At 40.7% G+C, this 144,179-nt stretch overlaps 2 protein-coding genes across 2 annotated transcripts; both read left to right on the top strand.

Annotated features, from left to right (window-relative positions):
• Positions 1–34,291: 34,291 nt before the first annotated feature.
• col7a1 (collagen, type VII, alpha 1) lies at positions 34,292–103,826 on the top strand. Its single transcript, XM_080462636.1, has 118 exons — positions 34,292–34,721; positions 40,328–40,400; positions 40,532–40,712; positions 40,795–40,951; positions 41,058–41,151; positions 41,273–41,431; positions 41,516–41,673; positions 43,040–43,169; positions 43,266–43,385; positions 44,442–44,597; positions 45,518–45,637; positions 45,728–45,877; positions 48,393–48,509; positions 48,727–48,873; positions 48,961–49,086; positions 49,168–49,314; positions 49,466–49,588; positions 50,327–50,593; positions 51,444–51,587; positions 51,736–51,867; positions 52,691–52,837; positions 53,588–53,716; positions 54,665–54,814; positions 54,906–55,042; positions 55,171–55,297; positions 55,406–55,549; positions 55,932–56,101; positions 56,321–56,359; positions 56,559–56,585; positions 56,672–56,716; positions 56,834–56,953; positions 57,033–57,104; positions 57,206–57,241; positions 57,325–57,378; positions 57,481–57,555; positions 58,410–58,523; positions 59,377–59,403; positions 59,503–59,556; positions 59,669–59,740; positions 59,825–59,884; positions 60,924–60,959; positions 61,042–61,086; positions 62,614–62,649; positions 62,763–62,807; positions 62,914–62,949; positions 63,091–63,126; positions 64,268–64,300; positions 64,390–64,461; positions 64,567–64,626; positions 64,803–64,838; positions 64,923–65,003; positions 67,290–67,325; positions 67,511–67,555; positions 67,669–67,740; positions 67,863–67,907; positions 67,994–68,029; positions 68,180–68,221; positions 68,394–68,474; positions 68,638–68,673; positions 68,802–68,837; positions 69,790–69,870; positions 69,980–70,015; positions 71,720–71,791; positions 71,927–71,971; positions 72,117–72,152; positions 72,729–72,764; positions 73,293–73,397; positions 73,478–73,543; positions 73,713–73,748; positions 74,059–74,094; positions 74,181–74,228; positions 74,309–74,344; positions 75,106–75,231; positions 75,340–75,549; positions 75,630–75,665; positions 75,745–75,789; positions 75,867–75,983; positions 76,080–76,151; positions 77,404–77,448; positions 78,395–78,430; positions 79,973–80,008; positions 80,098–80,142; positions 80,249–80,281; positions 80,406–80,468; positions 80,605–80,640; positions 81,103–81,183; positions 81,288–81,356; positions 86,630–86,665; positions 86,784–86,843; positions 86,957–87,001; positions 87,090–87,125; positions 88,084–88,119; positions 88,207–88,266; positions 88,379–88,504; positions 88,596–88,667; positions 88,817–88,852; positions 88,946–89,005; positions 89,139–89,183; positions 89,589–89,624; positions 89,769–89,804; positions 90,117–90,173; positions 90,275–90,346; positions 90,483–90,554; positions 90,674–90,709; positions 90,819–90,899; positions 92,243–92,296; positions 92,519–92,572; positions 92,672–92,734; positions 92,817–92,879; positions 93,041–93,157; positions 95,201–95,278; positions 95,765–95,818; positions 95,942–95,994; positions 98,681–98,764; positions 99,158–99,283; positions 101,222–101,395; positions 101,818–102,000; positions 102,096–103,826. Exons 2-114 carry the CDS (start codon positions 40,337–40,339, stop codon positions 98,757–98,759), a joined length of 8,736 nt encoding a protein of 2,911 aa, XP_080318762.1. The 5' UTR covers positions 34,292–34,721; positions 40,328–40,336; the 3' UTR covers positions 98,760–98,764; positions 99,158–99,283; positions 101,222–101,395; positions 101,818–102,000; positions 102,096–103,826.
• An 11,910-nt stretch (positions 103,827–115,736) lies between these two features.
• On the top strand, positions 115,737–131,538 carry LOC308108058 (G-protein coupled receptor 22-like). Its single transcript, XM_080460728.1, has 2 exons — positions 115,737–115,847; positions 127,562–131,538. The coding sequence occupies exon 2, from the start codon at positions 127,688–127,690 to the stop codon at positions 129,374–129,376; it is 1,689 nt and encodes a 562-aa protein (XP_080316854.1). The 5' UTR covers positions 115,737–115,847; positions 127,562–127,687; the 3' UTR covers positions 129,377–131,538.
• Positions 131,539–144,179: the final 12,641 nt, after the last annotated feature.

The raw sequence follows: 144,179 nt of genomic DNA, 5'->3' as shown, positions 1-144,179 counted from the left end.
TTTATTTGAACTTGTGTTTGTAACAACCAATGATAGTATGGTGGCCGATAACAGAATACATGTCAATAACAATTTTGGCAATTTAAAATGTACTAACATGCTAAAGGTACAAATTTGAACCATTAACTTAAAAACATTTAGCCAATAATCTAATAAGTTATTAAATGAAGTAGTAGAATTAAAAAATAAATATTTTCCAAATATAGTAAGAGCAGTCAGTAATGCAATAATACCTAAATAGTTCTACATTTCTTTTTTTGCAGGTTTTGGGCAGTTTGCGTATCAAAAATAAATGCAGCTCATTCAATGAGGATGCATACTATGCAGCACTCTCTTTTTCAATCATGGTTGTGACAATATTATTGATTATTACAGTCAAATAATCAAAATTATTACATTACTGGCATTATTATGGGAAATCTCCACACAAAGTATAACACCGGTATTGTGATTGATATTTTGTCTGTGTGAGTGAACGAAATCTTAACGTTTTCTACCGAGTTTCTTTGGCCAGCAAACAGAGGCAGAAGCTTCTGGATGGCGGAGCGACTCGTCCTCGCGGCCCCTGTGTCAACACGGCCCAGTGGAGGCCAGCTACTGCGGCTAACAGATGGCCGCCCGCCACACCTGGACCAGTGTTGATTTTAACCAAAGCTGTCAGTCCTAATGCAGACTGCATGACTGAGTGAACACTTCAGTTCCACTGATGGAGTCAAATATTAAACCTCGACTTCTTAACCACCCCTTCAACATCCCCCGCCTCTCACTCCCACTCAGCTGACACACACTGCTCGCATTGTCCTGTCCCAATTGGTTTAAATCCAATTCAATAGATTCAACACTGCTTGCTATTAAATTGCACCGGTGCGCAAGCGCAAAAGTGTTCCCTTTGAAAATGTTCTTATACCTGATTGGATATCTTTATCAGTTAATCTAAAGGAGCACAGATCAAGTTAAAGACTGTGGCTCATGCCAAAGTATAATTACTGGCATTTTGGGAAGATTTCCACCATCGCTGACTTTTCTTCCATGTTGACTAAAGCAACAGGTTGATTTGCTGAAATGTAAACTAATCATCTCTTTAAGATTTACCCTGAAATCTTTCTTTCTTTGTCATTTATCTATAATTCTTTGTTAAAAAAAAAAAAGGGTGTAGCTGTTCTTGTGATATTTATAGACATTGCTCTGCAGATTGTGATATTTCTATGATTTGTATTTGACGGAGGTGAGAAAAGGATTGTTTCCTTTTAATACATTATGAATCCCCGCTCTGTGCTGTGTCTCGACTTCAACACTTGACTTACTGCAACATCATGTGGAGCAGCAGACATTGCTGCAGCTGCTGAATTAAGCATGGATTTACAAGCTTGACAATGTGACTTGACACCAACTAGAATTGAAACGAAAATATCAAGGCTAAGTGCATGTGCAAGCGCACCGTTTGAGACACAGCATTGGTTTAGTCCATACTTGGTTGGTATTGCTGCTGCACTTTACTGGATTCATCCTCAGCCACTCAGGATTGTTAGAGATCAGCGGTGCAATCTGTGATGGCATAAGTTACTTTCGATTTTTATTCATCATAATTTGTTGAGCAAACATAACAATTGAAATGAGGCAAAATCTTTGTTTCGCAAGAACTGTAAACAAAACAAAACTAAAACAAAAAGCCTGCTTTTCAGATCTGACAGCGTAACTTGTTTTTTAACCTGATTTTCAAGTGACTTGAATTAATAAAGGTCACAGTGACGTTTTCATCATACAAGTTAGTCATTGTGTTTTTGTCAGTTACCTAACTCTTGCTTTCACTTTGGTATTGCAACTGTAGTTCTGGCAGCACTCAAGTTTGATTGAGACCAGATACCTTAATGAGAGTCAGGCTTTTGTGGAAGAGGGCAGACGCATGCTCAGTCGCAAGCCAGTCATGGGGTAGCTATTGTTGTAGGACCATCTGATCGACATCATCTGACAATTTGCAAACTGATCAATGACTTCTCAGCCCAAGTTAATCACAAGACTGCAGTGCTTTTGATTATGAACTCTCAGATTTACGCCCATACTAGCATGATCCGGCAGTAGTTGATAAGTTTTGTGTACTTTATCAGTTGTTTGTAGATTGATAGAGAGGTATCTACACAGAAATAAAAACATGACAACAATACAACAGATTCTTTCTGCATTCAGGTCGAGCTTCAAGATTCTTGTAAACTTTGTAGTATTTCATTCATCCATTTCCCTGCAGGCCTTGAAATACCTTCCAGATCCCTCCTCTACCTGCTGTCACGCCTTCTGTCCCTCAGCAAAGAGTAGAAGGCAGGAAAACAAAAGTTTGATTTGGATGATGAGTCAGGAAACAGGATGGATTACTATGAAGTAAATGGCGCAGTAATATAGAAACTCTTCGGATGTCTTTAGACCGGCTGAACCAGAACTGTAGGAAGGGGAAGCAGCCAGCGGGATGCAGCGTGGGAAATATCCAGCAACGGTCCTGCTCTCACGTGATCCTTGAGAGTGAAAGTTATTCAGGGTGTCACTTTGTCTGATATGACAAATTTGAGATGGACTGCCAAGAAATGTTGATATTCATGTTTACCTTAGTGTTACTTCCAGTGAAACCAGGTGTTTAATAGTCACGTTTTTATTTTATTTTGAGAGAGAAATTGTCCCGGCTGCTTCTTTGTTCCTGCTGATTTGATCCCGACCGGGTTGAAGACACGCACGCACGCTGCAAGTGACTTTATGACCACACAGTTGTAGTGACCAAAGGCACCACAGCGTCTGAATAGCTGCAAGGCACATCATTACAGCAGCTCTCACATTTGATCACATAGACGGACCACTGTGCTGCTAATTACCGTGCTGCTCAACTCTGTCACCTCTGTGGCCCCTAGTGACTTGTCACAAACCATTCAGCACACAACCCTGACCCCTACCCCCGAAACACAGCATGCAGCAAGAGACCGTCTGACGGAGGAGGTGATAAAATATGATATGACCTCGGCACAAATATATACATCAACCAATTTCTCATTTGACAATGCTGTTGTTCAAAGAGAAGCCAAACTAAAATAACCCCTTTAACCTTTATATATATTTCGTACAGATTAAAGTTATTGAATCTTCAGGGTTACATTCTAGGGTAGTGGCTGACGTGTTCCTGACTCGAAACCCTTTGGGCGTGACATTTGCTTTTCCTCCCTGTGCTGGAAGGAAGTTTGCAAAATATGCATATTGCATGTAACCTCTGTTTTAGAGGTCAGATGAGGGTCAAAAGTGTAACTCTCCTTCTCATCACAATTGCAATTATTTAAAAGAGAAAAGTCAATGGTTAAGAAATGTTTGTTCCTTTATGAATTCCTGTTGTGCAGTAATTCCTCCAGTGTATTGCACATTATCCAAACCAGAAACGCAAAAACGCACAAACTCTGTTTTTCGTGGTTCCTCATCCGACCGATCTGTCACAGAAAGTCTTTATAAAGTTTCAAATAGTTTTTTTTTAAACCAAAACGACCCAGGCATGATGCTGCATGTTTTCTGCTGCGCCTCTCTATATTCACAAATTAGAAAGCACACAGTCATCACAAGTACGAAGGTTCCAGGGGGTGCAGCCGTCAATTTGACTAATGTCATTCTCAGATTGGCATGTGGAACACACTCCTCCATTAGGGAAAGAGCTGAATACTGCACTTGTTTGTGTTTGGCTGCTTTTCTCTATGTGCCCTTACCTAATAGAGTTGATGTGGTTTTTACTGCAGCCACTCATTCTGCCCAAAAGGCAGCAGTGGGATGATGATCCTCCAGCTCTGAGTGACAGAGAGTTTTTCATGTCACATCATCAGGCTTTGCTTTCTCTTCCCCACGTTCTTAATGCATCTCTCTTTTTCACTTCCACCATCTTTCCTGTTTGGTTTTCTCTAATCTCAGAGGACTCTTGCTTCTCTCTCTGTGCCGACACAAAAGTACCCCATGGGACATCGCAAAACTACCAAAAAGACTCAAAACGAGCTGTTGAGACAGTTTTCTGACAGCTAAAGTATCTGACAAAAAGATATCCAATGTTATCTTTATTCTTAGACAGTTGTGGTCAGGGTGGTGATGGGGTGAAACCCTTACAAAGTAGATGATGACTTTTAAAATGTCTTGAAAATCATTAGTGCAGTAACTTTTTGGGAGTTCTAAATAATTTATTTAAAATTTATTTCACTTTAATCATGATTGAAATAAAGGCACGTGAAGACATGATGCCATGAATTTGTTGTTTAATTTACAGCATTGTGTATAAACTCTGAAGGGGATACGTATAAGTAAAGTCAATTTGAATGGAAAAAAAAGCCAAACATACATAGTGGGCAGCAGTGGACAAGTTTATAATTGAAAACAGAACGGGTCTTATACCTGAACAATCATTCTCATTTGTAGAGCTGTTTCATGTTTGCTGGCAACTTCAGAGCATCATTCACAAAGTCCATCTTTCATGTGCTCTGCAGGTTTTGGTGACAGACTGCACTGAGGACTTTGTTTGGTGGAACATCTGTTTTGGGGTGATGCTCTTTGGTCTTTGATGGCCTCCGCGAGAGGCCACATCAGTGGCAGGGAAGATAAATCTGAACAATGAGAGAGCCAGTAAAGGAGTCAGCGGGAGTCCGATGGTGCAGGCACAGGAAGTGTGGCTCCTCTTGGCCCCTGAACCCTGAGGTGATGTTTTTCCCCTCCAGTCTGCCCTTTACGGATCTCTGACACCCAGATACTACAATATACAGTGGGCTGGATACACAGCCCGTCATAGTTATTTGAGAAATGATAATTAAGTGTGTGTAGCACTGGAGTGTGGCGCCAGAGGAATAGAAGAAGTGGGTATCAAGACAGAGGGATTATGCCTTGAGAGAGTTATCACTCTCGGAAGAAAAATGGTTCCTTGCATACCTGCAAAATGAGCGAACTTCCTGCATGGTCCAGTTTCATGTGAAATTGACAAATAGTAGTAACAGTCTTTTTTCTAATATAATTCTCAACCTGAAAGCTCAAAAAGTCATATGTTCTCTTAATATCGCAGTGCAATTGAAACAACTTGAAAATTGTAAACGAAGGAGATATGTTCAATTAGTGCACGCGTTTTTATAGCTTTAAAGTCACACTTTGAAAAGAACAAAAGAAAACACTTACCTGGATTATCAGCTTTGACTTCTTTAGTGCTTGACCGGTGCCTGCCTGCAAACAACAGTGACTTGTTAACACCAGTGAGAGAATGAGATTTTACAACAGTCTGGCACTAAATGATGGTGGCTGACAGTCGTACGCATGAAACTTCTCTCAATTAGTGCCGAGCAGATGTCATGGTGGCTGAAAAAGATCAATAGGGTCAGTCATGGCAGGTTTGTCCAGAGTGTGGCTCGCTATTTTACAACGCAAGCTGGTGCAGACCACTGGGACTTTAGCTGGCAATAACATGAGTGAGAAGTGTGGTGGAAGAAAAGAGGGACTCAAAGACAGAAGGGTCCACTAGAAAAAAAACAGGCATCTGCACAGGAGTGACCTCGCCGACCTCAAGAGCTGCCCCTTCATTGCAGTTCATACGGCTTTGCTGTCTGATACTCTGGAAGACGTGAAATGCTGCAGCCAAACAAAGTGATTCCCAGGTCTATATAAGGAAAGGGCTGAAGACACTGCCTAGTTTAAGCAGGGTGGTTGACTTCTGCTTGTCCTCCCTATGGGCAGACGTTTACAGCAACTTGTCCAAACAAAAGCAAGTGAGGCGGATATGGAGAGGAAAGGTTTCACTTTATGTATCCAACACCATATTTGGATGGAAGTGACATCTGTGTCTTTTCACACTGTTTCTGGGAGTTTTTAATCTGATACTTTCTGTATAATTTCATACATATCTTCTTGGAGACGACACAGAAACCAAATGAATCTGTATTTATTTTAACACTCATCTGTTTTCTTTTTTTTCTTAGTGGATTAATCTGCAGCAGCTGGAAACACTTACTTAGTGCCAATTATCTAAAGTTAATACCTTCGAATACGTATCAACTTCCATGTATCTTTCCAATTTTTGCGGAATGGAAGTTCGTAAGGTCAAGAAATGTTGAAAGTAATTATTAAAAATATGTGAACAGACAATACATTTAATGATATTTCACCCTTCCATTAGCAAAGGAAATTTGATTTATTTTAAAATCTTTAATATTCATACCAAGGTTTGATTTATGTGCACTATGATAATGAAAAATGCAACATGTCTGGAAAGTGATATTAGGCAGTGTCTTAGCAAATAACACATTAGAATTTGGAACTGTAGCACTTAATACTTTACAAAATCAGCAAGAAATGCATCACAGTGAAGGATTTTTATTGGGCCAAGATAGCAGTTTTACAAAATTTTAAACTAACTGAATTAAAAAACAACTTTTCCTTAAACTTTTTGACCCCCAAGGTGTTTTCTCAGTTCATTTTAATCATGCTTCCTCCTGTTCTTCAAAATGTATTGTCCACCCCCCAGTCGTTGACTTGATCCTATATAAGGATTTGCTTTTACTGGAAACCTCTTTGTAAAACTTTGTCACACGCATCAGGAAAATGAGAGTAAAGCTTGTTTGTCAGTTTTAAAAGGGGTGCACCCTTTTGTGAAGGAATCCCATTTCAATTAGTCTGGCTGTAAAAACCTCTAAGCTCTAATTTTGCTGAGTGGATCACAGCTGGGCTCCACCAAAAGTGAACTAACTTTGCCCCCAACACTACCCATCTCCTATTTCAGGCTGTACATGTGGGTCCCACACCTGATGGTGTGTGCTCTTTGTACTGCAATGTAATCACGTCCACCGAGTACTTTGTCCAATCTGGATAAGTAGCGCCAGACTGTAAACTACAAAAGAAGGGTTAATTGGCTCTTGTTTGAGTTTATTAGAAAATGAATTTTAGGTGGGTACACATTTTCTGCTGGCATACAGTAAAATAAGGTCCCCGTTTTTTTCCAAAAACTGATATTTCCTATTCTACTTTTACAAAAATCTTTATTTTTCACCTGATCGTTTACAAAAATAAATTTCATTTGTACAGACCCACATGTACCCCTGGTTCAGAGCTACTATGAGTATGCCAAAACTGTAGGGGGCAGTGTAACGAGAAGCATGAAGCCGTGATAGCCATTCAGAATCCTGGAAAAAACACTGCGTCATGAATTACACAAGTTATTTTCTGTTCAGTGATATTGGTGCATGGTTCGTTTATTTGGACCGATAAAGAAGAGGAGCTCCTCCTAAATGTGGCGGTATGTAAAAAACAAGCACTGCTTTCACTGTATCCATTTCATCACAGCGTTCAAACTGTAAACACGGGTCACAGGCAGACAACGCCGATGACGCTCCCGTTGCATATTCTGACGTGAATCACTATCCACCGATCTTTTTTGATGCAAATGTAGACAAGGAGTTTTTCTCAATCTCCACTGTGACCGGAATCGTTTGTGGTGACTCGTAGCTGTGTTTATGTGTAAAATGCAAGGCCCAAACGCAGTGAAATATCAGTTTGTAAATATGGGTGCGTGTAATCATGGCCTCATGCCTACATTTACATGTCTACAGAAAGATAATTTATTGCACTGAACCACCAATGTTGCTGTCGGGTTCACTTTTCACTACTAAGCACCAGCACCTTTCCCAGTGCATTACTTGCAATAACTCTCTCAGATCCTATTTACACAACGTTTTCAAGAGAAAACACTAAACTTTCAATGCGTTTTGGGGGTCCGTTTACACAACAATGCTGCTCTGAGCCACTGAAAGAGCAAATTGTTTTTTTATTTTTCATAGGTGGAATTTTTTTTACAACGCTCCAACTCTGTCGCAGTGTAACCAGGCGGAAACACAACTTTATAAAAACGCTTGGGCTCCGTCTCTATGTAGAGGGTGGAAATGCTGCTACTGCGCGTGCACACTGCGACCATAATAAGTGGTTCTTCTGCACATGTGCAAGTAGATGAACAATAACAACAATGGCAGCCTCCATATTATCGTGACTCCCATCCTCTCCTGTCACCTGCAATAGCTGTCCAACTTGGTCGTCCTTCCGTACGAATGTATGTGTACTTCCATTATTATTGTTTATAGCGTATTGTTCTTTGCAAGCATGGGTGAGTCTGTTTCTATTACAAAATCAAACAGCAGCATCCACTAGTGGCCCAATGTGAAAAAAGGACATTGTTTTCAGCGTTTCTAACATTTTTGTGTAACATCATTTTGAAAGCTTTGCTGTGTAAACGCAAAATATTTAGAAAAATCAAAAACTATGTTTTTTCGCTTGAAACGTGTAAATAGAAGGATTCAAGAGGATAAGAAGCTACAGATTCTGACAAGAAGAGGAAAATCAACAAAACTGAAGATTCTAGCAACAAACTGCTGAAAGTCTGATAACAGGGACTGTCACCCAGTGTAACATTTCCAAACTCTTCCCTACTGTAAATTGAATGTCTAATAATCAACGTTTGCCATTAAAGACGTTTTAATCCTTTATGGCGTCAACTGAATTCGAAAGCTTTGCACATTCTTGTCCCAAAATTATGATACCTTGCCGCACGTTCAGCTCTGTTCCTCATGCTTCATTGGGAAGGTAATTGACAGCGAGCTTTCGCTTATAATACAACATATACAAATTAGTGTGATACTAATCTTCTTATTTCACTTTGCACAAGAAAGTGAATCACATGCTCCCTAAAATACAGAGCTATTATTAGGTATTTATCACTGACCAAAGTTGTTGGCTGTTTTTCATATAAACCCAGCTGGTGGACGGTTCATTATAGCAGGGTTGTGCTGAGCTGTGCTCCAGTTGCCCCTCCCCTGACATCTAGGTGTGAATTGCTTTCGAAAGCCATGTGGGACAGGAGTAATCGCTGAAACGAGAATGACAAAACCACAACCATATGCACTGTGTGGTTCACACACAAGCATTGATATGATATGAGTGATAGCGAGATCTCAAAGCAAGATATAAAATATTGAGGCTTGAAATTAGGAAATGCAGCAAAAAAACAAAAACATTACAGGTGTTTACAGATTTGCCTCAGTAGCACTTTTCTTTTAGCTTAAAGCTAAATTGTTTTCTTACATTTGCATAGCTTTTTTTAAGCAGGTGTGTGATACACCTGTGCTTGACAGACTATATCAGATAAGTAATGAATTTGATTCCCCTTGTTTATCATGGCAAAACATACCTAATAGGAAAAGAATTACAAAAAAAAAAAAAAAAATTCAGCATACAGACATCAGTGAAATAGTAGCTGTCATCTCACTGTGACTTTTTTTGCAGCATGAGGATTGTGGCTTGTGGTGAGAGAACCAAATTGCTCAGAAGCTCTCTTCTGTCCCAGCATTTAATCACAAGGCCACGCCAGGGAACAACTCCCAATCTGAACCCAAAGCAAAGCATCTGGTTGACCACAGTGGAGATTCTCATGTTCAAATATAGACAGGAGCAGAAGCACCAAATGACAAAAAATGGAGCACATTCTTTCCCAGCGTCAGGTTGCAGCACACACCCAGGAGCAGAGTTGGAAAAAACAAAAAACCTAAACAGATCAAAACTGCTTGATTGAGTGTTTGGCTCTCCAGTCAATAACTAATGATGGAAATCGACCTTTCTATAAAATCTATATGGAGCTCTCAGTTTGTGGCTTTATCTCCACTCTGATTCCGTCACTGAATAAACTCGAAAGAGCCTCTTTCTGTACCCGAGCCTGCAGCATACGCTCTGCCTCCTGTGGTTTATTTCTGCCCGCTATATATCATGGTGCATTTGTGAGCGCAATGACACATCTGGTTGCTGTCAGCATTGAGCTATACATAAAGCATGAAGGCCAGCGACAGTGGAGTTGTGGCATCACAGAAAAGGGAAAAATGCGGCCTCCAGTCAGACAGTTGTTATGAATTATTTCAATGTTGGTGTGAGTGAAAGCACAATGCACCCACATCTGCCGTGTCTCTCTGAGACGTAGCTCACCATCTGATGGCGAGAACACTTACGGCTCATTGAGAGCACCTGGAAGGTAAGAGGAAACCTGGCCCACGGGACAAAAGATTTGCAGTCAGCGAGACAAGCACACAGCAGGATGTGAGAGGGAATAACTGAGCTGAACTATAATGGGGTGGGAACACCTTGAACACAAAGGTGGGAAATCCATGTACCTTTTGGAATGAGGGAGGACAGACAGGAAGAACAAGTGTGCAATGATGGAGACCAGAAAGGTGACTGTCAAAGTAAAACAGGTAAAGACATTACAGGTAAGACTTTACACAGATACAGAAGGAAAAGAACTCAAAGATTTCTGAGCTTCTCCCAGCTGAGAAAGGATCTGCCATAAATAGGTCAATCATTTCACAGCAGGGAAAAAGCTGAAAGGCAGACAGCCACCTGCTGATGGGTCACTAGTTATCATCACCAAATACCTTATAGTTTAGACTGTGGGAGGAAGCACCATGTAGAAAACAGGCTCAAAGAATAAACTAAACTTCCTACAGACAGACCAACCAGCAAGCGTGAACCCAGAGCATCATTGTTGTTTTACAACAACACCAACCACCACTCTACCATGCCACTTTCCTTCTCAGAAAGGTTGATTTCGTAGCAAACATTTCAGAATTATTCTTGTTTAGGTTTGTCGTTTCTTAGGGTCTGCACATAATGTAAACAGCAGCTTTCAGAGATGTAACAGTTGGGCCCCCAGAGACCCCACTTGCAGTGTGGGGGGTCCAACCTCTGGCACACTTCCCTTGACCTCAGGGTTATCACCATGGTAATCCTGCATACAGCACTCATGAGGAATGGTAGTGGCTACTGGGTGATGCCTGGACAGACTTCAGAAACTGGTGCCGTGGTCCCTGAGGAGCTATCTTCTGCATTAATAGAGGCATGCGCACATATGCTGCTCTCGGATTAGACTTCTGCATTCGTGTAAAACCAAAAAATAATCATTACAAAAACATTCTTAAAGTGTAGCCAACATTTGATTTGATGACCAAACTTACCTGGACCTATGTGAAAAAGTAATTCCTGGCAATGACTCTTTCACATTGCTGTTGAGGTTAATTGGTGACCCTAAATTGCCCCTAGGTGTGAATGTGAGTGTGTGTGGTTGTCCGTCTCTCTGTGTTTGCTCTGTGATGGACTGGCGACCTGTCCAAGGTTCATCCGGCCCTCGCCCATACTTAGTGCGGATTGGCTCCAGTGCCCTGTGACCCTGCACAGACTAAAGCGGCGTTGAAGATGGATGGAGAAGAAGAAGATGGATGCTTTAATACAACCACATTGGAGGGTTTTTGAGCATGAATGGTCTGTTTAAAGGTCATGCTTACAGAACCTCAATCGGATTTGAGTCAGGTTAGGGTGTGCCAAATCTTTTACTTTGTTTTTTTTTAAGCCATTCAGAGGTCGACTTGCTGGCGTGTTGTGGATCATTGTCCTGCTACATAACCCCAGCGTGTTTCAGCTTAAAGCCACAAAAATATGGACAGACGTTCTTCTTCAGGATTTTTTGGGAGAGAACAGAATTCCTGGTTCCATAGATTTTAGCAAGGCAGTCAGATCCTGAAGCAGCAAAATAGTCCCAGACACTACCCCCTCCATGTCTGACTGTTGGTCAGACATGGTGTTCTTTTTACCAAATGCTCTGTTACTTTTAGAACAGCTGTAACAGGATACAAAACTCTCAGAAAAGTCCTCTTGTGTCCCATCAGGCCACAGAATATTCTCCCAAAACTCTTGGGGATCATCAAGATGTTTTCTTTTGGCAAATGCAAAACAAGCCTTTGTGTTCTTTTTAGTCAGCAGTGGTTTTCATCTTGGGACTCTCCCATGGATGCTATTTTAGCCCATTCTCTATGTTATTGCTGTATCATGACAATTGCCTTTAACAGAGGCAAGTGAGGCCTGCATTTCTTTAAAGGTTGTTCTGGGTTCGTTTGGGACGTCCTGGGTGAGTCCCCGGGGTACTTATGGAGTAATTCTGGCTGGCAACTCCTGGGAAGGATCACCACTGTTTCTTGTTTTCTCCATTTATAGATAATGGCTCTCATCATGTTTCACTGGAGTCCCAAAGCCTTCGTATAACTCTTTCCAGAGTGATAGATGTCAATAATTCTGTTCATCTGTTCCTGAATGTGTTGCGCTTTGAGATCTTTGAACCCACATCAGTTTTTCAGACGGGTTCTATTTGAGTGATTTCTTGATTCAACAGGTCTGGCTGCAATCAGGCATGGGTGTGGCGAGTGAAATCAAACTCCCAAAAATGTGGTTAATCACACTTAAATCATGATTCAACAAGGGGAGAGCAATTCATTTTTCACATTGAGCCAGATCTGTATAGAGAGTCTTTTTGCCCTATCAAATGCAATAATCATATAAAAAAAAAAACAGTTTGTATTTACTTGATTTATCTTTGGCTAACATATTAGAGTTTGTTTGATGATCTGATGCATTTAAGTGTGGACTGAATTTTTGGGGGACGAAAAGTGAAGCATTAAGTAAAGCTCCTATCTCCTACAATCAAGAGGACTGGCTAAGAAGGACAACCTATTTTTTTTATTTCAGAACCACACTGTCGGACCAGGTTATAAATTCCATCTTGAGTATGACTGTATCCATGCTCCTCACACTGAGAAGTGAGTCCACATGCGGCAGACAAACTGTGTTTGGGTTGAGTCCAGGGTCAGCTGGCTCTTTCTTGACAGTTTTATATACTCAATAGATGACCGGCTGCTTGCACTGTGACGCTCAGATATTAACTTCCTCTGTTTTGAGGGTTTAAAAGCGTGCTGTGATGGTATGTCACATGTTGTATTTATGTTTGGATCCCAGCAGCTCTATCTGACCATGCAGAGCTCGGTGTGGACCCTCAGTGCAGAGCCGAGGCCGGGGTAACTCCTCCACCCGGGCAGGCTCCCGTGTGTTGACATTTGAAAAACCAAACACCACTCAGCAGTGAAACATGAGCTCCACATGTGGCAGGCAGTTTAGTGAGAAGAGTGAAAGAAAGAAAAAATATGTGGTCATAAAAGGGAAAAAAAAAAATAATGAAGGCAATACCCCACACCCTGCGAGATGAGGGAGATGAGTTTCAAAGCTGCTCCCTCCCTCAATTCCTTCTTCATTTTCTGTGTGCAGGCTGGAGCAGCTGAGAGTGGTTTCAGCTGGGCTTTAGCTCAAATCAACTGTCAGGCAAAATCTGTTTCCAATATGAGAGTTTCCTGTGAGTACAGGAAACAGCCCTCCGCACAAAGCGACCCTGTGTGCACTAACCCATGCAGTTAACTGCATTTCTGCACAGAGCCTGCTGGACCATTGAAATCGAAGTGGACAGGACTGAACTATTTTAATAACACCAACCTGTGCTTTTAAGAGTAATGGAAAGTTATACTTCCCAGTTTGTGAAAATGTGAACATTCAAGAAAAACAGAGACCGTTTATTTTGTGAGCATGACTGTGATGATGGACATTTTCCTTCCATCTGAACGAGAACATAACAGAACATTTTCAGGTCATTTGTGAGTAACTCAAATATATTTATTTGAAGATAATTTTTTTTTCTGTGTACAGGTATGTGTTTCCCAATTTCAGATCTCACAATTCACTAATAGGATTACAAACAACCCATAAAGAAGGCAAACATATGCATGACTACAACATCAGCCTTTCCTTTTTCATTACACGTTGACAAGAATTATCATCCATTTATGACATCAACTCTTCACTTAAAAGCAGCGCTTGATCCACTTATTCAAAAATCCCTTCACCAGAGCTTCCTTAAACCCTATTTCTGATCTAAAAACCACGCATGTAACACAATATTTCCCAGGGTACACACTGTCATCACACTCACCACATACCACACCAGGTTTCAAGGCCCCTGGCTCAGCCCACAGGATGTGACAAGAATCAAAGAGGCTTTCCTGCTATTTAAATCAGGACAACTAATACTTACTTTTGCAGAGCCTCAAATCTGCAGTGCTGGCCAGGATTTCTACTTCCAGAAGTCAAGGTCAAATAACCTGAATGTTTTCACAGATAATACAGGACTCTCTCATAAGCTACTGGAGAAAATACAGAGGGAAATTGACTATCGTTTAGAAAGGGCGGTGCACAGCTTTGCAGTTCATTGTAGAGATATATGTCCATCTGGGTTTCTAATGGTAAAATGCAGGAGGACACAATTTATATCACACTATGTGAGTACTAATTATCTCTGTGAAATTTGGCACCACCAGTGAATACACACCAAAGCAATGCCAAGCGTCTGCCTTCAGTTTGCGTGTGCAACACATGCAATATTGTCTGAAATGTTCCCTAAAATTAAAGAATAAGAAATGTTTACATGAAAGTAGCATAAACACATTTGAAAAGTCATTTTTGGTAGATTATTTCTTTGCTGTGACAAAGTTTCTTGACAAAATAATCATTGGGATGGATCCCATTCCACAACCACAATTGGTCCATAGTCCTCTGTTGTGGTTGTGTTGGTCACTCTCACATAAACAGCAGGTCAAAGCGTAGCCACCAAATGTTTACCAGCTCAGGACTGTTGGCAGACGATAGGCACCAGAAGGCCAAAATAAAAGTCAAACCGTAATAAGTCCTTAGGATTTTAGTCCTTAAGACTAAATAAGACTTTTTCATGAACACAAACCTCCTTTTCTGTGATTCCCATCCCTTGAATGCAAGTTCCTGACAAATATGGCACCATTTAAAAGTAGAACCAAGCTTTCTAATAGCATAATATATTGAGGCTGAGCATTGCTACAACAAATATATTTTCTACCAAACACACATTTCCTCTCGTGCTATGTTCATATCTGACGTCAGTCCTGCAGTTAGACTTGTATTCCATCAATCCTCACACCATCACCATTTACGTCTGCTCTGGTCTGTTACCCTGAGCATTTACAATGCCTGGGCATAAATTGAGAGCGTGGCTCGGTTTAATGGACCTTGTAACGTTGTTCCTTTTTCTTCTGGATCATTAAGCTCCCAACCATCAGGGAGGCGAGACCTTTACTGAGGGAGCAAACACTTTATGTTGAGATGCTGTGCAGAATAACTTTACATACAACAGTGTGAGAGTTTGCCAATGGACATGCTTCCTCTGTCAGTGTAGCCCCCATTTACATTTGGCTGATATCACCTGGAGTCTTATTTCCATTAAAACAAAATGCGCACGTGGTGGGAATTTGGAATGAGTTTCCAAGATGGAAAAATCACACCCGAAGAGCGACTTTTCTTTTCCCCAAAGAACTGAGATGCTTGGTGTAGATATGCAAAGATGTGCACACGTGTATGGAAGTGTGTGTGTGTGTGTGTGTGTGTGCAGTGTGTGCATGTAACAGAAAACCTCATGACCATTCCTATTCATGTGTGGCATGCCTCCATCTGGATCCTGCTCTCTAAACACATGTCAGGTAAGTCAACGCCGAGTAACAAAATACAGGCACAGATGATGAGCTTTTACATAAGTGCTAACCTGTCTTTTATCTGATTCTCTGGACGAGAAAAAGAGAATCACACATGCTTGCAGAGTTTCTGAGGTACACTGGGTAAAAGAAACATACATGAAGTAAGTTACATACACCATAGAGAGTCCTGACTTGTCTTGTTCTTTATGTCAGAAATCAAAACAAACACGACCCAACTCGTGACCACGCTTTACAGAAGATACTGAACGATGGCTCCACATGCGAATGATGTTGTACAGATCAGTAATGAAAAGCAGGTGAGTATCAGTCAGTCACTCAGGTCTTGGCACTCGGTCACCAGAGGTTGAAGAGGGAGAGGTCACTTCACCTCAGGGGGCAGAGGAGCCTGAAACTCCTGGAGTCAGTTTTCAATTAAGCCACTGCTCAAAGTGTCACAAGGATATATGGACGGGCCAGTGGTTTGCCTGAAGATGAAACTCCTAATCAATCTTTCCATTTAAAGTTCAAAGGAATCACAGGAAGTTCATGTTATTACCAAACATGACCATGACTCTCAAGCTCTTTCCCTCATCTATTACACCTTACTGCCATGACATCTGTGTGTTCTCTCTCTGTCCCTTCGCCCGTCTGATCTGTGGATGCATCGATGTGGCCATTTCACTCACCCACAGACATTTGCAAATCAAGTCACATTGTTGTATGAAGAACAATAGAGTTTGTCTCTCATAAAAGTTGTGAAAATGTTACAGATACTGACCAGGTCTGGGGAAGAGTAAACTCATGCCTCATCTTAAAGAGCTCATGTTGTTGTACATTTCACCTCCCTTTAAAGTACCTCATTGTATTGCACAAAATAATGTATCTGACTTGTTTTCCATCAGTAAACTAGGGCGGTACCAATAGGTACTCTGGCCATGGGTGAACGGGAGCTTGTGGCCTTCAGTGGCTGGATTGCTTAGACTATCTGTTAAATGCAAGGGTGTCAAACACCATTATTTTGGTCCATCAAATAATAGCACCCTAACTTGTAAATACTGACAACGTCTAGTTTCACGTTTGTTTTCATGCAAATTAGTGCAAATACATAATGGAAATGTTTCCATTTTGTGCATAATTTACGCAACAAAAAATTTATTAGGAAAAAAGATACAACTTTATTGTATTTCTTCAGACTCCTGAGCAAACGTTCCTCAGAACGCAAGATTTCTTCAGCCTCGACAGTGCATATTTTCACAAACTCACCCTCTTGATATGCCTTTTACATTAAAGCGATTTCACAATAAATAAGTCATCTAAATGTCATTGCTGCATCACTGATTGTTTGGCTTCAAACATTGTTGCCATCTGTTGTTCAGTTCTCGTCCCCATGTTGTGTTATGATGTTGCTTTTATTAAAAACAATTGCAGTCTTTGCGAGGAGGGTCATCTAACAGGCTGGATTAAGCCGTCTTGTCTGCCAGTATTGGTTTGTGGGCTGCATGTTTCACACTCTTGTTTTACTGTCATATATGCGTGTGTGATTTAATGACAAAAACAGAATAGTGGAAGAAAACTGCAAGGCTGAAAGAGAAGGGTTTATCAGATCCTAACACACAGGCGCAAGAATATTCAGAGGTCTCTATCCAACTGATGAATGGTTCTGTCTTGGAAACTCAGACATGGAAACCAGATGGCGGAGAAAATGTACAACAGGAGGACCCTGATGATAGATAGCACAACTGTACAGTTCACATCTACATTCGAGCTTCTCCCTCTCAGTCAGCCAGTTGATTTGTTACTTATGAAGGCCTGAATAAATAAGGATTTAACCTTGTAGTTTTTTTAATTAAGATACACCTCTGGCAATTTTACGATACGGAAAACACTCACTCAAGGTTTCAATCTGTAGATGTTGACATGATTACTTTCCTGTGGAAATGGCAGCGACAAAGCTGGATACTTTAATGATCCTAGTTGGATATTCTAATTCGCCCAGTTAGCTAAAACATTGTGTGACCAATGGTTTGGTCAAACTTTCTTGAGTTGAAGACAGTTATGAGGAGCATACTGTGACTTCGTTTCATCTCAGAGGTCACTCACTGGTCACAAGACACAGCAATGTCAGCATATTGTCGTTTCACCAACACCCTTAATGTAATACTCAAACCATATTAAAAGTAGTATCATCATTAGTCATGATGTAGCATATATTTCAGAAATAAAACAACATGTGTATCTATACAGACAATAACTTTAGAGTTTAAATTAGATTTTGAATACTTCTAATATAATGAGATAGATATACATACAGATTTGCTTTGATGTGTTGTTTGTTCCATATACAACAAAGCATTTGAATAAGGACAAAACTAATTTTCCAATTTCTGTGTTAATTTTAAATTGAAATAACGTACAGTTTATCCCAGAAGGTTGACTGATATCTCCCAAGAAGATGCAGCTCAAAGGACAAAGAAACGTGATGAGGTAGCTGCGGGTTGCAGGAAAAGGGAAGTCAAGACGAAATTCAAGCAGCTGAGCAAGAAATTTACACTTGTAAAAAAGTGAGATGAAATTACTTTAGGTATGTATCAGAGTGTGAGCTCATTCAAGCAAATAATGAACAATTATGAGCAGCATAAATTTGATGCAGTAATAGAGTCCATTAAGAGCCTGCCATTGCCTCCTTTCAAAAAGCAGATGTTTCTTCATGGCTCACGGTGGATCTGACTTCACTGCGGGGGAGGGAGAGGATGTGGGCTGGATGTGCTGGCGAGGACTGTACACGCTGCAGAGAAATTAGGCTGGTTGTCAGCTGAGTGCGCGGCCGAGCTTTGGCAGGTCAACAACTTCCCTGCGATCTGGAGGAGAGGAGTGCAGGGCAGAGGGGTGTGCAGACCATGCACAAGGGGTTGAGACCTGGTTTCCTGTGTGTATTTCCTGTGTGTTTAATGTGGAGCTCAGGGCCAGGACCTGTTTCCTGTGTCTGATGGGTGCCAGGCCCAGAATCCCTGCACAAAGACAACACACGCTTAGACCTCGCCTGTGTCAATGACAGGCCAAGCAGCCGGTACATGCATCAGGACAGTTTCACAGGCTCTTACATATATACACAGACTCACAGAGAGGAAAGTTTACAAATGTATATGTGAAGAGACTAAAACCTCACTCTAATCTCTTTATATGCTCAAATCTTTCTTGTAACAAGTCTGAAAAATGATTTCCCCTTCTATTTACACTTTCAGTACAGACCAAATAATGACAGTACTGGCTTGACAAATGAGAGCCCATAACTGTTTTTGCATTGTTTTACTAAATGATCCGTGTTGACCAGCCTGTCATGCGTTAACTTTACCTGAACCCTGATACATATTCATTATGAGCATGTTCAATTAATTGAGTTAAATGTGCTTTTGTGCGTGAGACCTTTTTATGAGGGCTCTGGTTTATAATCAGACAAATTGTAAATAAATGGTAAATAGATTTCACTTTACAATGTTAATCACATTCACCCATTGCTAATTCTAGGCTGTTCAAGCGGATTTGCTCTTTCAAAATTACTTTTTTCTATTTGCCAATTTCATACACATGTAACATAGCATTGTAGACAATGGAAGAAAATGAGTTCCGTTGAATGAAACTACTTCACCTTAACTCCGTCTTTATCTGGATTCATCCTTGGTTAGACTACTAAGAGGTGGGATTGGAAACTTAACAGTTTGTCATCCAACCTGCAATGAAAAGCACTGGTCAGGGAAAGTGGTGGGATGTGACACACATCACAGGAGGCATTTTAAACATGTGTATTTATATATAAACCTTTTGGAAAGTTATTTCATAAAACATCACTTTGAAATAAGGCCCCCTCTTTGATATTCCAAAAAACAACATTGAATCCAGTCATACTGTCATTTGGTAGGGTGTTGAATGCTGCAGGAAATGACAAAACAGCATCAGCATCAGTTCAGCAGGAAACTAAACTGTGGCCTGAAAGGGGTTAAAAAGGTGATGCTACTTCATCTGTTCACCTTTTTAGGAATGAAGTAGTTTGTTGACCATTGGAAAATAGATATATTAATTACAGCAGTTTTAAAGCTGTCTGTGGAAATTGTGCTTTTGTGCTGTTTGAGTTGTGTGTTTGGACATGTGCTGGAGTGTGTGTGAGCGTGGGGTCAGAAGCACTGACAAAGTGACAAAGCCTCACTTGAGAAAACAGAGCATGTTTGCCCAGTAAGAATAGCCTCAAACACACAACTAACACTAATAAGGAGCCTGAGCAGATGGGAGGACAGGCAGGACGTAAAAGAGGAGGTAAAGAAATCAGAAAGTGAGAGAGAGAGCGGGAGAGAGGGGTGGGTCGGGCGTAAGGAAGACGAGAGCTGTTACTTCAAGTTGGACAAGCACAGACACACACTCAGTGAAACTGTGACGCACTAAATGACACCCAACCTGGAATTCACCACTTTGTATGTGTGGGGTTAATCTGAGCGTGTGCATCCACAGGTGTGATGTGTTATTATGGGATTTTCTCAACAAGAGCAAAATCAGTGAGATAAATACAAGCTCATATGAATTCAGACCAGATTGGGAGACACTGAAAAAATAACCTCATGCACACAGTGATTTATGGATCTCCGTGGTGGTCAGCCAAGAGCCAGGGTTACATGAGTCCATCAGACACTCAGATAGGTGAGCCAGACTGTCTCCTGGGGGGAGGCAGCCAGATGAGAAAAGGCTGCTGGTTGTTTGCCACCACGTGTCAGAAATAAGAGCAGAGAAAAAAAATGAAGTACTGTAGTTTTACTGTGAATACAAAGCCAGGAGAAACCTTGACTAATGTTGTAAATAAGACCCCTCCTTATAGCAGTTTTATTTTTTTTTGTAAGTGAGCAATATATTATGCCACCAGTGTGTGACTGCGTGCTGGTTAAATGTGATATACTCATTCACAGTGACGTCAGCAGTGCGATTACTCAGAGATGTCAAACTCTCTTTTGTTATGAGGTCAGTAAGACTCCAGTTGGGCCATTCCAGTACATTACAAAGATAAAGCTTAGAGTTGTGTTGTTTAACTTGACTACTTTCTTAGGTGCATGATGTCTGCAGTCCTTAGTCTATGAAGGTCTATATGTTTTCACAAATTCACCCTCACAGTATGGCTTTGTTGCTGAAGCTATTCTGCCAGCAATAAGGCGGCGATCTCCGTCATTGATATCTCAGCTATGAACACTGTTGCCCCTCAGTTCTTGGTCTAAAGTGTTGCATTACGACCCCTAGTCCTCTTGATATACTGCACAACCCCAGGAGACAAATTTGGAACAGTAGTTAATCTTATCAAAAACCTGCAGGCAATGACTTCTTTGTTATTTTTCCATTTTCTAATTCCATGCCGTGGACCAGAGTAAATGCAGTTTGAACTTGTGTGTGAGGAGGCCTTGAGATGTCTTCTTTTGAATGATGGACGCCACAGCTGAGATCAATTGAATCTATCTGTACAGTTGGATTACTAATCTGGTAAGTCACATATATTTATTCATGTTCCCTCAACATGTTCTGTTCAACACTTTCCTGGAATCCCTGTGCTCATGCACCAATAGATGATAATACAGATTATTTTTAGAAGACACAGTTGCTTACATAATCTTGCCTCCAGCTTGTCCTTTTTACATGAACATATGACCAGCATGATCAATGTCAAATAAAAAAAAAGGTTGACTGCCAAGTAAGTCATAAAAATATCAAACCATATTAAAAACCATGTCACATCTCAGACACATCTCCTTTGCTAAGATGGTGATCCTAAACTAAGTTCTGCAAATATATTTCTGAATGTGTTTTCTACCGTTACAGCCACACAACAATAGAGCCACTGTTTTGATATTTCCAACCCCAACAAAATTAAATCTTTGGCAATTACAAATTCATCTATTTAATTTAAGGTATTGAGAATCTCTGGAACAGCATGGTGATTCAATTATTTTACTGTAATTCATGTTTGCATGGGGCCAACTCTGCTATCAGCGGGTCTAGCAATATACTGACCATGAATAATGTACTTGACCAAATATTAAAACACTAATGTTCTACATATCTTTATTGTTTTATCGCCAATCAGTCCACCTATCAGTAGAGGATAGAAAAGCAAAGCCTTACAAAAACAGTTATATGCCTACAAAATGCGTCTCTATGCATACGTGTGTCTGTGCATGTGTGTGTTTGTGAGACATTAAACCAGCTGAAAGGCCTGCAGGGGAAATCTATATTATTATGAACTAAAAGGACGAGGCTGGAGTCTATTCAAGAGGCTCTCGCTAATAGAAAAGGCCTCTCATCCATTAGGAGGAATCCTTAAAGCCTTTTTTTCAATTTTTTTGAGCATCATTGTGTTCGTGTGTGTGTGTGTGTGTGTGTGTGTGTGTGTGTGTGTGTGTGTGTGTGTGTGTGTGTGTGTGTGTGTGTGTGAGCTCTATCAGAGGAGTGAAAGAAACAGCGTACGTCTTTAATCCCTCTAAGAAACAAAATATCTGTTCCCCTGCTCTTCTTACATGTGAGTGATAACAACAAAGCGTTGGCTTTGCTACCAGCTGTGTATGTCTGAATACGGAAAAACACCCAACATAATGAGGCATCGATAACTCATTAAAAGCCAGCCTGAATTGCACAAAAAAACATTAGGGTGGGAGGAGCGGTGACTGTAATCCACGCCTTGCCCCATTATTGCTCCACGTTTTGCAGTGTCACAAACATACAAGTCCTGACATGAAGATTAAAAAGTCAGAAGGGCAGAAGACGAATATCTCCTGGTGGCTGGCTTTAAAGAGGGAATCTCTTCAAAAGGTCCTTATTCAAAATGGAATTACTTCACTTTATTTAGCCTCAATCCTGTGAAAAATATTCCCCAAATTTCAGATTTGGTTAAAAAAATAAAAAAAATAAAAACAACAACACAATCACACTGAGCTGATCAGACATAGGGACCCGCCTCGAATGTTTGTTTAAATCAAGTTCAGGAGGTTGTTGTTTCCGTAATGCTGTATTGTGAAACAGGTTTTTAACATTATTAATAGTCTCTCAAGTCACCATGCAAAAACTGAATCTTTAGTATTTTTCCTTTTGACATACAATCTCTGCAGGAACTTATTGTTTTGCTTGTTTGTTTTAACAATGAGTCTAAATGTATTTTTGTAGAAAAGATGTAACCTCAGATTTGTTCTCTACAATACGGCAATTTGAGTCTCTGCCGCTCTCTAGTGGCGGTCAAATGAAATTAGCTTTTATTTAGAACTTTTCTTTTAATCGTATACATTAAAGGGCTCATTGTGATGTTTAATTTCATTTTTGAGTAGCATATGTTTGTTATCTTTGTCTCTGAGAGTTGTGCCAGGGCAGTGATGGTTTACAGGTTAGAGAGGCAAACGTGGGAAAGTAACATCTGTGTCAGTAATCATTTTTTATATATTAAATTACTGTTTCCCCCCTCATTTGCATATTTCGGCATCATTGACAATGTGTGCATCAAGGCGGGGAGAGCTGACAGGACAGGAGGGAGAATCTTTAAGAAACGAATCATCGGAATCAAAAAGGGAACATGACAAGGAGATGCAAACGGTATGACCACTCTCAGAAAACAGGCAGCAGGACAAGGTAAAATCAGAGGTGTTAATTCATGCTGGACAAGCACAGACAAATACACTGAAACTGTGAGGCAGTAAACAAGTCTTGCATGAAGTTTCTTCTTTCAGGGTGATGAGGATCCAAAGATGTTAGATAGAGATTTCTCAGGATGACGACAACATCCTGCGATAAAGTCATTGAGCTACCAGACACACACACACACACACACACACACACACACACACACACACACACACACACACACACACACACACACACACACACACACACACACACACACACACACACAGCTGGGGGAGCAAAAATAGACTGAAATATACCATCAGCTACCTTGTGATTTATGGATGTATGTAAAAGAATGCCAAGAACAGGGTTATACGAGTCCACCAGACAAATATGAACCACACTGTGTCCAGAGTCAAGGCCTTTAGATTGAAAGACAGTGTTCTTTCCTCACACAGTATGTCAGCACATTAGAAAAGGAAGTATACAGTCGACCCAGGGATCATATGCAACAGAAGAAATTTGTTTCACTACATGTTCAACTCATGTTCTGTTCTAAACTATGGACTCGGAGAACAGCTGCATTTACACATAAATGTCTCAGTAGCTCAGTTTTAGTCTACATTATTTAACATTACTGTTATGCACACCATTGTGTGACAGTATAGGTCCTAGCTAATGCAATAAACATGCTATCATAATGATGTGAGTCACTCATGAAAACCCAAACTGAAATCTCATATACACTTTGGAAGGCACGAAAGCAACTTTCATCGTATCAGGGGTCCCTCTACTGGCAGTTCTGTGAACTACACTACAGTTGACGACTTCCATACAATTCAGGGTCTCCAATCGCTGGAGTCAATCCCAGGTAACAGGATACACCTTGGGCAGGTTGCCAGTCCATCACAGAGAAAGCACAGAGGCAGACAACCACACACACACAAGCCACTTCACACAGTCAAAACACATGTTTTCGGACTGAAGGGCCACAGACTACCTGGAGTAAACAGGTAGATCATGGAAACTTCACACAGAGTCCTACAACAGGACTTAATTTAGGAATTTTCTCACTTCACCACTGATGAAGAAGCTCAGCTTCCACAAATTACCCAGCATTTATAAATATGAGTACTATAGGAACATGTTCTCAAAGTAAAATGTGTAGTATCTGCATTCTAATTCTGTCAGTAAATAACAAAATGCATATTCGCTCTAATATTTATCTGTTAGGGAATTCTGCATACCTGTCTATAGATGGACAGTGTTTTGATGGTGAAATATCAATCATTCAGTTTATGTGTGGTAAAACAAACATTATAACTAACATGCAGTATTAGAAGCTCACCACTGAATTATTTGATAGCCACAATATGGAACCTAATTCTTAATTTTTTGTGACTGTGCTTCTTTCCTCAATTCAAATTCTTTATTTATTCATTTGGAAAAAAAAAAGTCTATTTTTTTGATTCAGATGCACAATTAGTAAAATCAAATAATTGTAACCAATGACTCACTGACCTGCTATGTGGAAAACAAATATGTTCTTCCACAAAAAAAAAAAACCCAAGTGTTTGGCGCAGTAAACACTAGAGGACCTCAGAGAGTTGTTGCGTTTATTGGCTCAAACCCAGAGGGATGGGGTCATTAGAAAACCTCAAAATATCTGCGTGAGACAATGAAGACTGAGGACTTAGTCATCTGTCTGAAAATCAAGGGAAAGATGAGACAGGGATTACAAACACACACCTTTTCCACCCTAAGAATAGCAACTGCTTTCTTCATGTTTTTTGGTCTGTCTGGTTTTTCAAATAGATTTACAGATTTCTTGTCTTTTTCTCAACCACACTTATTTTGGCATTTCCTTTGAAATCCACATGCCTGTCCCAACATCACCGTATTGCAGCTGAAATTCCATGTTCAGATTTGTTTCATTAATGTAGAAAATCTTCTGTCCCAACTCTTCTGCTTTGTTCATTTCATGTTAAACAATTTTAGTTTTTCTGTTACAATTCATCATAAATAGGCTAATAATGATGCTCACGTCTGCCTTGAGAGTTTGACTATAAGAAATAATCACATGAAAGACAGTATACCGTTTATCACAGACTGCATTTGAATAAATGATGATAATGATATTTGTTTTGAAAAATATGATTTTTTTTTATAGTCAAATAAAGTGTGACCTATTTCAGGTTCTAGTGAAAAGTTCCTGGAGCTATTCTAAATGTTTATAGAGGAAAATTATCCCAAAACTACAACTGACAATGTCATAAGCTCCCAAGAACAATAACACTAAGTTCACCAGTCTATTTGAACAGAAGTGTTTTAGCCTGATAACAGAATAAACTGAAAACACATGACACAGTTGGTGGAGTGGGTTCAATCAAACATCAATGGGATTTTTTTTGTCATGCACGTGTTGGTCATTAAGTGCAACTTGTTGCATGTTTCTTTCAACTGTATGCGTATTGTACGTATGACACAACATACTTGCTTGTATATCTCTTGGTGAACACAGACTGCAGCTATTCGGGTGTCGTCTGTCTCTCTTGCAATGAGTGGCCTTGTGTGTGTGTCACCTGCTGCAGATGCTTACATTCAGGTAGGTATTGGTGTTGAATGTGGGGTGCCTGCGTGGCTTTTCACAACTCATCCAGGAGTCGCCTCTCGCTTGCTTTCGTCATGGGTTCACTTCCATCTACAAGTGTGTTTTAAGCGGACACATCTACGTTGAAAAATAACACCATGACCTGCGTTCTGCTGTCCTCTAACAAGAATGTGTGGACCAAGCATACATACAGTATTTGTCCACTTTGGCCATACCGTCTTGTGGATGCTGGATCCCATCAGATCGCAGAAGCTAAGCGAGGTAGGGTCTGGTCAGGACCTGGATGGGAGACAAGGAGGGAAACACCAGGACGCCTGAGTGAATGTCGTGTGAGGGTGAGTGGTTGGTGGTGGTCGGAGGGGCAGATTGGCAGCCTCGCCTCCGTCAGTCTGCCACCAGGGCAGCTGTGGCTACATATGTAGCTTACCGCCATCGAGTATGGCGTGAATTAATAATGCAATGTAAGCGCTTTGAGTCTCCTAGGGTTAGGGTTATATAAGACTCATGCATTATTTTTACTTCTGGACAATTCCATGATTTTCTCCTATGCAGGTAGATGTTCTACTCGTGTTCTCATAGATTTGCTTTGCAGTCTGGTTGGCCTGTGAAGAAGTCGATGATCAACCTGCGTACACCACACGGTCAGGAAATAAGACTTCCCTGCTGTATGAAAAAAAAAAAAACCCTGCCATTATATTAGCATGACTTCCTGGCTGATTTAGCTGGTCAACCAGGAAGACAATGGAGCTGGTGCACCAGCATGTTACCACTGTTTTTCACCATAAACATACTAACATTAAAATGCAGTACGTGCTACTTGAACACTGAGACGACGATTTTCATAGGGAGTTTGCCGGTGTGCTTTACGATGGAAATTTGAAAAACAAAACAAAACACATGGATGTAAGGAACACATCCTTGTAATCATTACTCAATGGCATGAAGGTCATTAAACCCTGCAGCCATGTGTAGCTACATATTTTGTAAAAACACAGTATGTATGCACAGAAATGTTGTACTCCAAGGTTTTATACTCCACTTAAGTGAGTAAAATGCACATATGCACGCACGCACGCACGCACGCACTGCAAAACCTTTGAGAAAAAGCACCAGAGCACTGAAAGTCAATCACTGTGGTATTTGCGAGTCAAACGCCTCCCAACCCTGTTGTTATAGAGAGTTATAGGATGACTGCGAAGGTACAGTGGTATTATCTTAAAGAGCTAAATCTCCAGGTAAAGTAGAGCCACACCCAAAACGTAATCATGTCTAACTGTATCAAGCTATGGTGCTCGGCGTTTAAATGTGGTCGACGGGATCTGAGAATGCGCTGAAAAGTGTTTTCATAAAAATATTTTAAGGAGTATGTTCTTTGCCCCACCGATGCTGGAGGCTCGGGGAAACAGAGAGAAATGTAGTCAAAGAGCCACGTTTTGTCCTGCCAGCTTTTTGTTTTTGTTTTGTTTTTCTAATGTTTATCACAGACAGTAGGAAGACGTTTGTGTTTATTTAATCCTGATGTGTCTCCTCTAAATCCTTTAAAACTCGCCACATCTTCTCGACGAGAACGATGCCCACCAGGGCTGTTACAGAGGAAATGGGCGACTGGGCCAGACTGGTGAATCATCAAAGACATCGGTGAATGGTTTAAATCATTATGTTCCGACTTGTCACCACAAAGTGAACATTAATGCGGCTGGTAGCGTCCCGTCAGCCTTCTCATTGCATTTCCTTTGCAGGTTAGCGAGAACGCATTATAATTATTTAGTAAATGAACTTGGACCGTCAAAAAAAGCAGTCAAAGTCTTGATGTTTTGAATATTTAGTGGGTGAAGACGTCATGTACGAGTCATTAAATTGTTTGCTTTGAGAAAACTCTGGTACATCTGACAGCAATGAAAAGCTTGAAGTCAGAATATGTTTTGAACCACATGATTAACAGTTGGATCCTGTTCATCGGCTCAAGTGTTCTCTTTTGTAAAATTCGGATTTTCTGTTTCTTTGCACATGTTAAAGTGACTCTGACAGTATTGGAAATCAAGCGCAGTCATTGTATAGGAGGAACTGTAGAACCACCCATGGAGGAGCACATTGGTATTGCATGACATGACATATCAAAACATGATGTGACAAGAAAATTTTTCTTTTAAGGGATGCATATTCTATGCTCTTTGAAGTTATCAGTCGAACACTATTTGCTTTCAGTAATTATTTCTGCCGAAAGATGAATGAATGAGTAGACATGCCACCTTGCATTTGGCACTTTGCTTCATTGCACATTTTGATTCTGTTTCTGTCAGACATGTGTTGTGTCTATTGTGTCCATGTGTACTGCATGCGTGCAAGTGTCTGTCATCATACGCCGACCATAACTTCGACACACAACAGAACTTTCAGATGTTCAGTCTCATCTGGTTTCTTTTCACACGCATAAGTTATAATGAGATTGTGTGACTCCCACATCCTTTTTGTTGTATGATTTAGATTCGTCTTTTAAAAAGACATCATAAATATTTGAAATTGATAACACACAATATTTAATTTGAAATATGGAAAACCAAACACTTTCAGGGAAGCAGATTTCTTATTTTTTTTACTCTCTAAAATCACCTTCAGAGGTTTCCCCTTATTGACAGTAAATCCACAGTAAGTCGCATTAAAAAACTGAACCAACAAGAGAAAAAGGAAATTTTGCTCTGTTTAAAATATGTAAGATTAAAGTAATGCCAGCTTTTGGCACTGGGCTAGTTCCAGTAAAGAAAGTCCCATTTTCCAGTTTTCAGTGTTCACATGATAATATTACAATCAATAAGGTTGTGTCCTGATGTGCTGGGTGACCGATATCGATGACCTATATCAATCAAGACAGAGGTGAGATGACGCTAAAGGGGTATCATTGTTCACACTACATTTCTGCAGATTTGATGCTGCCATTGCCTTGTTTTTCTTCCTGTCATCATATCTAGCAATTATTGTAAACTTTGATATTAAGGTTTATATTTACATAAGGCAAGTCTGTTACACTGACCTGTCGAGAGAGAACGTTACTAATATAGGGCTCTGAATACGAGCAAAAATAGGATGGAAACTATTTGTTTGTGTCCACACCAATTCCATTTCTTGAGTTACACCAGAAATGCTGCCATATTGGGTAACGTCTGACCTGCTCCTGGGAGCGCTCTGAAACCTCCCACTTTTCCATTGAGAAGCTCTCTGTTCTCGCAGTGAAGACAGGAGGAGTGACTGGCTGCAATATATTGTGGTACAATGTAGTATCACAAGAGTTACTTACACTATACTGCGTTTGTTTTTACATAAACATGTTTTTATTATTATAGCATTATTTTTAATAACTAAGCATCTGTTAATTGCACCAATAATATCCTTCTACATTATGAAGATAGTGGCAGATTCAAATGGAAAAATGATGTTGTATGGGGAAATCTCCATTTTTTCAATTAACTCAATACAGACACTGGCTCTACAGACGCTGATTATCTAGTAACGGATGTTGACATGAGTGACACAAGTAGAAAGTCAAGTGACTGTCATGTGGCATGTTTTGATATTATTCCGTTATATTATTGGTTAGTGATGAGTACATTTTCCAAAATCATAGACTACGTTTAGCTTATTGAGGAGAAGTTGATTACAAAGAACCAGACTCAGAGGTGGCGACTTTTCTACTGCCCTGGATGGAGGTCAGAGGTTAGGAAGAGAGGAAAGGATAGGATACAGACCGAGAGCGACAAAGGTATTAACATGTTGACATCAAACAGCAGGATTATCAAATGTTGGAGGCTTGATGAAAAAACATCCATCTCCTAGCAATCTAAACCTACAGGAGCTTGAATAGAAAATAATCTGGTGACGTGAGCCTGCACAGACTATAACCTTCATCAGCCAGGAGAGTTTAAAGCCTGATCTTAAAAGCAGAGACTGTGCTCGCTTTGTAAACTGAACCAGTGAGCTGGCTCAAGATGAGAGGAGCCCGATAACTTCCTGTTATATTCTTAGAAACTCTAGGAGCCTTCAGTAAACCAGTAAACCTCTTTGTGAATGACGTTTTCTGCTGGGACAATGTGATACCAACAGCTTTTTAAGATATTATGGTTGTTAAAAATGGAATATGTCCAAAGAACATTTTATAATAATGTATTCTAGATTGTGCATGATTTCATAAAAAAACCAAAAAACAATATAATATAAATCTCATATTTCCTGCTTCTTGATGCCAGTACTGTCACTGCGGCACTTCCAATCATCTGGAGACTTTCTGAAGAGCTATTTGGACAACCTGATAAAAGGGAATTACAATAGTAATTCTCAAACAATTGCCAGATTACGTTTTCAGCAGAAATGAAAATGCCTGAAGCTTCAGTTTTTTGTAGAAATGAAAAGAATCATTAAATTAAAATAAAATATTTGAGTTTACTGATTTCAGCCACGCAAAGAAAATGCGGATATATAAATTGAATTAAACATCAGGTCTTCGTACACTGATATGACCTTAGCTGTGTTCGCTTGCCTCGGCACGTTTAATATTTATTTAGCTTCTTCCTCCTCTCTACTGGATCCGCTTTCCTCTGTAATAGAATTATGAGAGCAGGTCACTGTGCTATTAGTCACCTGGACAGGTGGTATTTCGTGGGAAAGCTGCAGGCAACTGTGGATCATAATGTGAGCGCATAGCTGCATGTGCACCATCTTCCTCTCCAGAAATAGGTGAGGCAGCCCACAAATTCCTGCTTTGTGATGAGGTAAGCCACTACCTCTTCATATTCCTTTGGCTTAACCAGACTCAGGTCAAAATCTTCCTTCAGCAAACACATGCACACTGAGATTTGGCTCTTCGTCAGACACCACGGACCCAAGCGGATTTGTACTCTTGTCACCAGTCTGCACTCAGACATGTAAACACTGAAAAACACCAAATCCACTCACACAATAGTTTGTTGAAAAAGGTGAAAGAGAAAATGACTCTCCACCGGAAGAAGCGTTGCATTCTGCCGTAATCGCTTCAATCCCCCGCGCTGCATGGCACACATCTTTGGCTCCAGTTAAAATAAGATTACGATGTGGAACAAACAGGGAGGGAGGAGAAAGATCAGTGTCAATCACAAGGAAGCCAGAGAAAACAAACAATGTATGTGAATGTTTGGTTTCTCTGCATACCTCTTCTCAAAATAAAATAAAATGAAAGGATAAAGAACAGTCAGACCTTTTTTATTCCCCTATAGAGATATCAGCAGTGATTATTCAATCCTGGGTGATATTCATAACTGTCTCTGAGCCGAACAGACATTGAAATGGTGATTAATCTTTTTTTAAAGTACCCAACTTCAACGCATCCCGTCATAAAACAGGTTGACGCTTGTTGATAGCAGCTTGCAAGTAGAGGTTCATATTTGAATTTACAAGCCGTCGTTCCCGCCTTCCTCGTGTCTGTTTTATAATGTGTGGTTCACTACGTCCTATAGCTCTGCTTTTTTTATTTGAACACTCCCTTCAGAAGTGAGAGGACGACAGAAATTGCTCACCAGAAATCAAAAAGCAGATGTGACGACACATCTGGATACATCCGCAGTGTGAAATACCTTGTGGACATATCAGAATCTAAAGAGTTGGTTCACAGGTTTCTTTCAAAAAGAATTTAGAATGGATCATTGGATGTGCAGGTTTTAGCACTTTCATCCTAACATATTAAACTTCTTATGTCAGCAAAATCTCCATTGTCTCCTGTCCACACCTAATGACTGTGATTAAAAACAGGAAAAAAAAAAAGTTGGAGATTGTTTTACTGTCTAGCTTTAGGTAAAAGTATCCAGAAGCTTTAAGCCAGATGCCCTCCACTTTAAACCGTAGGCTCTTTACTCTTGCTGTGTGGGTTTAGCAATGGAAGAGTGATACACACAAGATTATGCCAAATAAATTATGTTGAGGTGGGAGATCATGTGCCTCAAGTGCACACTGTGGCCATTCAGACCACAAGTCATCATGCCTCTATTGTCGCAAACCAAGAGAGTGTACAAAAACGGCCGTGTCAGGAGAACATACAGTCTGAAGCAGGAATGTCTTTTTATTAGTGCAGCATGCTGATGGGTTCAGTTTTGTTGGCCAGTTCAAAAAGAGCCAAAGCTGCACAACACATCTGCCTTGCACAGATTTGTTCAGTCTGCCTTCCAGCCTGCCTGTTTACACCAACTTCTGTCTCTCTCGCTCTCTAAAAGAATAAAAGAAACTGAGCTTTAATTCTGTGGCTCAGAAACAATGAACGCAAACAAACATACATCCATCTGAACAGCATATGTGCTGTTTGGGAAAAGCAGCGGTACACAAGCCATTGCTGTGACAAAACAGTGAGAGGTTTCATGTTATTGCACAACGTCGGTTTTCGGAGCCATTATAGGTGTTTGATAGCAAATAATGATGAATTCAATGCCAAGAATTTAGGGTGTATTCAAGTCTAATCCAGTGCTAAATCAAAACAATAACCTCTTCAGCCACAAAATGGTAAATAAACAGCATTTTTGAAGTGATGTTGACGCAGACATGATTACAAATGACAGTTTACAAAACTTCATGATAAAGTCAACATACAACACAGGCTGGGCAGACCAAAATACCACAGTCTCTCTTTGTATGTATAATTAGATTCTTAGCATTATTTACCTCAACAAAATGCTCCAAAGTGAATAGCCACTGTGATAATGTTAATAATAAATACACTACACTAAACATTAATAACAACGGGAAACATGGGAAGCTGGTCACTAAAACCTGGTAAGGAGTTTTAATTTGAGTTCAAGTGAATTATAGTGATTGAGCAGGAGAAAGAGAGGTGGGGTGTCATTTTTGGCAAGGAGATGAAAGAATCAGAGAACGTCTGTTGACTAACTCTAGCAGACTTCAATTATCAAATCCTACATCCACTCTCAAGAAAAATACAGTTTCTTTTGCAGAGAACTGAGTCTTTGTTTAAAATGGTAGGTTCATGGCTCCCATTTAAAATGGCTTTTCCATTTTTTTTTTTTTTAATTAACCTTTATCCTTAAAAATAGTGGGATATATATATATATATATATAGACACACACTCTATTGATATGATGAAAATCACAAAAATTGTAATTCCATCGTATATTTAGGACTCATCTACAGGCACTTGTAAATATATGTCTGAGTCCTGATGTCTTAAAAAGGTCCCAACAAAAATGTTCCTTCAACTTGCCTGACTCTTTTCTAAAACAGCTTCAAAAACATGGTGAAGACTTATGAGAAGACATGAGACTCATGAGGAATAAATTGTGGGCCAGAAATGTGGCATTTTAATGATTCAAGTGCCCAAAGCACGAATGAACTCTCAATGAGTGATTGGCTTCAATAATAACTTTAGATTTCTATGATCATATTCCCAGCAATTCTTTTACAAAAAATATATCACTGATAACCGTAAGACTATTGACTTAAGTGATTGTTTTCTATCTCTCTCACACGTGTGCCTGTGAACAGACCAAACGATAGTGCCGTAAATGTCAGCAATGTGGCGTAAAGATATGGATGACCTTTGGCGTTTAATCTAACTATGCGTGTCGATGCAAGCCGATGCAGGCCTACGTAAGAACGACATATAAGATGTGAGTTGTGCTTGATGTGACACATGCATTGAGGGAAACGTGAGCTATGGTTTTTCACCTCTGGTGAACTCAGGCAGCGACTCCTGATGAAGATCACTATGTTCAGCACCAGCAGAACAAGCCTGAGCTTCGCTTGAATTACAAGGATCAGAGAGGCTTTCTTGTCATTTTTTGCCTCAACTTCACACCATCCCTCTAGTCTCTTACCTTCCAGGGAAGAACAAGCATATGGTCCTCCTGAGCACCTTGGCACAAGTGGCTGAGATCAGTGAGTACCAGGACAGGAATCCTGGGCCACCCTGCGTTACAACCACAACAAAGGGAGGCAAAGTGAGCGGAAGTTACGGCTGCTGGAGGATGATTGCACATTGGCCCCTGGTCATTTTCCCTGGCTTCATCACTGGTCCTCATACAATGCTTTGTGATACAAAACAGGATCTATTGCATGATATCTAGTGTGGGGGGGGGGGGGGGGGGAGCAGCTGGGAAAGACACGTGTTTAGTCACCTCACACATTCAAGGGAGTGTTGCCACTGTCCAAGCACCTTTAATTTTGTTTTTATATAGAGGATGTGGCTCCAGGCGTTGGCATCCAATATCGACTTTGATTTCTCTTTCTGTGCATGCCTGAGCAATGGTTTAAGAATACTCATTTTGGTTATATATAAGTTTTAAGACACGTGAAGTATATATTTTTGCCGATATGGTGATTGATTAAAAAAAAATGTATTTCCTTAAATATTCAATTACTTCCATACAGAAACGTGTGCTTTTAGTTGTTATCCTCAGCTACGTTGAGCAAATGTGTGTGTTTAATCCCAGGTTTCATTGTTCAAACAAAAGGCTTTTGTTTTGTTTTTTTAAGCTGGAAAAAGTTATTTCAGCAGACCAACGTGAAGTCACGTGACCGCGCGTCCACTCTCACCTGGAAGCAAGACGTGTTGATTGGACCTGGCGCTCCCGGACCAGCTGCACATGGGGGGGACTCTCAGTCAGCAAGCAGGGAGGGACATGAGGCAGAGAGAAAGAAAAGAAAAAAAAACTCGAGCAGAAAGAGAGAGCTCACCACTACCCTTCAGGCATCCCAACAAGTCTGGACTGCTCTGCTGCTGCTGCTGCTTGTGTTCAGACTGAGCAGAGCGAGGAAAGCCTCAGGAATCAGAAAGTGCGCTCCCAGTCCTGACAGCTCCCTGCGGAGATGCGGCCACAGCACTGCGGCTTCTGAGCTCCACGGTGGATGACAGTGGCGCTTGGCTTCGACCTGTGACCGTGGACACACTGGACACTGACAAGTCTTGCCTGTGTGGACACGACTTGCACGGAGAGCTCTGGCTGGATATGCCACAGGTGGAAAGGTGTGGAGCGGCAGGCTGCAGCCCGGTGCGCGGAGCAGGAACCCCCAGGTAACATCAGGCAAAAGCGGCCACTGGGAGAGAGAACTCTCTCTTTCACTGCTGATTTGCAAAAACTACTATATGACTTAGTCTGCAGTCTTTGAGGATTTATTTACATTTAGCATATTTATATATAGTTAAAGTTATAGTTATATATATATATATATATATATATATATAGTTATAGTCAGGACACCAGTCCTCGGCTTATTGCTTTGCCCACAGGAAAAAGATTCGCCGTTGACAAGACCAGGCAGGGCATTTATCACCTCGTGTTATAATGACAACATCTGTTTGACAAATATTCTGACCCAAAAATAAAGAAATAAAACCTAAACCCTCATATATAGTGTAAATATGTCACTCTCTTGTAATTACTGAATGTACTCGTTTTCATTACACGCCAGTACAACAGGGTTGACCTGAGGTGAACTTAATGAGAAGGCATAATTTCATCCTGATGCTTCACTGCTCGCCTCTGCCAGTTGGTCTCTCTTGATTTCACTTGTCTGTTCTACTTCTGGTGTCTTTGGTGTGGTTTGGCACACATCGTGGCAAAAATCCCCTGGAAAAATAAAAAGATTGAGAAAGGCTGACTTTTCCTCTCTGCTTCACCTTCACCCTTTTCACATTCCCTGTCCTCTTTTCATTCACTACATTGTTGTGGCCTTGGTGAAGTTTTTTGGCGTACCACTCTGGACTGATCCCATGTGTGTCATCTAGGAGGTCGACTGCTGTTGCTATTCAATATACAGGTATTTGTCAGAAAAAAATTTTTTTTACTGTTCTAAATTTGGAAGACCTTCAGAGCTCTGTGAGGACAAGTTTCTCAATGGTTTAATCAATAATGCTGAGTAACTGTGTTTGCTTTGGACTGCACCAGCTGAAATGAACGCTTTTGGAATTTGACTTGACTTTGTCCATTCATGCCTTTGAGTGCGAAGGATAACCCTTTCATGACGCTTTCAGACATTTTCTTGATTTGTTCCATCTGGCTTCTGTTAATGTTAATATAAAGCTTGTGACATACTTAAATAAAAGGATAAGATGAGAGCTTCTTTTGAAACTTGTGCCAACAAAAGGTCAGAGAAGCCTTTTCTAATCCTGTTGTTTTGAGTACTTTTGTTTGGTTTGTTTGGAAATCCATCATTGTCGGAAGTGAAAATGCTGAACTTGACCTGTGAAGTCAGATGTGCATGCATCTCTTGTTTTTTTTTATTCCCACCAGCCCCTGAGAACCGGTAGTCACACACACACAATCTTGGCTCTTAGTAATTCATTGTGACATCTCACTTTTCTTTGACCTCTTGGTCCAATTGTCCAGGCATGTCATTCTCTGTCCCTTTGATAGATGGAGGGGGGGGTCTTGCACAATCCTGTACTCTGTCACACTGAAGTGGCCTGTGGCCCGCCACCCCCCAGGGAGAATGGCATTTCTGCTGGACCACAACTCTGTGATCTTGCTGAGCTTTTGGAAAGGACAGTTAAGTCTCTATACAGCATCCACCAAAATCTCAGGAGGAGTCCTCTTTTATCCCTAATAAGTCTTTTTTCTTTTTTTTTTTGTCACTGCTGTTCCAGACTTTGTTTTTTCTTCCTTATAATCCACCACTGGATCCTGTCTAGGGTTGCTTTGGGGAGCACTTTGTGTCTGTGTCTTTGACCTTTTAACCCCACCGGATTGGTTCAATTCCCAGGTGGAGAGTGGTAGGTGTGGCTTTATGCCAGATACGTCATAAATTAAAAATACCAGGTGTAAAAGCCACTCCAACACCTAATAGTATTTTATTCTCTGAACAAAAATGATTATTGGACATGAATCATTACAACAATCCGAATGAGGCCTGGTCAACATTATTCAAGAATATGAACCAGCAGCTTTGCAGACACACACGGATTAGGTTAAAGTCTGGAAATAGAAAAGGGTTTGTGGGCGTTTGGTAGGAGTGGGCGGAAGAGGAAGAAGGAAGAATGATTGAGCTATTTTTGATGCTTTCAATGTTTAGAACTGCTGTTAGTCGTCATTTGGTGTTTTTAATTACCTTGGCATCTCTGGAGGGGTTCAGTCGCTATCTGCACAGTTCTGACTGTGTCAGAATAAGCACACTATGTTGAGACTGTGGTCCCAACACCTGGCCTAACCAGAAATTAAGATTGCATTATTAGATTTCATACAGGAAAGAGAAAAATAACACGATGCAGTTTATAAGTCGTTAATGGTACATAATTTCATTTTATAGGTGTAAAAGTTCAAAAATAAACGCCTTTAATGTTGAGCGGAAAAGAGGATTACATTTGGAACTTATTAAGCTTTATGTGTTTGCTGCTTGTTTGTGACAAAAAAAAGGCTGTTGGGTTTGTGGGCTCCACGTCTTTCTTGTGAAACAAATATTCATGGGGAATTGGGACCTTGTGGCTTCAGGCAGTGTCTGAAGGTTTGAAATAGCACAAGGGGTAACCAGTCCTGGGGTCTGTCACAGGTTATGGATTCCGTTAAAGTTACTAGGTTATTTTCCAATTTTGCTGCATAGTATGGGGTCCGTTGTCTGGGTGAAAGATTTTAGAAAAACCAAGGTCCTATTTTCACTTTTTTGACTATATTCAGTTACAGTGTCTCACATTTCATGTCAAAACATTGATTTTCATACTAATTTAGCGAGCAACATAATTGATCTTGAGGTGAGCTTTGGATTTGCTTATAGGTTTGATTTTGACTTCAAAACAAACCTGATTACCACATTCATTTGTGTCTCTTTGCAGTCATGCCGTGCCAAACTATCAGCAGAAATAGCAGAAGGTAGACACTATTAAAGTTGTAAACTAACCCAAAACGGAAAACTTAATTAATCTTCTTTTTTTTTTTTTTATCTCCTGCTCTTGTTGTAAGAGGCAACAGGTTCTGTTTATGATGATGACTGATATTGGTAATTGAGTGTGTAGGCTGTAATTGCTGTTCTGGTAGCAGAATTAAAAGCAGTGACCTTGGAAGTCATGAAACCACAACAAAGTGGTAGACCTTCTTAAAGGAGTTTTTCTGTCAGCGTGTATTGGCTACAGCTGTTTTTCATGTTGGTTTGCCCTGACAAGGATCTCCAACTGTCAGTCTGGTTTCAGTCAGTGTGTCAGGAAAACACCATCAATGAACCCAGCCAGGTTCCAGACGACGTTAAGTGTCCTTACATACTTATACAGGCGGTCTGGCGATGCCCCGTTGATCCCTCATATACATATGGTTTCTTTGACTTAAATGGTTTGTCATGGTTTTGTTCATTACATTGTGTGTGAAGTCAGGTCCCATAGCTCTTCAGAGACTATAAGAGGATTTTTTTCCCTTTGGCTTAACATCTGTCAGCTATTTTCAGAAGCTTCTGTGCCGTGCAATGCCGTAGTAAAAAGGTGAATGTCAGTGAAGATTTTACTGAAAACCAATACTGCATGTCCATGAAGGGTTTTTCCTTAAATAATGAAAGCCGACTTTGGTGGTTATTGTCATGACCTGAAACAAAAAAGAGCGTGACAGTGTGACGCAGTGGACACAAATAGCTTCAGACAGCGTGGTCAGATTTTCTGTTTTCAACGAACCGGTTCAATTCTTTTCAGATAAGAACACATTGTTCATGAGGATCAGACATCTGCCTTCCAGACATCCAATATACCAAGGACAGATACAGAGAAAACATACGTAAAAAAAAATACCTCATGTTCCAACTGTTTGACCTTGGATGACGTCTGAGAAAGAATTATATAACTAAGAGGGAGCACTGACCACACAGGAGGGTAGTGGTTAACACATTGAGAACATTTACAGTTTAATTTCTGGCTTGAAGGTCTTTCTCGGGCATTAAAGGGTTTCCTCCCACAGTCCAAAGACTTGCATATTAGATTAATTGCTGTTTCAGAATTAAATATAGGCGTGAATAAGAAAGTGTGATTATCAGTATCTCTGTGTTTGCCCTGTAATAGACACACAACCCGTCCATTATACACTCTGGCTTTTGTACATTTTAGGTTGGTATTGGCTCAAGCCACGAGCAAACCCTAACATACAGTTTATCTTCATCATCATTTCAGCTTTTTCAAATCACCGTGCCTATACAACATATTTTTCTCTCGCGTGATTAATAATGGCTTTTTGGGGTTATGCCAACTTAGAGGAAAGGCAACTTGTAAGAAAAAAACTTTTACTGTAAAGGTGGCAGATTGATATGTTGACTTTATTTCCAATTAAAGTTTAGTTGTTTCTTGCGTCTGGCATCTCGGCCCTGCTGTAGTTAGCACTCCCGCAACAATACCCACCTTCGTTTGCAGGATTCAGGCTTTTCTGTGTAAGAATTGTGTTTTCCCTTTGTATACTTTGGCTTCCTTCTACAATCCAAAAGACATCCTTGTTAGATTAATAGAAATGTTTCCACTATGACTGTTTATCCTGTGACGGACTGACGACTTGTCCAAGTTTCCCTGCCTTTTATCCAGAGTCAAGTAGGATAGGCTTCATTCCCCTGTGACGCAAGTTTGAAGAAACAAAAATGTGAATAAAAATGATTCGATAGTAGAGGTTTTGATGTATATTTGTGATTCTTTTAATTGCAATGGTAATTGCCATATCTGTAACAATATTTCAGTTTTTAGGTAATCTGAAATGCTACTATCAGGGCTTTATCAAGAACAGCAAAGCTATATGTTATTGATACAGATTTTGTTTCTGATTGAAATAGAAACCACATCATGTTCACAATGACAGAAATGTCACTAGATAAAAGATTAAAAGTGAGGCAACTTTGTGCTTCAAGGGTTAAAATGACTGAATAGTAAATACTGAATAGCAATTTTAACCCCTGACAGAGAGCAATAAACAAGCTGCAAGCCAATCCACTTGCTGAAGATTTGATGGCATTGGAAGCAAGCATTTAATAATTCTAATCATCCATCCGTCCACTTATTCAGAGTCGAGGGGTGCTGTAGCTGATCCCAGCTCACTATGTATAAACAAAGAGTTAAATGTCTCACTTATTACCTCTCATTAGCCACTCAAAGGTTTTTTGTTGTTGTTGTGTATGCTTATGACATAAATAGTACATCATAAATGAAGTGACAATATACCACTACATATTCAATATATATACTCTCTAGTTTAGTTTTCAGAGTACTTCTACAGAGCTGATGCGTGAAGCGTCCGAGAGTGCACCGTCCAAACAGAATTTGGACGGTTAATAATCAAAGACACCGTCAGAGGGATTCTTAGAAGAGGAAAACATGCTGAGAGTAATGAGGCTGGCTGACTGAATATCAAAGATGCTAGGTGGGTCGGAACAGGTACAGACAGGAACAATGAGAAGAAATGTAAGGAAACAGTCTGACAAATAACAAGGCTGAACTCCTCTCAAATTAGGCTGAGGAACACGTACATGTTTGTATGCAGCTGAATCAGAGGTGCCACGATCATGTGACCTGTAATTCTTTATATAATATTTAGCCTATAAATAATATATTCACACAAGGATGAGCAGACATTTGAACAAAAACCACATAACTTCCAAAGTTTATCATGTATTCTGTTTGTTTCGTGCCCTGGTCATTTTCTTTCCTCAATCATTTCATCTACCCTCTGTGTCCAGGTTGTGAAGATGTGGCGCTGGATTTTCACTCTGACGGTCCTGCTGTCATCCATAAAACCAGCTAAAGCTCAGGGTAAGTTTCTTCCCTTCATGCAGCTTTCGTTCACTTCCAGACGATTCTCAGAAACGTAATGTGTTTCTGCTAATGTGAAATGAAAGGTTTTTGCATTCACATGCTCAATTGCGATATCCATCCCTTTTCAGGCCGGTGTAATAATGTGCAAGCAGCAGATATTGTGTTTCTGGTGGACGGGTCTTCCAGTATTGGGCGAGCCAACTTCCTGCAGGTGAAGAGCTTCATGGCTGGGATTGTGAAGCCTTTTGCCAACTCTGTCAGTGATTCAGGGATTCGGTTTGGGACAATACAGTACAGTGACACCTCAAGGTGACTGGCAAGCACGATATGGACCTCACCACTTTACCGCAGATGTAGAAATACATAATCATGTTCGTTTCTGTTCTTCCAGAGTTGAGTTTACCTTCACCACTTACCTGAATGGCACTGAGCTCATCGACGCTGTACAGAATCTAAACTACAAAAGTGGCAACACACGCACCGGCGCTGGTCTCAAGTTTGTGGCCGATAACTTCTTCAACCCTTCGTCCAGTCGAGATGTGCCAAAGGTCCGAGTAGCAGCTCGACTATGGTTGTCATGGATATATAAAAACATTTATTATGGAACTCTTGTGTTTTTCTAAATCTGTCTTTGCATCCACCCCAAACATCCAGATCACCATCCTGATCACAGATGGCAGGTCACAGGACAGCGTGCAGGAGCCAGCACAGAAGCTACGCAGTCAGGGAGTGCATGTTTTTGCAGTCGGTATGTGTCTTATCTGCAGTTTTTCTTTCCCTGCTTGGAACTGTTTTTGAGTTCCGTTTTAAATTGATGAAATCGGCTAATATTTTTGCCAACTTCTTTTTTTTAATTTGTTTTCTTTCAGGCATAAAAAGTGCAGACAGGAATGAATTGGCTCAGATTTCTTCTCAACCCAGTAGTGATTTCACATCCTTTGTTGGGGACTTCAAACTGCTGATCACACTCCTTCCACTTGTCAGCCCTCGTGTTTGTTCCAAAGCAGGAGGAGTCTATGCTAGCGATGGTATGTGGGGTTATTGTGATTAAATGTCAAAACAAAAAAAGAACAGCCAAATGTATTCTCTCCTCTCCTCTCTTCTCCTCTCAGAGGCATTTTCTGGCCCGTCTAACATCCAGTTCACAGGCCAGACAGCCGATTCTCTCAGGTTTCGTTGGAACGCTGCAGGGGGGCCTGTCAGTGGTTACGTGGTCCAGTATGTACCACTTTCTGGCCTCGGTCAGCCACTCACATCAGAAATGCGTCAGGTGAGTCCATGGCTTAAAGGACGGCGTTGATAAGCATCTGCGCATCAATACATTCAAATCATCTCAGGCAGAGGGCCTTTAATGGGCGGTGCATAAAGAGCTTCCCTGGTTGCAGCTGCACTACATCAGCTTTCAATCTCTGGGAAGAAATTTTGATAACAAGAAATAAGGAGTGGTTAAAAGTATAATTTATTAAAACATCCATTCATACAAATTTGAGTGATTTATGTTAAAGGAAACTATAGAAAAGAATTGAAATGCTTTAAGTTCAAGTGCACACTTTTCGTGTAAAGATGGATACAAACTGCAAAAAAAAATTTAATTAGATTTTTGGAGAATATATTTTTATTTGGTTGGGACAAAATACTTAATCAGAAACTCAAATGCTGAACTTCTCAGTAGTCCTCATCGGGTTTTCTCAGCAGTCACGTTGCTTTCTGTTTGCGAATCAAGATGTAAACTACTAGGATCGATTCCCTTCCATCTTTGTCACAATTCTTCTTATTCTTCTTATTACATGCTGTGTGAACTTTGTGAATTTGTTGGAAAGGTGTTGGTATCTTTATCTTTAACCTTGTCTATTGGCACAAGGTTCAGTCTACTTCTCTCTACAAATTATTAGTCTATGTTTGATTGAGACAAGTTATACAAATAATTGTACTTCCACACTGCCTCTGCCAGCTGCTTCTCAAAATTACCCGTTGTAATACAACCTTGTGCTCCAGCGAAAAAATGGAAATGAGAACCTTTGTGCTTTTTCCCATTAATCAAGCCCATTTTCTGACCAATCACAGAGTAGTTGTCAGACACCACTCAAGAAAAAAAAAAAAGTTTCACAGTTGTGTCAAGAGCAAGCTGCCATATCAGGGAGTAAGAAAAAACAATAAAAGACATTCACAATAACATCTCTTCCTGTGAAAAACATCAGGAAGGCTGGCGTTGAAACAAAAATAGCTATTTGATCTGAGACTAAGATTGTGTCGTGTGAGAGTTGGGTATGTTGGAGGGCTACAATGTGGTTCAAACTCTGGGGGGGGGGGGGGCTCATCCTTCCAACACTTTGAAAACGCAGTTAAGTAGACTGAAGAAGTGTAATTGCAGTTTTAGAGTCCAAAGTGAGTCCTGCTTTGCGAGAGAGACATGTGCACTCAGGCTGGGTATAAACATGTCTAATGGGTGGATCGTCTTTATGTAGACACGGGAGAGATTAAACTGTGGCAAAGCAAAGGCTGAAACTTTTTCTTGAGAACCCTGGCAGGTACACTGATAATGAAAGAATGCCATCGGCTATTTTTTTCCCCCTCACACTCTTTGCTTAAACTTGTTTTAAGGTATTAAGATTTACAAAGTTTACTTGTCCCTGCAGGAGACTCAAGCTGCCAATCAAAGGACTTTCACTGCCCGAGAGCTGAGGTCAGGAACAGACTATCTTGTGACTATCATTGCCCAGTATCCCAATAGTGTTGGAGAGTCTACCTCTGCCAAGCAGCGGACGAGTGAGTAAAAAGTGAAGGACTCAAATGTCAGCCAAGAGACATCACCCCCCCCAGAAAAATGTGTCATTTGCCACATTGTTCTTGTCTTTTGCTTAGGGTCCCTGCCGGGTGTTTCCAGTCTACGCTTGGCCCAGGCAGGCTTCTTTTCTCTCTCTGTGGGATGGGATCAGCCTTCTTCTGCCATTCAAGGATACAGACTCACCTATGGACCACGAGGTTAGATGCACGCATATGTTTTCTTCTATTTTCCTTCAGATTTTCCTCCTCTCATTTCTTGCAATGCAACAAGCTTGCATGCCATCCGTGATCTTAACATAAAATCATGAAAGAGACCTTTTGGTTGACTATCATGTCAGAATCCTCTTGTCAGAAAAATCAATCTTGGCAGATTGAGAGATTACAATGGAGATAAGGTAGAAAAAGCGGCTATACTAGTCAATAACTGTTAACTTGTTGCTGGCAAGTTGGAACCTTGTCAAGAATGTGCAGCAGTCTGAGTTGAGTATGATGAACATAAGCTCCTCTAACGCCTCACTTCCCCCAGGCTTCAGCTGTCAGGGAGAATTTTTATTGCCCGATCATTACCTAAAATATCAAATACATGTTATCGTCACCGGTTGTGAAGCTAGGCACACTGTGAAAACCTTTACTTATGTCATGAATTGGCAGTAATTTTGTCCCTACATTTATAGAGACAGGGTGTGTCAGGTCTGGGGTGTTCATGCCGTGATTCAGAGGAGGAGGAAAATGGCCCCTGAGGGCTGATAGAGACACTTTCTCTCATCAAACATTTGTCTGAAGAGCCAATTTTTTTTTTTTTTTTACTAGAAGAATCTCACACCGAGTTCTGCTGCTGACTAGTTAGGGTTCACACCCTGCAACCTTTCGACAATGTAGGTCCTGTAATGAGAGGTGTGACGTTTGTGCCTTCAAGCTTTGATCAACTGTACATGTTTGACAGCAAAATGTCAAAGTGAATATAGAAACATTCTGTTCACGACATACATACAGACAGACAGACAAAAAATGGATTGCCTTGCTCAAAATTCAATAATTTTATGAACAGCTGGCAGGCTTCCATATACAGTATACACTGTGTGCTAAATTGCGATTCAAGTCAAAACCCAATAAAATATAATTCTGCACGTTTGCACCTTGCCTATTAATTCTCTTTGATGACTCACTTGACTGTGTAATTTGCTTTTGATGCACTAAATGGTCTCCCACATATCCTTCCTGTTTGCTCTGTCTGTCTGTTGTCTGGAAGAGTAGGTCAGCCAGCAGCCCAACTCAAGGAGCAGTCGCTCTCTGCAGACTCCACATCTGTCACTTTGGAGTCTCTTCAGGCTGACACAGAGTACGTCATCAGCCTCTACCCTTTGTTTCCCCGAAACTCTGGATCCCCGTCCGTTCTCAACGCCCGCACATGTGAGTCCATTTTTAATACTTCTTGTCCCGACATGTACTGTCATTTGGTAATGAATGCTTCTAATGGGATCTTAATCTTGAGTCATAATTTAAAATTGTGGTAATTTGACAACAATGGGAGACAATATTGGTTCTTTGTGTGTAATGACACCACCGCTGTCTTGAATGGAATGAAAACTAATTGCTATTTTGAAATTCATGAGGTTTACACAGGCATGTTACGCTTACCTTTTATGCATCTGGAAAGTTGCAGAGTTGCTTTCACCTTCTGCTTTACTTACTGAGGACAGTGCTCCCTTTAACACTGTACAGTAGCTGAAATCGTTGTCTTCAGCAGCTCTGTGACCATTCACTAAACTTCTGTTTACTGGAGGAATTTTAAGATGTCCAACAAACTATAGTTACTTCATATATTTATAACACATGTCTGCTTCAGCTAATTTGTCACAGCGAAATGTATTTTACTTATATACAGCATTATACTCCTCTGCCAATCGGAAATTGCTCTGCATGGTCTTTGACATTCACTTATTCTCGCAGCTGCCATACAAGTTGCTCCACACCATTGGGGGAAATTTGGGTCAATGTCTTGCCCAAGGATCTTTTAACACATGGTCATGGCAAAAAGAGGATTAAAACACTAACTATGTTATTGCTACTTTGCTATTGTTAATTACAGCAGTATAATAATACATATTTATGCACATTTTAAATATAAATCGAGGAAGACAGAGGAACTGCAATCAATAATTTATCATTTGTATCTTGGTAATGTTTGTTTATAACAAATACAGGAACTTAAAGGGATTTAATGCACGTGATGGCTGTACTGTGCTTGAGGCTGGGAACAGCTTTTGATATGATCAGCAATTATCAGCATTGTCTACAAGTGGCCTTGTCCATGTATCTGTTCGTGTCAGTGCGCCTCGAGGGGGTGCAGCAGTTGTCAGTTGAAACAGAGTCAGAGGGAAGCGTTCGTGTTCGCTGGAGGGGCGTCAGTGGTGCAAGGGCCTATCGTCTGGTCTGGGGACCATTTACAGGTTGGTACAAAGGACCCTTAAATCTTCCTTCTTTTTCTGGTTGGACTTAAAAGGTTTTCACATACTTATTATCTTGTACTTTCTTCTAAGGGCGCAATGTGGAGACAGTGGAGGTCACTGGTGACAGCGAGCGCCACACTTTGTCACGGCTGCAGCCTGATACTGAGTACATAGTCACAATCATTCCTCTGTATGATGGAAACACTGAAGGCCCAGGTTCAACAGCCAGATTCAAGATAGGTGAGAATGCATTCATTACCATATCAGAGGTCTTTAATACACATAACTTTGCATTGAAGAAAGTTACACACAGAAACTGTGAACTGCCATAATATTATAAATGACATAAAATTTTTGTGTCTTTTGACATTTTTTAATTAGTAATTTTACTGGATAGGGGATTTTGCTTTTTTTTTTTCGTGTCAATAAGCAATTGGAAAAAATGAGAGAGAGCAAATGTGGTCAGCAGGATTCCCTTCTGTTTGTCTACACATGTTACTATTTAAGTCTGTTTGTCGAACATTTTTGGCACACCTACACACTCATTTTATGCACATACCATCTCGTGAGTAATGCCCATATGGTGTCACTTCACTGAGCTGTGTTGTTTGAATGAAAGCTGAGTCACTATACAGAACAGAGAGGACGGAAACTTTCCATGTGGCCTCGTTCTTCTATCAAAGAAGTGAAGTGTATACTGAGCTCTGCATCCGGCGCACCACAGTAACCTAAACTTTGGGTCAGCTGTTTTCTTTTTTGTTTGTTTCTGAGCAAACCAGCTGTGTTACAACTTTGTGTTCGTCTGTTTGTGTGTGGTTTCTTTGGGGTTTATAAGTTCTGTACTTTTCATTTGTATAAAACATTTTTGCTCTTTTGTATTTGGTGAAAACCACATCATACAAAGCTCTCATATCCGTTTAGAATAATGCAGCATGAATATGAAGTCCCAAACAACATTTATTAAGAGATTTTTGATTCTGATGGATGTTTTACATGTGTGCATTGGAAAGAAAAAAAAGTGAATCACTTTAAATTGTTCTTGTCATAAAATGTGGTCTGAATTGACAACAACAATATGCTCAATGTAATACCACTCAAACAGCTATTCCGAACTTTTAGTGAAACCCGAAGTGCGGTCAATAAAAATAGATTTGAGTCAGGTGTGTAGAGCTACTTTGATTGAAAGAAACAGTTTACTATTCACAAGAAGAATGTGAACCTGACCTTGCAAAGAAAATCTCCATGCATGCAAAGTTTCTGGGGCGAAAAAGACTGTAAGGGCTTACAAAGCCGTCTCAATTAGCTGAGATGTTTATCAGTTCACAGTTTGATAACCTGTCCACAAATTCAGATGATTTTTGTTATAAAAGTAGGTCACAGTAATGGCTAAAAGCTTAAAAAAAAAAAGTTCCAACAGCAAAACATTCAAACCTGATGATTTTCATGGCAGGACAACAAAGAGAATAGTGTGACTTTCTCAAAAAAAGAAAAAAGAATAGAATAGGCATTTCCTAAAATTTGAAATTTGCCGAAGAGCATGACACACAACTCCACTGGGAAATGTTTTTTTGTGTGAAATAATCAAGCCAAATTCACTAAAGAAGAAAGAAGAATAAAATATAGCACTTGGACTAGTGTAAATAGTTGAATTGGAGACCCTAATGAAAACACCACCCCCACGGTGAAGAGATCATAATGAGTCTTGGAATTGTTCACTTACTTATTGAAGCACAAGTGTGAACATTAGATTGCTGTGTTCAGCGAGAACACGGCATATTTTCTTTATGTGATATTGGGGTAAGCACATTGCATTGTCTTAGGTGTGAATTATATCAAATTCAGTGGACAATTCATGCAGGAACCTCGGAAGCTTTTAAGGTTTTGCTTGTTTTGTTTTTTTCCTACAGCAGTGTCTTCTTCCACAGTTCAAAATAATTCAGTAACTCTGCCTGACAACCTGTCATGCCAAAAAAGGCATTGTGGAGCCGTGTGACTTCTGGTCTAACAGGATTATTATTAAGCAGCTACCGGTCTGTCTTTGTCTTCTGGCTTTTAAAACCCCTGGGCTTCTCTCTTGACACTTTTACACGTTTACCATGATGAATGTATTTGAGGGAAAATGTTTGTCTGTCATGCAAGTGTGACCTATATGATTGTGTTCAGTTCACGACATTCACAGCCTTGGGGCAGTGGTTCAGCATGATGTGAAAAATTGAATAATATCTTTTTAATTTGGTTGTCAGTCACTCTAATATTAATCCATTTTCGAAAAGTTAGCTTCAAAAGGATTTCATGTAAAACCCTGAAGGTGAATTATCTAATTTGAGTCAAAAGCAGTATGAATGAATGAATTTTTGTGTGTCATGTGCATTCATCCTCTCCTTAACAATTTTGCCTTTGACAGAGAGTCATATTAAACAGAAGAATTTGCAAATTATTTTTTACCGACACTTATACACTGAATCTGAATCAGTTTTAGCTTAAACACAAAAGAGGCACAGGCCTCTGCTCTCAGGAGGTAGTTATCTCTAACAGCCTTGTGAATAACGTATTCAACCTTTCATTACTTCGACTGTAACTTTAAGGCAGAAAGTTTTCTGTACGTTGTGCCCAAAAGGACCTAGAAAACCAATTAATACATACTTTTTTGTCCTTACTGGCATTTCTGTATTCATTTTAGAAAAAATGTCAACAACAATTTTGAAGGATGAATTGAGGGTCTCATTTGTGGTTCACATAAATGTGTCGTCCACAGAGCGTCAGGAACAGCAGGTCCTCAGAGCTGCTACGACGGGCCCCTCCACCATCACCCTCACCTGGAGGCTGATCCAGTCCTCTCGGGGGTACCGCCTGGAGTGGAGGGAAGGAGAAGGTCAGATGTCATATGCACTCTCAAACATTTAATCAATACTTTTTCTTTGAAACATGCTCATGATTGATTAACTATTTACCGATGCTACACTATGAACAGTCAGGGTCTTATTTTGTGCTAATGATAAGGCTTTGTTTACACAAACAGTCCTGAAACTATAGGGAATATGGAAACAAAAATAAACCTATTGATTTTGTATGATTACTTTCTCCTTCAGGAGGAACGGTTCAAAGCCTGTCCTTTCCTAGAAGCACCATCAACCATGAGCTCACTGGTCTTCAACCCAACACGGAGTATATAATCACCTTGTACACCCTGTTTGAAGGCCGAGAAGAAGCCACACCTGTCTCAACCGCATCCAGAGGTCTGACAGGAAAGTTGTTTTGGATCGATTTCATCCTGTGTGGTTGTGTTCATGTGTCATGAGTGCTCTAAACCTCTCATGTTTCAGAGGACCAGCCGGTAGGATCGGTGTCCAACCTGCGAGTGGTGGAGTCTCTGGGCAGTACTGCCCGACTCGGCTGGACAGGAGTGGCTGGAGCCACACAGTACCGAATTGTCATCCTAAACTCAGGAGGTGTGACAAAATGAATTTTATTTGGAACTATGCATAAACATGATTCATGGTACAATTTCTAAATGTTTCTCGGCGCATCAGATGGAACAGATGAAATTCGAACTATCCCTGGAAACCAGACAACCCTGGACCTCAGAAACTTGATTGTGGGAGTGTCGTATGGTGTCAGTGTTACAGCAGTGGTGGGAGGAAATCAAGGAGCACCCGTCACTGTCTACATTAAACCAGGTAAGATGATAGTATCTGTTCTCTAAAACAAGTTTTTCTCTAATTCTGTATTTGCCCTGGAAGTGGAAAGCAGCATTTCTTTCTGTATATTGTTTCACAATTTAAAAGGAACATTTATAGCACATAAAATGTTTACATCTCTGTATTGCAGAGCAAGTCACAGGGAGAGTGACCAATCTCAGGGTAACAAACGCAAACAGCCGGAGACTTCGAATTGCCTGGACACGTGTTAGTGGGGCAACAGGGTACAGGTTGACTTGGAGGCAAGGAAACAGTAAGTGATCTGTCATGTGATGTCTCAACAAATATATTACTTTGAATTCTACCTGGATGCGTTTGCCAATTTAATTGTTTTCTTATTTCATGTGAACCTTTTTCAAGTTAAATTATTTTTTATGTGAATCATGGTTTTTGGCAGCGAGCCGTCCAGCCGTCATTTGGGTGGTCAATTTTCGGAAAAGATGGCCGAAAAAATAGCGGACAGGTTACTCGAAGCTGTCTAAAATATGTGTATAATGGCCATCAGTATTTGTCACTTTCTAATTTTTCTCATTTCACTTTAAAATGAAATGAGAAAAAGAAATACATTACTCTTAAGAAGGACAATCCCCTCCGCTTCCAAATTAATTTTTGTAATAGTCATAATTTTTGGATGGGCACCCAAAATGCCACTTTCTGCCTAAAGCCATGATGTGTATATATTCCATAACATACAAGACGAAAGAAAAGAAGAGGGGAAAATCTTGTTTATCTTCCTTGTGAAATTACTTCCCTGCAGTTAACCACCTAGCGGTGGGCTGTCTCAGTGCAGTGAGGGATAAGGGCTTTGCTCAGGGAACACAGCCTGTCAGCATCGGGGATTCAAACCCGTTAACCTCTGAACACAAGTTTGCTTCTCTAACCTTCTGGATGATAATGATGATGATTAATAACCAATGTGGATGCAGTTCATAGTAAAGTCTAAACCGGGAAATGTACACATATTTTTACAACGCCATGTTCTGTTGTGCAGATGCAGAGCAAAGTCGTGTTCTGGGCGCGGAGGTCTCTGCGTACACCATCGACGGCCTGCAGCCAGATGAGGCACTGGCAATCGGTGTTGCAGCTGTTGTGAATGAACGTGTGGGAGAGGTGGTCACACTGTCTTCTCGCACTAATCCCCACAGTGGATCACTGTCTGGACTCCGCGCCATTGATGTCACGGCTCAGAAAATACGCCTTGCTTGGTCAGCTGCCTCGAGGGCAACCGGTTATAAGATCACCTGGCGTCGTGATGATGGTAATGAAGGATTTACACATGTGACTATAGAATTCATGAAAATCTGAAATAGATCAGATTGGATATCTTTTGGTGTGCTGATGGTTTTCATTTGTGTCATTGGACATGTGCGCATTTCTTTTTTTATTCTAGTTGGGGAGAGTGCGAGTCCTTTTTGATAATTTTTTTTTCTTTTTAACAAGTTTACAAAAGGAACAACAATGGCACACGAAGGATAGACAGAAAAGTAAAAAATTTAAATATCTAATTCCAGTCCACCCTGTTTTATTTCTACTAGAGCTGGGGAGATTAGCTGTAAACTGCGGATGAAAAATGTTGTGGAGAAATTTCCCACAATGAACACTTGCTTCTAAAAATATACTCTTTGAATTTCTACTGTTGCTGATTAACCAAATTGTATTCCACTTCAGCCCTTATTGGAGTGTGTCAATAAAATAAAATAAAAACTCACTCTAAAGTACGTTTACTTAATACTGTACTTTAAAATGCATTTTTGAATCCTGAGTTTTAACACAAGGACATAAATGTCATATTAAAAAAAAGTTTTAGTTTAGAAGAAAGTGGCCTTTTTTGCAATTACATTAATTATTTAAATATCTGTTATCTGTTTATTGCTTTTGAAATATTTTGCTTCCGATGATAAAATAAGAAAAATACTTTAAATGAAGCAAAAATGGCATATTTGCCATTGTTTATATATTATGTATTATCATCAGCGTTTAATTACGACAATTTTGACCACTGCTTCATATTGAGGTTAAATCCTGCCAGGAATAACTTGCATAACCTGTGCAAAACACATGACAACGATAATATGATGAATAGTGCTAATATACTTGATGTAATGCAGGACTTGAAAACACTCGTAACGTTGCGGCTGACGCCTCTTCCTACATCATTGATGGACTGCAGCCTAACCGGGTCTACACCGTCCTTGTTTCCTCACTGACTGGCTCTCGAGAAGGAAGTCCAGCCACACTGACCATTAGAACAGGTATTCAAATAAATTCTTTATGTTTCACATTTTGCTTGTTTTACTGAATGTCTTGAGAAAAATTTACTTTGACCTGAAACATCTTGAAAATATGCGAGAATATGCTGTCAGTAAATAATTTATAAGGTTTTCTCGTCATGACTGGCAGAATCAGATCAGTCCATTGTTGGAACTGTGACATCGCTGACGGTCCAGGAAACCCGTGGAGAGGTGGTCCGAGTCTCTTGGGTCGGTGTGCAGGACGCAACAGCCTATCGTGTGACTTGGAGGAGAACAGATGGTGGGTGCCTCTGGTCTGTGGTTTTTGTGTAATCCTCTCATGTACCTGCCGTGATCTTTGTCGACCTTATGAACCTTGTTGTATAAAACTAGGCTTTTAACCTTTAATTGGCCCTAAATATGGAGTTTAAAGTGGTAATTCAACCTGGAAGACCATCCTCCAGGTCCAACCACCGCTCGTCTCCTGGCACACCCACTCGCAGCAGCCAATCCCTGCCCTTGATGGCTTCCGCCCAGCCAATCATCAGCCAGGTTCCGCCTAATAAGCCCTCACGTTCAAGCCTCAGCTGTTCCAGCTGCATCGCTACACACCTCTACCCCTCCTCCACCGGGTCTTGCATCCACGCCGCTATCAACACTCATCATCCAGTCCGAATCCATACCCTACCTGAACTGCCCGTCTCATCCTCCTCTTCTCTATCCTCCAACCCAACTGGTTAGCAGAAAGCCGCCACCTCTGAGCCCGGTTCTGTAAAGGTTTCTTCCCATTAGAGGGAGTTTTTCCTTTCAACAGTCGCTCTGCTTGCTTACGCGGCTCAGTTGGGTTTCTCTCTGTTAAAAAAGAGCCGAATCTGAGACTTGCCATCCTCTTCCTCACCACCACCAGTGTCCGGATCCTGGGGAGAAGACTAATCCTAGATCTTCGCATCCATTCACCCATTACTGTCGCAGTCAATAAAGCTCTTCTCACGCATACCCATGTTTTTCAGGTTGAAATGAAGTTAATGTAGGAGTTCGGTTTCAATGAGCTGTTGTCTTAAGTTAGTGATATTTTATGGCTGCCAGTTGGCTCTACTTACCGCTGTGACTGTGTTATGCTGTAGGCGGTGAGGAGAGGAGTCAGCTGGTGGGAGGAGATGTAACAGGAGTGGATTTAGACCGGCTGGACCCTGGAGCGCAGTACGAGGTGCAGGTCAAGGCTTTAGTTCAAAACAGAGAAGGAGCCCCTGTGTCTGTCAGAGTCACCACACGTGAGTCCCTTCTTTTTATGCTCATTTATATCATTTGTTTCCCACTGGTTTTGATAACCTTTTCAAAATGAGTAGAAATGAATACATGGATTTAAAGTCGTCTTCACGTTTCGCTAAAGGAATAAATCAACCATAAATGCTCACTATAATAAAGTTCTGCATACTAAATACTACTTAATCTAAAGGCTGAAATATAGTCATCAGAGGTGAAAATAACACATTAAAAAACTGAAATGAAGTAGTATATTAGGATAATTACTCCTTTTTGAATTTTGTACAAACTATGTATACTTCAGTACACTTTACATCATGTAATCTACTTTACAACAAGTTACAAAAAAACATTACATAATGGCAACGTTTTGAAAGATAATATTTAAAACTATTAAATATTATCTTTTAAAACGTTGCCATTATGTAACTTCTTTTTTTTTTTTAACTGATTTTTTGTAGATAGTTTGCTTGTGAACTTTAATTCCACCACAATATTAATTGCATTGAATGTCTGCTATTCAGAGGATTTCATAAAAACGGAACTTTTAATTTAATTCCGTTGGAGTACACATTTCTGGTACTCTTTTCATCTTGGAGGTAAAAGTTCAGCCTCAAAACCTGTATTGATAATTACTGTGAAACACTTTCTTGGCCCTGCGCAGGGAATTTAAAATGTGAAATAAAATACAGAGATTTGTCTACATAACCTTGTATTTTGACTCGTCTTTGCCTGTGTTTTGGTATTTATCTCTCCAGCTGGTGATTTTACCCCTGGTACTTCCACTCCTCTACGTGTAGTTGAAGTTACCCAGAGTTCTGTGCGGCTTGGTTGGAATCCTCTACCAGGAGCCACCGGTTACATTCTTCGCTGGAGAGACGAAAGAGGTCAGGCATGCATTCAAACACTGGCTATATATTGTTAGTTGTATTTATCCTGTCATTTGTCCCATTCCATTTTTATTAAGATTTTTTAGTGTTTTTTTTTCATTTGAATTCTTTATGATATACATTTACACTCTTTGTTGTTGTTTTTTTTTATGGGGGGGTTGTTTAATTTTTTTAAAAGGTCCACTCAGAAAGAGGAGGAAAGGTTTCCTAGAGTCAGACAAGGAAGGTAATTTTCTCTGTGGAGAAAATTGTAAAAAAAAAAGGAATTAGAAGTATTAGTACTAATTAAGTATGACTTTGATTATATATAGGATTACTTTATCCTTTCCCCTGTTGTCTTTCTGTTGCTGCTGCTTTCATCAGCCAGGTGTGTTTGCTACAGTCTGACATAAAGGTGTAAAAATCCTTTAAGATTGCATGCAAATGGCCTTTTTCCAACTTGTTTACACTATTTTAACTGATTGCTGAGGTAGAGTGGTGTATTTATTGATGGATGAGAGACTGCAGCTAGAGTGGACAGGGAATTATTACTGTCTAGTTGTTGTGTTTGTTAAACAGATGCATTGTGAGTGGATTTTATTGCACTTAGTAACAATGATGCGTGCCAGTAATGCATCCTACTGAATCCTCTTCTCTTGACTCGTGAATTCAACACAACCCCCTCTGCTTACCTCTGCAGAGGGGGTTGTGACACCTTGTCACATGTCTGTTTGTTAATGGGGGAACAAAGACTTGGAACAGAAAGCTGAAAAGTTGCAGCATAAGTTAACCAATATTGATAAGCATTTCGTACAGTTCAACTCGATTATTGCTCTGGTATTTATAGGGTAATTTGTAATTGGGCCCGGGGCCCCTTTCTGGTACTTGTACTTGTTCGTTTTTTTTACATTGACTTTTGCGCATCTGCCCCGTTAAAATGATCCCATCATTGTTCACATTTTTCAGATACCGGTCGGGGCTTGTCTGTTACGCTGCCTGCTTCGTCCAACTCTTACCAGGTGACAGGGCTGCGTTTGGGTCGTCGATACCGATTCACTGTGCAGCCCACCTTTGCAAGCGGAGTGGGAACAGAGAGCTTTGTGGAGGAACGCCCCGGTGAGACACCAAAACATGATCTATTATATACGTAGCATGCTTCTTGTTACCTAATGTCCCAACTCATTCAAGCATATTTCTTTGACCACAGTGTGTGTGGAAGGGCGTCTGGATGTGGTATTTGTTGTGCCTGCATCTACTGATCGGACCAACCTTGCAAGTCGTCTGCGCGAGCTCCTGACGAGTGCAGCAGGGTCGTTCTACACTGTTGGGCCTCGAGATTCACAGGTACTTTGGAGAAAGTTCTCTGATTATTTTAATTAAAAAAAAAAACATATCTTAAAGACACTCTAGTCTTGTGTTTGCCTTTTTTGAAGTCTGCTTTTAACGTTGTGCCTACTTTATGGCTTTTTCAGATGGGGGTTGTAGTGTATGGTTATAAACCCAAAATATGGTTCCTGCTTAATCGCCATGCCAGATCTGACACATTGCTCCAAGAAATTCAGTCCACACCTTTTGATGAAACCCCGGGGAATAAAATTGGTCAGTATTTATTCTCTATCTGCTTTGTTCACCTTAATCAAGCATTATCTCTGTGGCTGATTGGTACTTTCTGGTGGCAGTTGTAATAATGCTTGTCTCCCTCTGCAGGTGAGGCCGTGACTTTCACCAGGCAGTACCTCCTGAGCCCCACAGCTGGACGGAGACCGAGGGTCCCTGGTGCTGTAGTCATCATTTCTGATGGAAGATCTGCTGACAACCTGACTCTTGCAGCGAGCAGTCTAAGAGCTACAGGTGTGTGTTTGTGTTGTACCTACACGCACATGTAAAAACAAATGGCTGCTAAATAATGTAGGTGTCAAAAAAAGTTGTGATCCTAAAAAAGCCACAACTGAAAGTTTTTCATTCATTAATTTTTTTTACTATGGAGACTTCCATCATCTTCAATATGCACAATTTGAAGCATCTTTGATGACATATCACTATGTGTCTTGTTCTTTTACAAGATCAGGACTCACTAATTGACTTTGAAAAGACTTCAATAAGAGTCCACTCTAGTATTCCCCAGATTGGACTACATAATAGGAAAAGACAACCATGTACCGAATACTTTGTAACATAAAATCGAGCATTGTGTTCAGGAGGACGTGTCAGCTTGTTGGTTTGTCTGTGACAGGTGTGACAGTGTTAGCAGTGGGTATCAACCAGGCAGATACGGAGGAGCTGCGTCGAGCTGTGACAGATGGCAGCACCCAGAATATCCTGTTTAGCCGCGATGCAGCACAGTTGGACACACTGCATACTGACCTAGCTGACTTACTTTGTGGTATTGCCAGGATACCAGAGGTGAGAACAAACCCTGAAAGAGCAAATATTTTATTCACAACATTGTTTTTTGAATCAGAGATGAAGCTACTGCTATATCTGTCATTACTGCCATAATAATGGCCAAATCCCCCCGAAAAGACATCATGGAATTAAATTACTTGTAGACAAATTTCAACCAGAATGTCCTATATTTCATCAATCTTAAAAAAAGCTTTCATTATTTCTTTTGATTTTTAGGGACCTGTAGGTCCAGGTCAGTGTACTGTGTGCCCTCAGGTGAGTCTTTATATATGTTGTCTTATATTACAGACTATTTCAGCCTGTTACCACTGAAGCAGTAATATGGAAGAATCATCTACATTACTGATGTATAAGATGTACATTATGTCTGAGACATTTTTTGTCCTTCCTGTTTTTTTGCTTTCTGCGAGATGTTATATCTAATTAAAATATAAAATTGTACCTTTTCTGTTAGGGTGAGAGGGGAGAACGTGGAGAGAGGGTACGCTGCGCACATCTTCACATTTTTTCACCGCTCTTTGTTTTGTCCTCGTCTATCTAAGTGAGATTTTGTGTTTGCTTCTGCAGGGTGAGCGAGGCAGAGACGGTGCAGAAGGTCGCAAGGGAGAGCCTGTGAGTCACTCATTACCAGACAGGAGATTTTTTATTTTTTTTTGGAGTCAATACAGCAATATTCAAATTGAAGTTTAGTTGAGTCATACTTTGTCCACTTGTGTATGGGTGATGTAGGGTAGGGATGGTGTACCTGGGAGGGAGGGCCCCAGAGGTCCTGAAGGAAGACCTGGTGCTCCAGGACAGACGGTCCCTATTGAGCCATCCGGAGGAGTAAAAGGAGAAAAAGGGGAAAGGGTAAGTACACTGAAGTCATCGACACCAAATAGTTTTACAGAGATAGAAATAAAGTAACTGTGGTTTGCTCTCTTTGTAGGGCTTCCCAGGTGTTGATGGAAACCCAGGTTTGCCAGGACGACCAGGTGCCACGGGAAACGCAGGGGTCCCTGTGAGTAGAGAGACTAAAAACTTTAGACTATCCTTAAATATTCAGAATGATTTTTTTTATTTTGTAGCACAAACAAAAACTGCTGTGTTTGTACCCCACAGGGTTCACAGGGACTCCCCGGTGTCAGAGGAAACCCAGTGAGTAATTCCTGTCCACCAGCCTAGGGAGATGCTTGCTGCGTGTCTGCATATGAAATACAAGCTACTTTCTCTTGTTCCAGGGTGAACCAGGAAGGACAGGAATACAAGGGTCAAAGGGTGACAGAGGTGAAAGGGTGAGCTTCCGCTTCCAACTGAATTCAAATGGTTTATTTTGAATGACATGGAGGAGAAAGTGATGCTTTACGTCTCTGTGTTTGTCAATGATAACGTTTCAGGGTGAACCAGGCTCTGGTATATCTGGAGGAGGTCTTCCTGGGCGGAAAGGCGAGCCGGGCATCCCAGGACTACCAGTAAGAAATCAAGGCTTTTCCGTGTGATAAATTGAAATACACCAACAAAAAATTACTTACTGAACAAATTATGTTTTGGAAAATCCTTTAATATCTCATCCAGGTTTTTTTTCTTTCTGTTTTTTTATGAAAACTAGTCTCACAAAAATACTATTTCAACAAAAATAAAAATCTACTCTTGAATTGAATTAATGTGCAGTTTTTTTTCTGCAGTTCCTCTAAAAGGCAGCTCTTTGATAGAATTAGGTGTGCTTAACAAAGCCAACCCCTCTGTACTATTCTGTGCAAATAGTTCATTGAAAAACAATTTTCCGGACTATTGAGCGCACCTGAATATAAACCGAGCCCGCAAAATTGAAAAAGTCCACGTTGTAACAGGGCAGGAATTTCACTGCGGGGATTGCTTATATTTCTATCAATTCCCACAAATCTGTCTTTCATAGTACTGTATATTCCTGCACACAGTGCTGTGTGCGTGTGCGGGTCGTGAGTCAGCTGCTGGAGTTCAGGACCACGGAAAGCAGCACAAGATGAGGTCACTAAGAGCAGAAATATCACTTTTAGGGCAAGCTTTTGAGAAGCAGATGCGCTCAAAACAGCATGTATCTACATGCAGAAGTAGAATCTGGCTACATGAAGCCCGTTAACCCGTAAAAATCCATAAATTAGCCTTGTGATTTTAGAAGCAGCACGGTGCAAAGTGTGTGACAAAAGTAGCAGCTTATAGTCCGGAAATTATGGTCAATTAATTTATAATAAGCTTCCATTCCATACTTATTTATGTATTTCTATTTACTTGGGATGCCATCATCTTCCTTCTTGCTGTGTTCTGACTCTTGTTTGTTGGTATTTAGGGCTCTCTAGGACTGCCAGGCAACAACGGACTCAAAGGAGCCCCTGGATTTCCAGGTGCATCGGGTCGGGATGGCCAACCAGGGATACCAGGGTCACCAGGACTTTCCATCAAGGTTTGACTCATAAATATTTTTATTTTTTTTTTTTTCTAAAAGTCCTCTCTGTAAAACTAAAGGTGGTGGCCAGAAATATTGTCATTCCCATTAATTAAATTTAATCAAAGAGCAATGCCACACGAGTGGTTTTACATCTTGCAGGGGAAAGAAATGTGTCTTCTGAGCTCTTTTTAAAACTGAATTGAGCTTTTTGCTCCAAGATGAAACTGTTATTGTCAGACTTGCACACATGGTGGTAGCATTGAGCCACTTAAGTGTTTTATTTGGGGGCTTAAAACATTTGGGGCTCTTTGTTTCAAGATGTCAATGTAACATCTGAGTTTATTTTTGTGAAGTTTGTCTTCACAGAAATGTCACTGATTTTAGTTGTCAATTTTCACATTGATGTTGTCATTCTTTTCTAACGTATTTACTGTGATATCTCCAACTCAGGATGAATAGAAATAGCATCAGTTGATACTGATGCTATTTCTATTAAATATTTGGAATTCTGTCTGGATGCTTGTATGATTCACAGTATTTGTCCCAGTATTTATTTGCATCCCCAGCAACACCGTAACACTGTTTTAGTCATGGTTACTTTTGTGATACCAGTAAGATTAATGTTTTTTTCTGGAATTTTGCTTCTTTTTTTATTTAATTTCTTTGCTTTTGTCAATTTTGATTTGAAGACAACTATGTATAAAACTATGGTGGATTTATGTTATATAGATCCATTTTTTTTAGTTTGTCTACACAAGAAGACACAATAATGTCTCTGTTTTGGCAGTCTTATTTTTGGCTGATAACAATGTTCATTGTTTCCTTGCCCTATATCTCAATCTGTTTCTCTCTTTTTTCATTCCTTGAGGGAGAAAAAGGCAGCGCAGGAGAGAGGGTTAGTCACGCCATCACCGACTTGTCCTCTTACTGCAGAAATATCTCAAGGAGCACATGGGCATAATGATTCTCAGCTCTTATCTCTCTTTGCTGACAGGGACCACCAGGAGTAGGCAGCGGCGTGGCTGTGAAGGGCGACAAGGGCTCCCCTGTAAGCGCTGCCAATCATCAATGATGTGCTGACACATTAAGCTTGCAGGTGAACTCTGTGTGCACATGGGTCTATTTTGCATTCACTAATTGCTTTTTTTTTTTATTGTCAGGGTATTCTAGGACTTCCAGGGCCTCAGGGTCCTCGAGGGCCAGAAGGATCGGATGGGCGCAAAGGTGATAAGGTAGCAGAAGACTCATTCATTTTATGAGTGGCTGAGCCTTCTGCTGCGTTTATGTCAAGGAAGTGATTTGTGATTGTTTTTCAGGGCGAGGCTGTTGATGGACTGCCCGGTCCTCCAGGCAAGCAAGGAGATCCCGGGGACAGGGTCAGTCAGGCACAAAGTCATTGTAAAATGTAATACAGTAAAAGTAAAGAAAAAGAATCACATCTGCAAACGCTGCACAGTTCCAACTGATCTGATCTGCATGTTAGTATGTGCTGAAACAACCATTAATACAACTCCAGTCAGGATGCAGTAGTCATAGAAGGTGGGTAGATGGATAGATGATTGATATCCTTGCTTATGGCCAGCTCCAGCCTCCTGCAAGTGGAAATGGGATCAAGTGGACATAGGAATTAGACTTAGGGATGATAAATATCCTTTCACATTACTTTTTATAGAACACACACACACACACACACACACACACACACACACACACACACACACACACACACACACACACACACACACACACACACACACCTTCTGGCTGTTGGTCAGATGGAATCAGCTTGTGCAGAAAACACATGGAATCACGCTGCGCTTGTGTCATCGCAATACAACTGCATTTGCACAATTAATGTCAAAGGTAATTTTCAGTGGGGATCACTGGTGGGAGTAGAAATGGTTGGTGTCAGAGGTGTGTGGATTCTTCTTTTCTTGGGAAAACAGATGCTCAAAAATATTGTGCAAGGACCCCCTAAATATTGGTCCTTTGAAATGTTTCGGTTTGTTGACCCATCACACATTGAGTTGTGATGAAGTAAATGAAAAAAACCTACAGGACAAGCACAGATCACTAAAATTTCAGGGTAATGCACATTTTATAATCTAGATAAAATGGCACAGAGCAATGGCTGTGCTTCAGTGGAATACACATGTGTCAAAGGAATAAACAATTATGCATATAATTTGCCCGACAGGAGTTGCTGTAGCAAATCCATAAAGCTTCTTCAGTTTGAATGATGAAGTGTTAGAAAATGAATGTGGACACAACAGAAATGATTAAACCACACATTTTAACCAGCGAGCAAACTATTTGACAAACACAGTCAGTTTAACCGAATCAGGAGCATGCCAAAAGCTCCTTTGTGTTGGAAAAAAACCAAACTAGTTCAAATAATGTGTTTGTGTTTTTCAGGGAGCCAGGGGACCCCCTGGAGAAATTGGCAGCAAGGTAAGAAAATGGTAAAAGAAATAACTTTTGTTTTAAGGTGTAAACAGGAGAATTTTGACTGTTACGCTCCTCATGCCGACAGGGTGACCGAGGACAGCCTGGTGAGCCAGGAACACAGGGAGACAGGGTGAGTCACAGGATGTGGACGTGGATGTTTATGAGTTTTCATTGAGTGTGAGAATCAAGTACGTACCTGTTTGTGGACTTGACTGCAATCCTTAATCACAGAGACAAGTGATTGGTCTGGTTAGGTTTACCACATGAAGAGGAAAAAATGAAAAGGAAATGAGTTATTAACCACCCGTCTGAGCCAGGACTTCACCTCATCAAGCTCGTATAGCTTTGGAAAGGTCTTTAAAAATGTTTGTAGCAAACACCTTGGAGACACAGCAGACACTTTCTGTCTTTTTTTAAACACTTCAATCCAATGAAAATATGTTCAGAGGAGATTCTTGTTTGTACATGAAATGAAAGATCTCTTCAGTGTAACAGCCAGTAACCTCATATTGGCACCAATGCCTTTGTCAGTTGCAGACCTCATGAATCTGACTTTCAAAGATCTACTTTACAGTACATCCTGCAACTTTTAAACCTCATTTGCAATTTAGCAGGAAATCAAAGAATTTTGCACAAGTAAGATGGACTTCTGCTAGTACAATAACGTTTTATACACACTCCACAAAACCAGGAATATTTACTCTCTCGCAAGTCTGTGGGATATTCCATAAAAGATTGACATTGTTTTCTCACACCCTGGTTTTATTAGTCATACTACTTGTTGAACTTTCTTCTTGAGCGAGTGTGGATTAACAACTTGTCGTGTGATTGGTAAAAAAAAATTAAAAATGGGTGTGGTTGTTGTGGGAAAGGGAACGTGCTGCCGTGATTAGCTTTTTTCCATCCGCTGCCAGGAGTTTGGAAGTTGTTTCTCATAAAGTATGAAATGACTTGATCAGACCACCCTGAGAAAATGAACCCATTTCTCTCTTCCTGTCAAGTATGAATCCATCCTAATAGTCAGACATCATACAGTTTTCACATGCACGGCGCTGTCTCTGTCCATGCTGCTCCATATGCAACAAGAGGGCACTCAGAGAACCTGGCAAGGATATAGTACGGATTTCTTCCTTGTCCCATTCCTTGTTAGTCTGACATTTATTTATTTATTTATTTTGGTCAAAATTGGCACATTAACCAACAAAGGAACTAATCAGCCATCCAAACACCCAACAGCAGTGAGTCCTTCACTTCTCAGGTGCATCACAGAGTCTTGGCCACGCAGGGTCCACCAGTTCACTCTTTTTCTTTTCTTGGACCACTTTTAGTAGATAATCAACTACGGCAGACTGGGGACACCCCACAATAGCTGCAATTTTGGAGGCGCTTTCACCCAGAAGTCAAGCCATTATAATTTGTCTCTTGTTCAACTGAAATTGTCACAAATATCCTTTTTTTTTTTTAGCTTCTTAGTGCTTTAACATTGAGGACAAAATGTTCACTTTCCTAACATATCCCATCCATTAACAGGTGCCGTGATGAAGAGTTGATGATGTTAAGCACTTTACTTGTCACTTGTTACTGGTTCATTCTATATGTGAAGGTAACGCTGATATTTTAAACTTTACATGTTGAAATATATATTTCTGCTTTGTAGGGAGAGAGAGGGGCAGCTGGTGAAACCGGGGAACGAGTGAGTGAAGCAATCCTGTTTTTTGTTTACATTGACCTTCTCACCTTTTGAGAGTGTTTACTTACGACAGAAAGAGTTTTGTTCCATTTGTTGAAATTCTGCCGACTTCTCAGGGGGATCCAGGGAAGACGGGCCTCCCAGGAACAGCAGGGTTAAGAGTGAGTGTCAGACTGCTATTCACTATTGGCTAATGACGCCTGCGTGCCTTTTTTTATAATTGTGCATTGGTCTGCCTTGGGAATGAATGTTTCCATTTGTTTTCAGGGTTTGCCAGGACCCAGTGGACCGTCGGGAGAAAAGGTGAGACTGATTCATTAAGGATCAATCAAATGACAAGCAGCAGGTTAATTGGAACGTGATTCTCATGTTGAGCTTTTTATAATCTGATTAAATGAATTTCTAAGGAAAGATGAGAGGACAAGTGAATGTGTCTGTTCGCAGGGAAACGAAGGCGCAAGAGGAGAACCCGGCAGAAGTGTGAGCATAAAAACATGAGAAAATCATGACATTTATTTATCTATTTGTCCTTTCGTTTGCTGGAGGCTGAATTTAAAGCAAAGGCCACAAAAAGTGAAGAAATCGATTAAAGCAGTAAAAAGGAAATGATATATTAAAAAATGCATGTGATTTGATTTTTTAATTGAAAGTTGTGGGAACAACAACAACAACAACAAAAAAAAAACAGAACAGAACAAAGTAAACAATAAATAAATAACAAATGAGTAACTGAATAAGTACCCCGACATTTCCAAAAAAGAGTAGGATGAAGCAAGGCTTATTTACTCCTGGACCTTCTCCACCTCAACCATCAGTCATTCAAACCCCTGTAGGTATTTATTTATGTATTTACTGACAAAATCTATATATCTATGTAAAATAACTGAACATGTAGATAAAAAATTTAAATTACCAAATTGATGGATAGAATTTCTACTGATAGTAAAACATATAAACAGTAACATAACACAGAATGAAACAATATTTAAAAAATAAAAATACAATGTAGGAGAAAAAATAAACTTAAAGCTTTGTTAAATTGTGACTCCTAAGATTACTTTTAAATATCATGAGACGTAAGCTGTCCTCCGGCCATCATCATGCCACAGACATGAGTCCTACTAATAAAATCATGCCTCACTGCGATTTCGTTCCAACTTTGGGGATGACAAGAATCTTTTACCTGAAGACTCAAGAAGGATCGTATGAGAAAAGCAATCTGAGAAATAACTAGGACCATTAAGACCATTAAGAGATTTATACACTAATGAAAGAATCTCATTGAAAGAAAGATTTCATCATAGAACCTTTCACCGAAATCCATTTGGGATTAACGTATATAATATTTAGAGGAAAACAATTTGTAAAAAAAAAAAGAAAAGAAATCGGACTTTTTTTTTTATGAATTTCTCACATTTTAGCAGTTAATTTGGTGACTTCCAAAAGTAAAAAAGAAAATTCTACATTATCCCTCAGTAGCACATGTAGCGTTGTGACCTCCAATATCCAAGATCTTCAACACGTGCCCTTTAAAAGGTTAAGGTGCTATTTCAATAATGCTATCAGTAGGATTATTTCCATGACTGTCTTTTGGTGTACTAATGAATGAATAATCTTTCAGATTCCAGGTTTTCCAGGGAAGAAGGGTGATCAGGTACAGTGTCAAACTCCTGCCCTTATACACCTTTATTTTCAGCAAATCTGTGTGTTAATGGGTTTCCTTTCTTTGCTGTTCTCCAACAGGGAGAAAGAGGAGCAGGTGGTGTTGATGGGGGAAGGGGACAAAAGGGTGAGGCAGGACAAAAAGGAGAGCGAGTAAGTGAGCCACCCCTTCATGATAATGTTCATGAATACATGTATATGTAAATGTGTCATTTGTCATGCATCGGATTGAAATTTCTTTTCATGTCGCGTTGAAAGGGAGATTCAGGCTCTGGGGGCTCAGGTGTGGTTGGACCTAAAGGACAGCCAGGAGAACGAGTAAGGTCAAAGTGATTATAACAAAAGCCACAAATGCCTTATTCATAATGTTTACAGCTGCTGATATGATGTCTTGACTGTGGCATTCATTATTATTGAAACTGTACCACCAATTAAAGCAAGTTATGTCTCCCAAACTCCCCTAAAATATTCATAAGCAATGTGCTCTCCCTCAGGGACTTCCTGGTCTGTCTGGAAAACCAGGTGAAAAGGTGAAAAACTGGCTTTGTCTCTTTTTCTATTTTTATATGTTTATCTGTGTGACTGCTAAACCAGTTTGGTGAAATGTTTGTCAGGGAGACCAAGGTGATCCGGCAGAGAGGGGAGAGAACGGACGCCCAGGAATTCCAGGAAAGCCCGGCCTTGCTGGCAAAGAGGTCAGTGTGGTTGGATCCTCTTAATGTTTAGTGCTAACTGTGAATATCAACAACTTCACCCCTCAACAGTGTCATTACTCTTTGTCTGTTTATCAATTATTCTCTACAGCGAGGATCTTTAACCTTTTTGTAACTGGGAACTCTGAGAAGGGTACAGAGTGAAACGAAAGGATAGTTTTTATCGGAAGTGGCAAGCTGGAGTATTTTCTGTCCAAGTCATACTTAACTCTAATCATCTGTCGGGCAAAAAATGTGTCATTTAAAAATGAACTAGTGTATAAGACATATTTATTTATGTTCCCTCAGCCAGTGGTTGCTGTTCTGTAACCACTTGTGAATTTGTAATATGTAATATAATTTGCTTCAACAGCCAACAACTAAAAGAGTATGATTTTATATGTACAGTATTTCGCAAAAAATGTTACAAAGTATTTATGTTTAGTTACTGCACTGGAGTACATTTACTGGTACTTTACTTGAATATTTAAATTTTTTAAATTTTTTTATCCCTCCTGGACTGTGGCCTTGTCATGGCCGAATGGCTTGCGTGGCATAGTGACCTTCAGAATTATGCCGTCCGGAGCACATGCGCCTGGTAGGGTCAAAGGCCCAGACAGACACGTTCAAACCTCAACTATGCAAACGGAACACAGACGACTGTGCACCGTGTACGACCGAGGTGTGTCCAAGTGACGAGGGTCACTGGGACACACCTCTGGAGCCCTGGTGGAGGTCACCAAGGTGGTCAAAAAACTCCTTGGTGTCAAGACCCCGGGAGTAGATGAGATATGCCTGGAGCGATCCGACCAATAGTGTAACTTCAGATACAGGAGGAACAATGCAGATTCCGTCCTAGCCGTGGAACAACAGACCAGCTCTCCACCCTCTTGCAGATTATTGAATGGGCATGAGAGTTTGCCAATCCAGCCTACATGTGTTTTGTGGACTTGGAGAAGGTATATGACCCTGTCCCCCGAGATAATCTTGTGGGAGGTGCTAAGGGAGTACGGAGCACTGCTCTCTATACTGCAACCACGATCCCAAACGGACTAAGCGGGAAAAAAGATGGATGGACGGATGGATGGATGTTTTTTTTATGTTTTCTACTTTTAACACATTGCTTTTTAAAGAAATGACTGTACTTTGTACTATTTTTTACTTGAAAACAGATTTTCACACAGCGTTTTTATTGGAATTTGTTTGTGCTTTATTTCAATTCCATCTGGGTCAATGTCCATTTCTTAAAATGTATTTATAGAGTAATTTAATCTCAGATTCAAAAATATGATGAAAATTGAATTGTGAATTCCCTGTTAATGTTTCACCTGTTGAATCCACATGGACAAACACTGCATTGCAATAACTATGAAATATAAAATGTATGTGCACATGTGCATACTTGTATGTGCATATTACAACACACCTCCGCCACAAAAAAAGCTTTGAAAAGATGGCTTGTTCACTGAATACATAAAGAACCTGCAGTTTTACATTATTCTGAATCAAGCGGAGGAATCCATTCTCATACTTCCATCAAATGTCTCTTTTACACAAGTATTTTCTTTACCTCTTATTTAAACTCTACTGTGAATAGCGTTTTCCACCTCTGCTTGTTGATTAGTGAAAGATTTATCTGACCATCTCTGAATAGGCTTAGACAATTATTGTCAATGGATTGCAATGGTGGGAAACAGGTTTATTTCTTTTTATAAAGGTCAGTTAGTCTATAAATATCTTGCTAGTTATTTTAAATTATTATTTCTTTCAAAATCCCCTCTTTTTTTTCTTCTTCTTTAAAATGTTATTTGTATTGACGACCATTTCCATGAGATGCCCAGCAGCTGCGTTGCTCTACAGTGAGAATAGAGTGTGTAATAATCCAAAATGCCTCAACTTTCAGCAGATACCACAATCTTTGGAAATGAAGTGATATGTTTATTTGTTTGCTAGTTTAGATTTTTTTTTTTCTATTATTAATTTAGTTCACACATGTGAAACCTGTGCAATAAACAAATGCACATTGAAGCTCTTATAGCCACATACTCCTCAGCGTTTTAAGTGGCGTGTCAATCAGTTAGGTTTTACTCATTGTTTGTTTTCCCTTCCAACATGCTTCTCTTTCTAATGATGACAGTTTAGAGGTAAAATACAGTTTGTTTGCATGTGTGTATGGCTCACATACATTGTGTTTGTGCTTCTCTTGTGTCGGTATATGTGAATTTTGAAATGTGAGGTTGTTGGATTTTCCTCCTCACTGATGCATCTTACTAAACTTTTTGTTTAAAGGGAGCGAGAGGAGAGAAGGGGGATGAAGGCACACCTGTAAGTAAAGATTACATTTCTTATTTGTTTTACTGCAATTTTGCTTTCAGGAAATTTCTTCAAAATTATTCACTCATCCTTTGTTTTTATTCTGCCAATAAAAACAAATGCCTTGTTGAATAGTATGTCGATGTGACAGAACGAGTGGCACACTGTTTTATCCTTGGGATTTTTTCATTGATCAGGGTGAGTCTGGACTTCCAGGAAAGCCGGGAGAACGAGGACTGAGGGTACCCAAATGTCTTTGAAACATTTTTTTTTTTTTTTAAATTAATATTTCATATTAAACCTTTAAAGTCACCAAGATTCAATAATTGCACATTTTGATTGATGCTGCACTCAGGGACTGGCTGGTCAACCAGGACGAGCAGGGGAGAAAGGAGACATGGGAGACCCTGGAGAACATGGACGAAATGTAGGAGACGTTTATGGATCACCATGCAGACAGTTTTTCAATATGCTCTTGTACTCCAACAGTGGCAACAGTGTGGAAGGGCAGGTTTTGAGCATCTTTATTGATCTGCATTGATCTCACAGGGCAGCCCTGGACCTGCAGGACCAAGAGGAGAGACGGGAGAATCGGTATATTGTCGGCCACACTTTGAAACTTCTGAAATCTCTTTATATCACCTCTTATTGGGTTTACAGTCTTCACTCTTTTCTACAAGGGACCTCAAGGGCCTCCAGGACCACCAGGAAAAGTAGTGAGTGTGCTTCAAAGCATTGCATGTGCAAAGGAAGATGAGAATAGAATCCTATAGATTTGGAATGTGCATTATCTGACATGCTGATGGTGAAAGATAATAGAGAGGAAGCGGGATTACATGCATTCTTTCCTGTTTGTTTGTCAACAGGCTGATGTCCAAGGGCAGCTGAAAGGAGATAAAGGAGAGAGGGTGTGTATTTAGATGTTTGTGTACAATTAACTGTCCATATTTGGAGTTATCAAGAGGTTTTATTGTATGTTTGTTTTTCAACTCAGTCCACTAAATCTTAAGTAAAAAGCTCATTAATAGTTTTGAAAAAGATGCAGTGCAGCTAAAACAGCTATGTCATTGTGGTCCCCAGGGTGAAGCTGGAGACCCAGGAGAGCATGGCGGCAAAGGTCAGAAAGGCGAGTCGGGGACTCCAGGAGCTGCAGGACTACGAGTGAGTTTGACTCATTCTTCCTTTTGTATATGCTTCTGTGAGCATCTAACAGGATATGCACCATATATCATATGTGCGTCCGTATACACACTGACCTTTAGATTTGTTTTGCATGGCTGACGGTCCTCTGAGACTTTTCGCTCTTTCCCTGTTGTCTGTAAAGGGTCCAGAGGGGCAGCGTGGACCTGCAGGCACAAGAGTGAGTTTGCTTTTTGTCTCGACTTCTCCAGTCAAGTTGTCATCACAGCAAATCTCTGTAACCATCTGGGTAATTTGATTTCCCAATGTCAAAAGTATTAACATTGCTTTCTATTTTATTGTCTCCAGGGAGACGCAGGAGAAAGAGGAGCACCCGGAGAGAAGGTCTGTGTACCTGCTCGGCACAATCTCAGCTCCTGCACTCTACTGATTCTTGTAATTCTTATCGAGATTAAAAACAACCCTCCCGAAAAAAAAACCTTCACATTTTCTACGTGTGTGGTGACTTACAGATTCTTTGTCTCGTGGTTCCCAATGTTTTTTTCCCCCAGAGCTTCTTTCTCACTTTGCTATTTGTGACATGCACACATGATCCAATGTCCAGCAGGAAGACTGACAGTAATAATTTGGCAACAAGTTCTAATCAAGCTTGTTTTGGAGAAACTGAATCACCAATAAAAACAATGTCCTTGTTGCAAGTATGATCAGGAAGAGATGAGCGCAAAGCATTTTTTGTGTGAAGTGGCGGTGTTGTTTTAACCGGATGTGCTTTGCCAGTGCTCGTTTTTTCAAACCCATGCAAGAAGCATCCCCTGATAAATCAGGAGACATTAACAGCCATGTGCTTAAAGCTTTGGCAGTGGGAAGAAATCCTGTGTGATGTTTCCATAAACTCTCATTCTCCATAACAAGATTACACCACCTCGTCCAATCTGATTATAATTTCAATCAGATTTTATGTGACACAATTTTAATCGGATTGTTTAATTTTTTTATGTTTAATGTTTGTTTAATCAGATCACTTAGGGTCCATGTAACATTCATCAACAGAAGCAGGAGCCTTCAAATAAGGCAGTTTCCATCATCTCACCTTGATTCTAAATCGTAAATCTAATTTTGATGGCCCCAGAGTCAAAGGAGTCTGGGGGCTCGCTGTGACCTCTGGTGAATCTGGGTTTTGTTTTTGCCTATGTGGCTGATTTCCTGCAGGATGAAGCGCATTGAAGCTGGGATAAAGCTGCATAGACAAATGATGAATTTAGCTTCAAGCAAACAGTTCCGTTAAGTGTTCAGACTTCAATATGTATCATCTAACTACACATTTCTGTATGAACAGGGAGAAAGAGGAGCTGCTGGATTAGATGGCCGCTCCGGTGTGGATGGTAAACCAGGTGCTGTTGGACCACCTGGACAGAGGGTACTGCAGTTGTTTCCATCTTTCACCAAGCTTTAAACCACATTTACAGTATGTAAAGTCAATCACTGTGTAGCTGAATACTGTCCTTTTTTTATTCTTCGTCACATAGGGCGATCCTGGGAAACAAGGAGAATCTGGGAGAGATGTAAGTTTCATGCTCCGAGTTTGATTGTAAAATCGTGAAAAATACAGTTGATATTTACAATCATTTCAAAAGGTTGAGCATTTGAGATAAAACTAGAGAGGACAGGTTGACATGTCGTGGACATGTGTTGAGGAGAGTTTGTTGAGATATCTGACAGAACATGTTGTAGACAGAGCTGCCAGGCAGGAGGAGATGAAGAGATCATGTATGGCATTTATTAAGAAACAACTGTTTTAGTTATAGCCGCAGCCGGAGTCACAGACTGGGTGCAGTTGTAGTGTTTGTGCTGCAGAGGGCACTGAGAAGGTGTTCCCATAGTCTTTACTCATGTGACCAGTTGCATAAACCAACTATAAACTGTGAAGGAAGGTGTATCTTGAACTGCCCAGCTTTAAAGGAGACTTTTATGCAATATCGATTATAATCATTTTAAAAGTTGGGATCTGCTGTACAACCTCCGTTGGTCTACGACTGTATCCCCGAGATGTCTTGTGGGAGGTGCTAAGGGAGTATGGATTACCAGAACTGCTGCTGTGGGCTGTCCAGTGTACTTCCGGTGTGACAGAGTCCATATACTCTGCACTAAGACGGACTTGTTGAGCGTGGGCGCTGGACTCTGCCAGGGCTGTGCCTTGTCTCCCCTTTTGTTCATGATTTCCATGGACAGGGTGTTCAGCCGGGGGTCAGGAGGGCATCATGTGGGGGCGCCAGAGGGTGATGTCTCTGCTCTTTGCGGTTGACGTTGTCCTTCTGACGGCGTCACATGAGGTCCTCCAGTGTTCACTGGAACGGTTTGTGGCTAAGTGTGAAGCGATTGGGATGTGGATCAGCACCTCCAAATCTGAGTCCATTATCTTCTCACGGAAAAGGATGGCATGCCCTCTCCAGGTGGACCTTCCCCAGGTGGAGCAGTTCAATATCTCAGGGTCTTATTCACGAGTGATGGCGGGAGGGATCGTGAGATCGGCTAGATTTATCTCGGGCTTGGCCCGGGAGCATGAAATACATCCACAGTAATGGTTCTTTTGGTTTATAAAATCTTTTCATTTCATCTTCAGCATAATAAATAAAAACAAAACAATGAGCGCGATGAAAACAATGAAAATGAAAACTTAAAATGCTCTAAAAGAAGTAGAAAGAAGTTTATTCAATCCTGCCCAGTCTCCTGTCTGTTAGCATTGTGTAATAAACTACTCAGAAACCTTAAATAACTTAAATAACGACAAATAACAAAGTAAAGGAAGCAACCAGCAAGTAAATAAACAGGTAAATAAACAGAATGCACAAATGATGTTTAAAAAAGTAAACACCTCCTGCAAATTTCACAACAGTAATATGATATGATATGATATGATATGATATGATATGATATGATATGATATGAGTGAAGAGTAGAGAACGTGGAGTGAATTGTGGAGCAGAAATTGGTTTTCCTTATACTATTGATATGCATCATGATATGATCCAGTATATTTTTTCATCTAGTTTTACTCCAGGCGATTTGGTTTCATCAGTTCTTACAACGTCAGTCCCATCTTTCTGTATTATTGCATTAACATTCCTTTGATAATTCCCAAATAGCAAATGTTTAGTTTAGTTTAGATTCAGTTATTTATTCCTGTCACTCCAATTGTTTATTTTACACCTTTCTGCAGTTATTGTTCTCAGTAGTTCGTGCTGATTTGTGTTGGATGCATCTCCCAGGGATTGCCAGGATTACGAGGGGAGCAGGGACCCACTGGGCCGACTGGGCCTCCTGGCAATGCAGGGACGCCCGTGAGTTCACAAACCTACATACAGACCTTGACCTTTGGATCCATATATCTCTGAATCAGTCTTGTTCTACACTTTCCTTCTGCTATTGCTGACAATTTGCTTATTGAATTTGCCACTTGGATTGTTATTTTTCAGGGCAAACAGGGTGAAGATGGTAAATCAGGAGCCCCCGGGAAAATGGTAAATTTTTGAGTTTATTTTTAAACCCTGAAAGAAATGCCCACATTTAATGATATACTCACATGGGAGTGATGTTCTTTAGGGAAGCAGCTGTTACTCAGTTTGTTACTGCAGAGGTTGTAATGCATTTTGTTTTGTCTCCCAGGGTGAGGATGGCGTTCCAGGTGAAGATGGAAGAAAGGTTTGTTCTTCTTCATTGGTTTGATATGATCATCTGGCACTACCGGGAGTTTTGGTCAGTTTATCCACAATTTTAAAAAAAACTTAAAAAAAACTTGTGGCTGACCAAGAACAAAAAAGTCTTTCAAAATGGTGAAACAGAGTTTTTCATGTAAAATTAAATCAGATATTTGCGAGGTGTGTATGATAGTGCTAACTTTAATTAAAATCTCCAAGTGCTTTTAAAAAAATTAGTATAGCATTGAAAACTGATTTGTTTTTTTCCAATTATTTTGACATTCATAAAAAATAAACTAAACAAATAAGAAGAACCTGTTTTTAGGATGTGATTTGCGTTTGTGTCCAATTTTTTTCCGTATGTATGTTTTAATGACTTGATGAGTATAAAAGGTTTGCAGTATTTTAATATATATGTACTAATAAAGACCAAATATAAGGGTGTTTAACTGACGAATGAACTTTTTCAATGTATTATTCAGCAGCTGTATGTTGATAGGTTGAATTACCTATATTGTACCTATATTGTACTTATTGTATGTTTCTCTGGAAATCTGACGGGGCTATTTCTTATTCACAGGGTGACAAAGGCGAAACTGGAGCAGCTGGAAGAGATGTCAGTTTTCCTAAAACATCCTTCACATCTCTGTTCTTCTAATATGATTTTGTTGACAGATTTTTGTGCACTGTAACCTCTCCGACTCAATATATAGCACCCATTCCTCCTGTTTTGATCAAAGCTTCCTCCACTTTACTGCACACCGGCTTCTCTCTCGTTTCCGCCTCATCTCGTTGCCTCTAAAATGTCCACATGTCAACAGTAGTTTGTGCTCATGTTGACATCACACACTCACTCACTGCTCAATCAATAGTTCTCTCAGAAGTTGCTATATAAATTTACATCCCGGTAATGATTGAGCTTAGCCTTTAAGGGGGAGCCACTTCTGAGAGGAATCCAGAGGGGCGCCAAATGTCAGCGTGCTGTTTTCATGTGCAAATCCGTATTAATTATCTCTGGAACATCAGTGGAGGGGTGGCAGCAGCCACCTGCTTTGATTTTATAGCTCTCTCGCTGCTAGAGTTAAGGAGGAAATAACCCTGTTTAGAGTCAATCTCTGTTATGTCATCACATGTGTTTTTGTAGGGCCGTGATGGGACAAAAGGGGACCGTGGTCTTGCTGGACCTGCGGGCCCCGTCGGTTCTCCAGGAACTCCTGGAGTACCCGGAAGCATTGGTCCTCCAGGACAGGTGCAAGTTATTTCAAAATCGACTAGTTTGCATGCTTAATGTGTTATTTTTATCTAACCTGAGCTCTTGCTGCCTCTTAGGTTGTTTATTTCAAAGGAGTTGCAGCGGCACCGATCCCAGGTCCACAGGGGCCTCCAGGGACACCCGTGAGTTTTAGATTTCTTTTTTTTAATAAAGAAGAGGGGTTTTTTTATTAAATTTTTTTTATCTATATATATGTATTTCATGAAACTGTTTTACTTTTCCACACCTGGTTCTGTTTATGTATGTCTCACACTTTCCTGACATTTTTATTGTCTCCGCTTGGTCTTTCAGGGTGTCCCTGGGATCCCAGGGGCGGTGGGAGCAAGGGTAAGTTGTAGTTTTCTTTTATACCGTCTCATTTAACTCAGCTTCTCGTGATGCAGTAATGATCTCACATGACTATGAGTGAAAGCAAGAGAGAGTCGCACATTAAAAATCACCTTTTAGCGTTAGTTACATGTTTCTGGACTGTGAAAGGAAAAGGGAGTACCTGGAAAAAAACCCGTACGTGCACAGAGAGAACATGCAAACTTCACACAGAAAGATCCATAGCCCTAAGTAGTAGAAGCTTTTATTTAGAAATATCCTTTTTATCGTTCGGAAATAATTAAGCCTGATTTTGTTTTCTGTGGTTTAGGGGGAACGAGGTTCACCTGGCCTGAAAGGCGACGCTGTAAGTTAAACTTTGAACCATATAGTTGTGACAATGTGATTAATAAATTGTTCTGTGATGACGCCCTGATACTGTGTCATTGACAGGGAGACCCAGGAGAGGATGGGGCACCGGGTAAACCCGGAACACCAGTGGTATGATATCAGCACCTCATCCAACAATGTCAATATTTTTGGTTTCTGTTTTTACTGACATTTTTTGTTCCTCTCACCAGGATGTACAAAAAGCCCTTTCAAGCGTTGGTATTCTGGTATGTGGGCTCAATATTACTTATGGTTATAGCCTGTTCATTTTAACTCTGCTAAACGTCACACCCTTAGATTGTGTCAGTTATATCTTTTTGTAGAAATATTTCAACAGGATAGTCTTAAAGTGAGAACATTTCCTCACGCAGTGCCGCTTTTGCATCATATGAGTTGAGCAGTTGAAGTTGTGTTTTTTCCTTTTCTCATGCAATATGATGCTCATTCAATGAGTTGATATTGGTGAACGTCGATAACCTTTCACGATTGATTTCACATGAATTTGTGGAAGCGTACAGATCAAAAAGCAGAATACAATATAAAGGTAAATTTTTCACATAATTTGAACAGTGAAACCTCCATTTAGTTTAAACTCGTCATGCATACATTGGAATACTACTTTTTACTTGTTATTTACCCATTCCATCCAGATTATTCTATCAGACGATCAAAAAACACTTTTATCTCAAAAGATATTTTGTTAGATCACATGTTCTTATTTTACATTTCATATTTTTATCAGTTTGTTTTTTTTAACCAATTTCCTTTTTCATAAATCTTGACGTTTTTCTTTCACAACTTCCTGACAGAACAGTTATATTTCGAGATGCACCTTTTGCTTACTTTGCTTTTCTGGACAAAGCAAGGGAAAGTGACGCCAAGGAAGCTGACAAGCTATTTTTAAGATTCTTTTCAAAAGACTAAACGACAGATCTTTGTCAGAGGCTCTGAAGCGCATTCGCTGCTGATCTCCATCATGTGTCTGCAGATTTCGGATCTGAAGGCAGTTGTGGACAGCAAGGACCTGATCCAGGGTTTTGCAGTCCAGAAGAGAGAGAGAGGAGACAAGGGAGACAGAGGTGAATCTGGACCTCGAGGCCCTTCTGGTCTGGATGTGAGTGAAGCCAAAGACGAGCCACTTTATTTATTGACACCTTGCAGTGTACGGTAACAGTAAATGGTTTCATTCACATAATTATCTTTGTTGCCCTTTGGGCACCAGGGCGCTCGTGGCTTGGCCGGAGAGCGGGGAACTAAAGGGGACCAAGGTGACCGGGGTCCTGCGGGAGCCACTGGGCCTCCAGGAAGAGCAATTGGAGAACGAGGGCCCGAAGGACCCGCGGGGCCTGCTGGAGAACCGGGCAAGCCTGGAATACCAGGAGTTCCTGGACGAGCCGGGGAGCTCGGCGAGGCTGGGAGACCAGGAGACAAGGTGAGAGGAGCGATGAGCAAACCAAGGAGAGCATTTCAGGTGTAATCCACATGATATCATTTACACCTTCTGTTTTTCAGGGCGATAGAGGAGAAAAGGGTGACCGAGGACAAGCTGTAAGTGATAGTTTAGATTCATTCATTTGACAGATTAAAAAGTTTTCCTCCACAATTCAGAATTTCTTCTTTGTATCAGGGTCAAATTGGATCAACAGGAGTCGCCGGCCCACCAGGTCAAAAGGTAAAGTCCGTCCTGTTGGTGAAATAGTTGCACAGTATTTTCAGCTTTAACAATATGAGTTTCTGTGCATTCTACAGGGAGCATCTGCTGATTCAGTGCTGGTTGGGACCCCCGGCGCCAGAGGAGTTCCTGGAGTAGTAGGACCTAAAGGAGAGCCTGGTGCATCAGGACCATCGGGACCTAAAGGAGACCGGGTAAGTGCCCCTTCATCTTATGCCTGTGATTTTTTAACAGTGGTTAAAGTTAGGAATAGAAATTTGCTCATTTTCTATTTTTCCTTTGTCAAACAGGGTTTTGCGGGTTCTCAGGGAAATAAAGGTGACAGAGGAGAGTCTGGAGAAAAAGGGCGCGACGGCTCACAGGTCAGTCGACTCTCACCTGAAGTGAGGAGTCAAGATATTTCAATAAACTCTGAAAGCAGTTAAAAGTAATAACCCTTTTAGTTTGAACCATTTCTTATAGAAACCAGTCATTTATAATGGAAACTGATTTGGTGTATGTTTGCCAATTCATAAGCTCCAGTCAGCTTGTGCCCATTGGCTCATTTCTGGAAACAAGTGGAAACAGTTCTGCTCTGCCTGAAAGTGTTGAAATATCTAGCAGTGTTTTTAAAGCTCATTATTAATGACATATTTTTACATTCTATGTTAAACAACCAATTATCACATGCAAGTTGTCTTTGTTCTTCCCATATTACCACATATCCACTATTAAAGGAGCCGGTCCTTTACCGGCTACTGAGGGATTACTGACCCCAGTTTGACGAGGGAGAAAGTTGTTTTGTCTTTTAAGAATATTGTGTATTTTGTTTAACCCTTTCAATGGCAAACTGGTTTGTATGGCAATTATGTCCCGAGCAACCAGAAATTTTAGTCTCGAATAACTTCGTATTCACTTTTTCCCCACATTTAACAGTGGAACTTTACTAAGCACTATGGACAGAAATCCGACACAGTCCCTCCACACAAGAGGATCGTTCACACAAAAGAGAGAGAGACAAAACAACGTTCTCCTAACAGAGGCAACCTGTGTGGAGGTTGAAAGTTACTGCGTGCATGGACATACTCCATCCATATATCTGTACTCCAGCTTCCTCCAACAGTACAAACACATACTAAATATCAGATGAATTACCTGTAAGAAATTGATTGTAGGTGTGCTGTAAGTGTGTGTCTGTCTGTGTGTGTGTTTGCTCTGTGATGGACTGGTGACCCGCAGGGTGTCCTTTGCCTTATTGTCAGCTGGAATTGGCTCCAGCAAATCACTACCTGGATGCAAGAATTAGATTTGCTATCAAATGAGATGTTAGACACACCGAATAATGGCACAAATATTAATCAGATTCATAAAATGTCAAAAATGAATGTTGGATTATGATGCAGGTCCAATTATGGATGATTTCAAAAATGCTTTTTCCCTCAAACACTTGAGTTTTTGTACCTGCCCAGTTTTTTCAGAAAAGAGCCGTTTGCTGATCGGTTGGCTTAAGTTTGGCACAATTTCGATTTTCCTCCTATCGTTGGTCAAAATAAGACCCGAAAACAGTTTCTTTTAAGGAATGAAAACTACTGAATTGGAAAAAAAAAGATGACAAAATGTGGTTTGTCATTCCAGGGAATACCTGGAGAACCTGGAAAACCTGGCCAGGATGGTAAACCGGTAAGTGGAAGAGTCAGAACTAATCTCTACTTTAAAAAGTAAAAATGTAAATAAACTAAAAATACTGCGATTTAAAATGATTCAGTGTTGTGTATATACAGTGAGCCTTTATTCCAGCAAACTTGGTAAGTACTCGTGAATCCATGAGGTAAATAAAATTGTACAATTATTTTTGTTTGTTCAAATTAAAGCATTTATAGAAAGTTTAGAATTACCACAATGTAATTTGAAACCATTGATGCTATCACACACCATCCAATTCACCAGACTTGGGTCAGTATGTTTTACGTCCCAATGAAAGCAATCATATGTGTTTTAAATTATATTCTGTGAGATAATCAGCATATTGGGTTTTATATATTATGTGACTGGTGATGATATGACGTGCCGTAGCTTACATTCTTACCCTTTTAACCTTTTAAACGAGCAGTTTTTGTTTTCTTGAAAGACGGAAGTTTCATCTTTTCATCTTACCATACAATCCACAGTGATTACGAAAGCCCGTCTCGGTGTTGTGTGAGTCATAATTACTTGTGTGGCCATAGGTAAATATAAGGAAAAGGAAAGAGATGATAAGCGCTTCCTCACATTTTGTATTTTCCTTCCCTGCATGTCGGAGCAGGGCTCCACAGGGCCTGCTGGTCTTCGAGGCCAACCAGTGAGTAACTAGTAACTCAGTCTGCTTCCAGGCTTGATCTGCGGAGATGAATCACTGGGTTGGCTGCAAACACAAAACCAGTGGAGCGCTTATTTTTTCCTCTTTGGGCCGAGGCTTCATAGATCCCTGAACAAACCCCTTTTATATCTGTGCGTCTATTAGCTCACCCTCTAACTATTCTTTCTGTCTGTATGTGTCTTATCGCTGTCCATTTCCTTTTCTGTGTTGTCTGTTTCCTTCCTTCCAACTCTGTCCCCCCCCCACCCTCCTGTCTTCCGTCCTTTCCAGGGCATGCCAGGGTTCCCTGGAGTTCTAGGCAGACCGGTAGGTTTTGTGCTGCTTGCTGGCATGTAAGAGTTCTGCAGAAGTCTGGGTGGGGAGAAACCTGACCCTCTGGTATCAGATACCAGTGGGAAGGTACCAGATCTGACAAATCTGATGACGCCATTGTTAAAACAACAAGTTGCTCCAACTATGTCTGGAAAGAAAAAAAACGAAAGACCCCAGGATGCACAGACTATCATGAACTTCAGAGGCAGATTTCAAAACTTTCATCTTAATTTATTTGTGTAAAAATAATTTTCATTCCGAAATCTTTTGGGAAAATGAGATTATGGTTCAAGTAGCTTTCTGAATGTGGAAGGAATCTTACAAACATGGTATTCAATATTTAATAGCGAAGAAAGACTGTCAACTGACAGCTCTGAACGAGGTTCAGTGTACAATAGTGGGAGGGAATTGGGTTACTCCAAAATGGCACTGTTATCAATTTGCTTGAGTCTGCTTATCGTGCATGCAGCTGGGCCTGCTGTCTGCTGTGTGCTTATCCCTCGCACAGAACTGATTATTCAGAGCTTACCATGCAAGTGTTTCTTTGTTGACATTGTTGATCCTCTATACTGTTCCATCTTTTGCCAAGCGTCATTGTTGTACAGTTATGTATGTCCACATTTAAATGTCTACGTATGACAGCATTTTGTCTCACTTATTGTCAATCTAAACTACATTTGTGGTCATATTTTGTATACACATTTGTTCTCAAATGTTTTTACAAATGAGCACATCCTGAGAAATTAGCCATTATCAGCACTACAACCAACCTGAACAGACAAAAGTGGGGGCTTACCGGATATTATTGATAATTTATTCATCATATGATGGTATATTCAGGCAAATTTGAAAAAAATGTAGGACGATATTTTTTGAATGCCAGTTCAAAAGAATTGCAAATTACAGTTGAGAGAGTTCATTTAAAATGTTTAATAAAAGAAGAAACGTTGCAATGACCATTTCAATTTGAAGAGTAAAGTTGAAATCTTAACATTCCAACATCATGCTCAAAAGTGTGTACTTATTTTTGACATTTTCAAATGGCATGTAGCCTTACTACTCGAGTTTTCTATTTTGGTAAATGTCAAATGTTATTTACTTTCTTTCTGAGAGTTAGAGAAGAAGATCATTATCAAGGCCATCGGCCAGTCAACTTGACTTCTTCTGCTCGCCAGGTTCTATCCCCACTAAATGTCACCACTCAGCACACATCTCATTTGTGTGAACCACACAGACTGAAGAGCAGTGTTGAGGGGGGTCAAGTTATTTTTTAGTTTCTATCCAGGTCTATGTGTTACCTGCAGTTTTATTATCATAAGATTGGCATCAGTAGCAACTCCAAGCAGGGGTTCACAACTAAAAGAAGAAAAAGAAACAACAACACAGGAGCGGTGCTGTCATCTATAACTCCTCACAAAATAGCCAGTCAGCCTGTCCAAACTCTCATTTTGTCCTTTGAATTAGAACCTGGGTGCAGTTATTTTATCTCTGAATGATATTTTTCTAATATAACTTTACTTTTGATTTCACCTTCAGGGAAATCCAGGAGAGCCCGGTGTCAGGGGGCCAACGGTGAGTAGGACACACAGCGAACTTTGCATTTGTCAAATCAATAAACAAATTCAGTTTACATGGTAATGACCCGTTTTGTTTTGTTTTAGGGTCCTATGGGTCCCAATGGGTCACCAGGTCCAGCAGGAGTGAAGGTAACTTTAATTCTTTTGGAACATTTATAATAAATATTTAAATGTTTAAATTCTTTGCAAAAGCAGTTGTAGGCAAAAGTAATTTAAAGCTGTTTTTCTTTCACAGGGAAATCAAGGAGAACCAGGTGTTGGTGTTCAGGTAAATAAACTACTGTTTTTTTTTTTTTACGGCTTTCACTTAAAATATTCACGGTGAATAATGTTCAGACAATGTAGACGTATGAGAAATGTGCAGTCTGTAAGTAGAGTTCTCCTGCCTGCAGGGTCCTCCCGGAGCCCAGGGGAGCACAGGTCTGCCAGGACCAGCAGGTCCCCCAGGAGCTGTTGTAAGTGCTCCTGAAAAATCACAGCTTTTGTTCAGGATATATGCTGTTTTTGTTCTTTTATTGAACCCAATTGAAAAATCTCATGGTGTGTATCAAATTGTTTTCTTTCACAACTGTCATTCTTTTCTCCCCACAGGGTCCGCAGGGCCCTCCAGGACTGTCAGGGCAGGTGGTGAGTGCGTCGTTTTAATCGTCCTGTTTCTGTGGCTGCAAAACTATGTAATCAGAAAATTACAAATGAATGACTGAGATATTTCAGTTGTAAGTGAAAATAGATACAGTAGGTAAGTGGAGAGAATGCTTTATATACACCATACTTGATTTTATTATCCGCACTGAACAAGTCACACAGTTTTTGTTTTTCACCCTGAAACACAAACAGTTCACCATGTATTTAATAATAAATATATCATTGTAGAATAGATATCTAAAATGTGACTCTCAAAATAAAAAAATATTTTTAAATTACTCTTCAGCATTAAATTTCCCATAAAGTTGGGAAATTTAAAGTTATTATGGAGACTCAATTTTAGAAACATTTTTGTGGTCTAAAAAAACATGTAATGCAAGTGCACATTGTGTTGTGGTTAATAAGTGCATGTTATATGTATTGAATATGTGTGCTTCTCCACAGGGAGAATCAGGTAAACCTGGTGTTCCTGGTAGAGACGGGGTGCCTGGCAAAGAGGGGATACCAGGATTACCTGGAAAACAGGTATTTATGTGTGACTGCATGTATTGCTATTTCTGTGTAGTATGTACCCGTGGCATACATGGGGATGTTTTAATTTGGTTAACATTCTGCACTTTTCTCCTCAGGGCATTGTTGGGCCTCCAGGCCTGGCTGGTTTAAAGGGAGAGCAAGGAGACAGCGGTCCTCCGGGGAGGGTGAGTCCATGTTGTAGCATCTCAGCAGCCTCCGGCTGAAACAGGGACAGATAACACCGTTGGCTTTGTGGTTGCTTTTTATTGGATGTTATCAAGCTTTGGAATGATTTCCTGTATGGAGTAATAAAAAAAACCTGTCGGGCTGTTTGTAGCAGAAGTTTTCGTCTGATGCACAGCGATGGGTGGTCGTACTCCAACTCTTCCTTCAGGGGCTTCGCTCAGACTCTTGCTTTTACCCCTGATGGTGCTCCAAATCAATTCCTCTGTAATTTCCACTCATTCTGAACTTGGCCGGGACTCCCACTGTTGGTGGCCTTAAACGATCCAGGTAGCTGGCACAACAACCTCGGATGTTTTAACTCTGATAACGTTTCGTTGCCAGCAGCAGGGTGAATCATGTGACTGTGAGAAGCATCATGCCAAAAAAAGTGCTTGCAGCAAAGAAAGGGGAAGAAAGAGAACTGTAACATTTCCCTGACTCATGCGGAGGCATTTGGCTTTCAGGGCAGTGCAGTAGTTTGGGATTAATCAACCTGGGAAATATGATTAGTGTAGTCAGACCTAATCATGTGTGATGCAGTATATCCAGATACACATACGTGTATCTGTCATCATTTCTGTCTGAACACATTTCTGTCTCTGCATATTCAAAGAATAGATTTAGTTAGGCACATCTACCATCTCATATCTGGTCCACTAAAGGGACTCTTCTATTTAATATTGAGTCTCATTTAGCTTTTACTGATTTCTGTTACTGGACCTTCTGTGTTGTACATATCATTTATGGTGAACATATATAAATGAATATCCACCATGATTATTGGTTGTGGTTGTATTTGGTAGTAATACGACTAAGTAATAAGACTTCATCTTCCTGCGCAGTCAGGCTCACTGGTATTTCTCAGTTAGATGACTCTTATTGATTGACATTCGAATCACAAATTCTCTGGCATATGCTCAGCTAGTGAAATGAGCTTTCACTTGTCTGCTGCAGAAATAATCTTATGCAGTACAGCCCGGGATTTTTTTGTTGCTAAATGAGGGAAAGCCCTGTGGAGACCTCCCTCTCTAAGAATAAAAAGGGGCAGGCTGTGAATATGAATTATAGCTAAATCCTTGCATAAATTTATGGATAATTGCCTTGAATGTTCTATTAGCTGTATCCTAGCCAGCCAGTCTGCAAATAGCACAGCCTGTGATGGATTGTTTGGTATCCAGCTATACTTGCCTCATAGTTGATAAGATATTGAAAATGTTTCAATATCTCATTCAATGACGTTCCACCCTTGAAACATACTTGACGGATACAGACCTGATGCCACCTTTTCAAGTGATTCATCATTTTTAAACTAGTCAAATATATTTCACCTTTACAATTTTTCTGATTTGTGTGGCCATGAGTAAGATTGTTGTTTTCTGAATGTTGGCACCAGCACATAGTGTGTCCTGTACAATTCAGTGTTCATTGTGTTATTTCTCTCAGCATTTTAATTGCCACTTAATACCAGCGTGCCAGTTTAGTTGGCAGCAATACATGCCTGAGCGAGATCAGAGTCACTAAGACTGACAGACAGGGCCAGACATTTTGGGCCATGAGCTGTTTCAGTTTTTTATTCATACTTTTCTTGATAGAAGTTGATTTAACTTTTTCTCTCTGGGTTGTGTATGCCTCTGCGCTGGTGACTGTGACAAGCTGAAAGAATTACCTTTTCACTATGAAGGGATCTTATGTTCCATTCTTCGTGGTCATTCTTGCTAAAGTATAAACCATGACATATTTTTATTTGCCACAAATGTTGATATTAACTACATGACAATTTTAAAAATTTTGGTTGTTACTGTGTGGTCACTGTGACTTCAGCTATACATGTTCAGGAAAGTAAAGAAAAGTGATCTTTTGCACATCTTCCTCCAGAACACTGGGAAGGTTTTCCTACAAAACCTCGTCTTCATATAAATAGCTGTTTTTATGACGTCATCTGCAACTCTGCTTCTGAAGTTCTCAGTGAGGCCACGTTCTTGCTCAGTAAGACTGGAAATGGCTGAAAAGGTGGTCTTTCTTTGCACAGGGCTCATCACACCACCATAAAAAATATCCTTTGATTATCTCAATCTGACTTTTAAGTATATGGTCTGATGCATTTTTAAATTTATGCTACAGTAAAAACAAAATGACTTGTAGCCGCACTGCTTTTTGATTTCATCATGGTACCTATATTAAGCTGCTACTTTTTGTTATGCATTCAGTGTTGTATCCAGTGCAGCAACAGCAGATCCTTGGTTGCCAGAAGTCAAAAAACTTCCTACCTGTTATGTCACTTTTTGAAAAGCAAAATGCATTTCAATAGGTTTCCTGGCATACTGTATTTTATGATGTGGTAGAGGAGAATACAAAATAATTAGCTTTTAATTCACAAATAATTTCAGTGTGAGACAATATGACAACTTTGTGGCAGATATAAAACACAGATCTCGCGTTGGTGATGCTAAATTGCTCATATGAATCAAGGTTTGTCCTGTGATGGACTAATGACCTGCCCTCTGCCTTGGCTCATGGTCAGCCGGGATCAGCTCCAGCACCCTGCGACCATGAATTGGACAAAGCAGTCTAGAAGATGAATGGAAATGCTGGTTTGGCAGCACTTCTGAAGAATGGAGCCATTTAGTTTAGAATCCAAAGCAGAATTCACAGTCGGAAAAAAAACAACAACCTTGTAATTCAAAAAAATAACCTCAATTTTTTAGGTTTTTCAGGTCAACTTTGTGGTCAGTTTCTCTTACATCTTGATTGTGCTTGCAGCTTAAACCAAGGCAAGGCATGTATATCTTTTTAAGACCAGACATAAACTGTTCCAGGTGCTCGAAAAACATGTTATTATATTTGTGTCTTCATGCTTTTCTGCAAATTTTTGAATATTTTCTACAAGAGCTCTGATGATCATAATGATGAGTTACATATATTCCTCACTGGAAAAAGCTGCGGTTGTGCTCTCAACACTGATGTAAATGAGCTTCCAGTTTAAGATGACCTGAAATACTGTGAACGTTTGTTCCTCAAGTGAGGAGCAGAGAAAATAAAGGCTACTTTACATTCTTAGATTTGTCTCTGCGCTCAGAGTAAACTGCTTCCAGATTGTCTGAGCTATGTACTAATCACAAACTGCAATCAGGAATCTATTTAGACCAGTTAGTGTTTTAGTCTACTGTCACCTACAGAAAGCTTGTGATGTGTTTAACTCTCTTGGAATGCGTCGGCACTCTGAGCTGTCTGATATGTATATGTTTTATTATGTATTAACTCAGAGCCGCAAAAACTCTGTTAATCACATTCACATTCACCCAAAACTCTAATGTAGGCAGCTACCATGCAAGGCAGTCTGTCCATCCACTGGGACCAGCGTGAGGTTCATTGTCTTGCTCAAGGACACTTCGACAACTGGAGATGGGAATTGAACCGGCAACATTCTGATTGGGAGACAACCACCCTACTAACCGAGCCACAAAAAATGATTAGTCTTATCTGACAGTCCTCTCTCCTTGAAATAGCAATAGTATATATTTATAGCAGCCGATACACCTCCAGGCAAACATGGTCTGCCAATCCACTCAGAGGAAAAGGCGGTGAGAGGAAATAGTTTCTTAAGAACTGGGACAAAGTGGTGTAGGAAGGATTTCATAATGAACTGTTCTTAGAAAATAGTCCTATAATTGAGCTGTTTGTTTTAACATCCTGTATGAAATGTAACTTTCAATTCGCAGCCTTTGTTAAAATGTTATGCTGTAAAATGGTCAGTAGTAATGGAAACTGTTAAATATAGGAAATATTAAACACACACACACACACACACACACACACACACACACACACACACACACACACACACACACACACACACACACACACACACACACCTAATGTTGCTATTATTGAATGAAAAGACAAAACACCCTGGGTAAGTTGCCAGCCCATCACAGGGAAAGCAGAGAGATTGTCGCACACACTCGGTCTGACCTGCCATCAATTTAAAGACACAATTTCACCAAATATCTTTGGACTGTGGGGAAAACCTGCAGAATAAAATCCCACATGTGCAAAGAAAGAACATGCAACAGTTGCAATTGTTGTTGAAATTATGTACCATGGATAAATCTGAAAACACGTTCACAGAAAGAAACATCAAATAAAATGTAACAAAAGATTTTCTGTCACTCAGTTCTGTACACAATTTTAAACTTATTGCCGGAAGCGCCTGGCTGCCGGTGTTGTAGTTTGCCCGTCTCTAGGAAAGCGCCCCTGAGGAAAAGGCAAGAGAGATTGCTTGTGAGATACTCAGTATTCTCGACCAGCACTGCTGTTTGCCATGCTGACATCAATCGTGACGACTGTCTCGACTGGCTCCCCCACCGCTGACAGCCTCAGGTTCAGCACCTTGGACAGAGCTGCGGTGACACCGTCACGGAGTTCACCAGTTTGATAAATAACCAGGCGACACTTGTCCATCTGTTGGGGCTCACGCGCCACCATTTGTTGTTCCACACAAAACTCCATGCACAAACACACGCACACGCACTAATTCAAGCCTGTTTTCATTGATTCAGATTCCATTGACTTGCGTGCATTTCTTGGAGACTTACGCTGTCATTACCATAAATCTCACTTTAATTTAACCAGGTGTGAAAGCTTAAACAGATTTATACCCTCATAAGTCATACTAGTATACACAAAGCTGGAGGGACGCGAACACCTGAATACTAATATACTGATTTACACTTACATCCTAAACTTTTGTGTCCATCCATTCAAAAATGTAATTAATTGAAAATATGGACCACCACTCTACGTCATTTATTAATTAAAAAAGTTAGGATATTTTCACCAAGATATTGGATCTTCATCACCAAGTACCTGAGGGGGAGCGTAAACATTTTTATTGTACATCACAACCTACTGTTTGTTCCAAAGAATTTAATAAGCTGATTGTTTACACACTGCTTGCATCTTCTTCAGCAAGTGACTCCATGTCTTTTATGGAAGAGTTCACTTGGTTTTTTAGCATGTGCAGTCAGTATGTTGTCGTCGTTCAGCAGTGAGAGAGCATGAGCTTGCTATCCTTACTGAAGACATTAAGCTCTTAACGTTTAACAGCCGCAAAAGATTATGCTTGGGCAAACCTGACACTTAATACTGAGGCTATTAGGTACCCACTTGTATTCTTACATGAACCTGTGCCACACAGGTAATAACTATAATTGTTTTTCCTTCACTCTCACAGGCTGTTGCTGGCCCCCCTGGATCCAAAGGAGAAAGAGTGAGTACATATGAGCATTAAGATGAAAGTAGCTGCATCCAACTGGCACATGTATGATGGAGGAGAAGAGATTTACTGCATGCAGCTGACAGGACTTTCATGGTTCTGATTGATGCAGGGGCTTCCTGGTCAAACGCTGCCAGGCGTGGCTGGAGAGAGAGGTCTGGCCGGTGAAAAGGTGATTCTTCCGAAAACCAAAGACACATGTTTTTGTCATCAGCACAAGACTTAAGATGTTCTTAGCTTTTTCATGAATGAGATATGGCTAAAGCTATAACCTCTGCCTTTCAGGGCATCAGAGGAGACAAGGGTGTTGCAGGCACCAAAGGAGACAGAGTGAGTAGCAACTTTGTGCGAAGCAAGTCTGATTAATTGTGTTGAACATGTCTATATCCTCTCAATGTCATATCTCTCGTAATACAAGGGTGTGGCCGGTGAAGCAGGAGAGCCTGGAGAGGATGTAAGTAATCAGCTTCCCCTGACTGCACTGTTTAAATTATTCACATGTGTTAAATGTTGTGTGCACACCCGACATAACACTAAAATAAAAAGCGTATTACAAAATTCTTATTATTATTATTATTATTATTGTTATTGTTATTGTTGTTGTTATTATTATTAAGCATAGGTATAATCATCCTTTGTAATCTAGTAATAAAATAAAAGATGTAACACAATTCATGTTACAGTTAATCCTATGTTCCTCTTTGTTCTTGGCGAATATGAAATTATGAGCTTGGTATAACATTACCTTCCCGTGGGCTCACCACCTGCAGGAAGGTTCTTAATCGGTGCATTGTGATCTGGGTGACGGTGCTCAGACTGTCACCCCCGCGACCCGGAAACGGATAAGCGGAAGAAAATGAATGAATGAATGAATGAATGAATATAACATTAAAGCCACAAAAATATTCATACCACCACATATGTGAAAGAAACCTCATGAAACCTCTGTCTTTGTCAAATTACTAAATATCATACAGTTATAAAAATAGGGGTAAAGATATCCAGCTCTGTACCACACATATGTCACAACAATCATTTTTTTATGTTGACTTGCTTCAAGGTCAAGCCAATTATTTTAATGTTGCCATAACCATTTTTTTCTAGTAACGTGATTATAGTGTCCTGACCTTGTATCTAAAAGTGTCAACCGTAATTGAGCCCGATCTTCTCAGATGCCGAGGGTTTTGATCATTTGTTTTTCTCGGGCTTAACGAAGCGTTTTAACTCCAAGAAAAACTTTGCTTGCAGTGCACGCCACCACTACTTAAAAATGTATTAACCAGTATTATGATTAAATGAATGATGAACTGAAAGTGAGGAATTGTTGTTGTATGTTTATTCGCAATATGTGCTCATATGTCAAACATTTGCTGTTTGGAGTTTCTCTTTTACGCCTCTTGTTTTTCATGCAGGGAGCAAAAGGATCTCCTGGACCAAAAGGAGACAAGGTGACCTTTTTCAGCGATGCGTCTTAATTATCTGCACAGAATCAAAAGAAGTCGACTGTGAGATGAATGACAAACTGTGTGTTCCAGGGTGAGAAGGGCATAGGACTGGCAGGTCCACCTGGCCGGGATGGACCTCAAGGCTTAAAGGTGAGCAACGGCATCTGTTGCAGTAAGCGAAGGGTCTAAGCTTTTATCGCTCCAATCAGATATTAGGCGTTATCAGATGGACTATGGGATTAAATGTGTGACTACATTTTAGGGAGATCCAGGCCTCCCTGGCTCAGCTGGTTCCCCAGGACCCCAGGGAAAAGTGGGAGGGCCTGGGCAGCCTGGCGTAAGAGGCGAAAATGGACAACCAGGACCACCTGGACCTCTGGGAGAGAGGGTAGATGGAGCACCGGAAAAAAAACCAAACTACATGATTGCAACGTTATTCTCTCTGCTGACATTTACCAGTTTCGTGGTCATGTTTTCAGGGTCTCCAGGGATTCGCTGGCCGTGCAGGAAATGTTGGTCCTCCTGGTCCTCCTGGACCTGCAGGACAACCAGTGGGTTTCTGCTCTTATTACACTGTGATGAGTCGCAAAAGTTTCCCTGAAAGCTTCATGTTCGGTTTAACTGTTTATTGTACAAGAAAAGAGAAAAAGCAGAAACAGATTTATTTTATGAGTCATCTGATCACTGCTCTGCTTTCTAGGGCTCCGCTGGTACCAACGGAGTGAAAGGAGACAAGGTGAACATCCAAGCAGACGCACACAGTATTTCTGCCAAACTCTATAATGTTACTGGATTTTCTAAAGGGTATAGACATTATTTTTATGTCCAGGGGGAAGTTGGTGTCGGTGTTCCTGGTTCCAGAGGAGAACGAGGAGATTCAGGCCCCAGAGTAAGACATTGGATACACCACTTATCAGAGATGTTTCGTAATTTAGTATGAATTTGCCTTTGGAGGATAGAAAGAAACAGGTTTATTTCAACATCTCTATTTATTTAATTTTTTTTCCACCATCATTTTCTAGGGCGAGGAAGGTCGAGCTGGCGTGGATGGAGAAAGAGGACCAACAGTAAATATCGACATTTTTCTATTCTATTCATCACTCAGCCACACGGCCTATTCACCAACTCTTTAAAGATCTGTGACAAGACAGTTTGCATGTAGGAAGAAAATATATAAACGCAAACCTTGTGTCCTTGAGAAAAGCTGCTCTTCTACAGTAGAAACAAGGTTCTCCTCATGTAGCAAATAAATCAGTGTCGGGTTTTTCATCTCTCACAGAAATCTAGTTTACCTGCGCTGACTGTGTAATTCAACTGCAGACCCTATAGACACAGCATTACTGCGATTTCATATAATCTCCTGCCGTTTGCTTTTTGATGAAAATAAAAATGGCTTCGGTGTGAGCACAGTTGTTTTTTTGGATTGTGGGGGTATAAATGATGCAGGGTTTGTCTATCTGTGTGTCCATCAGGGTCCCACGGGAATCCGCGGTGCTCGGGGGGAGAAGGTGAATACTACCAGACCTTTTTTTTTTTTCCATTTTCATGTGTCGTCATTTCAGCTGCTTCCCTTGAGCTTTCTGCCCATGTAAAGTACTGAATTGAATTGACACGCTTGAATGAAATCTTTTGCTGTCAATCTTTTTTCTTAGGGAGACGGTGGGCTGCAAGGTGACAAAGGAGAGAAGGTGTGTGCATTTCAATATGGAATAGGCTTTACTGCTGCTCACTCGCTTCCTCTTTATTCCTCCTTTGTTTGTATTTGTAAAGGCAGCTCTGATGGAAAAAAGGTGAAAATAAGACATTGTGTCAGCAGCAAGGAAGCAGGTCATTTTGTAGAGACCCAGAGCAACATGAATGTACAATGACACTGAGCTGCAATATTACAAGTCACATAGTGTTAAATACGATAACAGGGTAACACATCAGGTTTTATTTATTTTGGTTTTGTCTGCGAGAGGGATGAGATGTAATGTTCACAGTTGTATTCTTACTGGCAGGGCGACACAGTGCTGGTGGGAGGAGCTGCTGGAGAAAAGGGCACGAAAGGAGAAACGGTCAGTTTCCCGTAATGCGTCACTGTGTAGTGTCATAATAAGATATGCAACTTCTCAGGGTCTTCGATGTCATTTGTGGATTTTACTGTTGTTTCATGCAGGGTGACAGAGGACCCAAAGGTGTGCAAGGAGAAAAGGGGGTTAAAGGTCAAGAGGGCCCAGCAGGACTGCAGGTATATCTGAGTAAATAAATGCCATCACGACATAGAAAAAGTCCAGTTCCATGCATCTACCAATGACCGAGTGGTCTTATTTGTATTTCTTCTTCAGATGATTAATATGTATATTTATCTCTGTATTTGACATCAGGGTCTCCAGGGGGAACCTGGAGATCGAGGATCCACTGGATTCCCGGGCGCCCGTGGGCCTGGTGGACAGAAGGCAAGTTAATGAATGAATGTTTGTATTCTAATAAATACCAACAGTCATGGCAAGGCAGGTCCGATTCAAGCAGTAATTTTACTACAACAATTGCTGTAATCTAGTTTCCATCCCTACAGGGAGAAGCGGGGCAGCCTGGAGTACCTGGTGGAATGGTTTGGCTGCTTCATGTTCTGTCTGCAGATTCTTGTGATTTATTGATGGAGGCCGGGGTCAAATTTGTGGGGTTTTTTTAAAACATTTTTTTAATGGATTTCTTTTCAGGGACTACCTGGAAAAGATGGACTGCCAGGGCAAACAGGGGTGAAGGGAGAAATCGGTATTGTAGGAATGCGAGGAATCAAGGTATTTCCACTGTGTGCATTCCAGACAGCGTTTCTTTCTTGAGGGTTCAGCCATGCAGTATTTTGGGTGATGTCAGCTGCAGGATAACGGAAAGAAAAAGCTGTGATTGCAGAGGATTAATGCAAATTGTGCCGGTCGCGTTGAGATTATTTACTTACAAGTCAATATTAAAATTATTCATATCCACCACTGAAGATTCTGTGTCGTCCCATTACCCGAGTAAAAATCATTTCACGTAATCTTTTTCAGTACTTTCTATTTAGATCACTAAACCAATCAGGAGATGGCTGCAATGTAGAGCTGGGTACAGATGTTTTTGTGTCTGTTATGTTTTTGTTTTGTTTGTTTCTCATAATTCTTTCTCAGTGGGGAATTTGTTGCCTTTACATATATCCTGACCAAATTTTCACCTGATCCTAGTCTCACCACTCATTCAAGCTGAGTTTGCAGGTTCTGGCTGTATCTATGTAAGAAGAGGTCACATCAAATTCCTCTCTTATAATGTCAACTTACAATTAATCTTGCTTTTAAAAAGTATTAAAGGACAGTGTTTAAGTTCAGCTTTTATTGGTGTGGTATTGTAGGTTATTCTGTTTGGTGGACGGTCATTTTAGATTAGAAAAATACTTTAAGAGGAAACTATGAAGAATTGAAGTCTTGAGCTGTTTGGCTGTTCTGTCTCCGTGTGTCGGAAATGCCCTTGTGCAATAATAACATGAATCGTCTTTAGTGTGCAATTTTCTACATGATTATGTGTGTAAATGGGTGAATGTGACGGGTAATATTGAGAACATCGAGACAGCTGAAGCATTAAAATTTGTTTTGTATGTGAATTTTATTATTTGTTTGTGTCAGGCACACTTAAAGCTACATGATCACATTAGTAACAAAGAGCTTGACTGCATTGTTTTTACACTATTAACAAATAGATATATGATGGCTTTCTGGTCGACCATAAAACATTAAACTCTGAAAGAAAGTCACTTGAAAAGTCCCATTTATACCCCATTTCCTGTGTCTGAGGTTAATACCAGTGTGACATGTGAATGAAAGGGGGATTTAAAATCAGAACAGATTTCTGGAAGTCCTCGGCAGCCGTAGTGCCTCTTATCTGGCTTTTACTTGTCAATTCTCTCTAAATGTCTGTTATCAAGGAAATTGTAGAAGCTTTGTGTCCTTTTGCTCCGTTATTGCAAACCATGTGTGTAAGTGCTTCAGCAGTAAGTGACAGGTTAATTTCTGTTTGAATGGACTGGCCGTTCACTCCCATTTTTCTTACTTTGCAACCTACAGTGTAGACACATTTTATGTATGTTTCTTAGTAGTAAACATTTTTTTTCCAGGGTGACCGAGGGCCAAAGGGTGCTTGTGGATCTGATGGACCCAAAGGAGAAAAGGTGATGTAGTAAGACAAAAATAGAAACTATTAAGTTTTTGGACACAATGCAGGGTGGACGTTTTGTCCCACTGGCCACACGTTTGATACTTTTGATACATAATTTAATACTTAAATAAAGAGTTTTTGGATCAAAGCAAATTAATTAGTGCTGGTTTGTGTATTTGTGCCCATTGAGTCACATATCCAATGAATCAATGCGTATGGTTTTGTTTGTGTTCAGGGAGACGGTGGTACTCACGGACGTTCTGGCCTCCCAGGGAGAAAAGGTGAACAGGTATGACTAATACTTAACACAGAAGCTTGCATCAGTGCTTTGTGGTTTATTATCTGTGTGTTTGTGGCGAGTCATCATCAGACACACTGTGTCCTGTAGGGAGACCTCGGACCTCCTGGAGTTCCTGGAAGCACTGGAAAAGAGGGACTTGTCGGTCCAAAGGTTTGTCACATCAACAACAACTTGGTTTTGCTTTTTTCTTTTGCAAACACTTGCCAAATATGGATTTTCTTTACGAGTTTAGGGCGATCGTGGTTTTGATGGAGTAGCTGGACCAAAAGGAGCCCAGGGAGAAAAAGGTGAAAGGGTGAGTTTATCATTTTTGCTTTTGTCGCATCAAATCTAAAAGTATCATATTCTAATTAGACAATATGCTGTTTCTAACCTTCATTTTCTGCATCATTACAAAATCACTCCCAACTATAGGACACTTGAAGACACAGTTAATGAACTCTTTACCTCATGCAGGGTCCACCTGGTGTACCTGGCCCTCCAGGTCCCAGAGGAGCAGACGGGGCCCCCGGCTTGACTGGCCCACAAGGACCAGCTGGTGCTAAAGGACCCGAGGGGCTCCAGGGACAAAAGGTGTCTGTTTTTACTTTGATTTGAGGATTTCTAATCCCAGACTTTGGTCATATATTGTGTTTTTAGAGGCAGATAGCTCTAAAACAGACAATTGGACAGGTGACAAAAACACTATTATTATTAAGGTTCCCTTGTCACAACAGGAAATGCATGCTGGATTAGTTATGTCTGTGCACAGATTTGATGTTGAGCTGGCAAAGAAAAACCGCGTAGACTAAAAGCCAGAATAGACAAAATGATCTGTGATGCCACACGCAGTGTGCACACAATAGCAGCAGGCAGGTGTCTGAGTAGAGTAGTGGCAACCCAGAAAGAAGTTCTGACAGTTTTGACATGAAGGTATGATGTAATGCTTATTGTTTAGTTTTGCTTTATTGCTGTGGATGCTCCTTTGTTCTCCTCCTCGTCACCTGACTCCTTTTTTAAACAAGTATAGTGTGCATTGCTCTATGATGATTGACAGCTTGAAGAGCCCCTCGTTTGACTGGCTCGTCTGCTTCACCGTCAAGTTAAAAGACAGCAGGTGGCAGTTGAGCAGACGCACATCAAGTCTCTGAAAGATTAACCTGAGTGTCTGAGAGACTCTCCTGACTGGAGCTTTATTTAACAACACACACATACTGGTCATCACTTCATCCAGCTTGGGGTGAAAGACAATAAATTCGAGATTAGCTCAATGTTGCTCATTCGGACAGCACGAGGTAGTGGTTAGCAGTCTCGCCTCACATGAAGAATATACCTGGTTCAAGTCCAGGCACGGGGACCTTTTCATATTTCTGTATTTGCATGTTCTCCCTGTACATGTGTGGGTTTTCTCTGGACTATTCGGTTTCCTCCCACAGTCCAAGATTATGTGTTTGAGCTTCCTTGGTGACTTTTAAACGGCCCATAAGTGTTTGTGTCTGATTCTCTCAGTCTGTTTGCCATTTGCCGGACTGGCGACCTGTTCACGATGTAACCTGCCTTCAACTCCCTAAAATTGATAAAGTTGTACAAGGGAAATGGATGGATGTTGCTCTTAAAATACCTTATTTATATTTGTCTGTGTGCATTTCTGAGTGCAAGTCTTACAATTCACAATGATCAACATGCATCTACAAAGCTGCACTATTTGTTCATTTTCTTGCAGTAAACACATTGACACAAGTGGAAGAAAGGTTTACTAACTCCAAAAATAGTTCTTTCATAGAGATGAAAGTAGGAACGAAGTCTCCTCTGGACTCACTTTCCCATAGCCCAGCACTAGAAAAAGAACAAAGAAGCACCGAAACTTGTTATGTTTGCATGTGCAGCTATTTCTGTGATCTGCAGCAAGTCTATAATCAGAGCAAGAAATTACATGAATTATATCATGAAGAAGAATTTATAATTGCCATCTGTCACCCCATGGATTGAAATATTTTGTCTTGTCCAAATTTTCTGCTTAGAGATCACATAACAATTCTGGTAATCGCATTGCCGACGTCAGACTCCAGTAATCCTCGTAAATGTTAGAAAATAAGGAAGAAGCAATGTGTAAATTTAGAGCATAATTGCATTGAAAAGAAAGTTGTCAATGAAGAGGAATACTGAATGAGGAAGTGAAGTGAAGAGTGCTTCTGACTATAATACAAGACGTTTGCTGGTTTGTGATTGTTACAAAAAAAAAAAACATGGGCAACCAACATACCAAACAGATTCCAGTTCACTGCCACAAGCACAAGCCAACCAAACCCCGGATAACACACAACCAAGCACATCACTTAAGTAGCCCCAATTCCAAATGGCCATTCTCAGTGTCGTCCCTGGGCGTTTATAGCTCCACTTCTGACGAGCTCAAAATACACCTGGTCACTTCTGGAAAGAAGTAGCAAGGACCACAAAAACAACAACAACAAAAAGAAAACCACAACAACCTGGTAACACCCCCTTAAATGTCATGCTTAAAAATCAAAAGTCCAATTCTCCAAAACATATGTGCAAAGCAAAGAGACCCAAACAGTGACGTTTTCTGTTCATTATAGATTTGTTCTGAGCTGTATTGTTGTTTGGCCTGTGTGACAGGGGGAGAGGGGTCCAATCGGTCCCGCCATGGTTGGTCCACGTGGTATCCCGGGGATCCCAGGGGAACGAGGACTTCAGGTTTGTGTCACGATTGTTTCTTTTTTTTTCCTCGTGATTGCTACCTTGGCATCGGTCTTAAATGGGAAACTAGTTCCTAAGGAAATACTGCTACTCCTAATAAAACATCATTAAATAAGATTGTGGAATTTCCAAGCATTTTTTATTATATTTTTTTAGAAAAGCTCCTTTTAGAAATTGTTTTGCTTCATTGCACCCCAAAACTGATTATATAAAACAAGAGACATAGATTTCATTAAACCTGTATACCTTTTGTCATGACTACACTCACTGACCCTGTAAAAGCTCACGTGAAATGTGAGTTGCTGTCTGTCTAATACCATTGAAATGTCTGTACAAAATGATATGTGGGACAATTGCTGATATAAGCTTCCATTTTGCCTGTGGAATTATTTCATGTGCTGCACCTGGTCTCATTCTAATATATTCATGAGATTCAAACCTCTTTGTGGATTGTGCGTGTCCTAATACCTGCCCATGTTGCAGGGAGAGTTGGGCCCAGATGGAGCCAAAGGAGACAGGGGAGAGCCAGGCATGACGGTCAGTGCTTGATCTTTACCGCAGGACATATTCGGAAGTCACACCAACAGGACAGACAGATTCACGGAGTTGATGCTGAGCCCCAGTTTCTAAATGTGTTTTCTCCCTTTATTTTGAATTCAGGAGTATGAGATCAGAGACTACGTCCGCACAGAGATGAATCAGCACTGTGGTGAGTGTTTTCATGCAGCTTGCATTGCTAATTTATAACAGTGCTGTCCTCATCTTGAACTTCAGATGGTGATCACATCAGCCGTAGCCTCAGTTGAACTCTCAAGGCAGAATAATTGAAGAGAAGTTATAGAGATTCACATGCAGACTGTGACTCTTTCAAACTGACCTTTATTATTCTTTCTTTTCCCCCTATTTCGGACCATCTGCCTGATCCTCAGCGTGTGGAGGTGAGTGAGATGCTCAACTGCTGCTTGTTCTGCTACTGCAACAAAAAAAGATTAAAGCTGCAAGCAGCCTTGGTCAGGACCTTGCACCCTGGCCCGTTGGGGTCAGCTCAATCATGGCCCGGTTCCCAGCATGTGGCATTATGCCCGATCGTTGTTTACTGTCTTATGGCTGTGATCAGATGTGGAGTCTCATGCAACGTGTTTCAGCCAGATCTGAGGATGTACACCCCACTTCCTGTTTCCAGCTCGTGGTGCCATGGCTGATGGTTGTAATTGTTATATGGCTGTGATGAGGCCTTCCCTTACGGGCTCAGTCCCTAATAATAATAATAATAATAATAATAATAATAATAATACCTTACGGGCCTACTTTCGTGCTCTGCCCCTTATGATAAACATTACAAATAAAATAGGGTCTCGTCCTTCGGACTCTAAGGCCACCTGTAATATAAAGTAATGTCATAAATGGCTCCTTGTTTGCGATACATTGTCAGAGTTTCATGGAAAAGATCATGTGCTTATATTTTAGGTTTGTATCATTCAAAAACCACAAGACATCATCGTGTGCACGCACGCACGCACACACGCGCACACACACACACACACACACACGACACTTCCACTCCTATTGCAGATCACCCAGGGGTGATGGTGTGTATCATTCATGCGCTGTGACCGTCGCATGTCCGCTCTCAGCAGCATGTTCCGTGTGTCCTCAATCTTCAGATGAAGCACTGTTTACACCCAACCCGATATAAAGAAATTGTGGAACTCCAGACTCCTGACGTGCGTGTGTGCATGTACTCGGTAGCAGAACACAATATCTGAGGTGTCAATCAGGCAGGAGAACACTGAGCATCCGGCTACTTGGTTGGATGGTTCTTCCATGAATATGCTGGGAGTGTACGAGCACTTACTGACTCCTGCTGCCATGAGTTTCAGCTTGTACGAGGGTTGCCAACTGTTCCTTGAAAAACGTAATTGTCATGTATTTACAATCAAATGTACATGTCCCATATTGAGCTGAAACAGGACGTACTTTGTCCAGTATTACAGTGAGATAAAAACGTGGAATTTAAGATGTCACTGGAATTAATGACTGTGGCAGTTGCGCATGCATTGGGTTCTCCCACAGAGGCACAAAGACAGAGGTTCCAAAAACCATTATTTTATTAAATAAAGGAAAATGAAGCAGCACCGATAGGTTTCTATTTAAGAAAGATATTGATTTTATTATTTTATTCTGTAAATTTTGTTATTTTGCAATTTAAAAAATGGCTAAATAATTTGTTTTCATATCACAAAAAATATGCATTTACTTAAATTCAGGTTTAAGTCAAATAGTTAAAACAATTGCTTCACACGGAGAGTCAGAAGGCGGCTCGTTCACCCCACCATTTTTTAAACTTGATCACAACAAAAACGCTCACAGACGGAGATAGATGCACAGAAATAAACCCCGTGGAGCAGCGACAATGTGCAGGCATTTTTCAACTCTTTAGTCCTTTTTGGTGTGAAAATTCGTAATTTGTAATATGTTGAAAGTAAACTGAAAAATGTATCTTTATCTAGCCTCAATAGATCAAAATTCTAAAACTTTTTATTGTCTGCACCGTCATCATTTTCATTGTTTCGGCTCCCAACGCCACCACAGTGGGTGTAAACTTCAAGTGCAGACTCTCGGCTTTAATTTGAGAGTTTTCAAATTCAGATCAGCAATGTTGGTACTTTTATTGGTACCAAGTTTGCTGACACAAACAATTCTAAATCATATTCTCAGTTTAATATGCAGTTGCAAATTGTGTGCAGACGATGGCAGCCTCAAGTATGAAACCCATACATGTCACCACACGTTGGCTTTCAATCCTGGCGATGATTTGCCCGGCCGCTATACTACAGCTTTCCTCAGTACTCAGATCTTCTCGAAGCATTTTCCTTTCAGTTTTGTCTTATTGATAGGTAGAGACGTGTTTACTTATTTCCATTACTTGATCATAGCCATCCCATACTGTTACACGTCCATGATGAATAACTCGGGGATGGTATTTTTCTGGAGTTTCACATCACACTGATTTTCAGGTCAAATAATTCAAGTTACACGTCTACGCAGCAGTGACTGAAGTCATTAAAGGATCACAGCAAGTTTCTTGAGGACTCTTGTGTTGAGCAGTCTAACAGAAACGTGGTGGATCCTTTCAGCAGGTGTCTGTGTTGGAGTGGTGTGTTTGATGTTTGTGGTGCTTCAGGGGTTGTTGCAAACTCATGTGTCCACAAGTTTTGCTACTAAAATGTTCTGGCCTTTTTTCTTTATTTCTTTATTTTTCACCATTTTGCTTATCCCCCCCTCCTCCACCCTTTCCTCCCTCCTGTGTAACACACCTGGTCCCTCTCCCGCTCTCTGAATCCTTCCTTTGCTCTCTCGGTGTCTGTGTTTGCTCCCTACCCCATCTGGCTCTCTCAGGTTCAGACTCAAACCCTCGGCCCCAGCCCGCGGTAAGGGCTCGGCCTGCACCAGAGAAACAACTGGTACTGAAGGGTGAAACGGGTGAGTGTCTCCTTCCTTCGCGCTGCTTTTTGATGTCAGTCTGGTCGTCTGTCTTTGTGTCTGTCCCTAACAATCAGGTTTAAATAGTGGTGTGGCATTTGGAGACCTCTGAGCATTGGGTGGTTTTCTCATCAAGAAAACAGAGAACTCCATTTGTTCCCACTTATAAATATGCTTTTTGTCCCACGATATCAACCATGATATCAATACAAACACAGAAATGGGGGGTAAATTCTTTATCTGAAAGAGCTGTTCAAAATATAAATGTGTACATGATTTTGTAGGCTTTTTCTATCGAAGAGTCGAGACCTCTCTTTCAGTCTGAAGGTCAGATGTCATCAGATGAAAGTCAAGAATGCCAGTGTGTCTTGTGTGGTGCGGCTTCTCTTACAGAACGTGAGCTGCGGGTGGTGGTGAACACCAATGACCCGGACTATGAGCACATCTACTCCATCGAGGCCTATGATGATCCCTTGGAGGAGCTGCTCTTCTTCACTCCATCTGCCAACCAGAGTGATGGTACTGTGTATGTTTCATACTGTGTCTGATGTTATCAGGTAGTGAAGTAGCAGAGCAGCTCAGCTGGGTATCGTACATTTTGAGAAGTGAAAAACCTGTTTATTTTCTCTGCTTGAAACTTAACCCTTATCCTCGGCTCAAAAGAAATGTGGCGTACTAGGTCTTAATGTCATATAGTTGTTTTTTATGAACAAATATGCCCACAGTGAAAACATAGAGAAGCTTCCAGGGGGCTAAAACATGAGAAAGGAACCAGGTTTCCAACTATTAATTCACACTGCAACACAAATAATGCCAGGTCCCTCTAGACGTGTTAGTCTTTGGTAGATGTGGTCGATGTTGGCATATGTGAGACCCATTACATAAATTACATTTAAATATGATATTTCTTCTTATTCCATCTTGCTCGGTCTTCAGCTAAGTATTCAACTGCAAATGTATCTAAACATTATTTACTGAGCTCTGTTCCTTCCCAGATCACTGACTTTAGATTTGTCTTTAAAGGAGCTTTGTGTCTCATGATCGGTCTTCATTCCAGCCATAGCCTCAGGACAGCAGCTCTGTCATGGGTTGGTATTCCTGCCAATATAGTGTTGACTGCACATGATTACTGTGCATGTTGCCTCCCACTCTGGTGCAAAGCTTTGGATCAGCTACGGGTTACACCTGTGGGTGGAAATCCTAGAAACGCTGCTGCCTCATGATGATATCTTCGGCTCTTCTTCTTGAGTGACTCAACTTTGTCAGTTTCAGTGTTTAATTTTGGTCAGATTCACCACTGATGACCCAGTTGACTCCGTAGAGGGTTTTAGTTTGTTTTTGTTTTTTGGAATTATCATGATTGAGCTGTTTTTGAAGGGAACCATGTAGACAATGAAATGGGGAACCTTGTCTCCAAATTCGTATGGAGAACCTGCAGAGAGCTTTATGGCTCGACAGTGGAATTTGCAGTTTTATGCATGGATTAAGCTGCACTATGTCAAGAGTGGGGAAGCCCTGTGCGAACTGACCCAACCTCATGTCAAAGGACATTGCTGGTGATAATAGGGGTCTACGACCCATAGCCCACACAGCTGCACGACGCTCCGAGTATACAAGCAGGTCGGGGTTGCAAGCAAAAATATGCTTGTCTTGTCATTTTACCGTTGTTTGTAGAATTCTTTATCTGGGATTTATCTCAAGTTGCACACCATTATTGCCAAGCCCTACTTTAATCTTTTGAGATATTCAGAGATGGCAGAATGGGACTTAATTGCCCCTTTATGACAATGCAGTAACTGGCAACCTCAATGCCTGCGTCCGTTTTATCATCACCCTGTTCACTCCAGGTACCTGGCTTTTTTCCTGGTTTTCCTCTTTCCTAACATCTTGCTGGAATTAAAGTCCCAGTGGAAAGCATATCGAGAATGTTGCGCATGGAACTTGAGAAGCATAATGAACAGCAAATAAAATGAGATCAGAGGCTGTTTTTTCTTTATACATTGTGTGTCAAAACATTTCAATTACTCCTCGAATATGTTATTCCTAGTAAACCGACCGAAATGGAACAAAACATTATTTCTGTGACTGATGTTCTGAAAAGTTGATGGATGTGATACAATACCTGGTTATAATAGATCCCGCAGACATTTCTGATTAGTGTGATGAACTCAATATGCTTCATCAGATTTGTCCCATTTGTGTCTGCATTTGATCTTGTGCTCATTTCATGTTCGTGAGACGATCCGGAGTATTTCTGAAGCAGTTTGCTACAAGTGCACATCATGCTGAGTTGGTGACCTCTTGTGCCTTTGGCGATCATGAGATATTCACGATCATCATGTTAATGTCTTTCTCTTTTCTGTTTTTGTTCAACTCGTCTCTGCTGTTTGTGATGTGTCTCGTCGTCTGTGTCTGTTTGTGTGTAAATGTTTTGTGTCTCTGTCTGTACATCCTCAGGTGAGGTTGTCAAAAAGGAATCTGAAAAAACAGTCAGTGTCGGAACAAGTAAATCAGCGAGTGCTGACATTAAGAAAACAGCAACAGCTGATGGTCAGAAAACAGTGAAAGTTACACCTCTGAAAGCAGTCAAGTCCAGATCAGTCAGGTCCAAGAGGACAGTCAAAGGGGAAGGTAAACCGGCTGCTGTCTTCCTGTTCGGGGATTATTTCAGGGTTATTCTTGCCTGTCTGGTGTCTGGTGCTCCTTGTATGTCTCAGGCTGCATTGTTGCTGCTGACTCGTGTTTGTCTTCATTACTATGCAAATTAGGTTGAAGTTATCTTTACTATACTATATTTATGAATAAGGACGCATGCATCTATCAAAATAAGACAGGATAAAAACAAAGAATGCCATTAAAGTGCTTTCTTATGCATTACTTTGCATGTTAATGTACCAGTATAGAAATAAATGGATGTTGCCAGTGATTGTGAGTGCTCGGGGCTGTGATTCATCTTATCGTTGCTCTGCATTTGCTCCTTTGAACCAGCCTTGCCTGCCTTTATTTCTCGTGCACATGCATGCACACTTCTCACACGTGTCTGTTTGCTGCAGCTCAAGCAGACCTCTGCCTGCTGCCCATGGACGAGGGGAGCTGTGTGCGATACACTCTGCGCTGGTACTTTAACAGCCAACTTCAGGTCTGCAGGCCCTTCATCTACAGCGGCTGTGAAGGAAACGACAACCGCTTCCTCCACCTGGAGGAGTGTGAGGAGGCCTGCCTACAAGAGGCCAAAGGTAAAAAAGAAAAAGAAAAAAATGTAAACACACACACATGGAAGTCACACAAAGGTATTAAACTCAATCAAACTCACCAATTGTCTCTGGTGCAGGTTCTCATCCTCTGAAGACAGCGCGATGATAGTGGCCAATTCCTCCCCTCCCACAGGAATGTTAACATCTATATAGCTTTTATGGAGCAATATTTTGTCAAATGTCAGTGCTTTTATGTGTTTTTGTTTATTTATTGCTTCTTCAAACCAGACAAATGTTACACCAAAAAAAAAGGAGGATATAAGAATGCCTCCTCGATTTTTTGTTTTGCCTTGCAAATAAAGACTGTTTAGCATTTGTACACTGAAGACCATATTTACTTGAGTACGTAGTTGAGTAGTTTGTATGTTCAGTTCAGTTCATGTGGGACACTGGTAGGAAGACTAATATATAATTCGCCTCATAGTGTAATTAAACATTTCATAAAGAAATACCAATTTGCTGAAGCTAAATATGTTGCAGTAACTTGATGGTCATTAAGACCTGGTCCATTTTGCAATTGTACAATATTAGTTCAGGCACATTTCCAGGAAGCCCGTTATTACACTCAATATCTGAGCATGAGTCCACTCAAACAAGAGCAGAAAGCAGCGGTGTGATCCCATGGTCCTCCAGGTTGGAGGTGGGACAGGGGGCAAATAACCTGCACCCTTAAATAAGTTCTTATTACAGAAACACAAACTAGCAATGCTGCTGCCCTCTACTGTATGGAGTGAGATGTTGAGAAGACCCATGATTCATTAAGACTGAAGAGGAATAAATAGCGGGTTCAGTGTCAATAATCCAAGAAATAAAAAAGGTTGTGTTTCCATTTTTTTACCTGAGAGCAAAATTGTTCATAATAACTTCTAAGTGTTGTTATGTTTTTTCTTATCCTTTTGTACAATTATGACTTGGGTGCTATGTTTTGGCGGGGAAAACTCGATCCAATAAAATAGGTGATACTCACTTGCCATGACCTTTAAAACTACTTCACAGATGTGCAATACACCACAAGTAAATTAATCAAAAAATATTGTAATATTGAGTAACAAGACAAAAACAAGACAGAGGTACAAATGTTGAACAATGCATTTTAAACCTGTCAGTTATTTACAGGTAGCAACAACATACAAGTTATATAAATCTTCATCAGTATAAATGAACACAAAACATGGATGTAAAGCTTTTTAAATCATGAATTTGAATTTTATTATGAAATATATGTATGGCTTCAGCCTTCAACAACCATCTGTAATGACCACCGCTTTACTGCAGTGCACCTCTGGAATAACAATGACTTTCCTCCACATTTTTGTGTGCATTTAGTTACTGCTTGAAATGTCTTCTTTTTCAAAACATAGTTGGAATTTTATGATCAGGGGATTTGTATGCTTCATCAAACCATGACATTGATCTAAAAGCAACTTTTCTGATTGTCTTTGTGCTAATGACAAACATTTTTCCCAAAATAACTTCCAATGTTTTTTTTTTACACTGAAATAGCTATGCAAGCAAAGATACGTGGGATTAACAATAAGGATATAATATAAACATTTGTATTTTATATGAAGAATCAAGCACAATATATCTGGCAATATTTTGTATATAATGTTTGTTTGTTTTTTTAATCAGGGGGAAGTTGAGTTACTTGTCATGACTGCATGTTTACCTGTCAGAGAAAAGGTGCTATTTTCAAAGGTATTTTTATACTGTTCATTGAAGATGTGAGTTTGTTGTTGTGTGGTACAAAATCTGTAGTATTATCAAACATTTCAATAAGCATTTATAATAAACCAAAGGTTTGGTTCAAAACAATAGTTGTGTATTGTGTGAGTTCATTGCCTGATCTTCTGTGTATCGTTTCATGCAGTAGTTTTCAAAGTGTGTTTGTAAACCAATTACAAACTGTTTTCAGATTGTAGAAATGAGTTTCAGTACAAATGAGTATAATTCTACCTAATGATTACAGTCTATAAATATATAAAAGCTTACCAGATATTTTAAAAGGGACTAGCAAAGAGAATGTACAGCGTAGTTGAACCCCTGTGAGTCAAAATATCTGGTTTAATCTGAAGCACCCTATGAAATCTATTTAGCCGTTTGAAAAGTTTTGGAGATTTTATCATGAACAACAATCAAGACGTGTTTTGTCCCCGTGACCTTTGCGTGAATGCACTTCTTGTTTGAATCTTATTTCTTGATATGACGTGTCTGTTGATATGCATACAAGAATATATTTCGAGTAAATTAAATTTGTGACATATGTTGTCAAATGAGAGGATGAGATGTGAAATTAAGTGTGCACGCCTGAGTCAGGAAGAGAGCGTGAGAGAGTAGGTGTGTGTGACTGATTAGACGTTCTAATTTCATCAGCACATTTTATTAATGAGAGGATTTTCTGCTTGTTGGCCACGACTCCTCCCTTGGTTTTCTTCCAAGCTCTCTGCCCTCCGTTGATTTCTCTCGCTTCGAGACACACTGATTCTGCGTCAGCCTCGTCGCACTTCTGCTGGCCTCACACGGGTTTATCGACTCCTTGTCCTGATCCTGTGCCATTACTTAATTTCAAAAGTTATCTCAGTCAGCTCCACATCCCGCTGTGTAGGCCGGTGCGTGTTGACGGTACCGTGTGGCAGCTTTAACAAATTATCAACACTGTGGCAAGATCATGACATGCTGACAGTGATTGTGGATGGAACGATGAACGGGTGGGAAAGGCTTTAAACTGCCCCGGCGATGGACACACAGTCTCTTGTGTGCACCCTGTTGCAGTGTCACACGAAACAGCCATCAACTAGGAAGCTGATTTTTTTTTATGCGAGTCATGCTGACATTTTAACTGGAGGCTGGTATTGTTTATAGTCAGTTTTCAGTATTAAACTTGGCAGAATAATGGTGTCATCTCTGCTTTGTAATTGTAATTGGAAGCTCTCCAAATCATCTCAAACATTTTTCAACATAGAGGATAGCAGAAATACACCAATGATTAGGTTCTTTATGTGTTCGTGCACTTAATTTGCTTGGAAGGATTTCCAACCTGGATGGAGGAAACACAAACCTGACTGTTGTTTTTCTTTGCTAAATGTCAGCACCTGCAGCCTGTGCAGTAAAGGGGTACATCAGTATTAGACTTGAGAGAATATAAGTGTCAAATTTAAGCTGTACTGTATTTTACAGTTATTTGAAACTCAAGCTGACATTTTTCTCACAAGTTGCTTCCAATTCTTGAAGGTTTAGTAATCCCTGGCTGTTACACTTCATCACTACAGTAGCTGTTTTATAGAAGGTTATTTGGTTTTTTAATAAAATATCCGAAATGCAGAGAAGCAGAAAATTGTTGATTTTCCTTTATTCACCCAGAAAGTCTCACTGAGATTAGAAACGTGAAATATGCACCATGTACCTTTGCCTCCAAATGAACAAAGCAAAAACTGAAAGACAGCAATTAAAGGGTGGAGGTCTCTCCTTCACTGTATATGTTGATACTCTTAAGATCATTAATGGAGATAATGATTTTAGATTTATGTAGTATTTTCGTTGAAGATCGTCTCATGACCATGGTGAGCATAAGGGGAACATTCGAAAGCAACTGCTCAAGAGCACATGGAGGGTAACTACCAGAGCTGATAGAGAATAATAGTGAAGTATTCTGGAGTCAGAGTTGTCTACGAATGCTTAGTGGTATCCAACCAACCAAAATCGTAGCAGATGTAGTATTAGAGAGATTTTTCATTCGAAAAGCAATGAAGAGAATGATGAAATGAATTGAGTCTCTTTAAGGTGGAAGAGGCTGCCTGCGTTCACTGCATAAGATAAATCAACATTAAATAAAGTGGTGAAAGTTTTCCTTCCACTAATGAAAGTATTAAAATTCCTCTGCCATAGACCGTCTCTGCACATAGTTTGTGAATGCAGAACAACAGAGTTTTATTTTTTGCTTGTCCTGATACTAAACGCTGCAGCTTTATCCTCCACAGTAACCTATGTAAACATGTCAGGATTTTTGGAATCGCTTTGTTTTACTCAAACACAACCTCAGCCTGATCTGTTTTATCTGTTTGGTGTATTGTTGTCTGTGTGCGTGGGTGCATGTGTGAGTGCTTACTGGCACACACACGTATTTCATCATGATGCATGTGCTACAGATACATTTCACGTATCCTAAAAATAGCATCCTTTGTTGATTTCAGCAGCTTCACACAAGGCACCAAAGACTTTAGAGTAGTGTCACAAGTCTCTGAAAGGACGCGTGTGTGTGTGTGTGTGTGTGTGTGTGCGTGCGTGCGTGTGTGTGTGCGTGTTGGAGGACATGCACGTGGGGGAGATTGACTGCAAAATTATGACTCTACGAGACACGGAGCGCTTTAATAATCGCGACTGATTTGATATTCGCACTGTTACCTCTCGGGGTCCTAAGGGCTCTCTTTCAGAACACAAACAGACATACACACTTTGAGCTTGTGAGTCAAGGTTGTCCTTCACAGACTTATGCTAATGTGTGTGTGAATGTGGGATGCACTGCACTGTAATTTAATATGAACTAAGTGCTCGTCGCACTGCATTTATGTGCTGAGCTGCATCGATGCTGTAGTAATTCCCACCATAACAGGAGCACTGCTGGCACGAAAAACTTCAACTCATCATAAAGCATTATTGAGCTCATGAGTCTATGCATATAGAAGAGGAGAGAGTCTGCATACATTTGAATAGTTTGAACAGTTAGTAAAAGGATGCTTGATGACACTCTTTTCCATGGTAAACTAGACATTTTGTAAAATACCCTTCCAATCAAATATAAAAGAAGATCAAATCTGTTTTCTTTCTGGATCCATGACCTTTCAAAGCTATTTTCAGTGGGTTATGATCCTTCTGTAGTGGGTCTTGTGGAGGACGATCCTGCACATGCTGCATACACAAAAGTGACTCCCTCTGACTTTGCGAGCCAGAACTGCCACTCGTCGCCCCTCTCGGATGAAAAGTATGCAGAAGCACGTTAAGGAGTTGTTCATTTTTCCTCTTGGGTGACCTTGACAGTTTAAAGCCCCAGGGTCTTGTGCTGGCAGAAGCTGGATTGGTGAAACCTCGCCAAGAGAGAGGCGCATGCCAAAGTCTCTCCCTCCGACAGTCCTCTCACTTTTGCTCTTTTTTTCTGCCACCCACTTCCCTCCACAAGTACAAAGGCTGTTGCTATAGCAATGAAACATGCTTGAAATGTGCTCAGTCTCACTTTTACCCTCTCAGCCATATTAGCATATGATCCATATCACTTCTATCTTTGTTTCTATCCTACTTGCTTGTTCACGTTTCTTATCAGACAAAACCAAGAGACCACTTGTGTGGGGGCCATTTTGGTGTGGAGACACTGTCTTGTACCTGCATAGGTGTGTGTGTGCATGTGTGATGGGGAGTGTGCAAGGTTCCTGCAAAGCATGGCGCAAGTATGCTTTTCGCCAACAGTTCCCTTAATGCTGTGACCCTGTGTTTTATCCATTCGATCTCCTTGGCTTTTTGTCAGTGTAAGCCAAACATCATGGGTTCTTTCTGTCCTGTAAGTCTTTCACTTGAGCACTTAGATTTGTGCCAGTCTAAGCATTTATTCAGCCTATCGATCTGAGAGTTCAGGTTAGCCTCTCTGCTCCCGGCTGTACTGGGAACCTTCACAAAGCGCAATTTCAATTAGACGCGGGTATTGCACCAGATCATATCTTGGTTCACTGCAAATTTCCCTCGGTCCACTTCTATATGCATGGCATATTTGTGCAACAATGATGTGCTTCACAAAATTTCACACTTCAAAGTTAGCCTTGAAAATGCTAAATAAAGGTCATGGATGGGCTGAAGAGTAACTTCCAGGACTTCCTCCTTCCAAACTGTCTAATTTCTCCTCTGTCTTACTTCTCCATGAGCATGGTGTTTTTGACTTTGTTGAATGTTTTTCCTCCGTGCAGCAGATGACTCAGCTATTTAGCATATTCTCTTCATTATGGCAGTGATGAGGATATGCCACCTGGGTGTCACAATGCCTCAGCATTATTATAGGGCTCTCATGGGATATCTCAGGCATTTAAGCCTAAATTAACATATGCCATTCCTCATCTCTTCATACTGTCATTCAGAGGCCTGCACTTTGTTTTCTATAATGTCTGCTCAAACTTATCATGACAGGAGACTATTATTTTTTAAGCATCTCTGCTCTCCTTATCTGTGAGTCTCCTTCCCAGCATCCACCTCCTTCCTTCATTCTCTAAGCCCTGCAGTGATCCACTTCTGTAATCTGTAATTTCGCAGCTGACTAGGAAGCAGAGAGGGCTGACAATTGTTAGTTATTGGTGAGATGGCAGTAAGACGGGAATCTGTTTATCAAGACTGTTGTGGAGACGTAGAGCAAATCCTGTGCAACACAAAACTCGGCTTCCATAATTTCTCCGTGGTCATGTATCCTTTGTTTATAATGTTGCTCCATATGTAACCGGGAGGTGGGAAAGGTCTATTTGAAATAAAAGATACAGTTACTTCAGTTGCTTAACATAATAGTGGGTTTGCAAAAGTAAAGAATGTACTTTTTTTCTTATTTTCACTTACACTTACAGACATAAATTATGACACACCCTCTTGAAACTTCAGTGAAGTAGACTTAAAATTAAGCTTTATAGTAAAGATTCGATCGATTGACCAATGTTATCATATGTATGGAACGTCAAAAAAACAAAGTAATGGCTGCACAGCAAATATGTATAAATGCAGTGTGAAAATAAATTCTACCCCCTGACATTTATGTGATCTTCATCTTGTTTTGATAGATGTGATGACGATCTTTACTGTCTTTTATCTACCCAATAATATAGCAGCGCTGCCAGCTGCCATATTGCTTGATAGTGAAGTGATGAAGATTAGGAAACGGGACCTTCCCAGTGTAAATAGCCCAGGACTCAGCTGCTGAATATCAACAGATATTATGTCTTGAAATCTTTATTGGTGAAGTCACAGAATTTAAACCAACCAAGTATCAAGTTACATCGGAAGAAATAGCTTTTATCATCATATCATCATACTCTTAAAAAATTACATCAGCAGTGGAGAAACATATTTAAACTTAAAATATAGCCCTTTAAAACGAAAAAAGGGCATATATACTGTATATATGTATGTGTGTGTGTGTGTGTGTGTGTGTGTGTGTGTGTGTGTGTGTGTGTGTGTGTGTGTGTGTGTGTGTGTGTGTGTGTGTGTGTGTGTGTGTGTGTGAGTGGTCACTTTCCAATGTTGATGAACATGTGAGATAAGACATCCATCCATCTTCTACACCAGCCTTATCTATCACTGGGGTTCAGAGCAAATCCTAACTGACATTGGGCAGTTTTTCTTATCTGTTTCATTTCTGTACAGCTCTTTAACTCCACAAGCCTTCTCTTTCTCACTTTGTTTGTGTTATCAGAAGTGTCACCACAGTTTCTCAGCGATGACTGCACTCTGTTGACTTCTGACCCCGGTAATCAGCAGAAAAGTGCTGCCAGAAGTTCTATTGCAGCTCACATTTCACCACAGATTTTTCTGCCATAGTCTGTCCTCACATTTTACTTCTATTTAATCTGCTGTTTATTTCAGGTAATGGCTCTGAAGGATTATTGTCTTTACTTTTAAAAGGCATTTTCATAATCACATTGAATGAGCTGCTACTTCAGATCCATCAGATAATTTACCTAAAGGACTTTTCCAGGCTCTGCTTTTTAAATGACCTCACCCAACCACCACAGCTAAACCAAAGTAATTGCCTATTGATTCATTAAAATCTGATTGAGAATTGTATAACAACTTAACTTCAACACACAAGGAAAAGGCAAAGACTGACTCAGTCAAACTGTCTTTTTCTTGAGATGGAAGAAGACTGCTCAGATGAGACCAAATATTATTTCCTCCTTGTCTGTGGGATGGACGTATGAGAGCTGTCTGAGAGGATGTCTCAGTTTGGATTACTGAGCTTCCAGGGCTCTATCTCTTGTATTCAGCACATTTTATCTGGTGGGCTTCAAATAATATCTTCACTCTGATTCAAATGGTGCCCCAAGGATCCACTAAAAAAAGACAAACACAGATACACGTCTGTCGTGGAAGCTTATAAAGAATGTTCATTATGACGACCACGGTGTTTAAGTATGCAGGTGGGGTAAAGCAGGGTCCGCTGCTGCTGTTGTGTTGGAGAAGGCAGGTGTCGCCGGGTAGAGACGAGACGGTATGTGACAGGCTGAATGAGAGACAGGAAGGGCGGGAATGAACTGAGGAACCGTGGGTGTCACACTCTGCACAGGGAGAGCAGACCACAAAGACAGAGGTCAGAAAAGGAAGGGTCTGGGACTTAAAGCGTGGGGGAGGGGAAAGGTTTGAAGTGACAGGTCAGTGCGCGTCTCATCTTCCATCCATCACTCAGTCCCTTTGTGGTTCAATCAAACCTGAAATGTCTTGACCGAAGTTGACTGCAGGAGCACAGGTGAACGTGTAGTCATGCAGACACCTGGGCCCACTTGTGCATCGCAAAGACAAAAATATCCTCCAATCAAATGTTCTGATGGTGATATGGGGCCCAGGTTTTCTTAACTGAAACATCCATATGTAAATATTGGACTTGGTGTGTTTTCGTAAAGGCTGTATTGTACGCAATTCACAATGAAAAGGCATTTGCCAATCCCGCCCTCGCCGGAGACTCAACATTACACAATTGTTCTGAAGCCGTGTTGTGTGCAGAGATAAAACTAATTTCACAGCCCATTAGACTTATTTGAAAGGCAACAGCCAGTGGATTCACAGTGGCCATACTGCATGGAGAACATTTCCAACTCGCAGTGCCACCAACCTGTAAACTTAAACATGACTGACCAGCTGTGGTTGGGTCACGCAGTCATGGTGACATGTTCAATATTAGACCCACTGAGCAGGTGTAGGACTACTTCCTGGGTGCACTAATGAGAGGCTAAATCAGTCCACCCCCTTCTTAGGCAGAGCACCAGGAGCTCATACAAACACTTCAGAGGTGGCATTTAGTGAACAACCTCCGTGTGACCTGCTTCCCCTTCTTTGAGCCGGCAAAAGGTAATTTAGTTTTTTCTCATTCATAATGTAGGACTATAATTGGTTGGACTCCGGTCAAATACCTTCTGAAGATGTTTTTGTTGTTGCCTCTTTTCCCCATTTGCTTTATCTGTTTTGTTGCCTCTCTCTCCCTTCCTTTTTCTTTACTCCTCTGCTCTTTATTGGCCGTCTTCCTCGCTCCACCTCACCCATAATCCTCTCTGTCTGCCCCATGACCATAGCTCGGCGTTTGCCTCTCCTCTTGCAGACCTCAGCTCAAGGTCAATTCGTCAAACCACAGAAGCTTCACAAAGACATTTTAATACGTGTTTTTCTTCTATTCAGCTTTCTTTTCCGGTCCATCTCATGCACACAGTTATCAAGTCAAACAGTTCAGAGGTTAATGTTCTCATTTCCTGCATGAATATTTTCTCAACTCATGTGCCTTTTGTTGTTTTAAAAAAATAAAAGACTGTCGTATTTCACCTCAGTTCTGCTTTGTCACTGATAATTCAGTGAATTTAAACTCTCTTCTTCAGATGGCTTTATTGCTTCCTCCTCTCAGTTCAATCTTGCCTCTTGTGTTCAAGTGGCTTTCATTTGAGCAGGAAGCGGAGATGAGTCAGTAGGTGACACAGTGAGACACTGTGACATTTTAATTTGCACTGTCTCCATTTTATGGAACACTCCGGCCGGCCATCTTTTCAGTATACTGTAATAAGGTCAACTATAAGGTTGTGTCCACGGGATGTTTCTGTCAAACTGAAGGGCAGGCCTAACTGCGTCTGAATATAAATCACCTCTTAAACATGCCTCCAATTACATGTCGATATACTCAACACTGCTGCAAAGGCTTGAAATTCAGTCTTTAATTTTCATTACTATCAACCTTGTTTGCTAAAAGTTGTTTGTGTTCTGAGACAAAAAATACAGCTAAATTTGATTTAAAAAAAATATATAGAAATGTTTGAAGGTGTTATCAAAACTGATTGTTTGATATTCCAGCTGAATGCACAAAGTGTAAGTAGTGTCAAGGCAACTGGTGCCCGTGTTTTTCCATCTTGATTGGCCAGACACAGTGAGACTGTGATTAGTGATTCGCTTCAATTTTGCAAAGATGTCTATGATCTCCAGAGGAATAAATCGCGGCACTGAGTTTGGCGATGCCAACATTTCCTCTCCACCCACCATAATCTGAACATTTATACAGTCTGTTGCTGTTGTATTGCGGCTTTTTGTTGTTGTGACTTTTTGTTGTTGTGTTGTGCTGTTAACCCTTCTGGGCCACCGTCCATTTATGATTTGGTCTTTCAACTTTTCATCAAAACAAAAACAAAATAAAAATTCAAAAAACCAAAAACATCAACCGAAGTCTAAATTTGGTGTTTTTTTACAGCAATGTCCAAACAATGTGTTCATGAGATACAGTGAAATGTACTATGGTATTCATCTTGGCATGAATTGTAAGCACTATTACCCCCCCCCCCCCCCCCTCACTCTCACTCTTCCCTCTCCAGACTGTCTGAAGCCAATTGAGGCTCCGGATCTTGACTTGTGCTACAAGAGGTTATGAAAGTGGCTTTGCACAGACTGGGACAAAGATCACCTTCCTGCTCTGACTCATGAACAGTCAGAACAAGTCCATGTAGTCAATCCCCACTGCAAAGGGTACAGTGAATGTACGAGCCTGTGCATTTGATTGTACCAATAAATGTTCCCTTTGCACATTGCTATGGGAACATGATCGTAGATGCTTGACAATCACTACCCTGTAAATAAAGAATAAAGCCTTAGAGAGGGGAAATAAATCTGGGCTTTATTGACGCCTTTAGCGGAACTCTCTCTCCACGGAGAGGAGGTCACTGTACATAACTGCTAATCTCTCTGAATCCTGAAGAGACTGAAGTTTAATTAGACTTTGGGTTTTAGAGAGAAAAATACATACATCTCATAGTATGTTTCTGTTTTTGCTTATTCTTGAGAATAATTACTGAAATGTAGAGGACCTGGGATGTTTGGAGAGCAGCTGAGATGTGACAGAAAATCTTCAGAGGAAATGTCTTTTTTTATTTTTATATCCAACTTAAATATCAAAGAGAATGTCGTTCCTTGAGTTCTCGTCATGGTAAACAGAGATTTGACAAACGTATGGGAGGGAATTGTCTTGAAAGCATATAGAGACATCAAAGTTTCTGTGGACCGAATCACATGTACTCTGAGTTTCATGAGAGGAAATAGATGTTGTCTGCTGTTGTTGTTGCTCCTTCTTAATTCAAGTTCATGTCTCTTCTTCCAGAGTTTGTGAAAGGTATTGTGGGAAACATAGGAAATCAGTACAAAGGATGGGCTGATGGCGAACACACTGTAAATGCACACGGTGTGCTTATGATGGATGACAGTGATTCTGGCTTTTGTTTTTACAGCACACATTCGTGTTGTGACTGATGCTTTATTCTGAACCCTGCAACGTTTAACAATGTCATCATAGGTCTTTGCAAACTGGAGTGCATTTCCAGTCATCTTGTCGCCGGAGTTTTTCTGTGTATGTTTCTTGTTGCGGTGTCTCTGTGAGCCCTCTCGGTGACATTGCGAGTACATTTGCTGTCTCGTATCGGGAGCGCATGTTTAGATGCCTTTCTGTATCTCTCCTTGGCTAAGTGACACAGACATATGGCATGTGGGTGTTTGGCAGATGCTCCTAACCACTAGCTACCTTAGCATTTTCATGTGACTGTTTTTGTAGAGAACTTTAGGTTGGTAGCAGGGGCAATTTAAGGTTTTCGTGTTTAATGGGGGGGGGGGGATAAAAAGGGAACAGCAGCTGTGCGCTTACAGGTTGCCTTAGGTGCCCCGTAAAATGTGTGGCGCAGTGAACGGAAAAAGGTGTGGTACAAAGACGCCAAGACGACAATGTGACGGAGGGTCAAGTGGGTTACTGAGAGCAGAGAGACTGTGCAGAAGATTTCCGGTGTGGAAATCTGGAAGCAATCACACAGAGTCGTTATGTTAAACTATCTTTTCAGCCCAAAACATACACACTCTTCCCCTGCAATTACCATCCCTATACATGCATTTCCACACACAGAAAGCTATATTATTATGCTCAGTGGTTGGTCCTGCCAGTGATGACCAAGTATGTTCTTCGGTTGCCAGCTGGCGTCATATATTTGCTGGAAAAAATTGCTAATCTGGTTGTGTGATGCATTAAGCAAAGATACAGAAATCCAGTGTTTATATTCTAACCATAATTATTATATAAGTGAGGCTCTGTAATGGACTGTGGTGACATGTCTGCTGCTTGTTGAATGTCAGCTTGGATGGGCTCCGGCTCCAGAAATACTACTGTGGATGCAACGATACTGAAGATGGTTGAAGAGATAGTCAAAAGAGGATGAACACATTATCTTTGCACAGTAAGAACTAAGTTAAAATGTCACCATTGCATCGTAGAATCAATAGCAGTCAATCACATCTTCACAGTCACTTCACCTTTGGATTTTAGCACGCATCTAAATAGTTTATGAAAAGTGAACACACGACCTCAGCTGCACCCAGCTTCCCTCAGAGACTCCAGGTCGTTGCATGTTTTATCGAAATCCTTCCCCACATGGTCTCACACACTCACCTGCGCAATGATTTACACCTGTAGCTAAAACAAGTGCCTCTGAAGCAGTGAGACATGCAGTGAGAGCAACTCTATATTTATGATGTGCTCAAGGTCACAGATTTAACAGTCTGCGACCTTGATCCCTGCTCACAGCTCATGACAGAAGGCACATGGAAGGATGCACCCAACAATGAGATGATGATCCCAGGTGAAATGTGGCTCCAAACCTCATGAATCTATGATACAGCTCCTCCTCCACCAGCCATGAAGACTGAACATGGAAATTCGGGAACAAGCTGGACAGACGCTCACTGCCAGGCTCTCAGTTTGCAGCAGAAAACCTCCAAAAGACTCTTCCTCAGTGGCTGGGTGGGGGTGAGGTGGGGGTGGGGGTAGGGGGGTGTTACTGATATTGTCGAGTAAAGTCATTTTTCCTTGAGGAAGATCAGGTGAAGTGTGCGTAATATGTTTTGAGAGAGGGGGAAGGAACTAATTATGAAATCTGGTTGAATTATTGCAAGAGCGCGTTCACCCTTGAGGAATTTCAGGTCGTCCTTGTAGAAGGCTATACCCATCACACAAGCACATACACACCAGCCCCGCTCTCCTCCCGCATCTTTCTCCTCCCCCTTCCAAAAAAAAAAAAAAAAAAAAGCCCTTTCCATCACCCCCCCCCCCCCCCCCCCCCCCCCCCCCCCCCCCCCCCCCCCTCCGCTTGCTGATCACCGTATTGGTCGCTGGGCTGGAGCGATCTGCGCTCCCGCGAGCGGTTAGCGCGTGATCATGCGTTTGGCCGGTCCGTGTGTGGGATGCTGCACGAGTCCTCGGCATGAGGAGAGTCGACAGGTGCAGCGTGACGCGCGGCGCGCGGAATTAACACAGAGACGGTGACAGCGCGGTGTTTGTGATCGGACAGCAGCACTGCTGCGCTCCTCCTCATCCGCAGCCGTGGAGGGTTTCCCACCACCCCCACCCCCCCCCCCCCCTCCCGCTGTAATATTTATGACAAAACGGAGGCAAATTATTCTGGTCACGTTTTTGGCTGACAGCCGACTGTCCTGGTCCTGGAGAGCGCTGGAGTGAATCGGGGTCCAGTGCTGGAGGAAGCGCACCGCACCGACACCTGCAGTACGATGTAAAGGGAATTCCCACCAACAATCTGGTAAGTTTAACACTTGTCTATAGCACTTTCTCTCATGAGACTCCGTTTTTTTCACGTCGGACTGGTATTCGAAGACCCATCGTGGTTTTGATGTTGTATTTGCCTCCACAGTGGGCGTTGGGTGTTTATACAAAAAAAATAAAAAATAAAAAATGACAGCTGGAAATGTGGATGATTTGGGATTCCAAATACAATCTGCGAAATTGTAGGTCTTTTACGACGGGATGAGACGGTCCGAGTACCTGGTTTGATTGCGGACCATATTGCAACAATAACAAATCATCTGACTCAGAGCAGCACTTGAGAGGGGCTCTGAAAACAGCCCATGGACTTGTCACCGGATTATTTTCATGGCTTATTTTGCAATTTTAAAATGAAGTGACTCGTCAGGGAGGGGGGGGGAAATATCCTTCAACTGTTCAAGACCATTTTAGGCTTACATTTTGTGCACCATCAATAACAAAACATGTGCATCAGATGGAAACAATCTGAATATGGTGATTCGAAGGAGTAACACCACATTGGTATCTTTACCTCTGGATAAAGACGATATTGAGCCTATAGTTCCACGGGACTTGCATGGGTTGTTGTTGATAATGCTTCAGTCACATGTATGCGCCACACTTGGCATGAAGGTGGCTAGTTTGATGATTTAAGGAGCAGTGGTTTTAGTTAATGAAGAAATGTTTTGACATATCAGGCTTTAATCGTGTGTATTTATCAAATATATATCATTAGTTGGTGTGGAACATGTGAAAATACCCTCTTAAAGGTGTTATTCAAAATGTATACCCACAGCTGCCTTCTGAAAGACCTCTGGTTCTACCTTCATATTCTTCCTCTTCATCTGTTTGAATGTGCAGCTGTATCCCAGACCGTTTGCAGTACAGCTGTGTCTTTGATGAGCGAAATGAGATGGTGACATCTTCCATGAGGGGTTTTTCCCTCCCAAACAAGTTTTCCCCAGTCACAGTCAGAAAGAAAAATCTGAATATCAAATAACTGCCTCTTTGCATTATTAAGTCTATACCTGGACTTTCTGTGTGCAGTTACACAGTTACACTTTTGAGGGCAAATTCAGTTCTTTTAATATGATGCTGCAAATTGTTTTAGTAATGCGTTCCATGGTTTAAGACAGACATGTTTTGCCCTGTGGCAGTCTCTAGTAAAAGTGTTTTTTTCCTTAATCAAAGGTTCCCTGACTCTCCAGTCAATCGTGTCCCTCTTGCTTTTCTCTACTTTTTCAATGAAATACTAATAATTCTCTGCAACACCCAGAATTGAAATGACTTGCTGTATTGCACTGTGCCCCACTATCACACTCTTTTGAATCCCTTAAATTCATTGTGTTCATTTGTAATGTGTACCATCAACACACTGGTGCAGTCTTTTAAATTAGTCAGCGTGGTAAATGTGATCTGCCATAATTCTATACCATAATCTAGAGAATATCATCGTTTTTTTAACAGTAGAAACAAATAAAATGCTGAGAATACAGCTTACACACACACACACACACACACACACACACAGGGTGTGAGATTGATATGAGAGTAAACATTCAGAGTTTTCAGGTGTATAACATCTTTCTGCACATAGATTACTCAGCCCTGCATTTGATTGCCTGCTATGAATCTCATCATGACAACTGTTTTATTACCCCCCCCTTCATTTCCACATGGCTGTCAGCTTGTGTGTGTTTGCATTGCATGTGGGTCATTGTGTGTTTGCATCTGTGTATTTATAGAGAAGCTTTGATGAAGCTGGTGGGGAAATATTCCACCACAATTGTCAGTCTTCAGCTAGATACCCAGCTGAGAGAAGCAGTCCTTGTGACACTTTACTGAGTAATAGAGTACTGTAAATCAGAACTGATGCGCTGATTTAAAATCTCCACTTAGCGTTTATATAACATCCACGGGAAAATGGATAGTGTCTTCTGGAGGTTACCTTTGGACAAAAACTGGTGTGAGCAGAGCACACAAGATTTATGTAAGAGCTACCACGGCCATAAAAAAGTTCCTGAGAAGCTCTGTTCTTGGCAGATTTGTTTTTTTTTTGTTTTTTTTTAAATATATAATTCATTGTTTTTTTTCTTACTTGTGAAAATGAAAGTGTTAGTTTAATAATTTAGTGGAGAACATCACGGCATCACTGATTCTTGCAGGAATGAGAATGTCCTTAAAGAGTTTACAGAACAAGCCTTCAAAGCTTTTTTTTTCTTTTTTGTGACATCCCAAATTTTTGATTTGTTATTATACCTTTTTGTTTAGTGTTGACAAATATTGCATATGTCGAAATGTGTCCAAATCACTCTCCAGACAATAAAAAACATGTTTACTTGTTTGCATCAGGCTTGAATAGCAGCTATATTTCAGGACATCTGTAGTGAAAATAATTAAACAATGTCTAAATGTATACTTTACTTATTAGAATTTGTTCCATTTTTTTTTATTGAGCTTACTTTACTAAACTCCAAATGTAGGATTTGTCAAAGTTCTATTTATTAATTATTTTTTTAATTTTAGCATTAAATGTAAAAGTCACACATTCTTGAAGCCAAAATAAAAAGCAGCCTGACAAACGACAGAAATAAAAAGTTTAAGCCAAAATGAGTCCAGGAGCTCTTTAGTCTGTACATGTATTGATTACTGATGACTCGGATTGCTCACCCTTCTTATAAATCAAACCTTCTAAAAGTGCACCAGTGGGTCACTAAAGCTAATTCCTTCAACCTCAACCAATGGTGTGTACCAACACAGAGACTCTGATAGGTGAAGCACATCTCAGCTCGACGTGGGAAGAAACACTGACATGATCATGAAAGTACATGCGGAGTAAATAAAGAGAAGAGACAGAAGCACCACATCATTAGAAGAGCAGCATGAAGTGATGGTGAGGAAATAGACTGTCAGGACAAGAAGAACACCTGGTGAGATCATCTATGTGTAGACGAGCAATGCGTCTGCTTTCTTCCTCCTGTTTTCCTTGACATATTTTGGTAGGACTTTATCATAATCACTGATCGATTTTCATGCTGCTCACACATCTGTTACGGAAACAGTTTACCACAAATGTTTGTGATGTGTCTGATGTGTCAGCGTTTTCTTGTGAATCAGGTGATTCATGAATCAGTTTTTTTGCTTGTAGTTGTACATAAATATACCATTATTTAGATAGTATTCCTGACTCTGCCTGTCTCTTACTAAAGTGTGATAGTAAGGTTTCCTGCAGTGCAGCTCTCCTCCTGGCCAATGATGTCCTGTCTGCTGGAGATAAATGGCATTAATTGAGGTCTAATTGCATTCTGGAGTAAAACAGCTTAATCATTTTAACCTGGTGCAGGCAACTTCAGTCTCCCCCCCCCCCCCCCCCCCCCCCCCCCCCCCCCCCGTCTGATCTTTTCATCATGTCTGTTTGCCCCATTGCTGGAATGACATTTCCTTGAGATTTCAGTTTTCAGACTTTTATCTGTTCTTTGGTTCCTTTTAGCACTACCAATCATGGACACTGAGAACGAGTCTGGTGCATAGAGAGATTCCTCTCCCTCTGCAGGCAATGATCAGAAGCAAGGTCTGATTAAATTTAAGCTGAAGGTGAGCACCGCAAGAGTGCAAAATTGTCCTGATTAGGCTCGTATTCTTTCAAATCACTTCTCTGCGAGGGGCCACATTGTTTCACTGGGTTCCCGTTGGTACAGAAGACCCCGGTCTTTGACCAACCACAATGTTCGGAATCAGGCTTTCATGAGTCACTTCCCATTTAGGAATGTTCATGCACAAGCACGAGGGCAATGTCACACGTGTGCTTGCAAATGGCTTCACGCTGTTTCACTGATCTCGAGCTCTATCAAGCCAAGAAATGTACCGAGAAGTGCAGGGAAGAACTTGTGATGTGTTTGTTAGTCCTGAAGGGCATACTGGAGCATCCTGCGTTGGTGATGAAACTTGGAATTTTTGCACAATGGCTTCACAAAGCAAGATAATTTCATCTGTCCATACGGAGAAAGAAAAGAAACCAAATGGAGATATACAAATTACCTATCTATACAATCGTCCAACAGACCGTCACTGCTTCTTCAATCAAAGTGTGGAAATATATAGGTTGTGTTTTACACAGTGTCTTTTTGAAATAATTTGTGTGAAGATGATGTGCATATGAAAACTTGCACAGATGATTTTTTTTGCTCTCTCCTTGTACCATTTGGTGGGAGTCTTTCTCTCCACATTTCACCACTTTCACAGATTCTCAAGCAAGTTCACTTTCTGGATTAAAGAAACTCAAAAAGCAGAATCAAAACCGTGTCACGTAGGAAAAGAAGTTATTAAAAACACGCGAACCCCCTCTTTGGATTAGCATCTGTGTTTGTGACATTCCCAGTTTTTGTGAGGAAATATGTCCGGGGCAGTAAAACAGATGCATTAGCACGGGTCACACTGTCTCTTACTAAATGAGTGGAGCGTTATGCTTGTTATCACGCAGCTGCTGGTTTGGCGTTATGTCAGCAGCGCTGCATTAAAGCACCCACAGAGCTCACACTTGCCTGTTTATTCGCCACAGTCTTGTACCATAGAAATCAACACAGGTGGTTATCGTACACCGACTACTTCCTTTTGACAACTAAATTTGGACAGTCCTTTAAGCATCTGAAAGCAAAGCAGGGAGGAAGTCATCACTGATCACAATCACTTCACCATACATAAAGAATTGAGGAGTAATTACTGACATAATAGAAATATAATGAATGCTGTTATATCTCTCATTTTGATCTTGCTCTATTGTCTTTCATCATCATAAATCTTTTCTATTCTGTCCAATGGGGCTTTGAACAGCCTCCTAAGGCTCTAATTTATATTGAAGCCTCCACTTGCTTTGATGCAGTTTTCCGTAATCTTGCCAGTTTTTACATTTGATTTTGATTTCTTCTTGTCTTACAGAGCTGTGATTGCATGGCAGCCTTGATTAGTGGTCATTGATAGGTGGTGTATGTAATAGCAAAATGATAGGCTTTTGGATGTCACAGCTAGATAGAAGATGCAGAGACATGTTTTTAATGAAGGCTGAAGCCCAGTGAATATCATTGAACAAGATGCCAGGTGGTAATGATATCCCACACCCTCCGGACCAGAGCTGTGTCGGGACCATGGTTATATTTTTATACTGAGATGTGCCTATAGGTTATAGGATGTGATAACGGAATCGTATAATATGAGTTCCTTATTGATGTTCTGGTGGTAATCCTTCAAAAACACCCCATATAAAGTGACTAGACATGGGATTTTTGTATTTTGCACACAAAGTCTCTGATGTATAAGTAATTCTTGAGAGGCTAAATGAACTGTTACATTATTAACCACTCGCTTCATAATAGAAATTTGAAATGGGTCTATCAAGAACCCCAAAGTGTACCGTATAAAGATACTGTACAGAGTAAAAGCAAAGAGCTTCTTGGTTGTGTGATGGATGGCAAACTGGCAAAGTGAGGCGGCGCAACTGGGACTATTCAAAAGAGAGATAGATAGAGGTAGCGAGCAGGGAACAAACATTCCCCTCCAGCGAGCACACAACTCAGCATCCCAGCATCCATCTGCACACCCTCAAGCCTCTCTCCCATCCATCACTCCCTCACTGCACCCACCTCCCATTTTCATCTTACCTCCTGTTACCCCCCATCCCATTGTCCCTAACCTGTCTCAGGCTCTGGTGCAGATGGAATTCAGCAGTTTCTTAAGCACACAACATGTCATTCACCTCTGATAGCGATCCATCGCTGTCTGTATCAGTGGAGAGCATGCAGACAGGGACCCGGTTCAGAGATGAGGGCTCCCAGTGGGTGGCTGTGTGGGTGCGTGGCAGTCAGTTAGCAATACATTTTTGACTATAAATATATATATATATATATATATATATATATATATTTATATCCTGAACTTCCATAATAGAGAGATTGGGATGTGGCCTGTCCCAGCGAGTTTGTTGGGAGCCTGCCAGGGATACTGCCGCCCAGCTGGTGGCCGCTCGCTGCTAGTGCTGTGAGATGAATTGAGTGGGAAAATTAAGCCTTTGATCGATTGTCTCACTGCGGACATTAGGACTACCTAAGACAGCCATGAATCAGCGTGCTGTGTGCACTATCACACAGTTTGCTTTCTCTTTTTCGCCCATTCAGCCCAAGTCTGTCCTGTCTCGTCCTCCCAATTCTCTTTGTTCCTTAGATGTCAACTTTTGGTGACAGTCCCAAGGAATCAAAGAGTAAAACCTACTTTCTTCTTTTTTTCCTGACATTACAGTTTTATAGGAAAACGTCAGTTCAGGGAGGGAAAGATAAGGAACCAGAATACAATGCAGGTACATTTACGTCCTTCTAGTCAGATGTAATGACCTCATTTCACAGCTAACAATCATAAAACATTTTTATTTTTTGTTAAAACACCTCCTACTTTGAGTATTGTTGTCCTTGTGTAAACAGCACTGGCAGTCTTTATCCCCGAGGTGGACCCAAGTGCAGAAACTCATGGATGAGCTGGATAGTTTCCAACAGCTGAAAACAAACAAGAGCAACTGAAATACTGATTAAAATGTATCACTTCTTAGAGCAGGGCAGGCCAAGTGAACTAACTCTTAATGAATCTAGTGTATAGCTCCATCATATTACACCAACAAAGTCACGCAAATCATTAAGCCAAATACCGGTACGTACTATACTTATTTTAGCTATCACTTGGAAGTAACTACACAGAGAATTGTCCATTATTGTCCTCTGTGAAAGGTTGTCACGTTGTCTCCATACAGGACACAGGGAGTGCTCACACTCGATACAAAGACATTGTCACCGGGTACATATAGGCCACCTGCTGCTGTCACATTAGGATTGTTAGGAACTGAGGGGAAAATGGCAGCGTGCTTTCAGGCCCGGATCAGCTCGTTCTAAAGCGTCACGTAGACCTCTGCAGGTCGTATCATGGTGGACAGCAATCAGAACACAAAGGGACAGACTTATTATGGTGTTTCTGCTCTATTTCAGGTGTGCATGTATTGTTTATCAGAACGGTGTATTGGCCTTGATTCTTTGTTTTTCTGTCACATAAAGTGTGTCTCCCTCAATAAGGTAGGATTACAGAAAGGTAGGGCTGGGCAAAAAAATTTATTAAATTGATTAATCGAATTTGTAGCTAAAAAAGATTTTTATTTTGCAAATTCGAGTTTTTTTCTCCCCACAGTTTTTTGGGCATTTTTCACGTTCCGTTCTACCATTCCTTGTGGGTTTCCATGGCTGCTGTTGCACTTTTGCTTAAACCCGAGTTAAAGCTCTGAATTTGTTGAATGACGGAGCCTCATTTTCTTTTTATTTTGAAATTGTTTATATGCAGTTTAATTCTGAGGACAATCCCAGCAATAAAGTTGCACTTTGGACAATATATATGATGTCTGCAGTCATTTCTAAGTGCATTGAGAAAGAAAATCGAATTGAAACTCGAATTTTTTTATTAAAAAATCTTAGATTTCTTTTTTTCTTTAGGCCAAATCTCCCAGCCCTACAGAAAGGGCATTTTAACATCAGTTCTTGAGGTTCATTTAAAGGTCCTGAAAATCATACAAAATCTTTTCAGGTGGGATTGTAGTATGGTAAGAGAATGATGCCCTCTGAAAGACATAGAAGTAATAAAATAAAAATGTACAGTGTTTTAGTAAACATACAAGGTGAGAAATACATGTTTGCTCAATTTACTTAAAAACATTAACACCAACGATCCATCTTTGAATATTGCAACTTGAATTTTGTTTGCTCTCTGTTCTGATGCATCCAAGTCAATGCATTTTTACAATTAGTATTGATTTGATCACTTATTTTTATTATACTATCCTTATCAGACAAGCATGTACTGTATCTTCAAGAACGTCCCTATTCACTGCAGGTTTACACATAACCTGCAGCCAATAGCATTTTTCCAGACATCCTCTTCTTCTAACTGAGTGTAGTGTGTCAATTCACAACGAAATAACTGATCCATATGCCAAGAAGTACCGGACACTGTGCAGATTTAAGTGCTGTCTTGAACCAAAGTGTGAATACTATTTGTCTTTGTACAGCGATGAAATAAATAGGCCTGTGGAACATTTGTGTGCGTGCGTGCGTGCGTGCGTGCGTGCGTGCGTGCGTGCGTGCGTGCGTGCAACCAAGTGGAGCAAGTGTAATGAACTTTTCACACCAACAACAGCAACAGTGTTTACCCTCTGATATTGTGAAAGCTGGCTTGACAACTTGCCTTCTCCTATTTGACACTCATAATAACCTCGACAACGGGGTCGTGGATGTTGTGCAGTCGGGGACATGGACGCTTTGTTATTTTGGAGCAAATCACACAAAGTGCAGAAAGTGTGATGTAACAAAAACATCTGCAAACCGTAAGTCAAATCCCATGATGACAGTTAGTCATTGGGTTAAATACTGAACCATGAAGTCATAATATTTAGCTTTCAGCACATGATTGTAATACTGTTGATTGATAATTGAGAGAGAACCCCTGAGGTTACCAAAAGCAATTTAAGTGTCTGTGACTGAAAGAAAGTTATTTCCCATGATGCTCACTCAGCAGAACTCAGCAGTGCTACTGTGCTTAAAAGCACTTCTCATATTTGTTTGTCTTTAATTACCAAAATTGAGTTGTCAGAACACCTTTTAAACTAGGAATTATTAAAGGTTAATGCCTGTTTGTTTGGGTCATGTCCTAATATGCTTTTTGTAATTGCCTGAAGCTTCCTGTGCTTTTCTTTTTTTTTCTTTCTAATGTGTCAATCAAAGACTGGATGCAACTTAAGACACAAACATTTTCCCCTTGTTTCCAGCTATTTTCTGCTGCCGGGGGAGACAATCCCGAAAACTGCCACCTTGCTTACAAACACTTCTTATTATCTGCAACAAGCATGCCACAATAATACACTGCACTTGTTTTCAAAATGAATTATTGTCATAGAGTCAGCATTACAGATTGTGTAAGATTGACCCGCAACCTCAAATGATTGCGTATTCACAGTTTAGATGAATGACACTAACACTGTTAATTACCACAAAAGCTATACAAAGTTCAGGAGCCTGTCTACATGTTTAAATTTTATCCGTCCCTATAAAAGCTAGAGTGCTGTGACTTTTGTTGCCCGACCCTGCAGGTCAGAGTCACAGCTGCTCATATAAAGAGCTTCTGACATTTCATCTCGCTGGGGGCAACCACATGCTAACATGACGTTGTCTACTCTATTATCGGTGTCCCTTTGTAAGTGTTAACAGCTCAGAGCAGATTACTAAGCATCCTTTACTTTGGGATTGATTGTGGCTCATTGTGTTTTCAGTGATATAATGGAATATATGTTATTCTTGTTGAAAGCGATTCTGTCTGCTGCCTGGCCAGAACGAAGACGCACAGATGATGGCCGGATATTTGACAAGATAGATGACAAAATGTCTGAAAAAATATGGCTGTGTTTACAATTGTCAAAAACTCCATTTTGTTGTAACATTTTGTATGAATTCTCACATTGAGATAACTTTTTAATGCTGCGTTATATGGCCTTCATTTTTTGTTGATCATTATATGTTTGCAGGTATTTATTTTATGGTAAAAACAATTACTGTTTTATAGCAGATTGTAGTTCACCATAATGCCTGGAATAACTCTCATATGGGCTAGAGGACAGTACTTGGGTAATGCAGTATTGACAGGTACATTTACTCTGTGATTGGTGCAGGTGATTGACTGTCCTGTGTTTGCTCTTTGATTCGCTGCACTACTATGTTGTCAGTCAAGTTGAACCTTAGACAGACGAAATTGATTATTTTTGATCTAATAAGGTCACAATCCTGATGAATGTTTTATGTTTTGACTCGCACGGCCACGTCTGTGAAATCAAATGACTCGGCTGTAATTGTTTTAACGTGTGGGCAAGTACTCTACTTGCCACAGTGGAAACTCTGGAAATACAGGCCCGGGATATGCCATTTCTTCATCATTCATTATTATTCAATGGAATAATACACTTTAAATAAAATTCATTAATAAAATATTACATTATCTTCAATTGTAGCTTGTGTTAAAAGTAAGGAATCTAAAACATCACCTCGAAAGTATTTCATTCGCCACTCAAAAAATGAGCCCGTGGGTGACCACAAGAGGATGTTATGGGGAGTGTGTTTATGTGCTCTCTTGCCTCAGGCTTGTTAAATTGGCAGATCGATGATGCTTTAAATCAATGTTCCAGCACCACCGCAAACCCCATGAAACCCATTAGTGAATTAAGATAGACCACTGTTCCACACGGAGTCCCATTGTGCCTGCAGGTCCTTTCCACATGACAAATGGGAAGAAAGACTGTGAGATAAAGCAAAGGGGAAAAGGCCAAAACAAGAGGGTGAGAACAAAAGCAGTAGCAGAGAAAAGGTTGACAGCAAAGGTTTGGGTCAGTGCAGCCAGTGCAGATGCGCTTGTAGCTCCGCCTTACACAGATGCTCAGAAAATTGATTTCTTCCTTGCTGCCTATCGAAGAAGTGTCTTTTTTGGAAATGATCAACACTTTGCATGATTCCTACTCACGCGCTGGAGAGTATCCAGCCATCAATGAATGACATGCTCCCCATGAAAAGTAGTCTGTCTCAGACAGTGAGCTGAAAAGGGAGCAGAGTAGGAGGGGATGTGAATGTCGGGGAAAGAAGAACGAGGAGTCGTGTAAAGAGGATGCCAAGGGAGCTGGTCCTTCTCTGATAGCATTGTTTGTGTGGGACTGTCTGTGGACCATTGATCCATTCATCTTCATTACATCTCCCTGAGAGGACGAACTGCTGCCACCCTCAGTTGGAGGCCTGCGATGTTGTCATGCACCTCACAGTCTCTCAAAGGATCTAGTGATGTCCCTACCATGTGTAGTCTTGGAGATGCAAACTGATCATTTTATACTGTTTGTAGGAAAAAAACAAAACAGAGGGTTTATGACTGAAGGCCGGCTTTAACTGAGTCAGTCCACAGATGAGCTGTTGTAATAAGATGGGACAGACACCTGACCAGGAAATAGAACATGTAATATGCCACTGACACCTTTGCATTACAGGTGTGTTTGTCAATCGTTCAAAGGCACATGCTTCATCCTGCAAGCTTTATTTCCAACCCATATACTCTTAATGTTGTGTAACAATAAATACAAAATCCGCCCACACGTTTTTATGAGAGAAAGCTACGTCTTGTTAATAGAATTCAGCATGGCATATGATTGCAAGCATGGCGAAAGGATAACTCCCCGTTGATTTGTTGAATTTTGTAAAGTTCAGCGATTCTTTGCCAAGTCCTCCTCTGATGTGCTCTTACCTTCAAATGCACCCCAAGAGACACCCTGCTCTAAATCCTCACCGAGCTGCTAGCGCAGTCTATATGAAGCACGCTGCTGTCTAACTGCTGAGCTCAGTGACACATCATGGAGTATTAGCAGCAGCTTGAACTGCACCCTATGACTCCAATCGACTACCACAGTCACTTTCACCTCCCTTTGCCAAGTCAACTTGTTTTCTCGCTTGATAAGTCTTGTACCTGTGTAACGTGTCCAGGATTATTCTTCGGTGAATGTGAAACATGCTGACTATCAAACTATATGATCCCTGTCTCACGTTGGTGTTTCTCCTTTCTGTTCTTTTCCCCCTTTTCTGCATCTCTTTTCTGTTCTTTCTTTCATAGATACAACTGCAGATCTCTCCAACATCAACATCGTTGTCTTGTCTGAGCCGGAGGAAACAGGAACCAGAGAACATGATCTGGTGTGGTAGCTGCAGTTGCTATGTGTGACGGACTGCTGTGGCGTCAATGGAGACCGAAGGCTATCGCGACCTCCTGGAGACCAGTGACGGTCAGGGGGTAGGCCAGCTGGAAGGAGGGGGGGAGGTGGGTGTGGAGGAAGGCTGGAGCACACCCTACCCTCTGGGATTCCAGGTGTCTTTGACCACTGTGCTGATGCTGGAGCTGGTGTTGGGCTTCAGCAGCAACCTGACCGTACTCGTGCTCTACTGTGCTCAGTCCAACCTGGTGGATTCAGTCAGCAACCTGGTAACAGTCAATCTCCATGTGCTGGACATACTGGTCTGTGTCCTGTGTCTGCCGCTGACTGTGGCTGTGATCCTGCTACCATCTAATGAAAGTGGCGTTAGCAGCCTTGCCACACTTTGTTGCTTCCATGAGGCGTGTGTCACATTCACCAGTGTGGCCACAGCAGTCAACGTGCTAGTAATCAGTTTGGACCGATATGACATCTCAGTGCGTCCAGCCAGTCGTCTGCTCACCCCAAGGCGTGCTGCACTGCTCTTGGCAGCAGTGTGGGCAGTGTCTCTGGCTGTTTTCTTCTTGCCCTTCCTCGAGGGGGATTTTTTCTCTTCAAGAATTGATGATGGTGAAGATGAAGAGCGAGAAAGACAAAGCAATGACTCTGAACTCACCACTGGACTGACCCCTATTTTTTCCTCCCTCTCTCCCTCCATATTACCTTCCGCTCATCCCTCCTCCTCTTCACACCACCTGCGCCCGGCATGGCAGAACAGGACACTGCTGTGTGTTGGAGGGCAAGGCTATTACACAGGCCTGGCTATGTATTACCACTTGTTACTCCAAGTGCCCTGCTTCTTCATCGCCGTTGCAGTCATGTTGTTCACCTACTCCAAAATCCTACAAGCCCTAAACATCCGCATTGGCTCGCACATGATGAGGAATACACGCGCAAAGGACTCCACCTGCAGGATACGCTGCAGGAGGCGGAAGAAGAAAGACCTGAGCCTGCCCACAGAGATAGTATCCTCAAACCAGAATCAGAACCTTAGCCATCCTCCTCTTATCCCATCTCCCACCCCAACACCAACATCCCCACCGCCGCTCACGTCCATGCCCCAAGGGATATCTGATAGTGGAGCAACAGTCACAACTGTTAGTACTGCTGCCACAACTCCAATTGCAACCACACCAGCAACCCCTGCTTCTCCAACCCCAGCTTCAACATCTGCTCCGACCCAGGCCACCGCTCCTCAGCCTGCCTCCTCTATGGGTGTGCAGGCCTCAGTTTCTGCCATCATTGCCCTGAGGCGGGCGGTGCGTCGGCACAGGGACCGTCGGGAAAGGCAACGTCGTGTCCTGAAAATGTCCCTCATAATCATATCCACCTTCTTGGGCTGCTGGGCCCCTCTGTCTGCGGTCAATGTTCTGATTCTGTGTATGGGTCCGAGCGACGGCCTGGTGCGGCTGCGTCTGTGCTTTTTGGCGATGGCTTATGGAACCACGATTTTTCATCCCCTGCTCTATGCTTTTACCAGGCAGAAACTGCGGCGAGCCCTCAAAACACGAGTTAAAAAAAGGGTTGTGTCGCTTCTGCAGGTGGACCCAGCTCCTAGCGGGGGGACGGTTATTCATAACTCTTGGGTTGAAGGGGGAGGCCAGAGGAAAAATCGTAAGCCGCGTGTGGAGGCCAGTGACGGCACTGATCGATGCCTCACTGAGGCAGTCAGGGAATGAGGCTGGTCTTCTGAGTGTGGCTGCATAATTCAGTGTTGTGAATTTGAATAATTGTATGTATCTTAACAAGTTGATGGAGATGGGGTTTGAGTATATTAATGTATCGTCGAGAGGAAAAATGGAAAAATGAGAACCAGTTAGTTTACAAAGGTCAGGATTAATCCCGTGGCCTCTGGTTCCATGTAGATGTTGAGACAGGTGAGCCTCAAGCCCTAATTAGAGCCAGCTTTCCAGCTCCTTACACAGGCAGTTATTACCCTACTTTCTGACTGACAAGGTGACCAGTATGTCTCCATGACAACACCATAGCCATGACTACTGAAAATACTAGCGGGTACCCCATGTGTACGGTAAGGGATAAATAACTGCAAAAGCATATAGTACAGTAATGCTCCTGCGTGCACTTTTTCAACTTGCATGTGCATGTACATATGCACAGATAGACACTTACGCAAACACTTAATGCACACTGATCAATATTTATTCATTATCTGTGAAAGCACACCAATATCTACCTGCACTGAGCTTCTCAGTGAGAAAAATATTAATGGAAGTAAATATTTCTCGATTTCTTTTCTTCTTTTTTTTTCATGCCTTAATTAATTTCTTAGTATATTCTCATGGTGCTGAATGTCCTGCTGTATGTTTACAACAATGTATCAACATAGAATGAATCGTTCCCACATCCTGTACACAATATCGCAGTTTAATGATTGACAGATGCAAACATTCATAATGAAAGTTTACAGAATCAGATTCAATTTCCTGGAAACAGCAAAAAAAACAACTGATTCAGACTTCATTTCCAATAAGCACCACGTTTTAGATGAATGTGTGCAACCTAAAGCTAAAAGGCATGACTTTTTTTTTTTTTTTTTTTTGAAAACGTGATTTTTAACGGTCCTTTTGTGTGATTGTTTCTATGTCTGCCCAAAGGCATGTATGTATGTATATTTGGTGAAGCGTGAGCTATTGCCTCAACTGTGTGCAGGAGTAAATGACCGTGTGTGTGTGTGTGTGTGTGTGTGTGTGTGTGTGTGTGTGTGTGTGTGTGTGTGTGTGTGTGTGTGTGTGTGTGTGTGTGTGTGTGTGTGTGTGTGTGTGTGTGTGTGTGTGTGTGTGTGTGTGTGTGTGTGTGTGTTGATGATTATGTGCAATAAATCAAGAACAAAGCAATGACCCCTCGGATGTGAAACAAAGAGAATGTGAACACAGAATTGTTGCGAGGAGCCTGCTGGAAATAATACTAAAAGATTATATGGAAGATTTGTAACTATGTGTATATGACAGACCACTGTAATAATACTGAACTTTAAAGAGGGAATTAAAGGGCAAAAATTTTCTGAAAACTTTACTGAAACTGTCTCTGAAGTCACTGCAGGTTATCCAGCATCATAAACTTGAGAGATTCCAATACGAACAAAATACAACCACTGGCGTGAGACATTCCCTTCTGTTCGCTATTTCCTCCTCTGGATGGCCGAGCGACTGCTTCGGAACAGCGTTTTGAATGACCACAGAGACAGACAGCCTCTGGACTGAGTTCGGGACATGTCACGCTACATCTGTGTCTCTCTTTCTCCTCAGGGCTTCACGACTCCTTTCAAAACCTGCTGGACAAAAAGACAAAAGAAAAACAAAAACAATAAACCAGCCCTCAATCAGTTGTGTCATGGGTGTGACATTAGGTAAAGATTCATGTCACCGAGTAGATGGAGTGAACTTTTAACTTTGTATGGATTTAAGACGAGGGAGCGCACCTTGGGCTCTGGGCTATCTCCTCTTGTCATCCTCACCCCTTTTACACTATTTGTGAAACCAGACAGAAAACAATAATTCTTGTGTATTCGTGTACATTTTTCAGGGATGTAAATACTGAAGTGTCTTATTTAGGTTTTAGTCAGAAAACTTTTTTTCTTTGGCCACAATCATCTGCCGGACAGAAAATCAGCCATTGTGATAAACTCTCAGAGTTGGAGAGTTACTGTATAAAGAAGCTACATGTCAGTGGATTTGTGTTAATACTGTATGTGTGTACACTGTACTGTACATTTATGAACACGTGTATAGAGAAATATTAGTATTGTATAAGATTTATAATACATGTTATTGTATAGAACAGAGCAAAATCTGTATTAAAAAGGTGATCTAAGGATGGACCGATCTCGTTTGCTGTGTCAGTTAATACATGTTTCTTATTTGATGTGGGAAACTTGAACTACTTCTAAATGTGGATGAATAACTACAAAAAAGTTTTTCAAATATTAGTTACACCTCATGCTGTTGTATAGTCATGGAACTTTGAACGAGGTTTAACGTCACAAGAAAAACGTTGTTCCTCTTGTACAACTTGTCCCAGGACCATGATGATAAACACAGATTATAATTACAAACCATGTAATGGCAGTAGTTCTCAGGTGGTGACAGATTGTGGTAGATTCTGCCTGGATTTTGTCTTCTGAATGCTCTTGTGAGTGGTTCTATTTTGAATAGCGGCACTTTCTGCTTAAATCTATTGGAAAAAACGTTGCAGCTTGTTGTACCATCCAGGTTTTCTGCTACAGACGTTCTGTATTCTCAATCTTTTCCCATCTTAATCTTATCTTTAAACAAAGAAAACATAAGACGGAACCCTGTTTTATCTGTGTTTTGAAGGCCTCATCAACTTATTCTGTTCTTCTCTTGATAAAAAAAAGTGATTTATTCACCACTATCTTCCATTTAAAGCACTGTTCAGCACTTGTGTCCAAGATATCCACGCAGCTTCTTTGGGCTCACGTGTGTTTGTTGTTATTTTAATTAGCCACTGCTTTATTCATTCTGTCCCTCCCTATTGGTTGGTTGTTGTTCAAATAAGAAACATGCCAAACATGCAAAATGTTCATTTGCAAGAAACGATTCAGTGTTTTCAAATTTGACAACCTGAAAGATTTTTTCGACATGTTATATCAGACTGAAAGATCCATAGAATCATACAATCTTCACAGATAAGTGCAGACCGAAAGGGCAACCTTTCTCTGCATACAGTGAATTCTCAAAGATCATTAGAGTATTTAAGCTTTGGCAGGGATATGATCTGCAAATGGAGGAATGAAATATGACTATTATGTCTCTCTTATTATGAGCAAGATGGCTCAAAAGTGGGACTGGGCTTCATTATAATTGCCGCTTTTTATCTGCAGTTTAAACAGAGAACTTATATTCATCAGGCTCGGGGATGACTTGGGAACTATTCCATCCTTCATCCTCTGGTCCTCACTGTCCCAATCTGCCTCCCTTTTCCAGCTGTCCCTCTCTTTCTACTTCTCCAGTTTCCAATCCCTGTTTCTCTGATCCCTAAATTTAGAAACTCCGTCCCAGATACTTGCAGTATTTAGTGCTGACTGTAGTGAACCCTCGCTTTGCCTCACTGTGATGAGCTCACTGTCCAAATCATCAGTCCTATAATGGAGATGAGACTTGTTAGTCAGGTAATCATCTGTCGAAGGAGCTCAATCTCCTCATGTTGACAGTCCATTCTTTCCTCCACCAGAACAAAGCTGTCTGCGCATGTGGTACAAATGTGTTGCCTTACTGATTTATGAACTGAATCAAGACTAGATTTTTTCCATCCTGCTTGGTAATCTCATCAGTCTCTTCCTTTTTTTTTTTTCTTCACACTCTCATTTTCCCCTTTGGTTCTCCCACTCTTTATTCCGCCAGTCTACATCTCTCTCATCTCCTCTCCACACTCCGGCCTTCCAGAACAAAAGCAAGGAACAGCTGCAGTGTCTGTGAAGGAAGGAAAGTCACCTTGGGGGATGACAGAGGAACAAAACGTGAGAGAGAGAGAGAGAGAGAGAGAGAGAGAGAGAGAGAGAGAGAGAGAGAGAGAGAGAGAGAGAGAGAGAAACAGCATGGAGGGTAGATCAGAGGAGAAGAGAGAAGAGACGAGAGGCACGGAAGCTGGCAATGGGACATCATATGACTAATAAAGGGACAGCACTGCATCACTGCAGAATCCTATTTAAAAAAACAGAAACACTCCAAGCACAGGATACGATTAGCTGGCTTCACTGTTGTTTTTTAGTTTTTTTTGTTTGTTTTTCCACTTTTAGCCAAGTTGAGTCTCAGAATATTGCTTCTATCAGTTCACGTTTCTTGACTTGAGTGTCACCCAAAAACACACAAGTCAAAAGTCAGGATGGCTCGTTATGATCGTTTATGATTTAACCAGGTCAACTCTGGTCAAGCTGTGGACGGGCTTGTAAAAAGACTGATTGTGTTTGATAGATTGTGTTTTTACAGAGGTCTTCTTTGACTACATTTATTCACAGGAGACATTCAATTAATACATTTCTGAAAGCTAAATTCAATGTGAGCAAGTCAAAATACTCCGTCAGATGCATGAAATTAATTTATGAATATGCATTCAAAATTCTTTCTGCTATTGTTTGGATTCTCTTGGTGGAAACCTGATTTTCTCTTAAATGTGTTCATAGTGTTTAGGATTAATTGAAGTTGCTAACTAACATAATTACTCCATCTGAGCATTAGCAAAGTGAGCAGTGAAATCATCTCCACCTATGGTGCTGAATTTCAGTTTCAGTGAATTTATTTATATATAAGACAGACGACCAATGAAGAGCATGTAGACCATGGTTTTATTTTATCAGTAACAATTCCGCCATCATGTGTTCCATCTTTGGAACAACTCCGACTGAGTTCTTCTTCTTCTTCTTCTTCTTCTTCTTCTTCTTCTTCTTCTTCTTCTTCTTCTTCTTCTTCTTCTTCTTCTTCTTCTTCTTCTTCTTCTTCTTATTATTATTATTATTATTATTATTATTGTTATTATTATTATTATTATTATTTTAACTGTAGTGTCGCGTGCAATCAAAGGGAAAACGCCTTAACGCGTTTTGAGTTTGTGTGAGATGGGTTGACGTCAGGTTTTTTTTATTGGTGAGTCAGTTCAGTCGGTGAGCGCGCCGAAGTTATACTGAACGTCGATAGGTCACTGGTTCGATCCCGGGTGTGTCACTTTTTGCCCTCTTCTGTATAAATACAACGGAAGGGAGATTATGTGCACCCGAAAATTAAGACGTCCTTTATTTATAAGTACGTTTTCGATAGATCCGACGTGGCATACGATAGCCACACCAAACAATATTTGAATAAATGTTTAACTTATCGGCATAATAGTCCCTCAGCTTTATAAATGTTAGGAAGAAACAAATTTACAGACTTGAACACTCCCTCGACATTTCCTCCTTGTTGTAAATCAAAACAGTTACCATATTTTGTCCACCAGGCGGCGATGTTGTCCACTAAATGCTCAGCATGGCTCATGAACTGACGCGTGTACTGAGGAGCACAGCAAGGTGATCTGAGTTGAACTCTGGCTGAGGCAGGAAAGGTGTCCCCTTTAAAAGCCCAAACCCATGGTGCAAGTTGTACTCTTGTAAAAAAAAAAGAGAGAGAGAGAGAAGCTGAGCAACCACAACCCCAAATAATCTGTTCTAAGTGGAACTGTGTTCACGCCTATCAAACATCTGGCCTCCATGACCTTGATCTATTTTGAAATGATTTTAGTTCTGGAATACCTCAGCAACAAATCATCGGTGTCCTTTAGAGTTAATTTGTCCTCATATTGTTGCAGATACTGCTTGTATGTGGTTTAGACTATGAACTTCAGATGAAAAATAAAATGGGATTGGGATTTGTTTGTGTTGCACCTTTCAGACAATTTCAAAATACACAGCAAAACTCCTACAAGTATGCTGAGACATGTCACCCTCTCTCAGAGGCCTCAGCTTACTGCTATTTAACTTGAGGGTATGTTATATATTTAATGACACAGAACTAGACTTTCAGCATTTGATTGAGTGTCTCGCTCCGTGTTCGTGCAGCAATGCAGAGGGGAAATAATAAGAGTCATCAGAGGTGTGTCAAAACAGCTAATCCAGGTTTATTTACAGCTGTACATTGCAATGTCTTCAGACACATGAACATGCAACTGGACTGATTTACTTTTCACAGTTTATATGGTGCGCCTGCACACATATCATAAAAATAGTCTTCCAAACATTTGTGGCTATTCATTTTGTGTTGCTTAGTGCTACGTTATCTACAACTCTGCCGCCTGTGATAACATCACAAACAGACATGCTGTGTCTCAGACTTTAATGGCCTTTCATACTGAGAGTCTCGTAATTTATGCTGACATCACTTGGTCCCACCCACACACCTCTTTGCACATGTGCTCCATCACCTTGTTGCTCATATAAAGGAACCGTCCTATCAGCAGCAGTGTGTCTGTTCAAAGTCTCACATCACTGCCATGTGACACGGGTGAACGCTGGAACTCACTTCAGTCATTTGCATCTCATGAGGACACCTCTCTGATTTGTCTTTGAATCCCGCTGCTCAAAGTTACCAAGACTTTTCATACTTGCTTGATGCTTGATTTTGTTGTTAATGTGGTTATTTTCAGGATGAATATGATAAATAAGGAGGAGTCTGTATGTAAGGAGAAATCACGGGAAAATTCATTCTATATTGTATAATTTCACAATGACCATAAAACGTTTGTAATTCTGATAACGACGTACAGAGTTTAAGTTTAGATAATGATATTGGATTGTGTGAGTGTTGGCATCAATTTCTTTGTTTATGAGTCATTATAACTATTAAAACAAATATGTGTGTACTGCAATTATCATTGTTTGTACAGATTAAACTTTTTTGAAATGATAATCTGAATTATGGCAACACAACCTTGTCCAAAACAAAATGTAGCGTTGTTATCACAACACTGTCAACCTGATGTATTGTTCTAAGATTAAGGACCTGGAAGACATGAACAAACTCTGTTTCACAGCCTGTCAAACTCCACATTCATTTCCACGTCGAGCCAGCTCTGTTCATTTCTCTAGTGTACATACAGAGCTCAAGGAGAGACTGGAGCATTCCTGAGTGTTCACACAGAGATCCTGACTGAGCTTATTGTTGTACCTCCTGCTATATTCTAATCTTCATAAATTTCATATGACGCATTTTCTGCCAGCAGCAACTTGACACTCCTGCTCCATTTTCGGTTTTCTTTCACTGCCGCTACTAGTGTTACAGAGCTCTCTCTCTCTCTCTCTCTCTCTCTCTCTCTCTCTCTCTCTCTCTCTCTCTCTCTCTCTCGCTGTTTGTTTTATATTTGGTTGTATGGTAACATCCTAACAAGTCCTGGACGATAAGATCTTTCACAGCATCATGGTTTGCATTTACATGTTATTTGTAATTTCTTAAGAATTAAAAGTGGCATTTAATGTATCATTTTTTTATTTTTTTATTTTATCTTCTACCCTTGACAACAAATATTTCACGGCCTACTTGTTCTTGCAGCTACACTTCATATTTCCATTTCTTGTAACCATTTCAAACCGTAACATTGACCTATCGGTTTGCCATGCTTTCTCACTCTGTCCCTGACCTTTCTATTTCTCAGTCAGGAATTATGACACTTATTACTCTGGATTATTCACATGCTTGTTGGACATGCAGGTCAATAGATATCCACACGATTAAAGTCACTTGCATTCCTCACAACAAAAGAAACTAAGTAAAAATTAAGGAATTCCAAATGATTCAATGTGAAACAATTCCTGGAAAACTTTTTAAATCCTACAATTATTTGAACAATGGCACAACTTCCTAGTTCCTTATATATTTGAGCGAACAGCACATACAGGAAACATTCAGACCTTACTCTAATGGGGTCTTAAGAGTGGTGTTGAAACAAACACGATTGTTTTCTGACCCACGGGTGGCCCTTTTCCACCGCCACAGGTTTTGATAGGCTGTGGCAGGTAAAGCACCGGGGTTACTAATTACATTGATTCACGGTGTAATTAGTAACAGTGTTCACTGACTCAGCTTTGTTAAACTGTCACGGGAAAAAGAGCCAAAGGAGCAAGCAAACACAAGAGTGGTGGTCGAGCTGGAATGCCAACAAAACTCGAAAAAAAAAGAATGTTTCAAAGATACCATTGTTGAAGTTGAGAACTCAGGCCAGTGTCCTGCACTTTCCCTCCACAGACGAGCAGATACTTTGGTATCATTTTATACACCAGGAATCTAAAGGATTTTTAAATAAGTATTTATTTAATGTATTATATTGTTATTTTTCTTTGTCTGGACTTCTTATTTTTTTGAGCTGATTGTCTGACACCAGTTTAGGTTGGATTAGTCTACTTTGACAGACGGCACAGTTGTGTAATAGTTCGCTTTCTCCCCTTGATGTGAAGAGACCAATGTTTAATTCGAGTTAATGGCCTTTCTACAGTTGGCATATTGTCCCTGCATGTGTGTGGACGCTCACTTGAAAACTTGAGGTTTGGTTAACTTGTTAACTCCAATATCTGTGTACTCACTGGGATGAAGATGGCCCAAATATGAAAGTTCTGTGACCAATTGTTAAAGCTTTTAGTTGGTGATGAGGTCTGTCATGTTTCAAATGGTTAAACTCTTATTACTGCTTGATATTTCACTAGTTATTCTGTCTTTGACTGAACCAAAATGTTTGTCCAGTTGAGGTTCAAACAGATGAGATCGGTTCAAACAACAGTTGTGATGAATTGAGCTGTCAGCAGTGTAGAGAGACGACAGGATGGGTGTTTTGTTTCGCTGTTCAGATCCTGTGAATAGGCCCACTTCCTGTATTTACTGAGTCCACTCCCAAGTGCACTTCCTTTTTTCAGATCTCAAATCGGCCTTTTCTAAAACCCCTCGGCTCGGCAACAACAAAAATAGCCGGCGGATTTGACTGAGAAGCGAAATGCCCTCGAGTAACGTTCAAACTCAGAGCTAGAGGAAGTGAAAAACAGGCGGACAAAAAGCGCCAGATCGAGATATTGTCGCTTTCAAATGAACTGTCACTGAGCGCAGACTGTTCTCTTTATGTTAGTCACAGACATGGCGCCAAACACACAAAGACAGGTCTGATTCTCAGTTTCACCTGCTCCAGACAGATAAGCAGAGCCACTGTGTCACTGTTCCACTGACGCCAAATCCTCTTTAGCCTAACAGAAAGTAGAAGCCTTCCCCTGTCCACTTTGACAAGCTTATCACTCAAGTCATTGTTTGTTTCTCGTTGTTCTTTGACATTACCACTTGCTAAATTCCAGTCCTTAAATGAAATATATTCAGTATATGCACAGTATCTGATGTTATATGTACTTTGTGTTATAGTACACACTATAAGATTCCCTAATTTTGGAGTTCTCATAGATTATAAAACGGCTTATCTTTTCTCAAGAATGAATTTCTTTTGTTATTGTGTGACGCGAAGAATTATGTATGAACATTTTCACTCATTTTTGACCAATGTTTTCCTGAAAATGAGCATTTGTTTGCTCAAATTCATACCCGAGGAGTCTTATACTCGTCTAAAAAAAATCAGCAATTATGGCAAATACCAGCAGTACAAAATAGCTTGTGTCCAGCTGGATGGAGGGTAGGCCAAACACGTATCATATTTAGTCTGACCTTTAAACTAAACCCTCTGTTGGTCTCATGATAAATTTCTATTTCTATTCCTTGTCTTGATTGAAGCACATTTCCTGCTTCACCTCCCGTTGTAAGGCCAGTGTTCCTTTGTCAAGTCAAGTTACCTTTTTTCCAGAGCAGTTTAAAACAACTACAGCTGAAGCACAAGTGATGCACATAAATAGATGAGAATCTAAAAACACAAAGAGTACGGAATAAATCAATAAACAATATGTGTCTGATAACCTGCTTGGTAAAAATCTATTTTGGCTTTTGGTTAAACCAACTTCCTAACTATGATGAAGTCCTCAGGAGAGTACATTGAGGTTTCTTTGGTGAAAGACAACTTAGCCTTTTCCATTCATTTGAGAGGGCAGGGGGGTATTTACTATCAAAAAAGGTTTTTACTTTAGTGCTGATCTCGTATCGATTGGTTGATTGTTTGATTGATTTGTCTTGTTTGTCTCTGGAAACAGGCTCAAAGCTTCCTCCCCGATGTGGAAAATAGCTGAAAGTTGAGTGCACTGAAAGTACAGAGGAGCTGACACGTTTCCTGCAGCAAAGCGAAGTGAAAGCTGTTTGAAGCTCAGCTGGAGTTCTTGTTCCTGTGCTGCCATCTCAACGTGAACTGGAAGAACGATGAGCTCAAGTGTCTATTTGTTTGAAGAAAGCTGCTCCTCCTTTTATTCCTGTAAGTCCTGTGTGTAGGTGTATTCACGCTTATCCCAATATTCTGATTGAGAAAATTACACACTTGAAACCCTCGGAAATGCATTTAAGGGATGAACATGCAAACCCTCCAGACAGCGCCGTTCTTGCCATGCACGATCATGTCAGCCAGAAAACTGATCTGTCTTCCCCTTTCATCACTCGCCCATGTGACTATTACAGTGATTTGCGTCCTCTCGTCCCTTCCCCAATGAGGGTCAGAAATGCCGTCTACGATTGTATTGGAAAGCGTTTATTTATAGCTCTGGAATGAGCCGACAAGTGTGCTGCCATAGGGGGGCAGCTGCCATGTTTCAGGGGTTGCTGTTGTTGTGACTCTTATACCAACATGTTGTTCATGTAACAGATTCCTGTTGCATGAATCAGAGCGATGCACAGCAGAGGTGTTTGTTTAGTGCCTGTGAAAGTCTAGTCAGTCCTGACTCGAGCAAAAAAGTAATTGCCATTTGGAAACTTCACAGTGCTGCATATTATTTGACAGAATGTAGATAATCATTAGAAGATCGAGTTAAAACCTCTGATCATAGGGAACCTTTGGCCAACCATCAACCAAAGGGGCTCCAGCCCTGATGTGTCAGTTAGAGAGAGGCAGATGTATAATCTTCTTATCACCTGTGGTCACCAGGGAGTCACTGGCCGTCTTTGGTTTTATCTTTTGCCAGGTGACAATACTGCCACCTCAGCACATCTCAGCTTTACTAAACACCAGGTGAAGCAACCGCGTCTCTGCGAGCCAACCAATCATTCTCCTTTGCATGGGTGTGTGTTTAGATAGGGCTACTGTTGTGTGTTTACCGGCTCTGCTGGCTGTTTACACAGATGAGACATTGTTTTAAGCCAGGGAAAGCAGCTTAACATTGGCAGAGCGCTCAGGTATGTTTGGCTAAGTTTGCCATGAGACCTTTGACGTTACCGCAGCGGCAGACAGTTATAGATCATCTCAGAGAAGCTAGAATAGTGGGAGCACAGATATTTGAATGACATTTTGAACTAGAGTTGACCTCATTTGTGCCTCTATTTACGGAGGTAGGCCATATTCATGTTCCTCATAGATTCTATTCACGAGATCTTGATGTATCCCCTTTGAAGCAAGATTGTAGCAAAGACAACTAATTATCAGCAGCACTGTCCCACATAAGCAGCATAATTGTCACCCTGGAGGTCTTCTCATCTTCCTGCACGTGTTGGAAACATAGCTGAGATCAGGTTTATAATGAGATCATTTCTCTCTATTCTTACCATATCTCTCGGGGCCCTTAAAAACAGTGCATTGGAAAAGGGTAATTTTATCTCTGAACTCATTCTATCTTCCCATCGCTGACAGACAGACATGGAGTACTATACAGACGTATTGATTGCATGAGGTGCTCGGCGGTGTTCAGCAGCTGGCTGGATTCACGCACAGAGGCTGACTGGTGTCGCGTTGCCACAACCCAGCGTCTCAGAACACAAGGTGATTGGGTTATGATGAATAAATGAAGCACCTACACCCCGAGGAGTGCTGGAATGCAGTGTCATACACTATCATGTGGCACCTGCAGCACAAGGCCTCAGCTTGTGTATCACTTCATAAAGGTTTAGTAGCTTCTCAGTGCCATTCGAGGTTCCCTCTTTAGGGCTTTGCATGTCACGTGGAGACATAGACTACTTTTAGTGAGACTGGATCCAAAATGTGTGACTCTAGGAAAACTCTGGACTAGACATTTGTTTTAATTTGATTCTTGAATGATAATTTTGAAAAAATTGACTTTTTTTTTTTTCTCTTTTGCTAAATCTGTACTTAAAAAGTTTTTCTTATCATTTGCATATCAGAACATGTTTTGGCACAAGAGATTAATGTTAACTTAAAGACATTGCTTCATTATTATTGTTTGTTTGTGCATGAAGATTATATACACCAAGAGGAATTTTGTAGTTGTAAACCAATAACAATCTATTATTGATTATGTTTATCATCAAATGACCAAAATCTACCAGACACTCATTAATTCACAAATACCAAAGACATTTTGAAAAAAACCCAAACATATATATTGATGTGACTGAGTATATCCACTTCTTTCAACCTTGTTGGCTCTCTGTAACCCCAGTTTGGATACTGCTGTTATAGAAACATTAAAAGATGAATATTTGTAATGTCACCAAAGTTTTGGAATTAGTTCCCGGAGACTAACCAGGTAACGATAAAAAAAAACCTCATTACAATTAGAGTGTATTTCTGATATTATATGAATGGAGATTCGCATACAGTAATATAAATCGTGTGATACAATAACACGATATTATCCAGTACTAATATAAAAAATGTATTTTATTTTTTTTTAAAGCAAAGAAACCTTCTTCTTGCTTTGTAGTTATTTGCCAGTTTATAGACATAGTACCAATATCTTATGGCCCATGAATCGAGAAAGATAATTGTAACATAATAAACTGGTAAATGAACTTCTGTGCATTGCACTGCTTAAGAAGTTTCAGAGTGTGTTTGATCAGTCACACTCAGCCAATCTTTCACGCAATCACACATACCAAACAGTTTCTTTTTAAAGTGCTCACAACCCACTGAGGGGAGATTTGGTGTGCAGTATCATGGCCTACCAGGGCATCAAAGACAGCTTGCTATTTTAATCTGACCCACAGCCTCTTACTATTCAATAGAAAGGCCAAGGAATTGAAAAATAGAAAAGCTGCAAGTGGTTCCGGGGCTGTATTTGGATTAAAGCGTTGACATTCATTCACGTACTGAAACACAATAACTGGACGGACACACAGACCTCTTGGATGACCCCTCGTTGATACTCAGACTGCCGTGGTGTCCTATAACAGCCACAGTAAAGAGGGCAAACCGATTAGAATAGATTTACAAATCAATCAGTGTGTAATGTTCTGCTCCCTCTCATAAAACCATTTAATCTTAAAACACATCATGACGGTAAGCAAGGCTGAGCTTTTCGTCAACACTGTGGAAACAATTACCAATAATTGTCACAAGTGACCTCAAGGCATGTTTAGTCTGAATGTGATTGTTTAATATGTTTTTAAAGAATTAAACACACATTTCATTACTATAGTGTATGAACTGCTTCACATAATCCATACATGCACATTTGAAACTGTGATGTTAAAGGAGTCATAAGAACACCCAAAGTCAGAGAAAAAAAAAACCCATGTCCCAGATTACACATGCCTTTATCTAAAAGCTCATTGTGAAGACAATAGCAGTATAGCACAAGTGGATACGTTCTGAAAAGCTCTTGAAGCGCAATTATGCTGAACCATCTTTTTAAAATCTGTCCCAGTTCATTATAATTATCTCCAGACATCTCTGCATTAAACATTTTTAAATGTCTTGCACATAATTATTGTATTCAGAGAATGTCTTATCCTCGCTGTAGGGAGAATGAAAAGGCCACTGTTGGAGCCCTGAGCTTATGAGTTTATTACTCTTCATTTCTTCTATCTGTAAAAGAAAATAATCAATGTTCTTTGGGAGCCGTACAGCTCTACAGTTCCCAGAATCTTATGTAACCAAAAGATCTGAGTGCAGCACATGTTAGCGGTGTCGCTGACCCTTTCTTTGTGCTTACGTTCGCTCCTGCCGCAATGCTTCCTGGGGTTTCAGGTCATCCAAGCTTTGCTGACACACTGGCTCGACGGAGACGAATCATGTCTGATGTAGAGCTGCTCATGAACACCCACCCACAAACAACAATGAATCACAAGCAAAGTAGCCAAGATTCACACTGCTGCAGGCCATCCTCCTCACATTTTGGCTTCTCCAAGATACACATCCAACATTATTATTATTTTTATTTATTTATTTATTTATTTATTTATTTATTTATTTATTTATTTATTTATTTATTATTATTATTATTATTATTATTATTATTATTATTATTATTATCTGCTTCATGCAATAGGGGGTTTCAGTGTGTCTCTCAGTTTTAGTCTGATGTTACTTTTTGAAGGCTCAAGAAATTGTTGGTCTCTGCCTTCAGAATGATGTAGTGGGAGCAATTTTTCCACATTGTTAAGCATTCATCTTAAAATATGTTATCATCGGACAACTGGGTTGGAAATATAAGGCCCAGTTTACACGACGGTTCACATGACAACACCTAATCCTTTAAAAAAAAAAAAAAAAAAAAAAGGAGTGCGTTTACATTGCAGTAGTGGACACAGAGACAACAATGTAGTTAGTATGCCGGGCCACTGGGGGGCGCTGTGGCTTGAGTTTGTAATGGAACTACACAAACGTGTGTGCAGAGAACAATACACTATATACGTGAAGAAAATGGAGAGCACTCGGCATCCGTATGGACTGATGACGCATCGGATGCTATCATTGGTGAGTCTCAACTATTAAACTACTGATATGGACGATAAAACTAGAATACGGACCGCGAGTCATACCACTACGGCCGCCATGTTTGTTTACAACTGGATGAGCTGGAGGGAGGGAGAGAGTTGCACATGCGCAGTAACAGGCCTCCGCAGTCTCTGCAGCAGGGAATAGCGGCGTGAAAGAATCTTTCCACCTTGGGGGCCGGATTAAAAA

This window comes from Lipophrys pholis, assembly GCF_963383615.2.
Source record: "Lipophrys pholis genome assembly, chromosome: 4".
NCBI classification, from domain to species: domain Eukaryota; kingdom Metazoa; phylum Chordata; class Actinopteri; order Blenniiformes; family Blenniidae; genus Lipophrys; species Lipophrys pholis.
This window is presented reverse-complemented; position numbering and strand designations above follow the sequence as displayed.

Bases quoted from the DNA above. Each gene is read 5' to 3' on its own strand.
- col7a1 (XM_080462636.1), top strand. From the start codon at position 40,337: ATGTGGCGCTGGATTTTCACTCTGACGGTCCTGCTGTCATCCATAAAA. The intron at 80,143-80,248 runs GTAACTTTAATT...TTTCTTTCACAG, and splicing joins CAGGTCCAGCAGGAGTGAAG to GGAAATCAAGGAGAACCAGG. The intron at 87,002-87,089 runs GTGAGTAGCAAC...TCGTAATACAAG, and splicing joins CAGGCACCAAAGGAGACAGA to GGTGTGGCCGGTGAAGCAGG.
- LOC308108058 (XM_080460728.1), top strand. From the start codon at position 127,688: ATGGAGACCGAAGGCTATCGCGACCTCCTGGAGACCAGTGACGGTCAG.